General features: G+C 36.7%; 1 protein-coding gene, 2 long non-coding RNA genes and 1 pseudogene across 4 annotated transcripts; 2 read left to right on the forward strand and 2 right to left on the reverse strand.

Annotated features, from left to right (window-relative positions):
• The first annotated feature begins 15472 nt into the window (after positions 1 to 15472).
• On the forward strand, positions 15473 to 19862 carry LOC147822272 (uncharacterized). The gene is made up of 3 exons (XR_015445902.1): positions 15473 to 15626; positions 16106 to 16146; positions 19511 to 19862. It is a non-coding gene; the product is annotated as an uncharacterized LOC147822272 (long non-coding RNA).
• A 1596-nt stretch (positions 19863 to 21458) lies between these two features.
• Positions 21459 to 64702, reverse strand: LOC147822273 (uncharacterized). The gene is made up of 3 exons (XR_015445901.1): positions 64547 to 64702; positions 22752 to 22898; positions 21459 to 22531 (listed from the first exon to the last, which is right to left on the reverse strand). It is a non-coding gene; the product is annotated as an uncharacterized LOC147822273 (long non-coding RNA).
• A 74-nt stretch (positions 64703 to 64776) lies between these two features.
• On the forward strand, positions 64777 to 88027 carry Itm2b (integral membrane protein 2B). Its single transcript, XM_004844187.4, has 6 exons — positions 64777 to 65092; positions 81879 to 82007; positions 83951 to 84157; positions 85629 to 85739; positions 86360 to 86510; positions 87775 to 88027. The coding sequence occupies exons 1-6, from the start codon at positions 64976 to 64978 to the stop codon at positions 87858 to 87860; spliced, it is 801 nt and encodes a 266-aa protein (XP_004844244.1). The 5' UTR covers positions 64777 to 64975; the 3' UTR covers positions 87861 to 88027.
• Positions 88028 to 116436: 28409 nt separating this feature from the next.
• LOC147822274 (T-complex protein 1 subunit gamma pseudogene) lies at positions 116437 to 136636 on the reverse strand (annotated as a pseudogene). The gene has a single exon (XR_015445900.1). The product of XR_015445900.1 is annotated as a T-complex protein 1 subunit gamma pseudogene (transcript).
• Positions 136637 to 144179: the final 7543 nt, after the last annotated feature.

Below are 144179 nucleotides of genomic sequence, written 5' to 3' on the forward strand. Positions count from 1 at the left end.
CTGCCTGGCCAGGCCCTTAGCTCTGCTCAGCTGCTCAGAGTCATACCCCATGGAGAAGGTGAATGTAGAATTAACACTGCCTGACACTTATCTCCCCAGAGTAGGGAGTGCTGGTCTGCTGGCCCTAGACCATGTCTGTCCAGGGACAAGCATGTGACAGAACCACAACTTCCAGGCACTGTGTCAGCTGTCTGAAGTTCCTCCTTTTTTTTTCTTTTTTTTTTTAACTTTTCTCACTTCACAACGACTGTTAAGGGCTCACTATCTATAGATCTTGATGCCAAAATTAGCTTTAGTCAAGAGAAACTTCTCCATTCTCCCTAAAAGTAGGCACAATATTTTATTTTACAAGTAGGAAATTTATTTTCTCTGATATGGAATTTTTAATATAATTCCACAATATTCATTTTTGTTCTGTGTAGATATGGTAATAGAAAAATGATTCTGCCTGAGAAATAGATAGGGAACTTCATTATAAATGAGGAACTAACCAAGCAGATGAATACAGAGGCCCAAAATGGAGCTCAGTTCTGTATATGATTACTTTTTTTGTTGTTGTGGTAGTGGTGTTGGGATCAAACCTAGGCCCTTGCACATGCTGGGTACACTACCACTAACTGAACTATAACCTCAGCCCCTTTTTTGGTTTGTGTACCCTTTGTCCAAAAAAAAAAAAAGGAACAATGAAATCAACAAATTGTGTAACTCAGTTTCCCAGCTTTCATAAGAACTTTTGGGTGCCCTGTCCTGCCCTTGCCACATACAGAATTTAATAAGAAATTAAACAAACATCTTTTAAAGCATGTAGCCATATACTCTGTTATTACCTCAAAGACAGGAAGAGTTCCTTTTTGTATAAATGGCAGGGGATAACCTTTGCAGCTTTCTTTCCCATAGGTTAACATCTAAAGACAGAATTTTGAAACAGTACAGGAAAAGATGATTATAATACTGAGGCAATAATATAGTCCCATGGAAAAGTAAGACAAAACCCAGAGGAAACAAGGATTTAATGTAAAAAGAACATATAAAGTACTAAAGGAAGAAAATGGGTCAAATTTTTGACAGTTTTTAGAGTAAGGAAGAACTGTCTAAGTATTATGTAAATCTAAGAAGACATGAAAGACAATTTTGACATATATATATATATATATATATCAGAAACAAAATTAAAAGGCAAATGACAAAATGGAATTGAGGGAGTGTTTACAACTTTTATCACTAAAGGGTAATTTCCTTCAGCTAAAACAGAGTCCTAAAATTTAATAAGAAAAATATCAAAAATGCAATAGTAAAGCATCCAAGCAGTCTACAAAAAGGAAATATAAATAGCTCATAAACATATAAAAGATGTTCAACCTCATTCATAATAAAAGGAAAAGAAATTTAAAATACAGTTATAGAGAATTCTTTGCCTACCAGTTTGACAAAGGCAAAATGTGTGATACCATACTTCATGATCAAGGCTGAGAAGAAATAAGCACCACATCCACTGCTAGTAAAAGTGAAAATTGGTATGATCTTGACAGAAGGCAATTTAAACAATGTCTTTTGTCTTTCAAATGTATATAACCTTGATCAGCAATTCTAATTGTAGGATTTTGTCCTATAGATACATCCACATATATGCAAAAGGAAATATGGACAAGGTCATTCCCAAGGCCTATGTTGATTTGTACATGGGTTACCATGCAAATGTAAAAGATACTGCAGAAGTTTTATACATAATGGAACAAAGTAATATTTCTCCTTCTGTGTGCATGTGTTTACTCATGAGCACATGCATTTAAAGATATTCTAAATATTTATGTAGGTATTATATAATTTTCTGAAAACATACCCCAAAAATGTGTTGTTTTTTTCTCAGAAAAAATATTGGATGTCTGATAGATAGTATTAGAGACTGAACCCAGTACTGAGCTACAGTTCCAGCCTTTAAAAAAAAATTTAGTTTTAAATTTTGAGGCAGAGACTCAGTATGTTGCTCCTCCTGTCTCAGCCTCCCAGATGGCTGAGACTATAAATGTATGCCCCATGCTTGGCTGTTGCAGGGTTGGGGAGATATTTTACCTCATATCCCTTTATACCTTCTGCATTTTGAATCATGTAAATGTATTGCCTTCTCAAAAATAAAGAATATTATAAAAAGAAAAAAAAATAACACAGAGCTGAGTAAACTTTTAAAAGGGTGAACAGAATGGTAAATACTATGTTAGGTGCATTTCATATCAACTTAACAGCAAAAACAAAAAACATGAGCAGGATTCCAATGGGGGAACCAAAGACAAAGTATTCAGTGATCTTTTTCCACTGGACCACTGTCTTGGAGCATGGTGCACTGATAAAGGTTTAACACCCAACTCTTCCCCCTGCTATAAAAATCTCTGATGGACATCATTTGCCATTTCTGTGGCATAAATATTCTCACCACTGACTATGGACTTGAGGTAAGATACATATAATGGGCTCTTGTGAGCCAATGCAGTCCAGCTGCAGCCTACCACTGGCATCTGTCCAGTGATTGAAACTATAGCTTTGGGAAATATCGTGATTGCTGGACCCTTCTGGTCTCTTCTCCTTACTACCTATTTTCCCCTTGATAGGTATTCACTCTTCTCTCATTGGATAGAAATATTGTAGTTTGCAAATGAATCTTATCTCTGTGGGTCGTTCTTAATCAGATTAACACAATACTTGTGCTACCCATTCCTGTGTAAAGATATTTATCCTGGCCTTTCAACTGATCACAGCCCAGAGGTAGGGGCTTCCGGGCCGTGGTTTCATTGCTCCCAGGCCAGAGGAAGGGGCTTCTGGGCCCCAATTCCACTGTTCTGAGCTCACAGGAAGGGACTTCCAGGCTGCCATTCCACCACTCCCAGCACAGAGGAGGTGAGCTGTCTGGGCACCAAGAGCACAACCCCGCCTCCCCCTGTGTCGAAATGAGAAGACACATAAACAAGTCTCAAAACCAGACATCCAGATCACCTACAGCAACCTCAAAGGGAAATGAGATGGAACACTCTGATACTCAACCACCTGGACTCACTGAACTGGCAACAAAAGAGGATCTGGAAAAAATGAAATCAGAAATAATTTCTCAGATAACAGCAGGGATTGTGCCCATAGTACAAGACATGATTATTAAATCTAGAGAGGACACAGATTAAAAAAAAAATAGAGGAGCTGAGGAACATGATGGAATCTCAACATAGGAAACAAATGGAATCCATAAAACAGATGCAAACAGATTTCCAGATTAAAAACTCCATTGAAAGTCTACACAGCAGAATGAGCCAATGTGAGGGCACAATTTCAGATATAGAAGATAAGATTGCAATTAGTGACCATGAAAGGAAAAATTGCTTCAAAATTGTAATGGACCATGAGAAATCAATGCAGCAGCTGCTAGACGATGCAAAGAAGAATAACATAAGACTGATTGGAGTCAAGGAAGAAACAGGAGAGAGTGCAGATACCATAAAAAAACTGTTCACAGAAGTAATGGCAGAAAACTTTCCAAATAAGGGAAAAGAACTTGACATACAGAGAAGTGAGGCATATAGGACTCAAAATAGCCTTGATTAAAAAAAAAATCTACACATAGGCATATAATTGTTAAGATTCCAGAAACCCAACAGAAGAACAAAGTTCTATAAGCAGTTAGAGAAAAGAAACAAATGACATACAAAGGAAAGCCCATCAGAATCACAGCAGACTTCTCAAAGCAAACCATCAAGGCAAGAAGAGCTTGGAGTGATGTATTCCAAGCCATAAAGAAAAACAGCCTCCAACCCAGATTGATGTACCCTGCAAAACTATCTTTCAAAATTGATGGTGAAATAAGATACTTTCATGACAACATCTTAGGAACTTCATGAATACCAAACCAGCACTCCAAAACATTTTAGACAATATCCTAGGAAAAGACAACAAGGATCACAATCCCAGGAAGCCCAGCACAATGAATCCATTGGGTGCAACAAGAAATTAAATGCAGAGGGGGAAATACAGCAAAAAGAAAAAGTCATGACAACGGTAAGTTGATACGTATCAGTTATAACCCTAAATGTTAATGGTCTCAACTCACCATTCAAAGACATAGACTGGAAGAATGGGTCAAGAAGCAAAATCCAATAATATGCTGCATAAAAGAAACACACTTAATTCAAAAAGAAAATCATAGATTGAAAGTTAAAGGGTGGAAAACAATACTCCATGTTACGGGAACCTGAAAAAATGCACGGGTAGCTATCCACTTCACAGAACAAGTAGATTTCAAATTAACACTGATTCAGAGAGACAAAGAAGGACACTATATCCTTGTAAAGGGAACAATCCAACAGGAAGTGATGACAATCATAAATATCTATGCACCAAATGCTAGTGTGCCCAACTATATAAAACAAATACTAATGGATATGAAAAATCATATATGCACTAATACAATAGTAGTGGGGGACCTCAATACCCCACTGTCACAAATAGATCAACTAGACAAAAAATAAGTCATGAAATACTAGAACTCAATCGAACTCTTGAACAAATGAACTTAACAGATGTTCATGGAGTGTACCACACCATAAAATCAGAATACACATTCTTTTCAGCTGCACATGGGTCATTCTCCAAAACAGAACACATACTCACTCATAGAACATGTTTAAGTAAGTGCAAAGGAATTGAAGTTATCCCCTGTATATTATCAGACCATAGTGCAATGAAATTGGAGATCAATAACAAAAGAAACCGCAAAAATTTCTTAAACACATGGAAATTGAACAACACACTTCTGAATAACCAATGGGTCACAGAGGAAATTAAAGAAGAAATCAGACAGTTCCTTCAATTAAATAACAATGATAATACAACATATCAGAATCTATGGGACACAATGAAAGCAGTCTTAAGAGGGAAATTCATAGCACTGAATACACATATTAGGAAAATAGAGCGTGCCCAATTAAACAACCTGATGCTGAAACTCAAGCTTCTAGAAAAAGAAGAGCAGGACAACCCCAAAGCTCATACAAGGGAGGAAATTACAAAGATCAGAGGAGAAATCAATTCAATGGTGACTAAGAGAACAATACAAAAAATTAATGAAGCCCAGAGTTGGTTCTTCGAAAGAATGAACAAAATTGACAAACCCTTAGCCAACCTAGTCAAAAAAAGGAAAGAAAAGACCCAAATCCATGCAATTAGGAATGAAAAGGATGAAATTACAGCAGACCCACCAGAAATCCAGAGGATCATCAATACCTACTTCTAGAACCTATGCACCAATAAGATGGAAAACATAGAAGAAATGGACAGATTCCTAGATACTTTTTGAATTACCAAAGTTGAACGAAGCAGACCTAAAAATTCTAAACAACCCAATATCAACCAATGAAATTGAAAATGTAATTAAAAACTTATCAACTAAGAAAAGCCCAGGTCCTGATGGTTTGACTACTGAATTCTACAAGACATTTAGAGAGGAGCTACTGCCACTACTGTTTAAACTCTTCAATGAAATTGAAAGGGAAGCAATACTCCCAAATTCATTCCTGGAAGCAAGCATCACCTTGATCCCCAAAGCAGAGAAAGACTCAACCAAAAAAGAACTATAGGCCAATCTCACTAATGAACATAGATGCAAAAATCCTTAACAAGATACTGACAAATAGAATGCAGAAGATCATCAAGAAGATCATACACCCTGACCAAGTGGGATTCATCCCTGGGGTGCAGGGATGGTTCAACATATGCAAATAAATCAATGTAATACACTATATCAATAGAGCCAAGGACAAAAACCATATGATCATCTCAATAGATGCAGAAAAAGCATTTGACAAAATCCAACACACATTTATGATAAAAGCCCTATAAAAAATGGAAAAGATGGTCTCTAACTCAATCTGATAAAAGCCATCTATGAAAAACCAACAGCTAATATCATACTAAATGGTCAAAAACTGAAATCCTTCACACTAAAATCAGGAACAAGACAAGGATGTCCACTATCATCACTCTTGTTCAATATAGTTTTGGAAACATTAGCCATGGCAATTAGACAAGAGAAAGAAATAAAAGGAATAAAGATAGGAAATGAAGAAGTCAAATTGTCATTATTTGCAGATGACATGATACTCTATATAGAAGATCCCAAGAACTCCAGCAAATTCAATAGAGTAGCTGGATACAAGGTCAACACACAAAAATCAATAGCTTTCCTCTAAACGAACAACAGACCAACTAAGACAGAAATAGGGCGAACAATTCCTTTTACAATAGCATCCAAAAAACTGAAATACCTAGAAATTAACCTAACAAAACAAATCAAAGACCTCTTCTCTGAAAACTATAGCACTCTGAAAAGAGAGATTGTAGATGATATCAGAAAATGGAAAGATGTCCCTTGCTCCTGGGTAGGAAGGATCAATATAGTGAAAATGGCTATACTTCCAAAACTGATATATAGATTCAATGCAATTCCAGTTGAAATCCCAGCAGCATACTTCATGGACCTTGAGAAAACAACCCAAAAATTCATTTGGAACAAGAAGAGACCCAGAATAGCAAAAGCAAGTCTAGGCAACAGAGACATGGCAGGGGGTATCACAAAATCCAACTTGAAACTATACTACAAAGCTACTGTGATAAAAACAGCATGGTACTGGCAAAGAAACAGACCTGAGGACCAGTGGAAGAGATTAGAAGATGCAGAAACAACTCCAGACACACTCAGCTACCTTATCTTTGACAAAGGAGCCAAATACCCTCACTGGAGGAAAGCTAGCCTCTTTAATAAATGGTGCTGGAGAAATTGGGTTTCAACTTGCCAAAGACTAAAACTAGACCTATATCTCTCACCATGCACTAGTCTAAAATCAAAATGGATTAGAGATCTAAATATTAAAACAGAAATGCTGAACTGGCTGGGACAGAGGCTAGGCATAACTATTGAAGACACTGGTGTAGGAAAAGATTTTATTAACAAAACCTCAGTTGCCCATAAACTAGCACAAACAATCAACAAATGGGATCTCTTCTTATTACAAAGCTTCTGCACAGCAAGAGAAACTACCAACAGTGTGAAGAGACAACCCACAATGTGGGAAAAAATCTTCACCTGCTGCTCGTCAGACAAAGGTCTACTGTCTAGAATCTATAAAGAATTTTAAAAAATCAGACCTCCCAAATAGAAAGACCTAATCCAAAAATGGGCATCTGAAATGAACAGACATTTCTCAGACAAAGAAGTAGAAACAGCAAATAAACATATGAAAAAATGTTCGAGATCACCGGTCTTTTGAGAGATGCAAATGAAAACAATGCTGAGATTCCACCTCACTCCAGAAAGAATGGCTTCTATCATGAAATCAACCAATAACAAATGCTGATGGGGCTGTGGGGAGAGAGGAACCCTGCTCCACTGCTGATGGAAGTGTAGATTAGTGCAACCACTGTGGAAATCAGTATGGAGCAACCTCAAATAACTAAGACTGGAAGTCCCACTTGACCTAGCTATTCCCTTGCTGGGTATCTTTGCCAAAGAATTAAAAGAATCATACCACAGTGATATATGTGTATCCATGTTCATAGCAGCACAATTTGTAATAGCTAAAACTTGGAAGCAGCCCAGATGCCCATCAACTGGAGACTGGATAAAGAAAATGTGGTTTTTTTAATAAAATGGAGTACTACTCAGACATAAAAAATGAGAAATTAGAGACATTTATAGCTAAATGGATTCACGTTGAGGCAACAGTCTTAAGTGAAATAAACATGTGCAAATACCGAATAGTTTCTCTAGAGTGAGAAACTGAAAGTGTAAATAAGGACTAAAAAGTATAATAGATAATGTGAAATAGGAAGAGAAGGGGCAAAGGGGAAGGGGAATTGGGAGGGGTAGGGGAAAGGAAAGAAGGGAATAGAATCAATATGAGAAAATGAAAAAATATAAACAAAGTCTTTGCAAATAGCAAGGGATGGAGGGGTTGAAGGGAGGGCAGGGGAAGGGGGAAAAATAAGAACCAAGAGAGATTATGTAAAGGTGCAAATTTCCAATGATGAATGTCATTATATTGTATATCTAAAATGTACCCCCCCAAAAAGATATTCATCCTTTAGGACAGCTAGGAATTGCTGAGTTATCTGAAGCCCTACGTTGCTTACTTCAGCCATTCCAGTCTGCCAGCTGAGGAAATAATAATTTGTCAAAAAGGCCAGGAGGCCCTGGCTTAAAGGAATCATGGCATCCATTCCTCTCACTAGTGACAGACTCAGACTCTCAGCACTAAGTCTTAGCATGTGTTGGTCTCCAGTCCCTGAGATTAGTCCGGACATGGACTCATGACCTTATTCAAGTCAATGAGATATGAAAGCAGGCTGTCCAGGGGCATCTGATATTTTTCTCTGTGACAGGAAGAGATGGTTTCTCTCTTATTTATATGAAAATGAAGGTCTGGAAACTTCTACAGCCATCTTGTTAAGGTGTCTGAACATGGATCCCTCAAAGGAGGGAGAGCCACATAGATGGCCAAAGCCCAAGCACTCAGCCTATTTCTTTATTTCCAGTGCTGGAAACCAATATATATCCTTATTGTAAAAAGTAATTTGATTAATATTTTCCTTTTTCTTTCTTCCTTTCTTTCTTTCTTTCCTTTCTTTTTCTTGCTGTTGAATCTTAGGTAAACTATTTTTAACCCTATTGTGTTTATTTGTCTTATATGTCAACATGACTATGATATGGTGCCCAGTTATTTAATCCAATAGTTATGTGTTGCTGTGAAGATTTGTAAGTGTGATTAAAATCATCTTAAAATGACTTTAAGTAAAGGAGCTCAATTTTGTTAATATAAATAGGCTTCATCCAATCAGTTGGAAGGCTTTTTTTTTGGTCCCAGGGAGAGAACTCAGGAGCTTGCGCTTGTGAGGCAGGTGTGGTGCCACTGAACTAAATCGGCCCAGTTGGAAGGCTTTAAGAGCAGAACTAAAATTTCCCTGAGGAAGAAAAACTTCCTCTTGTGGATTGCAGCATCAGTACTTGCTCAAGAGTTTCCAGCCTGCTGCTGGCCTGCTCAGCCCACAAGCACCAAAAATCAGACTCTCTCTGTCTCTCTCCCCCCACCTCTCTCCCCCTCCCTCCCTGAACATGTAAATACTCTCTATTTCTCTGGTAGGACCCTGAACTATATACCTCTTTTTTCCCCTTTATAATACTTATTTGTATTATATCAATTTGGGAATAAATACTTTGCATGTACTTATATATTTGTCAATATTCCCAGTTAGACTGTAGGCTTTATGTACACATGTGAGTAATTCCTAAAGGAGAATTGCTGAGTGAAGGTTATACATATGTGGAAGATGAGATGTATCATTAAATTGCTGTCTTTTAGAGATTGTACCAATTAATACTCACACTGGACTATAGGCTTTGTGTTTTTGTATTACTATGTGTTATTAGTACAAATAGGTATTTAATAAACATGACCAGATTGAATTCTAGGAGTAGGAATAAATATTAAGACATAAAAACTTGAAAGAATGCTAGACTTGGTAGTTCTTTGATTAAATAACTTTTTTTTTTTTAGTTTCCCTTTTCTCTGCAGATAGGTTCAGAATTCGTGGAAATTTATCTATCTTGTACTTATTAAGTAGCAGCAGGCAGAACTTGAGTTGCAGGTTCAGAACTGAGTCTGAACATAAACTCTGAAATATTCAAGCTTTGAGACCTTTGGCAGATGCCTCAGCCTCTGTGATCCTCTGTTTCATGTCTTTGGAATGAAGTCAATGTCCTCCCAGACTGATGTGAAGGTAAGGAGACACCATTTCACTGTGAGGTTAGGACATGGGGATTATAAGGTCTTCACCCCAAATTTGGGAATAGGAAACACTGTTCCAAGAGCCATGCTGTCCATGAGCACATGAAGTACAGTGAGGTGACCAGCAAAACACCAGTAGGTAAAACACCTAAAAGATAGGACAACTAGAAGAGGATTGGGCAGAGGTAAAGCCTAGAAAAAGTAGTCAGAGACATTGAGGCTGTCCCTCTGAAACTCTGTCCTATTAGGCCCCCAAATTCAGTCATTTTAGGTCATTCTAATCACTAGAAGATATCAATTTAACTGCCAGATATTAATGGTCTTCCACTTTTGAAGCAGATTCCTGACTTTTTGTTTAGAATTCACATTGACCAAAACCTCTCAGATAGTTTTGATTACTCTCTGTCCTGCCCACAAAGAAGTCTCTATTCAGCTCCACCCAGCCAGCAGCTCTTCCCAAACACAGCCCACTCAAACATATGTGTTCTCTGTTATTCTAGGGGTTAGGCAGGACAATCTGACCCAGATAGGGGAGGAAGTAGCAGTCAGAGTTGTATCTAATTCATAGCTCTAATTAAAGGGAATAAAGTCAAATAGAGCATGTGAAGAAATCGTCCAAGAGCTGTAAAATTGTTAAAGCTCCCACATCACTATGGGAAGGCACCCTTGTGATCCTTCCCTTCAAAGCCAAGCTAACCTCATATAACACTATTAGGAAGTCAGGGCAGCCACTTATATAGTGTTTCTTTACTTCTACCCTGTTAGTTCCTAAAAGGACTTAAGGGAAGTGGACATCTCCTTGACTATTAATAAAATAAAACTGGCGAAAATAAGAGGTTTTCCCAGAATCATATAAACTTTTAAAGAAGTCCAGAGATCTAACCTTGGCTTTCTTAGCCCAAGTTCAAAGTTTTTTTTTTGTTTGTTTTGTTTTTTTGGTACCGGGGATCGAACTCGGGTCCTTGTGCTTACGCAGCAGGCGGCAAAACCACTGAGCTAAATCCCCAGCCCTAAGTTCAAAGTTTTTATGAAAGAACAAAACTGAAGATGAGAAAGGAAGGACATTCTTTTTTTTTTTTTTATTAAATTCTTTTATTGGTACATTGTAGGTATACAACACAATTACATTTCTCATTGGGAATTGTACCTTTACATAATGCATCTTGGTTCTTATTTTTTCCCCATTCCTAGCCCTCCCTTCACCCCCTCCACCCTTCCCTATTTACAAAGACTTTATTTCCATTTTTTCCATTTCTCATCATTTTTCCTTTCCCTTCTTTCCTTTCCCCTGCCCCTCCCACTACCCCTATCCCTTTGGACCTTTTCTTCCTATTTTCCATTATCAATTATTCATTCTAATCATTGGTACATTTTAGGTATACAATACAATGACATTCATCATTGGAAATTTGCACCTTTACATAGTCTCTCTTGGTTCTTATTTTTTCACCCTTGCCCAGCCCTCCCTTCAACCCCTCCAGTCCTCCCTATTTACAAAGATTTTGTTCCTATTTTTCCATTTTCTCATATTAATCCCATTCTCTTCTATCCTTTCCCCTAGCCCTCCCACTTCCTTCCCCTTTGCCCCTTTCCTTCCTATTTCACATTACCTATTATACATTTAGTCCTTATTCACACTTTCAGTTTCTCACACCAGAGAAACTATTTGGTATTTATACATGTGTGTCCTATTTATTTCACTTAAGAGTATTGCCTCAATGTGCATCCACTTAGCTATAAATGTCTCTAATTTCTCATTTTTTATGGCTGAGTAGTACTCCATTTTATAAAAAAAAACCCCACATTTTCTTTATCCAGTCTCCAGTGGATGGGCATTTGGGCTGTTTCCAAGTATTAGCTATTACAAACTGTGCTGCTATGAACACGGGTGCACATATATCACTGTGGTTTGATTCTTTTAATTCTTTGGGGAAGATCCCCAGCAGTGGAATAGTGGGGTCAAATGGGACTTCCAGTCCTAGTTCTTTGAGGTATCTCCATAGTGATTTCCACAGTGCTTGCACCAGTCTACACTCCCACCAGCAGTGGAGCAGGGTTCCTCTTTCCCCACAGCCCTGCCAGCATTTGTTATTGGTTGATTTCATGATAGCAGCCATTCTTTCTGGAGTGAAGTGGAATCTCAGCGTTGTTTTCATTTGCATCTCTCAATTGACCAGTGATGTTGAACATTTTTTCATGTATTTATTTGCTATTTCTACTTCTTTGTCTGAGAAATGTCTGTTCATTTCAGATGCCCATTTTTGGATTGGATCTTTAAATTTGGGAGGTCTGATCTTTTTAAGTTCTTTATAGATTCGAGATAGTAGACCTTTGTCTGAGGAAGAGCAGGTAAAGATTTTTTCCCACATTGTGGGTTGTCTCTTCACACTGCTGGTGGTTTCTCTTGCTGTGCAGAAGCCTTTTAATAAGAAGAGATCCCACTTGTTGATTGTTTGTGCTAGTTCACGGGCAACTGAGGTTTTGTTCATAAAATCTTTTCCTACACCAATGTCTTCAAGGGTTCTACCTAACCTCTGTTCCAACTGGTTCAGAGTTTCTATTTTAATATTTAGATCTTTAATCCATTTTGATTTTAGTTTAGTGCATAGTGAGAGATACAGGTCTAGTTTTAATCTTTGGCAAGTTGAAGCCCAATTTTTCCAGCACCATTTATTAAAGAGGCTATCTTTCCTCCAGTGAGGGTGTTTGGCTCCTTTATTGAAGATGAGATGGCTGAGTGTGTCTGGCATTGTTTCTGCATCTTCTAATCTGTTCCACTGGTCCTCAGGTCTGCTTCTTTGCCAGTACCATGCTGTTTTTATCACAGTAGCTTTGTAGTAGAGTTGCAGGTTGGGGATTGTGATACCCCCTGCCATATCTCTGTTACCTAGAATTGCTTTTGCTATTCTGGGTCTCTTCTTGTTCCAAATGAATTTTTGGGTTGTTTTCTCAAAGTCCATGAAGTATGCTCCTGGGATCTCAATTGGAATTGCATTAAATCTATATAGCAGTTTTGGAAGTATGGCCATTTTCACTATATTAATCCAGGAAGGTCATTCTAAACAGAAGGTTGAGCCCAAAAATACTGGGGGTGCTGTTAGATTAAAACTGAAATTCCATAGGCTGCAATTTAGTTTCTATGCTTTTGTAATTTTCTTATTTCAGTCTCTTGAATTCTTTAGGTTTTTTTATTTGTAATATATGACAATTATAAAAGAGAAAAGATTTTATTCTGGCCATCACAGAGTAGTTTATATTGATTGAATCCTTCCACTAAAAATAACTATAACAAGCAGACAAATAATAGCATAGTCATCTGAAGGCACTGGAAAGTGGCCAATGCAGATGACCTCTAAGAGAAGGTAGCCACATTAGGGCGAATATCACATTTATCCCGGCCCAGTTCATAGGCAGGAAACAGAGTATGCAGCAGTTCCATTGGGCTGAAGAGACAGAGTGGAACTAAAGTGGCCAGAATTGGGGGGCAAAAATCCCAGCGAACAGAGAATTGTAGAAAAGTGAACCCAGAAAGCTACACGCAATCAATCTCCCTTTGAGACGTATGCCAACTCCTAAGCTGTACAAGCACAGAGACTTCAAGAAAACAAAAAGAAGACTGTGGGTAGGAGTCTATGGATCTATACAAAGATCTTTGCAACCGTGTAGTTCTGAAGAGCTAGTGATACAAGATCTACCTAGGTGGACCAAAATACCCACTTTGAGATCCCCAAAAGACCAATGCTCAGTAATAGATGTAAAAATAGAATTAAACAATCTTAATAAAGCTTAAAACTAACCTTGACTGGATTAAAATAATTCACTTGTACCTGTCTGCCTCCTTTTTAGGAAGGACATAAAATAATCCTGAACCTCTAAAAGCTAATAATCAATATGCTAAAATAAGAGAAAAAGGAAATAATTTAAAAAATTTGATTTCCCCCCCAAAATAAAAGTTTAATAAAGAACAGAAATGAAAACAAATGGGGCCTGGGATTTAGCTCAGTGGTTTCATTGCCTGCTGTGCAAGTGCAAGGACCTGAGTTCGATCCCCCTGGTACCAAAAAAAAAAAAAAAAAAAAAAAGAAATGAAAACAAATAACAAGATAAAGCCTTAAATAAAAATTTTCAATAATTACATTAAGTGTTAATGGTTTATTACTCCAATTAAAAGACCATATTCCTTCTGGATATAAAATCAAAACCCCCATGCTGTTTATAAGAGATTCAATTTAAAGAACATGAAATTTAAAGAAAAAGAATGAAAAAATGTCATGCAAATATTAACCAAAAGAAACCAGGTCTGCCACATTAATGACAGACAACATAGATTTTCGGGCAAGAAATATTTCCAGAGGAAAAAAGGGAACATCTCACAATAATAAAAGGGTCAATTAACAGTAAGATAAGACAATTCAAAATTTGCATGCATCTAAGAATTTATAATTTGTACAAAAAGAACATAGGTTCAAAATATAATTAAGCAAAGCTGACAGAACTAGAAGAGTTAAATAAATTCATAATCATTAGTAGAGAATTTTAATACTTCTTTCAATAGCTAATAGCACAAACTCACAAAAATTCAGTAAGAATATAGAAGATTTGAACGACACAATTGTCCTAATTGAAGTACATAGAGCATTACACTTGACAACTACAAAATATGCATTGTTTTCAGAAGCACAAGAACACATAAAAACGGATCATATGGCTGGGTATGGTGGCACATGTCTATAAGCCTAGCACTCTGAAAGCCTGAAGTAGGAGGATTATAAGTTTGAGCTCAATCTGGACAATTTAGTGACTGAGCGAGAGCCTGTCTTGAAAATAAAATAAAATAAAATATCAAAAGGGCTAGGATATAGCTCAGTGTGAAGGTCCTAGATTCAATCTCTAGGTCTGGTTGGGGCAGAGGGATGGATCAAATACTAGACTATAAAAAAAACTCAACAAATTTGAAATGATACAAAGTATGTTCTCTGACTATGATGGAATCAAACTAAAAATGAATAACACTTAAGTTATTAGAAAACTCCCCAAACATTTGGCAATTATGCAACCCATTTTAAGATAACTTGTAGGTCTGAGAAAAAGTTGCAATGAAATGAGAGAACATTTTCAACTAATAAAAATGAAAATATGACATATTAAAATGTCTAGGTGCAGGTAAAGCAAGGGTTAAAGGGAAAAGCATAGGTTTAAATATATATGTTTAGAATAAGATTGAAATCCACATGGCCTAAGTTTCTACCTTAAAAAGGTATCAAAAGAACAACAAATTAAATCCAAAAAACTTTAGAAGGAAAGCAATAATTAAAGATAAGAGCAGATATTTTTTGAAATAGAAAACAAATGTAGAATAAGAAAAGTCTATACATTCTAAAAGTGACTTCAGGAGCCTTCCTTTATTTCTTAGTGAAGGTTTAATTTTTTCTTCTCAATGTATATACAGTTTATGTCCTTGTTTTATTGCACTGAACAAAGCAAGTACATTGGAATACAAATGGTGAGAAAGAATGTCCTTGGCTTTTTTTGTGCTTTTAGGAGAAAAGCATATAGTTTCTCATCATTAAGTATGATGTTATCAGTATGTGTTTTTGTAGATGTTCTTTATCAAGCTGAGGAAGTTCCTCTTTGTTCCTAATCTGCTGAGAGTTTTTATCAGAGTATGAGTGTTGTATTTTGTCAGATGATTTTCTGTATCAATTGATATGCTTTTTCTTCTTTAACCCATTGATATGGTGTATTATGTTGATTAATTTTTCAAATGTTGAAAGAACCATGCACATCTGGAATAAATCTCATTTGATCATGGTATGTCATTCTTTTTATACACTATTGAATTTAATTAATATAATTTTGTTGAGAATTTTTGCATCTATGTTCATAAGAGATATTGGTCTGTAGTTTTCTTTTTTGTAATAACTTTATCTGGTTTTGGTATTAAAGTAATACTGGTTACATGGAACAAGTTAACAAGTAAAGTTTGGTTTTTGAAAGTTCCTTTATGCCTTGGCTGTGCTGATGGGTACTATATCTGAGATGGAGGGTCCAGGAAGATCTGGTAGGAATGGAGCAAAAAATCAGGTAAAGGCCGTGAAACTAAGAATAATAGTGAGTAGCTTGTTGTTTTCTCCATTTTCAGGTAAAAATCTAGTCAGGAAGGTTATATGCAGATGTATGAATATTAAAATTAAAAATGGCCCAAAACCACCTTAAACAGTACATGATGTAAGATTTGAGAAAGGCATGTCTAAATTTCTTCTGCTAAACTAAGTTTTCTCTTTTTATAGCTTCTCCCACCTGGGTAGCTGAGGATAGAGGCAATGAACAGGTAAAACACTTCCACGCTTACTAAAACATTCAGCATTTTATGTACAGGAAAGAGGTAAACACACCACACTGAAACTCTATTAATTTAAGTTCTTGTAATTCTAAAGCACATTATTCTATTCAAGATTGATAAAGCATACCTTTGCAACAGGTAGACAGAGACTGCTAATAACATCAATGGTGTAAGCAAAATTGTTTTGGAGGTAGAAATGAAAGAAGTAATGATTTGGACTACTTGAAAAGAACAAGCACTTCAAGCTTGCTAGTAATTATGTTAAAGTCTCATTAAGTTGGACTTAACCAATTTGACATTTGTGCCAAAATTCAGTGCTAGTTCCAAATTTTACCTGGGCTAAACATATCTTTCTTCAAGTTGAAAAGATGTTCTAAGACTCCTTTGATTTCTCAAATATCATTAAGTACAAACTAATTATATTTTATAGAACATTCTCATGTTACAGAATATCCTATAAAATACAATTACAATTTATCATGAATAATATTTAAAAGAAAAACACTTTTTTAATAAACTAATTTTAAAATACATCTTAATTTTGGAAATAATAAAATTGAAAATTGTCCATTTTAGTATTAAAGAACCTATAGCCAACTATATTTTGCTACACTTCAGACTTGTATAGCCTAACTGCTTGATCTATCCACTTCTATTTCAATACCCCCTGAAACTCAATCCATTATTCCATTAGTCACTTCACCCAAATCTAGTTCCATTTCTCTTAGCCATTTCTATTCCCAATATCAAACTTTGTTCAAACAGAAAACCTGACTCCTTTTCTCTCACCCTCTGTATCCACTCACCTAGTCCTTTCCATTTTACCTCATGTATGTGTTTGATCCTATCCACTTCCTCACCTCCCTGCTGCTGCTCACACCAGAGGCCTCTGTCCTGGAAGCCTCCTATCGTTTGAGGTTCCCCTTCAAAATTCATGCTGAAATTTAGCTGCCATTGTAACAACAGAGGTGGAAGTTTAAGCTCTCATGATGAGATTAATATCAATATCTCAGGAATGGGTAAGTTTTCATAAGAATGGGTTGTTTGTTATAAAAGCAAATCTGGCCCTTTGTTTCTGACTCTTGCTCATAATTTTATTTTATTTTATTTTTTTGCCTTTCTGCCATGTTATGACACAGCACAAAGTCAGATGTTAGTGTCTTGCTCTTGAACTTTTTAACCTCAGAACTGTGAGAAATAAATTTATTTTCTTCATAAATTATCCAGTTTCAGGTATTCTATCATGGTAACACAAAATGAACCAAGACACTACCTCCCCTACTAATCATTGTTTTCTCCCTGTAGCTGGAGCAGTCTTTTCAAAACTATGCAGTCTTCTCAAAACTATGCAGTCTTCAGATTTTTTCAATGAATATCCAAGGTCCTTAGAATAAGGCATCAAATTCTTAGTGTAGTATTTGAGTCCCTTTGTAGGAGGAACTGGTACTTTTTGATAGGGACTTAGTCCTCTAGCATCACTGTACACCCCCGCCCCCTCCCCGCAGGAGAAACTCCAGGTATCCTGACTTCTTTTAGTTGTTTAAGTATTTACAGAGTGCTCTGCTCACTGCTGAGTCTCCTCTCTTCTCCTTTGTTTAACTTATATACGCACACCTTAAGGCCTCAGCTGAAAGGTCCTTCCTCAAGGGGCCCTTGATGATCCCCAGATCGGTCTATGTCCCTCTGCTCTGTGATCTCACAGCACAGTGGTCCTCAATTTTGTAAATGTCATAACACACTTCATGCTCATAATCATGCATTCAAACCCATCTTCCCTGACAGAGTACAAGCTGTGTATCTGCACTATGCTGCATGTCTGGTACATAACAAGCTCTCCTGGAAGTGCTAGTAAACACATTAAAGAATAAATGTTATGAAAGAATAAACATTCACATATGTGCCACATAAGAGACTAGATTCTGTAATCTCATTGCTGGGTTCATATTCTAATCTCCCCATTTATTAGAAAGGTGACAGGGCCAGGGATTTAGCTCAGTGGTTCTGCCACCTGCCTCACAAGCGCAAGGTCCCAAGTTCGATCCCTGGTACCAAAAAAGAAAAAAGAAAGAAAGAAAGAAAGGTGACATTAGCAAGACATTGTTAAATGGCATTGTCTCTTTGTGTTTCAATTTTTCCCTTTATAAATGGTTCTGACAAAGCTACTACTTCATGGGGCAGTTATAAAGAATGAATAAATTCATGCAAGTAAAAAGCACTTGGGATGTTATCTGGCATAAAGTAAGCACCCAACAAATACTAGTTAATATTATCTCATTTATCTGTCCCATGAATCCTATAAGGAATTAAAGTCAGTGAAGGGTAAAATATGATAAAAGTCCCCAGAATTTGAGGTTGATGTAACAAAAAGATTACTCTTAAGATGGAACTACCAAAAGTTAACATTAAAAAGCATGTATTCAGCCCCTAAGTGAAGTTGTTCTTCCTTCAGTGATGAATTGGATATAAACTGCTTTTAATGCCACTTTGGAAACCATCCAAAGGAACCAAGGCAGCAGGATGCATCTTCTGACCCAGATTCCAAGATTAAACGAGAAAATATACATGAGTAGCACTTAGCATATCATATAGCCTGATAAAGATCTGAAAAAATGTGTGTGGTATGATTACTGATATCATTACTAGAACATTTCTATTACCCAATCAATGGTATTGTAATCTGACTTTCTGAAGCAACACAACTGCTTATAATCAGAAGGACTTATTACAAGGACAGAGGAGTGAAAGCACTGGAAAGGCAGAAATTGGTGATGTTTATCCAGCACAATCCAAATTAGAGGGCTGTTCATGGGAGGCAAAAGAGGAAAACTTCATAGTACAGTTTCTCCTGTGATCCTACAAATCACTCGATCCTAATCATCAGTATGGCCCTGTGCTGCTATGTTAGTGGAAAATAATTTCTGTATTATAGTCCAGACAGGAAATAGGTGAACAAATAATCAAACAAATAAAAATACTATTGCATCTTGTGCTACAAACTGCTTTAGGTTTTAGGATTAAGTTCAATTCTCAGTATCCCCTATCCTGTACCTTCCCCACACACTCACACACACATAGATATGGCTCTAGATGGAAATGTAGAGATAATGTAGTAAGCAAGTGTTTGGTTTGTATATGTTAAACTTGAGAAGCATGTGAGATCTTTCAAAAGAAAGATCCAATTTAGATATATAGCAATGAAGCTTATTAGAGAGTTCCAGACTTCCCCAGACTAGTATACAAAAAGCTCTTAAAGACCTTGGGATTAGAGAAGTCACCTGAGGAGAGAATGTGGAAAAGAAACAAAGATGGCCACCAGTATCTGAGGTACATTCTCATCATCATCTTCCTACAGATTGTCAGCTCTGGATGGTTTCTCCATTGGAGTGACCTGACAGCCATCTCTTCATCCAAGGTGACTCCAGTAAGGAGCTACCCCAGACAAGCACCAAGACCATTTCATCTGTGACAGTTCTACTTTAAAATGCAACAGAGATTATTATCCCCATTGTACAGAGGAAAAAGAAAGACTATGAAAGTTTAAGTGGAGGGTGGGGGAAGGGGAAAGGGAAAAAAATAAGAACCAAGAGAGATTATATAAAGGTGCAAATTTCCAATGATGAATGTCATTATATTGTATACCTAAAATGTACCAATAAAATTAATTTTTAAAAAAGTTTAAGCGGTTTGGTTGAAAGGGTAGAATCAGTGAGTGACACAACTGAGACAAAAGTCACGGTCCATAATCACAGGTAAGTGTTCTTTTCACCTTTCAGGAGTAGATGCCTACAGTCCTCATAAACTTTTTTTTTAATGTAAAATGTATGATCAGGGTGGAAAGACCATAGAACAAAGAAAATACTTGGGCAAAATTAAATTGTAAATGCATGGGAAGAAGAGATCATTATGAACTCAGAATGTTAATAAAGGATGTATGGGCATATGGCCTGTGAAGAACAAGGAGTTAGAGTAGGTGAAGAGAAGGGGAAAGTCTCAGATTTAAAGACATAATGAACCAAAGTGCAGGGGACACAAGGGACACAGTGAGGAGTCAGCCCTCACCAGAAAGGAGCTGATGACGCGTGGGCTTCATTTCACACAGCAGTTCTAAGAGATCAGCAATTCTTGGTGCAGAGGATTAGCAGGACATGTCAAGGGCAGGCGAGGATGTGGAGGCAGCACACCCATCCTGGACCAAGCGATCTGGTCGGTGAGCAGGGGAAACATACTTGGATAGCTAGGGTAGGGCTGGATTATGCCTTTCTGGACAGCCAGACCAAAAACACTGGATCTAATTTAGTAGTCTGCAAAGATTATTGAAAGGGGAAGAAATTTTTTTAAATCTTCAGGAATATTGATATGCTACATAAGATAAAGAGGAGAAGAAATGGAACTAGCTTGATATAAATCAGAAGCCTTTCAAACTTTCCTTAGCAGGGAATCCTTTCTACAAATGAAATCTAATGGGAAGTTCTAACAGCATAAAGCACAGGGGAAGAAAATCAGTCTTCTTATGGCAGTTTATTTTATAGCTTTCAACATATAATATGTATTATAATAGTCAATAAAAGCACACAAAAGGCTGATTATATAAACACAAAAGTTTTAACCCTGGGGGTGGAAGACAGTTGCATCTTGTACTAGTTTTAGCATCCAAGCTTCCAATTCACTTCTGAATTTTATTTTGCTTGTACAATAGCAAAAAAGGCCTTATTCACCTAAATAATACTTGAATAGGGTAATTTTTGTTTTGCCTTTTACAATCTGCCTGCAATCATAGTGTACTCGTCAATTAAATTAAACTTGAAGGTACTACTGTAGATATTTTTCTTCACAAAATTATAAATAGTAAGAATACCAAAGTAATTGGGGGGGAGGTACTGGAGATTGAACTCTGGTCCTTGCGCATGCGCAGCAGGCGGCGAAACCACTAAGCTAAATCCCCAGCCCTCAAAATAAATTTTTTAAAAGCACGGTCATTGGCACTGTGGGATTTGCATGACAAGCCATAGTATAGGTCATCTGCTATAGCACAGTTACTGTAACATACCGCACACTGTAGTATCAGGTGTGCCGGCGCCTGGAAGACACTCTGGTGTCTGGCAGGACATTTACACAATCAAAGCACCTATGCAGTAGTAGTGGCTTCATTTGCAGTTTTATGTGAGCAGATGTGTACAGTGCAGAAAAGAGCAATCTGGGCTGGGGATTTAGCTTAGTGGTTTCGCCGCCTGCTGTGCAAGTGCAAGGACCCGAGTTCGATCCCCAGTACCCACCCCCACCCCCCCACCCCACCCCCGGCCAAAAAAGAGCAATCTACAGCTTCAACTTTCCCAGTATAGAAGAAATTAGGCTTTGCATTTGTGCTTGAGTCTGCAGCATAATTTTTTAAAACTTGGATTGTCCTTAAGAAAAGTGATAGGGGGAGTGAGTGCAATGTCTGTGGTTTTTTTCCGGCTAATAGAAGAGTATCCATTATTCTCCATTATTTATTTACTGATAGGCATGGTTTAACACAAATCATTTATAAACCAAGTGAGCAAATTCCCTTCCATAATACAAAGGTATTCCATATTACATACCTAATAGTTGAAGGGATTTTGTATTTAATAGGGGATTGAAAAAGTGCTAATAATTCTCTTCAGGTTGAAGAAAGGTTTTGTGGATGATTTATACTCAAGAAATTTCAGTACTCTATAAGGAGCAAAAAAATGTGGAGAATACGATGTTATGTACTTTTAAACATATTTGGGTCTGTTTTAATATTGCCAGAGGTTTGTTTTTATGGCTTGGTCAGGAAAGGAATATTTAGAAGTACAGAAAACTATTTACACTTACTGGGATCATAAATTAAATTCTATTTTTAAAGTTACAAAATAAAATGTCTAATTGTTCTTGAGATGGAATTACTAATCTTCTAAGCAAATTAATAATAATTCTCTTTTCTTTGATTAGTAGTTGATGAGCTCATATTAAAGAAACTAAATTAAACATAGAAATCAGTACTATTTACAAACTTGGATGATTAAATTTCATGAAACATTTTAAATTGCATTCATAACACAGTCAATTTTTATTTTAAATATTTCAAGTCCCTGCAGAGCAAACATCAACTAATGAGCAAAACCTCCCCCAAGTACTTAAATAACTTTTATAAATCTAACACATTAAATGTATCAATTTGGCAAATTAATCTTCTTAAACATTCCAACTCCCCAGAAAAAAATTAATACCGAAAGAAAGAGAACATGATGTGATAGTGGAATGATGATATATAGTCTTAAAGACGTTCCATTAAAAATTGACTGAAGAGCCGGGGATTTAGCTCAGTGGTTCTGGTGCCTGCCTTGCAAGCGCAAGGTTCCGAGTTCAATCCCTGGTACCAAAAAAAAAAAAAAAAAAATTGACTGAAAGTTCTGGTATTTTGGTTCTCTGAAATCTGAATCACCAGCATCCTTCAACATACCCATGCCCACCCTGGACCTGCATCTGCTATGAAAATTTTAGAAAGGCTCTCCGATTCCTGATGTTGTCCATATCTCTCCCAGACTCCCTACTGCTCCTTCCTCACCCCAGGTCTTACACCCTCTACCCACCTGTGAGTTGCTCGTGTGAATGCAGAGAAGAGCTGGGATGCAGATGTGACAGAACTAATGGAGTTTCCCTTGTAAATAACTCCCATGGAGCAAATCTTTAGAGAGTATAGATAACCAAGGCTTAGGAGGATAACCGTAGTGAGGAGACTGTAGGAAGAGAAGCATAAAAAAAAGAAATGATAGCATTTTATAACTATGTCTAGGACAATAGAACAAAGTCATAAAATTTACCTTTTCCCCCTAGAAACCATGGTCTAGGTTTTACCTTCTACCATAATACACACACACACACACGTGTGTGTGTGTGACGTGTATGTGTAAATGAAATGCCTTAAAATAGAAATATGCTGCTGAATATATACTTTCAAAATCTGACTAGAATGTGGTGAGATTTTAACTAAAACTATTTACAGGTTCGTTGCAGGATTTTGATAGAGACTTTTTAAAAATAGTTACTGCCTTGAACAACACACACACACACACACAGACACAAATCAACCTTTAAAAAACCAATAGTGGATGTATAGATAGATAGATGATAGATAGACAGACAAATAGAGATAGAAGTATATGTCTAGCACTGTGTAAGAAGTGGTGAAAGTTGTAGGAGAAATTCAGGGCTGCTTTGAGGAGATGAGACTAACCCACATATAGCAATAAGAACAATTTAAGATGGTATGCAATCACATGCTAAGCAAAGAGTAACATTGTAGGTAGAGGAGGAGATGAGAAAAGAAAGGTGGCAAGACATGGTTGAAGAACTCACATTGGGATTTACAGAATACATAGACATGGGCTAATCTCATACAGCAGGTAGGACACAGATCCTAACCCACACACAGAGCCTTCTGAATACCTTAAAGGAAAGGCCCAGTAGGGAAACTGATGGGCTAAGTTGACTATTTTGCATAAAAATATTAGAACACATGGTCTGACACATGGCCTAACAACAGGAAAGTATGTTTTAATTGGAGTTGTCCCAGAAAATCTAGAGCATATGGCTATTTTATTTACAGGCCAAGAAAATCTTAATTATAAGAGAAGCTGAACTGACCAACCTTAGTTTGACATAGCCATTGCCATCTCAGAAGCTGCTAACCTACTTTCACACAGTCATCAGCTTTGTGTTTTTAGGCTTTCTCTTAATATTTTCAGAGAAAAAGTCAGTGTCTGAACAACAGAAGATAAGCCAGAGAAATTCTGTTCTATTCTTAAATTATATTCTTTAATATTCTCTCAGTTGCTTCACATTATTCTTACACTAGGCAGGCTATAAATAATGAATGTAAAAATGTTTCTTTTATCTGAGGTAATAAAAATAAAATTCAATTTAAAGTTTCCTTCCCTTAAAGGAAAAGGGAACATCCATGCCCTGTAAATTTCCCAGGCTTGTTAGCAGAGCTCTTCATATTGAAAAATATGTTTTAAACTACCAAGATTGTTATATGTAATTTTGCCCTTTACTTCCCTGATGTCTCACTGTTTTTCTCATTAGCAGTTTGCTGTTTGAAATAAAATATGTGCCAGAAGTTTCCTTATCCAGTTTTGCAATTTAAAAATGTTAGCAATTATCGGGAAAGAAAAAGTTTTAAGGGCTTTAACTCAAGTCTTGGCAGGTTAAACCATCTTCTATTTCATCTTTATGCCTGTCCCAGAGCAGAGATCACTTGCCAACGCATTCTCAATATTATTAAGGAAATGCACATTTTGTGCTTTTATAGTTAGTGAACGCATTGACCATGATGATGTAATCATTGCTGGTGGACAACAACAAGGTCACACGTTTGAGCAACTCTTTTTCTTTACTTCTTAAACAGAATCTTAAATGAATCTTAAAATACATATGTCTCTGATTACAGAAAAAAGATATTTTTAACTTGAATTTTTTAGGCAATAGATTTGTTTTTTTTAATATAATCTTCAATTATTGAGTCCTCAAGAAAACTTGGGTATCTTTATAAAGACTGAACCTGATTTTCATAGCCTCAGCTACTAAGCACCTAAACATATAATGATAGAAAGGAAATGTTTTACAACCATTAAAATAAAAACATTACATTCAACCTTAAGAAGAAAGGAAATTCAAGCCCTTGCTACAACATTGATAAAATCTGAAGAGATGCTAAGTGCAAAAAGCTAGATGCAACTTAGACAAATACCATTATGATTATACTAAATGAGATACCTACAGTAGTCAAATTCACAGGGACAGTAAGTAGAATGGCAATTGCCAGAAACTGGGAGGAGAGGGAATGGAGACTTGTTTAATGACACTGAGTTTCAAAAGGAAAGATTCTGGAGGTAGTGGTGATGGTTGTACCACAATGTGAATGCACTTACTGTTTATATATTGTAGGAACTGTATATTTTAAAATGGTTATACATATTTTACCACAATTTTTGAAATAAAAATATCATTATAATAAAAATATAATTATTTTAGCACAATTTTTGAAATAAAAATATAATTCTGAAGAGACTTCTATATACTGATGTTTCTGGTTATCCACTTGGATAAAAATCCTGTTTCTATCCCAGACCTGGTCTGATGCTGACAGATAAATTTTCCATGGCCTTTGAAGAATTGAGTACTCAATAAATGCAAGTGGTAGCAGTAGTGTGACAGTAATTTCCCTGGTCTCTTTATATTCAGCCTCTGTCTTTTTTTTTTGGTATCTGGGATCAAACTCAGGACCTTGCACTTGCGAGGCAGGTGGCAGCACCACTGAGCTAAATCTCTGGCCTTCCCTGGTCTCTTTATAAAAGTAAATATCAATATCAATTTAAATGCTCTTTTTTATTAACAATAATAGCTAAGTTCTTAAATGTTTGCTATATACTGAGTACTGGTCTAAGTATTAAAATCCTCCATTATACATAAATACCACAAACTCAAAGTATAAATGATTTAAAAAACAAAATAAAAGATAGACAATAGGAAACAGGAGGGTAGATCTTTTGCAAATGGGAATGGAATCTAGAGAGGGAGGTATGGGGGAGGGAAGGGGATAAAATGAATTAAGATATGCTAAGTACAGGTAGCTACTCCCTTTGGTGAATATAAACAATATGTACTGCAAATGTGTGCTAATAAAAAATAAATTTTAAAAATCCTCACAACAACCTTGTGGGATTTTAAACTGTATATAATTTAATTAGTTTCAGAGATAATTTACCCTCTGTTACCAGCCAGGAAGTAGCAGAGCTGGGGTATTAATCATGCCATCTGGCTCCAGTGCCTACACTTTGCAGCATTTGTCTAAAGCTAGGTTTTTAGAAAACATAAGAGAATAGTATAAGTATTACTATTTTCATGGATAAAGCTCTTTGTTCAGTCTTTGATTTTTTCAATAAACATTTAGTATGTTGTAAGCAATGGGCCAGGAGGTAGAGATTAATAAAAATAGAACATAGTTTTACAATCTGATAGAGAGAAATAAGTGAAAGATACAAAAGAAGTTGTGATAAAGAACACTAATAATGATAAAGAGGAAGGGCTCAGTTCCACTTGGAATGGGGGCACTTTGTCTATTTATTCTCTCTTGAATACTCTGGGAAACATCTTTAATTTTACAAGTATAACATAAATAAAATGGGTGACATAATAAAGTAGAACAAATATCAGGAGATACTTGAAAATACAAGATAAAAGAACACACTCCAAATGGTCTAAATTAACACAGAGACCAGCCACAACAGCTAGTTTACAAGGTAGGGAAGAGTAATTGGGGAGAGAATAATTAAAAGGACCGATGCAAGTAATATGTAGCATATATTCTAAAATAGTAGACAACCTATGAAAGAATTTAAGGACATGTGCCTTACTGCCAATGAGTCTAAAACAGAGCAACACAGAAAAACATTTTTCAAGCAATAATTCATAAGGGCAAATGCACATAATGCACAAGATAAGTTAAGTGTTAGGGAACAACTCAGAGGAAAAACAAAATTTGAGAAGATGGAGGTTCAATTTTTTAAAATAAAAGAAGAGCAAGGGTATTGCATACTGGGAAGAGCAATCATGGAGTCATGGTGTTAGAACAAACTAAGTCCCATAAGCCTAGCACAATAACTTTAAGAAGACATATATGTACATGCATGTATATGTATATATGGACATATACACAATGTGTGTAGTATGGTGTGTGCAATATTTGAGAGTTGCTGTGTGTTTTATAGTGAGTGTGACTGTGTATAAGGACTATTCACAGATGACTTGGAGGAATCCAAGAGAATGAGAAACACTTATAAGTTAATTGGAAGAACACCCAAAAAATCCTCCCAAAGTTGTACGAATTTTAATTTTGCTAGCCATAGAAAAGAGAGTCACTGAAATTGGATGGATCCAACAAGCCAGAAACTGAGCTTTAAATAGATGAAAGTCAAATGTTTATATTATTAAAATGTCATCCACAAAAGGGCTCAAAGTTGTCATTGAGTACTCACTATTGACTCTGTAGACTTTGGGTAACTGACTAAAGCTAAGTCTGGAGACAGCATATGGGAAAAGGGCAAGAAAGCAAGAGCCCATCAAAGACAGAGAGTCAGTACTGCAAAGTCTTATAATAGCAGGTCTCGAGCATGGCACACATCATTGCACCAGGACCTACTGTAAATGTTCTCAGAAGGTTCACTCATTTCATCTCTACCATCCTCCTGGAGGTGGGAAGTAGTGAAGTTCTCTCCAGAGTCCAGGGCCTTAATCACACAACTATTCCACTTTTGTTTTGTTTCTCAAGTGATTATGCAAAATGCTGTCTCTTCTTAGAATGGAAGTACAATGAGTGGTATATATGAATGCAATCTTAAGGATCTGTTTTATTTTTAATGAATATGTTTGTAGTCTGCCACGTGAGATGAAGAATTTGAGACCAAATGAAAGGTTTATAGGAAGTAGATTATGAATTTAGTTAAGACTCTCTCTATATAGTACCATAATAAAGTATTCTTCTGAACTTTGACTATTATTGAAAACAAGTCACAGACAAGTTATTACCCTGGACAGAATTTATTCCCCAGATTTCTTTTTGTTTACAGCTCCAGAGACTTAGAACCAGCCAAGCTCTTCTTGAGAATCATGACATACTCATCTGAGAACTCAGCAGCTATCAATTTACACCCCAGTCTGTTCCCTGAAATATAATGAATGGATTTGTAATATCAGGGATCAAAGAATAAATATTCACTCTCTGACACTCTGAAAAGAAGATAAATTTTAAATGTCAGTTGCATTACATCATAACTAGATGAAAATTTGTTTCATTCCTGGTAATCTGTTAAAATTAAGAAACACACCAAAAGAAAGAAAATTGAAATCAGCAAGTATAGAATTAAACATAACACTGTTTTCTAGAAATTAACAATACTGCTCAGACTGGTCTTTCTAGCCTTTCCTTCTGATGTAATTGCTAGATGTTATGGGCTGAGATGTATAACCCAAAATTCATAATTTAAAATCTTAACTCCCAGTACTTTACAATGTAACTACCTTTGGAGATAGTCTCTACTGAAGTATTTAAGTTAAATTACTCATTAGGATGGGCCCTAATCCAATACAACTGGTGTCATTATAAGAAGAAATTTGGACACAGATACACACAGAAGAAAGATGATGTGAAGACAAAAGGAGCAGGCCATCATCTGCAAGCCAGGAGGAGAGGTATAGAAAAATCCAACCCTATCAACACCTGAGCTTGGACATCTAGCCTCCAGAATTGTGGGAAAGTTAATTTCTGTTATTTTAAGCTATGTAGTTTGTGTCAGCCTTAGAAAACTAATTCCCTATATGGAAGCTCATGGAGGGTCAGCATATATCCAGGTGTCTGCGTGGCCCTTGTAGTACCAGAACATATTGAGCCTTAGTAAATACTATTTAATGAATAATTGACTGTATCTAGATATTTTGGCCCATTTTACTGGAGTACAGGTATTTTGCCATTACAAAAAATGATTAAAGAGAACTTTCTTTCATTATCAAAAAATAATTTTAACCAGGTATGGAGGCATATTTCCGTAATTCCAGAACCTCAGGAGGCTTAGGTAGGAGGACCACAAATTCAGAAGTCTGAGGACAATCTAGACAACTTAGTGAGAATTTGTCTCAAAAACAAACCAGAGCTGGGAATGTAGTTAAGTGGCAAAGAGCTTGCCTAGCACAAGTTCAATCCTCAGTATTAAAAAAATAAAATGAAACAAAAACAAACATACAAATACTTTCAATTCAGATTTTTAAAATAATGCTTACCTGTTGTAAAAAAAAAATAGCATAAGGAAGAAAAAAGGGAGTACTAATACCCTGCCACCCAGAGATAACTTTTCTAGAGATAACACTTTCTAGTCTTTTTCTATACACATGCAGTACATATTTAAACAGTAGAAATAACATTGTACCACTTATCATGTAGCATTTTCCTCACATCATTAAAAATTCTTCAAAAACATTTTAAATAGCTATGAAAGTTATTCTGTCATATATATCTTTCATAATTGAAATCGCCAGGCATGGTGGCACACACCTATAATCCCAGGATTCAGGAGACACACAGCACACAGGAGTTCAAGGCCAGCCTGGGCTATATAGTGAGTTAAAGATCAACCTGAACTACACAGTGAGTCTCTGTCTCAAAAAAAAAAAAAAATTGAAATCCTTGTAGACAGACATTGAGGTGTTTCTACCTTTTTCTATCATAATTAGCATCGCAATAAATATCATTGTGTGAGAAAGGTTTTATCTACTATTCTGAATTTCTTCAAAGATGATAAGCACTACAATTATTGATTCAAAAGGTATAGCTATTATTAAGGCTTTTGATATACAACCTTCTAATGCTTTTTGAAAAATTAAACTAACTTGTATTCTACAAACCATAGAATTTCTCATTGCACTTTACTATAAACACTACTTTTACAAATCTTGCTAACAAATAAGATAAAATGGAATTTTAGTGTCATTTTAATTTGCATCTTTTGAATATTAACAACTTTTCATTTTACCCCACACATTGACCATTTATAATTTTGCCTTTTGAATTTCCTGCATGTGTCTTTTGAAAGTGGCTTCTTTGAACACTTTTGATGAAGTAGTTTTCTAGTTAGGACTCTACTATAATATTGCCTGACCTTCAACCATGGGTTTCTACTCCTGAGTTAGTAAGACTATACATTTTATAGCCATCCCGTCCCAGGATCTTATCATGGCTGACACACCAAAATGAAATCTTCACTCTTCTGAATAGACAAGAAAACTTGTTCCAGTTATTTTCCTTCTACTAACAAAATTTTGATGCATCAAATGCATGTGAATCTATTTAAGTCTGAAATTTTATTTAAATCTGAAATCAGTTTTTTTTGTAGAATTAAAAGGAAGTTTTCACTTACAAAAAACAGAACTTTTGAGAGGAAAGCAGGTGTACTTTCTTTTTCCAACATAATTTTGGCATAAATATACCTACTTCCTAGCTTCATTTATTAAATTCAGGACAAAGAAAGAATTATAAACACACATATTTTCCAATTTATTTATTCCCAAATTCACATTCATAGTAAAACAAAATGCTGTATCTTGAATAAAACTTAGAAGTCTTTTAACTAAGAAATTATATATTCAGATAGAAATTTTTTCCATAGAAGTGTTTTTGAAAACAGTTCATGGCCAGAGCTCAGTTTTAGAAACAGAAATGTATGAGAGAGGTTAGAACTTGCAGGATTTTGGTGATAATGAATAGGCAGGAGGAGACAGGTGAGTACAGCATTGTGTGAAAGGATCGTGCATCTCGGAAGCCATGGTTGTGGTTCCTTCCTCCTGCTCACTTGATCCGCCCTCACCCATCCTAGCTTTTTTTTTCTCAGAGTGCAGGAGGTGTCTCTAGGCCTTTCCAAAGCTGATCCCCCTGCTGCACCCTCTACCCTTGTTTCTCTGGATGTCACCTGTCTCTTCCCTCTCTTGTGCTGTCATCCTTCTCTCTCCATCTGGCTCTCAAACTAAAAATACATTAGATTTTCCCTTCCTAAAAAAAGCCTCGTTCTAGTCTTTCTTAGCTAACATCACCTAATTTGTCCCCTTTTCAAGCTCCTTGAAATGTACACTTTGTTTTCACTTTCCTCTAATTTCCTTCCCATGCACATACACCAAGGCAACTGCTGTTCTTACTCTATTCCCACCTTTGATTAGGTTTGCCTGTTCTTGAACTTTGTATAAATGACTCAAAGAGTACACTCTTGTGTGCCCGGCTACTTTATGCATTTAATCTTTTTTTTACTGTAGTAATATATATGTAACATAAGGAGTTAGCCATGTAAGCATACAGTTCAGTGGCACTGGGTACAAATTGTTGCACAACCATCACCAGCATCCATCTCCTAAATTTATTTATCTTCTCAAATTGGGAAACTCTATGCTCATTAAATAATAACTCTTCATATTTCCCTTCTCTCTACCCATGGTAACTTCTTTTCTACTTTGGCTCTATGATTTGCCTTTTCTAGGTCCCTCATATAAGCAGAATCATACAATATCTGTCCTTTTCTGTCTGGCTTATTTCACTTTTCATAGCGTTTTCAAGATTCATCCCTGTTGTAGCAAGAATCAGAACTTAATTCATTTTTCAGGCTGAGTAATATTCCTTCATATATACCACTTTTTGTTTTTCCACTCATTCATTGATGGATATGTGGAGAAAGAAAAGACTTACATCTTTAAAATTGTGGTTAAGATAACACATAACAAAATTTGCCATGGTAACTATTTTTAAAATAGACTTTATTTTTGAAGCAGCTTTAGGTTTATAACAAAACTGATCAGAAGGTGCTGAGATTTTTGAGTTACCCCTAGCACACCTCTGCCCCCCACCCATACAACTTCCCCCACTATTAAAATCCTGCGCCAGAGCAGTACACTTTTATGATAAGAGAAAAACTTTAGACAAAACAAATTTGAGTGCCTAGCATAGTAGCTCAGTCTAAGCCAACAATCTCCTTTAAATTTTATCTAAGTTATAATCAATGAATCTATATTGACAAATCATTATCACCCAGACCCCATGGCTTACATTAGGGTATAATCTTGTACATTCTGTGGCCTTTGACAAATGGATAATAACAAGTATTCACCATGATTGTACATACAGAGTAATTTCACTGCCCTAAAAATCCTGTGTGCTCCACACACACTCATAACATGGGCAAATCTTACTGCCTCCATAGTTTCGCCTTTTCCAGGATGCCATGTAATTGGAATAATACATTAGTGTAATTTTCACATTGGCTTCTTTTACTTAGCAACCTTACTTCAGTATACCTGAAATTCCTCTATGTCTTTTCACAGTTTGATAGCTCTTTCTTAGTGCTGAGTATTCCATTGTGTAGATATACCATAGTTTGTTTTTTCATTCAACCACTAAAAGACGTCTTTATTATTTCCAAGTTTTGGCAATTATGAATAAAGCTTCCATAAGCATCCATGTGCAGACTTTTGTGTAGATATAGGTTTTTAACTCTTGACAATAATTTCTGGACTGTATGGTAAGATTAATTTCTGGATTATATGGTAAGATTATTTTTAGTTTTGTAAGAAACTACCAAACTGTTTCAAAATGGCTGTACCATTTTACATTTCTCTAGGAATGAGTGTTCTTGCTGCTTCTTTAATAAAAGAAAGAATTCTAGATTTCATTAAAATTAAAAACTTTCATTCTACAAAAGACTGTTAACAGAATGAGAAGTCAAGTCATAAACTTGGGAAAAAATATTTGTGAAATATATATCTAACAGAGGACTCATGTCCAAAATATACAAAGAACTGGGGCTGGGGATTTAGCTCAGTGGTGCCGTGCCTGCCTTGCAAGTGAAATGTCCTGAGTTCAATCCCCAGTTCCAAAAATAAATAAATACACACATACACACACACACACACACACACACACACACACACACAGAACTCTTAACACTCAACAATAAGAAAGTGAACAACCCAAATAAAAAATAGACAAAAGACCTAACAGACATCTCACCAAAGAAGATATACAATGGGAAATAAGCCCAAGAAAAGAAGCTCCACATCATGTCATCAGAAAAATGTAAATTTAAAAAAAAATGAGCTGCCTCTATGCACTTATTAAAATGCCCAGAATCCATTGTAACTCTTTTTAAGTGTACAGTTCTGTAATGTTAAGTATTGTACTAGAGTTGTAAATCTCTAGAATGTTCTGATCTTGAAAAACTACCCATGCCAACTCTCCATTTTCACCTTCTCCAACCCATGGCAACCATCATTCATTCTACTTCCTGTTTCTATGAATTTAACTATTTCAGTTACCTTCAAAAAGTGGGAGTATACACTATTTGTCATTTCATGACTGGCTCATTTTACTTAGCATACTACTGTCAAGGTTCATTCATCTTGTAACATGTGACAAGATTTCCCATATTTAAAAAAATTTATATAAGGGTTTGGATAAGTGTTCCACAACAGTGAGGGAAGCTTTAAGAGGCACAGCCTACTGGGAAGAAGTTAGGTCACTGGAGAAATGCCCTTAGGATTTAGGGGTCCCCATCACCTTCCTCTCTTTCTTTCACTTCCTGGCCATAAGGCGAGGGCTTCCTCTGCCACACATTCCCCACCATGATGTGCTCAAAGGCACAGACCCCAAAGCAGACCCAAAAGCAGTGAGCCAACTGACCATGGACTGAAAGTTCCAAAACTGAATCGATTTTTGGGGGGGGGGGTTGAGACAGGGTTTCACTTTGTAGTGCAGGCTAGCCTTGAACTCACTATGTGGCCCAGCCTGGCCTTGAACTCCTGGCAATCCTCCTGCCTCAGCCTCCCAAGTGCTGGGATTACAGGCACGCACCACCTGCCTAGCTAAAAAATTTTCTTTTTAAGTTTATTATCTCACACATTTTATAATAATAACAGAAAGCTGACTAGCACGAGTATTGGTGTTTTCAATTAGGTAGTCTGTGCTGTTCTGGGTGATTGAGTCATCTGTGGGTCCCCACTCTCAAAGCATCTATTCTCCATCTGTTTCCTCTTGCTCTGAGTCCCAGGACGTGGACCTCTGATTGCCTTGGATTTCTGGTTTATTTAATGAGAAGTGTCATCAGGAAACTGGAGGGCAGTGGTATTTATTTGTACTGTCACATAAGCACTCTCTTGCTGCCTCACTATTTCTCAGGAGGAAGCTGCTCTCCATTGCTGTTTCTTAGTGCCAAGTCAAGCTAAGCTGCCTTATCACTATTTTGCCTCACCTATGTCCCCTTCAGGTTAGAAAAATTCCTGCTGTTGCTAGTCCTTTCATGCTTCCCATTTTTTTTATATTGTTGTCTCTTTAACCTTGCCCACACCTTGATAAATAGTCCCTTCAGTGAAGTCTCTTTATTAAATCCTTTGAGTAAGACATCTATTCATATAATTTCTGCTAAGATCCTGAGTCAGACACATGGAACTACAGTATTACTTAAAAATTAGTAGTTACAAAGAGGGGGACAGGGGAATGGGGAAAAAATAAAAACCAAGATGCATCATGTACAGGTACAAATTCCCAGTGATGAATGCCATCATGTTGTATACCTAAAATGTACCAATAAACAATGAATAAAAAACTTGGTAGTATAGAAGGCTAAGAATTGGAAAATAAAAACCTATGTCTACCCCTATAGACCTTTATTCCATACCATGTATAATGGCCCCAAATTGATAAGCCCAAATTCTTAAGTAAGCCCTGATTTTTCTCAGACAATGTATTGAATCCTTTTCCTTTGCCAATAACTAGTGCCCCAGGGCTAAATCGCTGGTGCAGAATATTTCCCTGTTCTAGGGATTGGGTTGAGAATGGACACATGAGTCACTGCCATGACCTAGTTCAGAGCAATGAGATGTAGAAGGAAATTTGCCAGGGGTTTACTCTCAAGCAAACCAAGCTTGGAAATGAATCTCTACTACTATAACAAGTTTGAGAAGAAGTTAGCAGAGGAGACTGAGCCAGGGGAACAATACCAAGTTGAGCCACTGAATTAGGCCACTAATGCCAATCCTAACCCAAACTAACCTCTAAACTCCCAATTGTAGAACCTGGTAAATTCAATGATTAAATGTTTACTTTCAACAAAGCATCCTTATTGACACATGTGTATACTAGAAAACACTCATATCCAAATGGGATCGTACTATATATATATATATATATATAGTACTGTATTGCAAATTACTTTTTTCACTAAATAGTATATCCTGAACATCTTTACAAGTAAACACTTTTTAAAAGATTGAGTCACACACACAAAAAAAGATGGAGTCACACTATGTTGCCCAGACTGGTTTTGAACTCCTTGGCTCATATGATCTTTCTGCCTTAGCTTCCTACATAGCTGAGACTATATGCACACTCTACCATGCCCAGCTAAGTAAGGACATTTAGCTTTGCTTCATTATTTAAATATTGGACAGTATTCTGTGGAAGTTTATTTACCCCTTTCCTTGCTGAAGAATATTTAGATTGTAGATTCTCCCTATCATAAACAGTGGCACAACGGCATATGTAATTTGATTTGATATATCAGTATTAATATATGCATAGGATGAATTCCAAGTAGAATTGCTTGGTCAAAAAAATCTGAGAATTTAAAATGTTCATAAATATCACTATATTGCCTTCCATCCACACTTCCACTACATCAGCATACTTAAAGTACCAGTTAATCTTAATTTTGTTTTTTGGTACTGGGGATCAAACTCAGGACCCTGCGCTTGTGAGGCAGGCAGCAGCACCACTGAGCTAAATCCCCAGCCCTATTCTTAATTATTAACTTGACTGGATTAAAGGACTTCTGGAGAAGTGATTGGATCATGGGGTGCTGTGCTCATCAGTGGATTAATCTACCAAAGTTTATAGCTGAATGTGCAGCTACAAAGTGGGGCCTAAGGAGGCGAGCCATTTGGCAGTGGCTTTTCAGGGTGTATCTCAGGATGGTACTCTTCCCCTCAGCTCTGCTTTCAGGCCTCCGTGAAATGAGTACTTTGCTCCACCATGAATGATATTCCTGACTTACAGCCAGCCAACTATGGAATGAAATCCGGTATCAGATATTTTTTCTCAGTTGGCCAATCCACTTAAAATTTTCACACCTTTGCCAACACTGGGGACCATAAAAACTTTAAATCTTTGATTATTAGATGATTATATTTCTTTAGTGTATCAATATTTTAGTCTTTTTTTTTTTTTTGGTACCGGGGATAGAACTTGGGTCCTTGAGCTTGCACAGCAGGCGGCGAAACCACTGAGCTAAATCCCTGGCCCAGTGTATCAATATTTTAAATGAAGTCAAATCATTTTATGTGCTTTTTTGATATTCATATTATTTGCCAAATTTCTATTTAATTATGCTTCTCTTATTAATTTGAGTGGTTCTTTGTATAGTTTTGTTTTCAGTACACTAAATTGAACCCAAAGAGTGCTGAAGTACATCACCAGCCTTTTTAAAATTTTGAGATAGAATCTTCCTAAGTTGCCCAGGCTGGCCTTAAACTTGTGTCTTAGTTACTTTTCTCATTGCTGAGACAAAATACCTGACACTCAAAGTTAAAGGAGGAAAGGTTTATTTGGCTCACAGTTTGTAGAGGTTTCAATTCATAGTCAGCTGGCTCCAAGGCAGGGTGGCATGGCAGAGGAGCACCATAGAGAAGAAATAGTTGATGGCAAGCAGGTAGGTGAGAGCGAGCAAGCAAGGGATGACTACAACTCTTTCTATCCCTTATATCTTTTCCAGGCTACTTAGAGTGGGTAGCACTCACACCCTTAATCCTAGTGCCCTTGATCCTGGCATTGCACCATGAATCAATCCCAGTGTCACACACACACTCTAGATCCAGTCACCCCTGAAAAACTCCACTTATGACTGCATGAGGCTTAGGAGGGACATCTAGACACAAGCCATAAAAACTTGCAATCCTCCTGCCTCAGCCTCTCAAGTAGCTGGAAATTCATTCAGGTGTGTGCCACCTCACCCAGCTCTTTGTATAGTATTTAAAAGAGCTACTTATTATAGGTGTTTTAAATTTTGTCCTCCTGCTTTTGTTAATTTTTTTAGTTTTTCATGGTATATTTTTTATGAGGAAGTATTGATGTTTTATCATTACAGACATTATTTTATGCCTAGTGTCCTATTTCTCAAAGATTATTTAAATTTATTAATTTTTTTTCAAGTAATTTTGTGGATTGACATTTACATTTAAATTGATTCAAGTGAAGCATTGCTGATCTATACAAATCTGCATTCTTCCATTTTTTTGTTATAATGAGCATATTTTACTATTATAACTTTAAAATATGGTCACTAGTGAGCATAGTACAGATAGATCTTTCTATGAAAATCTTCACAAAAACAGTAACAGATGTAACATGAAAAACATCAATATGGTAAAAGAATGGAACTAGGCTTCCCATATTTTACTCTGAAATCTGAAAGTTCACCATGTGCGTGCCTCCCTCTGGTACCTCTTAGTTCCACTTACATGTGTACATACCTGTTCAGCACAAGAGCCTGGCCAGCCTACTATCAGTGGCCACCCTTCTTTAGTTATCAATTCATAGAAAAAGAGGAAGAAAAGAAGTCAAGAAAAAGAGTAACAAAGTCAGATATAAGTAAACAGTTAGGAGCAGAATCAGCATGTAACTCTTTTTTAAACTCCTGGACTGCTCAATGGTGGGATTCATTTCTTGACTTACAGGCTATAAAGATTCTTCAAAGCCCTCCACATCTCCAGTCCATAACCCCAATATATCTCCACTGCACACACAGTGCAGAGCATAGATTTGGGAACCAAATGCTTGGTTCACCCTGGACTCTGTCACTTACCAGCTGGGGATGTTGCTTTAACATCTCTGGGCCTCAGTTTGCTTACCTGTGCAATGGAGTTAATAATTCTTGAGTGGATTGCTGAGATTTGATTATCTGAGTTAATACATATCAAGCATTTTGCACATTGCCTACTGTAACAGTGATCAATAAGTATTAGCCATCATCCTTACCTCAGACTACTTAAGTCTAAGGCAAAAGTCCATTGTAGAAGTTGAAGAGAATATGAGAAAGTTCAGAATTTTAGAATAGTCCAATTTTGCTATTGTATGGTGGCAGCTTTGGAAAAATCATGCAACCTTTGCCTATTTCCCTGTGAAAAATTGGCTTCTCGTTAGTTAACTGCTAAATGTAATGTGCACTAAATATATGGTTTGAGGGCTACAATTATTAAAGTAGTTCTTATTCACCTGACTTAAGACATGTTGTTTTTTTCTCTGACTGACTCATGGCTCTACACACTGCTATTGTGCAATAGGCAAGAGAAAGTTGTTGAATCATTTCCAACCTGCTGATTGATGCCTAAATCTCACTATGCAATGGTGAAAAAGATCTTAGTCACACAGTAAGACAGTGGCAGTGTGGTTGGGAAGAAAGTGTCTTGCTTTGTGCAACTGAGGTGTATTTTGTGATAACTTCTCACAACAGTTCTCTGAAGTAAGAACTGATTAAAGTTGCTCTTTGAACTTCCCCTCCATAGAAAGGCAAACTAGAACTTGACAAGATCACATTTTTGGCAGAGATCACTGGAAGCCATTTTAGAAATCTACCTGTCATGTCTATACATAGGTACAAGGTTTTTTGTTCTTTTTTTTTTTTTAGAGAAACTTTTCATGCATTAATTTATTCTTTTTTTGCAGTGCTTTCCATTTCTATCACGTGTATTTTATTATGGCTGAATTTTTATGCTTATTTCTTAAGCGCACAATTTTATTCTTTGGTATATTTATTTTGTTATTTGATATATCTAGTGAGTTATTTCAATGAGCATATTTTAAATTTTTTAAAATTTTTTCTTCAATAAATAATTCTCTAGAAATTGTTTGTCATTAAGATTACAGTAGTCTTTTATATCCTTAAAATTTAATTATACTTAATTTTAAACCTTATTTGTCCTATTAACCACTTCCTTGGACATTCATGCTTATGCATATTGGGTTTGGTTCCTCTCCTTCATGGTGTTGGTTTGCCTTAAAGTCTGATAATTGTTGGTTTGCTGGTTGTCTTTTCTACTGGGCGTCCCTGCCTGTTGAAGCTGGCTGTGATGAAATCATTTCCCCTAATCACCACCTTCACCCCATGAAATTTCAGTACCTCGATACACTGTATATTTGTTTATCTACTGTGGGCCTTTAGAGGGCTTCAAACTATAGAAATATCTAAGCTGTTTTGCTTTCCTTCTCCCCTCAACTTCCCACCCAACAATTAATTTTTGCCCAGGTGGGAATGATAACACCCTGGCTGAAAAATCATGCTCTAAAGAATGTCTTTCTGGGCCGGGGATTTAGCTCAGTGGTTTTGTCGCCTGCTATGTAGACGCAAGGACCCAAGTTCAATCCCTGGTACCAAAAAAACAAAACAAAACAAAAAGAATGTCTTTCTGCACAAGTGTCCTGGAGGTAAATACTTTTACCACCTTCTGCATGAAAAGCAACTGACCCAGAGAGCTCTTCTGGTCCTATATCCAATGACTCTTAGCTCGGGACATTGTCTGAAAAATTGTTGTTGTGTTTTTTAAATTAATAGACTTTATTTTTAAGAGTAGTTTTAGTTTCAAAGTGAATTTCAGCCAAAAGTACAGCATTCCTATGTCCTCCCTCCTTACCCCAGACAGCCTCCCTACCATAAACATCCAGAATCTTTAGCACATTTGTTACAGTTTGCACTAGATTTAATACTAGATTTTAAACTGAGGTTTGCTCTGTTAAACTGATAATATATGCTTTCTTCAAGTTGGAACCCAGCCTGGGCAATTTAGAGACTCAATGAGACCCTGTCTCAAAATTAAAAAATTAAAAATTAAAAAAAAAATAAAAAGGCCTGGGGTAGGGAAGGATGTGTAGATCAGTACAAAGGCTCTGAATTCAATCCCAGTATCACAATAAAGGGGATCTAACAATAATCTCTTTAATTATTTTCAGGCAATAATATGAATTCTTTCTCCTAATAGCCCAATGATTGCAAATTTTCAGAGGCAAGCAAATTCTTAAGCAAATAATCAATATTTCTTATAAACAATGTCTATTATACTATATATGATAAAGTACCATGGTTCTATGTTTTATAAGTTCTTTTTTTAATGTATTGGATTTATGATTATGGGGAGTTTGCAATAACTATATATATAGTATATTAAATTTACTTATTAGTACTATACTTTAAATAAATTTATAAAAGAAAACAAGGGCCATTAATCTATTTCTATTGTTTCATATTCATCTGTAATATATAAGTTTATACTACATGTTGCATAGTTCTAATATCTTGCATATACTATTTTTTGCTGTATGTATATTCACTTATATCTACAGGTTTATATGGTTGCCATTTTTACTATCCATATAATTAAACAATATGAATCATCATACTGACTTTTTATTAGCAGTTAGATCTTTCTATATTTTTATATTGAATCAGAGTATGAATACTGTTAAACAGTTTTCAAAAAAACTTAAACCAATTTATAATGCACTTTAAACCAAGCTAAATAATATGTTTAAAATTTTTAATTCTCTTAGAAATTTTTTAATTGGTTTGGTGGTGGTGGTGATGATGATGATGATGGATTTTGAGGTTTTCTTTCTTTCTTTTTTTTTGTTCTCTGGGTTAGACCCAGAATTCTGTGCATGCTAAAGCACATGCTCTTATCATTGAGTTACACTCCTAGTCCTAGTTTTTTTTTTCTTTTTACATTGTGATTGCATTTTTCCACTTCCTACCTGTATTCTTTCATGTATAAAAGTGTGTGTGACAGTGTATTTTCCCAGTCTGTCTGCAACAACCCAGCCCACGCATTCTTCTTTCACACTACTCTCTTGAGAAGTAACATCTATGTTCAATCGGTTGGCTGACCTAGTGACTCTGGTAGAAGTGACATTGTGTGACTTCTATGGTGAGGTTATAAAATGTACTGCAGGGGCTGGGCATTTAGCTCAGTGGTTCTGCCACCTGCCTCGAAAGTGCAAAGACCGGAGTTCACCCCGGTACCAAAAACAAAAACAAACAATAAAATGCAGTGCAGCTTCTTCTGGGTCCTTTTGCTACTCTTGCTCTGGAAATTGAGCCATCATGGTATGAGGAAGGCCAAGCAACCCTTAAAGAGGCTCACTTGGTGTATAATGGAGGATCCAGACCCTAGCACTGGCTGAACCCAGCAGATAGCCTGCACCAACTTCTAGTTACCTGAGTGAGTCATCTTAAAAGCTGATATTTCAGTGCCCAAAGTAGCCACCAGCTGGTGATGGTTTAAGGGAGACAGTGCATCCTTGCTAAGCCCCTTCCAAGTTAAAAATTTATGAGAAAAATAAACGATTGTTTTTGTTCTGTTTATCTAGTGCACTAGGGATTGAACCAGGGGCCTGATACATGTAAGGCTAAATCCCCGACCCTAGTATTTTTGTTTTAAATCACAAAATGTGGAGCTGGTTTCTTACCCAGCAAGAGATAATTGACAAGTGTACATGTTTCTTTTACCCATGTATGAAGTATAATTACTTAAATATACTTACATATATTTATTCAATTCTTTATTTAGACTAACCAGTTTTTAAGCAGAAAGAAAAATAGACAAATTAGAGAGAATCTAGTATAATGTATAAAAGCATTCTGGAATTAGACAGCATGGGTTCATTCAAATCCTAGCTCTGCCAATTATTAGCAAATTGCCAACACATATTTTGTTATCTGTTGAATGGAGATGATCATGGTAACCACTTCATTAGAAGTATTGTGAAAATTAAATGAGTTAACATATATATGTAAAGTATTTAGTCCAATACCCAACCCATAATAAATCCTATTTATTGTTAGCCATTCCTACTAGTTACATATTTTATATATATTCCCTATTTTGTTTCTTTTTCTTTTTAAAATTCCATTATAACATATAACATATACTTTTTTTTTTTTGTAGTACTGGGGATTGCACCCAGGACCTTTTGCTCTGCACTACATCCCCACCCCTTTTAATTTTATTATTTATTTTGAGACAGGGTCTCAGAAAGTTGCTAAGTTGCTCAGGCTGAGCTGAAACTTGTGATCCCCCTACCTTAGACTCCCAGACTACTGGAATTACAGGCATGTCCCACCACAGCTGGCCCTCTGTTATATTTTGTATCAGCAAGATTCTTTGAAGTACAAAAACAGAAAACCCAAAAAAGACAGTTTTTAAAAAGAAGGAAATGTCTTAAGTAGCTTAAAAGGTCTGAGTAGGGAAAAATCCACAGTTGTTCAGTATTTTATTTCAATAATACTATCAAAGACCCAGGTTCTATCCTCCTCTTCTAGTTGCAAATACTGTATTGGTAGCAAAGTAGCTAAGTAATCCCAAGAATTATATACAGATATGGCAAAGTCTAGAAGAGAGGCCATCTACTATTTTCATTCTCTTATAAAAGCAAAAGGTTTTTCCTACAGATTTAAGCTATTTGGGAAAACTTGAGGATGTGCCCAGTTCAGAACCAAATCTCTGGCAGTACAATTGGAGTGGAATAGATGTTAAAATATCAACCACAACATTCATGGAACATATTCAAGCATTATAACTTGTTTCTTGTAACATACCCTGTTTTACCAATAGTTTTGATTTCTTCTCTGACACAGTTGTCATTTAAGTGCATGTTCTATGCATTCCAGGTGGTTGGTTACTTTTAAACTCTACTTGTTTTTTTTTTATTATAGGCAAATGACATGTAGAATTATGGTCTTCTGTGTTTAATTATGTATCTTCCAATCTCTACTTATCAAGGAGAAAAATCCATGTTTTAAAATTATACTTTATTTCATTGTTCAGTTATATAATCAATTAGTTGTTTGTTAGGCCACCTTGATAGTGAAATTTTAAAGTCATAAATTGCAAGTATATTCATATTCATTTCTTCCTATATTTATACCAGCTTTTATTTTGGCATTTATTCCATTTCTTGGGATATTTATAGTTAATATGGTTAATATTTTATGTTTTAATATAGGTTTCAGCATTACATAGGATTCTTATTTCTCTTTTAATATTTTAGTTCTTGTTTACCTGACACTCTAATAGTTACCCTGTTTCTGGTCTCCTCTCTCTCCCCTTTGCATCTCTCATATATCTTTATTTTGTCTTTGGACAAACATGTTGAAATTCAATTTCTCAATAGTCCTCTTATTTCTCTTTTTTATAACAATGGATGGCAACAATAACTTGTACTTTAGATAATTATTGATTATATATATATATTTTTATGGCTGTTCTATTTCTTAGAACTGTAAGCACATATATGCCTGTACAGAAACTCATCTTTAACAAACCAATTTGCACTTCATTATGGAGTATCATCAACATTATATTTGATTAGGGTTAAAAAAGGCGAGGGCTAGGGGTGTGGCTCAGTAGTAGAGTTTTTGTTTAATATGAACAAGGTCATGAGTTGCATCCCACTAGAGATGAGAGACTGAGAGAGAGAAAGAATATAGAATTCCCCCAAAGTGGAAAACATGGGTTGTTTCTAAAAACTGCAAGCTTTAAATTACTCATATGTTTAAATAAAGAGCCCCTTTCTTTAAAACTTTAATCTATACTATAATTTACACTTATAATTAACCTATGCTTATAGTCTATACTATTTGACTTTCCTCTTAGTTTCTTAAGTTTCCTTTTAGTGTCCTAGTTTTGCTGAGGCAAAATACCTGACAAAAGTTAAAGGAGGAAAGGCTTATTTAGCTCACAGTCTGTAGAGTTTTCAGTTCATAATTGGCTGGCTCCAAAGCAGAGAGGCACGTGGTGGAGGAGCATTACAGAAGAGAAACAGTTTATTGTAGGCAAAAACAGTGAAAGCAACAAGGGACCTTAACAACATCTTTCTGTCCCTTTTATCTTATCTAGACTACTTAGGGTAGGTAGCACTCACACCCTTAATCCTAGTGCCCTTGAGCCTAGCATTGTTTCATGAATCACTCCCAGAATCACACACTCTAGATCCAGCCACATCTGAAAAAGCTCCACCAAAGACCACATGAGGCTTTGGAGGAACACCTAAACACAGGCCATAACATTCCACCTCAGGCACCACAAAGATTGGTGCACATCCCTTTATGTAAAAATGCATTTAGTCTATCTTCAAGAGCTGCCAAAGTCTTTAACAGTTCCAGCATTGCTGAAAAGCCCAAGTCCAAAGTCTCCTCTGAGATTTAAGGCAAATTTTTAGCTGCAAGCCCCTGTACAAATGAAAAGAAAATCAAACATTTTTAACACTTAAAGGCATAAGATAGGCATTTCTATTCTAAAAGTTATAAACAAGAGGATACGAGGAATGGGAAAAAAGCAAGTCTGAAATCTAGCAGGACAGTTTTACTTTTAGCATCTTTGGCTATCAGTGGCAAGTTGTGAACTCTAAAGGGCTTGGCTGGCTCTGCCCCTATGGGACTGCTGGTGGTTGTAGCTATCACGGCTTCTCTCTTGGTCTGGTTTTACTTTCTCTTTACAGTTTTCTTCAGATGATCTATGTTCCTGGCTTTCTTTTTACACTTCTAGAGTTTCTACTGCACAATCAGCTTTACACTCACAGCTCCACACACTGCCCTCTCAGGGGCACACTGCCTGGCCTTCCCAGGCCTTCTAAAATCTGGGTGGAAGCCTTCCTGATTTCACAACTCTTGTATTCTGCATGGACCTAAAACCAGCACCACCTGGAAGATGCCAAAATCTGCTGCCAGCTGGAAGCGTAACCAAGCTGTTTCTTCTCTTGGCTGTAGGTGTTGAGTGCCTGGATCACTGAGCGCTCTGAACCCAATCCCAAGGAACAACTTCCCTAGGCCACCACCATTCTGGATCATGTTTCTCTGGAGCTTTCTTTTTAAAGCAAAGCCTTTTTACCTTTGCAACTCTGAGGCTGCAAAGGCTGGAGTCTTGTTGGCTCTTGTGTGTCTTCAAGCCATCTTATCTGCTGTCTTCTGAAATACTTGGGGTTTTTTGTTTGTTTGTTTGCTTTTGCTAGTCTTCTTAGCAACCAATTTCTCCTCTGTTCCATCTTTGGAGGCTGCAACTTTACTGGAGCTTCTTTTCTGGACAAACTCAAAACATTTTAAATCATTCTACTGGGCTCTTTTGTCTTGATTCTCAGCATAAAGCTGGCTAAAAGCCTCCAACAGTAGCCGTGCCATCACCTCAACATTAGACAGCCTTGAAATTTCTTCTGCCAGATTAGTCCACCACCCTTAATCTCGGTCTCAGGAAAAGTCTGTGGACACAAGCAAAATGCAGACAAACTTTCTGCCAAGCCATAGCACACACTGTCTGGAGTCCAACAGCCAATGCAGTCCTTCTTCCTAGTAGAAGCATCCTGAGCCTGGTCTCTACTGGCAGGATCTATCGGCCTTCTGGTCTTCTGAGCTCTGACCAGAATCTCCCACATGGTACAGCCTAAGGTATTCCAGCTCTACTTTTTCAGCTGGCATCTCTGAACCTTTCTAAACTCTTCCCTTTCCCACAATACAAGATGCTCTTGATCCATATGGCCATATAATATCACAGCAACAACCCTACTCTCAGTACCAAATTTTGTCTTAGATACTTTTGTCATTGCTGAGACAAAATACCTGACATCCAAAGTGAAAGAAAAAAGGTTTATTTAGCTTGCAGTTTGTAGAGGTTTCAGTCCATAATCAGCTGGCTCCAAGGCAGAGTGACACCTGGGCAGAAGGACTTTACAAAAGAAAAACAGTTTATTACAGGCAAAGACAGCAAAAGCAACAGGAGACCTTTACAGCATCTTTCTGTCCCTTCATCTTATCTAGACTACTTAAAACAGAGAGCATTCACACCTTTAATTCTCATGCATTTAAGCCTAACATTATAAACAAATCAATCCAAGCATCACACACTCTAGATCCAGTCACCTCTAAAAAAGCACCACCTATGACCATATGAGGCTTTAGAGAGACATCTAAACATAGGCCATAACACTTTGCCTTGTAGACTTTTGTGTGTGTGTTCCTTGTGTATGAGTCTTGTCTCCCAACCATATTTGTTTTTTACTTCAAGGAGAGGATTGTGTTTCGTACTCCTCTTGCTTTGCTGCTGCAGGGTGGACAGTGCTCAGCAAGCAGGTATTTAGGAAGCATTTATTACTTAATTAAAGTTCTCCAATTAGCCCAGTGATGACTCCCAGAATAGCATGCAGATTATGTTACCATGAATGCAAGGGAGAACAGAGTTGTATGCCTATAGAAGGCTGAATAATGACCTCAAATATATCAGTCATTGTTCCTAAAACTTGTAAACATTACCTTTATGGAAGAAGGACCTTTGACATGTGATTAAGGATCATGAGATGGGGGATTATTCTGGATTATCTAGTGAGCCCTAAATGCCAGGTGTGCATGCGTGTGCATCCATGTGTGTGTGTATGAAATGCCAGAGGATTATTTCATACACATACACATACAGAGAGGAGAGAGAGAGAGAGAAATGATGGTCTGAAAGTTAGTGTGATAAAATCACAAACCAAGGAACAACAATGTTATAGCTCATGTCTAGATGTCCCCCTAAAGGCTTATGCAGTCATAGGTGGGGGTTTTCAGAGGTGGCTGGATCTAGACTGTGTGACACTGGGATTGATTCATCGAGCAATGCTAGGATTAAGGGCACTAGGATTAAGGGTGTGAGTGCTACCTGCCCTAAGTAGCCTGGAAAAGATATAAAGAATAGAAAGAACTGTGGTTGGTCCCTTGTTGCTTTGCTACTTTCTGTCCACCATGAACTGTTGCCCATCTGCCGCTCTGCCTTGGAGCCAGTGATTACGGACTGAAACCTCTACAAACTTTGAGTCAAATAAACCTTTCCTCTTTTAACTTTGAGTGTCAGGTATTTTGTCTCAGCAATGAGAAAAGTAACCAATTCAGTCAACAGCCACCAGAAACTGAAAGAGGGAAGGGACAGATTCTCTCCTAGACTTCTGGAGTAAATGCTGCTTTGCCAAAACTTTGACTTCAGGCAGGTAGTACTGATTTCAGACTTGTAGCTTTCAGAACTGTGAAATAATATGTTTTAAGACAAACAGTATGTAATAATTTGTTACAGCAGTCATAGGAAACTAATACAATGACAATCACTATATTTTGTTATTGGGAAATTTAAGAATCATGTATCTGGAATGTCCTGTTTTCCTTTTCTGCCCTAATAGCACCATTGCTTTGTTGACTACGCAAAAGAAGCCACTCTGCAACACCTTTCAGTGCATGTTATTATGTCTGTTGAGTAATTTCTTAAGGAGGCTCAATAATATTTAGACCAGCAGGCATTTTCACCCACTGTTCCAACCAATCCCACATAGATTGATCTCCACCTCTCAAATTCTCTGTTCTTTTAGGAGGCTAGCCTCCTAGAGTCCTGTGATAACAGAAGGGTTCTGGATATAGTGCATAAGAGCAACTTTCGTACCTAATGTGATTCCAAAATACCTTATGAAAGTAACCCAATGGTAAAATTGGATTACCTTCAAACCCACAAGAAAACTCTGCTAGCTTACTGCAGTGGTTTGACTGTGTCCTTCAAAGTTCATGTGTTGGAATCTTAATCCCCAAATTCATATGTTGATAGTATGTGAGGTGAGACCTTTGGAAGGTAATTGGAATTAGATGAAGTCATGAAAATGGACCCTATGATGGGATTAGTGTCATTATAAAAAGAGGAGGTCACCTGAGCTTGCACACATACATTCTTTCACTATGTGATGTTGTTATAGCTTAGGTCTAGATGTCCCCACAAAGCCTCATGCAGTCATAGGTGGCTTTCTCAGAGGTGGCTGAATCTAAAGTGTGTGATGCTGGAATTAAGGGCATGCGATTACTAAACCACTACATTGATTGATTTGGCACTGCCCTAACCCAGTAGTCTGGATAAGATAAAAGGGGCAGAAAGATGTCGTTAAGGTTCCCTTGTTGCTTTTGCTACTGTGTGGGCACTATAAACTGTGTTTTCTCTGTGATGCCCTTCTGCCATGTGCCACTCTGCCTTGGAGCTAGCTGATTATGGGCTGAAACCTCTACAAACTGCAAGCTAAATAAACCTTTTTTCTTTAACTTTGGATGTCAGGTATTTTGTCTCAGCAATGACAAAAGTATCTAAGACAAAATTTGGTACTGAGAGTAGGGTTGTTGCTGTGATATTATATGGCCATATGGATCAAGAGCATCTTGTATTGTGGGAAAGGGAAGAGTTTAGAAAGGTTCAGAGATGCCAGCTGAAAAAGTAGAGCTGGAATACCTTAGGCTGTACCATGTGGGAGATTCTGGTCAGAGCTCAGAAGACCAGAAGGCCGATAGATCCTGCCAGTAGAGACCAGGCTCAGGATGCTTCTACTAGGAAGAAGGACTGCATTGGCTGTTGGACTCCAGACAGTGTGTGCTATGGCTTGGCAGAAAGTTTGTCTGCATTTTGCTTGTGTCCACAGACTTTTCCTGAGACCGAGATTAAGGGTGGTGGACTAATCTGGCAGAAGAAATTTCAAGGCTGTCTAATGTTGAGGTGATGGCACGGCTACTGTTGGAGGCTTTTAGCCAGCTTTATGCTGAGAATCAAGACAAAAGAGCCCAGTAGAATGATTTAAAATGTTTTGAGTTTGTCCAGAAAAGAAGCTCCAGTAAAATTGCAGCCTCCAAAGATAGAACAGAGGAGTTTTTTGATTGCTGAGAAGGAACAGGAGAATAGAAAAGACAGACTGAGGGCATCACAAGAAGTAGCAGGACCCCACCATTTGCAGGCTCAAAATTTCAAAAGTGAAAGACTTTTCTTTGAGAAGAGAGTCCCAGAGTACCAGGTTTCAGAATGGCAGCAGCCTAGGGAAGTTTTTTTCCTGGGGATTTGGTTCATAGGAACTGGACCCCTTACAGCCAAGAGAAAAGGAAGCCTGGCTACTGCTCCAACTGGCAGCAGACCTTGGTGTTGTCCATGTGGTGCTAGGCCCATGTAGAATGCAAGAGTTGTGGTGTCAGGAAGACTTCCAGCCAGATTTCAGAAGAAGGCCTGGGAGGCATGGCAATGTGCACCTGAGAGGGCAATGTGTAGAGCTATGAGTGTGAAGCCAAAGATACAATGGAGACCCCCAGAAGTTTGGAGAAGCCAGGAACATGGATTGTCTGAGGAAAACTTCAAGGAAGGAGCAGAGCTGGCCCCAGAGAGAACCTATGGGAGCTACAACCACTGGCAGTGCTGTAGGGGCAAGGCCCCTCAAGCCCTTTGGAGTCCATATCTTGTCAAAAATTGCCTTGGACACTGCACATGGAACTATAGGCTTTAATGTTTGCCTGGCTAGATTTTGGACTTAACTTGGTCCCATTCCTTTGTATCCCCTTATTTGTATCTTTTGGAATGGTAATGTTTATCTTGTGCCATTGTATGTTGAAAGTGTTTAACTTACTTTTCATTTGTACAGGGGCTCACAGCTAAGAGTTTGCCTTAAGTCTCAGAGGAGACTCAGAGTTTAGAGTTTTCAGCAATGCTAAAACTGTTAGGACTTTGGCAATTCTTAGAGATGGACTAAGTGCCTTTTGCATAAAGAGATGTGCATGAGTCTTTGGGGGTCCAGGGGGCAGAATGTTATGACCTGTGTTTAGATGTCCCACCAAAGCCTCATGCAGTCATAGGGTTTTTTTTTAAGAGGTGGCTGGGATTAAGAGTGTGTGGTTGGAGCTGGGGATTTAGCTCAGTGGTTCTGGTGCCTGCCTTGAAAGCACAAGGTCCCGAGTTCAATCCCTGGAACCAAAAAAAAAAAAAGTGTGTGGTTACTAAATCAGCCCACTGATTGGTTTGGTATTGCCCTAATCTCCATAGTCTGGATAAGATAAAAAGAGCAGAAAGACACTATTAAGGTCTCTTGTTGCTTTTGCTACCATGTGGGTACCATGAACTGCTTCTCCTCTGTAATGCTCCTCTGCCATGTGCCACTCTGACTTGGTAGAACTATATTTGTTTTTTGTTGTTTTGTTTTTTGGTACTGGGGATCGAACTCAGGACCTTACACTTGTGAGGCAGGCACCAGAACAACTGAGCTAAATCCTCAGCCCAAGTTATTGTTTTGGTAGAACTATATTTCTTTTTTTTTTAATCCTACTTTTTTTGGGGGGGATACCAGAGATCGAACTCGGGTCCTTGCACTTGTGCAGCAGGCATGCCACTCTGACTTGGAGCCAGCCGATTATGGACTGAAACCTCTACAAACTGTGAGCTAAATAAATCCTTTCCCCTTTCACTGTGAGTATTGGGTATTTCGTCTCAGGAACAAGAGAAAAGTATCTAAGATAGATGACCTCTACCATGTTATAACACAGCACAAAGTCCTCACCACTGTAGCCCCTTGATCTTCTACTTGATAGGCTCAGAAACTTGAGGCAATATATTTCTTTTCTTTTTACATCATCTGATCTCAGCTATTCTGTATAAGAGCACAAACAGAATAAACCACTTCCTAAGTTAAATTTGCTTTCTTTTTCTAATCAAGAAGAATGTGGAAATTGTCTAGTTTCAATAAAACCCAAGATGGAACAAAACTTCCTGCCTATAAAATATAAATTGAATGAAATCTAAAGTGGAATGTAGTTGTACAACAAGGCACGTCATTTCTCTGCTCACAGAGCATCACAGTGTCTTCTGTTTGGGTCACTCTAGAATGAATTGGGGCTTGTGGACACTGGCGATGCATCCAAGTGCTTTGCTATTCTTAACGACTCTTTCTTTTCCTTTTTTAAAAAAATGGTTTTTTGTTTTGCTTTGTTTTTAAAACCAGGAAAGCAGCTTGCTTTTCCAAGGTCATTAACTCCATCTCAGGTCTTTTCATGGCCATCTTGTTTTGTTTTCTTTAACCTGAAAAAAATCCCCACAAATGTAATGTTTATCTTTCAAAATAGCAGCTGAAAAAAAGCACAGGATGTGTGAAACTAAAAACACTCTTTTGGCTTCCTCTCCTTTTTTGTGTGACTTTCCTCAGGTTCCTCCCAGAGGGAGCCTACCATAAGTAACATCCTTCATTTTGGCTAAGAGGGAAGTCCCCCAAATGAGGACAGCATCATTTAGGAACACAATCTTTTGGGCTCTCACTGGGGTCAGGATTAAGTGCAATTTGGCAATGATTCTTCACAGTCATGTTTTATTCATCACTTCAGGATTTCAAGTGTATAGGTCTTCTCTTCTCAGTTGTTTCAAAACACCATTTGACTATGGATACCAGAGCTTCTGAAATACCGGCTTTCCTTGGGAAATCTATAAGAAAAATTTCTTAGAAATCTATCTTCAACCAACTAAACTGTTGATTTTTTTAGTGCATTCCATTAGGCAACAGAATTTATTAGATCAAATTTCTGCTTCATGGAACTATTTGTTCTTAATTATATGTGTCTATTCTATTTCTCATACCCTACATCCTATTTCTCTATTCCTTTCTCTATCCTTGCACAGTCTTCTGCAACACAAGCACCTAGGAGTCATTACCAAGGGACCTTTCTCATCCCCATTAGGATGAATATGACTTATAAAGTATATAGGTAATTTTGCAAAGGGTTTTCAAGACACTGAATTGAATTGCTTTGATTAAATGCCAGTAAGACTCTTTGCCAAGTACAAAACTATATCTGTATCTATCTATTCTTTTATATTCACTCTAATTCTACATAAAACTTAACACCAGTGTCTCAGAATGATGGTCATGCTATTTCTTGGTAATCATTACAATGCAATATTTTATTTTGCCTCCAAAGTATCATCTTTATCCTTCTAAAATGTAACTTGCTAACTTTCAGAAAGAAATGAGTATCAAAGTTTTAAAACAATGTCAAAAAAAGGAAAAAATAGTTAAAGCCTATCTGGAGCAATGTGTTCCATCAATTCTTTGACTCACAGTATGAAAGACAAGGGCACTAAAAGTGTCAAATTGAACAAATAGGCCTCTTCCTATATCAGTGCACAGTCACCCTAAGATACTGCCTTCCATTTAGTAACTTGTGTGGCTTTAACTGAGACTAGACTACATTGGGAAATTTCTTGAGCATAGGGTTTTTCTTAAACCCATAGCAACTTTTGATTCTGTTCTGTTGGTAAAGTATTTGCAGTTCTATGCAATTTTATCTTTTGAAGGAATGTCTTATTTGTTTGGTTCTCTAATTTCTAAGCCTTGAAATATGGCCCTAATCTGAGTACTTAGAGAGGAGAATAAGGTGCTGACTTTTTTATTTCTTTGCTGTTTTCACTGGTAGAGCCAGAAGCAGACCACTTCCTTCGTATATCTTCTAGCATCTATTCAAATTCTGTTATAACATTTTTTTCACCCACTGTGTGGTCTCTTAAAGCAAATAGCAGTTAAACATGTTGTTTCTGGTTTAGGTCACACACTTTCAAGATGAAATTTATAGGGTTTTTTATGCAGTATGATAAACCAAGCCTAAGAACAAACTAAGGAGAGATTCCTGTTTTTTTTTTTGGTACCAGGGATCGAACTCGGGACCTTGCACTTCCGAGGCAGGCGCCGAAACCACTGAGCTAAATCCCTGGCCCAAGATTCCTGTTTTTTGTATATCTATATCCATGAATTATCATTGGCCTTCAAAAGGTATATCCTGATTCTGCTCTTATTTTAATCTGTCTGAAACAATCTTTAAGAGATATGTAAAAAAAAAATGAAAGGTTTTTTTTGCATAAATACTTGTATATTGGTTCTCTGGTACTTTAATAAATCAAACCTTTCCCCCTTGTCTTAAAATAAACCAGAGGAAAACTAGATGAACGATTATATAGAAACAATTTTTTTAGATGCTTTCTGATTCAGAGTACAATTTTCTTACTGTTATTCAATGAGTCAAACCATAAGGAAGTTGATTATTTATACCAAATTCAAAGTAACAATCCAATTAAATTTCTCTTGCTTTTGGTGGGCTTGTTTTCATTTCCCATATTCTTTTGTAAATTAGCTGGAGTAGTCCAGAAGCCAAGCATGGGGAAATGATCCCTTCCCCCAACCTGAGTGCACTTTAGGAAACAATCTATAAAACAAAGAGACTCTCAAACATACTTCCTCAAGGCCTCATTTTGTCCCTGGCATGGGTCACACAATACAGTTCATTTCTTACACTTTCATTCCACCTGGAGCTCCTTTGGTTATAACCTCCCAATTTGCCTTGTCACTATCATTTCATTAAAGAGATAATATATTTTAAAAATTAATTTTATTGGTACATTTTAGGTATACACTATAATGACATTCATCTAGCTTTCAAGTACATGCTTTGGCCTCACTTGCCCTAGGAACAATACAAAGAGTCTGGTCTAGAAAACACAGATTAACCGTATCAGACGCCTCTGAGAGTTTGTGAGCAACTCATTGGGAAGCCTTCCCCAAGCCTATGAGTCATCCAGCAGCTGGGAATGGAGGAGAGTTAGGAACAGACTGCCATGCTGATCTAGGAAATGATCCTTGAATTAATAGCAAACAGCCCCGTTAGCAATGTTTGTGGCTGGGCTGCAGTACCACCCAGAAGCTCTGAAGACTAAGCGTGGAATAAAGGCATTACTGTTTTTATCCCATTAATTATGCTGCTTTATGAATGTTTTCCTTGCTTAATAACTATTGCCAGATGTCTGAGTCCCCAAGTCAGAAAGATCACTTTAGTACCTGCTCACATAAAGCTGCTACTGACCACAGCTCTACAGGAAACAAAAATAGTTCAACTTTTTTTTGATATTTGAATAGTTTTGTTAAATGATCATAAGAAAAGTAATTTTGTTGTGGCTTTAAAAAAAAACAACAAAACTAGTCTGCCTAAATAAGCATGACCTTCCCATTACATTGGACTGGGACTGTAATCTGTTCTTGGACTAGAAAGAAAAAGAACTATCAGAGACGTCTTAAAGTTGTTTCCAGTACTTTGATTCTATTAGCTAGAACATTGAACACAAGGCAAAGTCCTGTGGCTATAAAGTCTGAGAACATGAAACTTCAAATTCATGGTTTTCAGAAATTTCAGTTTCCCATGCTGACCAAGGTTTTTAACCCCCTTCTCAGCACCTTTTTTTCTATTTTTAATTTGGACTTAAATTGCATTTAGATTGAAATTGCATATTTGCCTCAGATATAATTAATAGGTATGTACAAAATGGAAGATATGTGAACAATATTTGTATAGACTATGTAAATTATAATAATAAGGGTTGTAGACAAGTTAATTTTAAGTTGCTTAGCAGTTAGATCTATAAAACTATTCCCAGTAAATAATGTATGTTGTCATAAGTTCTACTTATGTGAGCACACTATATTTTATTTTTATTTTTTTAACTGTATACCCTTTTATTGGTACATTTTACGTATACAATATAATGACATTCATCACTGGAAATTTGCATCTTTACATATTCTCATGGTTTTTATTTTTTCACCCTTCCAATGCCCCCCCTTCAACCCCTCCATTCCTCCCTATTAAGAAGAGACTTTGTTTCCTTTTTTTCATTTTCTCATTAATTCTATTCCCTTCTTTCCTTTCCCCTGCCCCTTTGCCCCTTTTCTTCCTATTTCACATTATCTATTGTACCTTTTAGTCCTTATTTACACATTCAGTTTCTCACACTAGAGAAACTACTTGGTATTTACATGAGTGTCCTATTTATTTCACTTAAGAGTATCGCCTCAATGTGCATCCATTTAGCATTAAATGTCTCTAATTTCTCATTTTCTATGGCTGAGTAGTACTCCATTTTATTAAAAAACCACATTTTCTTTATCCAGACTCCAGTTGATGGGCATTTGGGTTATTTCCAAGTTTTAGCTATCACAATCTGTGCTGCTATGAGCATGGGTGCACATATATCGCTGTGGTATGATCCTTTTAATTCTTTGGGGAAGATACCCAGCAGGGGAATAGCTGGGTCAAATGGGACTTCCAATCCTAGTTTTTTGAGGTATCTCCATACTGATTTCCACAGTGGTTGCACCAGTCTCCATTCCCACCAGCAGTGGAGCAGGGCTCCTCCTTCCCCACAGCCCTGCCAGCATTTGTTATTGGTTGATTTCATGATAGCAGCCATTCTTTCTGGGTTGAGGTGGAATCTCAGCATTGTTTTCATTTGCATCTCTTGAATGACCAGTGGTGTTGAACATTTTTTCATATGTTTATTTGCCATATCTACTTCTTTGAGAAATGTCTGTTCATTTCAGATGCCCATTTTTGGATTGGGTCTTTAAATTTGAGAGATCTGATTTTTTAAAGTTCTTTATAGATTTTAGATAGTAGACCTTTGTCTTAGGGACTGCTGGTGAAAATTTTTTCCCACATTGGGGGTTGTCTGTTCACACTGTTGGTGGTTTCTCTTGCTGTGCAGAAGCTTTTTAGTAAGAAGAGATCTCACTTGTTGATTGTTTATACTAGTGCACGGGCAACTGAGATTTTGTTCATAAAACCTTTTCCTACACCAATGTCTTCAATAGTTGGACCTAACCTCTGTTCCAGCCAGTTCAGTATTTCTGTTTTAATATTTAGATCTTTAATCCATTTTGATTTTAGTTTAGTGCATGGTAAGAGATATAGGTCTAGTTTTAGTTTTTGGCAAATTGAAACCCAATTTCTCCAGCACCATTTATTAAGGAAGCTTATCTTTCTCCAGTGAGGGTGTTTGGCTCCTTTGTCAAAGATGAGGTGGTTGAATGTGTCTGGAGTTGTTTTGGCATCTTCTAATCTGGTCCTCAGGTCTGTTTCTTTGTCAGTACCATGCTGTTTTTATCAGAGTAGCTTTGTAGTATAGTTTCAAGTTGGATTTTGTGATACCCCCTGCCATGTTTCTGTTACCTAGAATTGTTTTTGCTATTCTGAGTCTCTTCTTGTTCCAAATGAATTTTTGGATTGTTTTCTCAAGGTCCATGAAGTATGCTGCTGGGATCTCAACTGGAATTGCATTAAATCTATATAGCAGTTTTGGAAGTATGGCCATTTTCACTATATTAATCCTTCCTACCCAGGAGCAGGGGATGTCTGTCCATTTTCTGATATCATCTTCAATCTGTTTTTTCAGAGTGCCATAGTTTTCAGAGACGAGGTCTTTGATTTCTTTCGTTAGGTTGATTCCTAGGGATTTCAGTTTTTTGGACGCTATTGTAAAAGGAATTATTTGCCCTATTTCTCTCTGTGAGCCTGTTGTTTGTGTAGAAGAAAGCTATTGATTTTTGTGTGTTGACCTTGTAACCAGCTACTTGACTAAATTTGGTTATTAAGTCTAGAAGACTTTTGGTGGAGTTCTTGGGGTCTTCTATATAGAGTATCATGTCATCTGCAAATAATGACAATTTGACTTCATTTCCTATTTTTATTTGTTTTATTTCTTTCTCTTGTCTAATTGCTGTGGTTAATGTTTCCAAAACTATATTGAATAGGAGTGGTGATAGAGGACATCCTTGTCTTGTTCCTGATTTTAGTGTGAAGGATTTCAGTTTTTGACCATTTAGTATGATATTGGCTGTTGGTTTTTCATAGATGGCTTCTATCAGTTTGAGGTAGAGACCATCTATTCCAATTTTTTGTAGGGATTTTATCATAAATGCATGTTGGATTTTGTCAAATGCTTTTTCTGCATCTATTGAGATGATCATATGGTTTTTGTCCTTGATATAGTGTATTACATTGATTGATTTGCGTATGTTGAACCATCCCTGCATCCCTGGGATGAATCCCACTTGGTCAGGGTGTATGATCTCCTTGATGATCTTCTGCATTCTATTTGCCAGTATCTTATTAAGGATTTTTCCATCTATGTTCATTAGCAAGATTGGCCTACAATTCTCTTTTTCTGTTGGGTCTTTCTCTGCTTTGGGGATCAAGGTGATGCTTGCGTCCAGGAATGAATTCAAGCGTATTGGTTCCCTTTCAATTTCATTAAAGAGTTTAAACAGTAGTGGCAGTAGTTCCTCTCTAAATGTCTTGTAGAATTTAGCAGTCAAAGCATCAGGACCTGGGCTTATCCTAATTGGTAAATTTTTAATTACATTTTCAATTTCATTGATTGATATTGGGTCATTTAGAATTTTTAGGGTCTCCTTTGTTCAACTTTGGTAATTCATACATATCTAGAAATCTGTCCATTTTGTCTGTGTTTTCCATCTTATTGGCATATAGGTTCTCAAAGTTGATGATCCCCTGGATTTCTGCTTGTTCCACTGTAATTTCATCCTTTTCATTCCTAATTGTATGGATTTGGGCCTTTTCTTTCCTTTTTCTGATAGGGTTGGCTAAGGGTTTGTCAATTTCGTTTATTCTTTCAATGAACCAACTCTCGGCTTCACTGATTTTTTGTATCATTCTCTTAGTCTCCATTGCATTGATTTCTGCCCTGATCTTTATAATTTCCTCCTTTCTATGGGCTTTGGGTTTGTCCTGCGCTTCTTTTTCTAGAAGCTTGAGGTTCAGCATCAGGTTGTTTAATTGGGCTCGCTTTGTTTTCCTAATATGAGTATTCACTGCCATGAATTTCCCTCATAAGACTGCTTTCATTGTGTCCCATAGATTTCGATATATTGTATTGTCATTGTCATTTAATTGAAGGAACTGTCTGATTTCTTCTTTAATTTCCTTCATGACCCACTGGTTATTCAGAAGTGTGTTGTTCAATTTCCATATGTTTATGAAATTTTTTGCGGTTCCTTTTGCTATTGCTCTCCAATTTCATCACACTGTGGTCTGATAATATACAGGAGATAACTTAAATTCCTTTACACTTACCTAAATATGTTCTATGAGTGAGTATGTGGTCTATTTTGGAGAATGACCCATGGAGCACCTACACTTTAAATAACATTTTCAGAATTAGGATTAAATGATATCCTTTTCTTTCTTTTCTTTTCCCATTTAAGTGTCAGAATGTTAGAAGTAACTCACATAAAGTTACAACTGCTTTTGTTCCAGTTGTGGAGAAAAGGTTAAAGAGAAAACAAGAAAGAAAAAATATTAGGGATTATATGAGGACTTTTAAATGGAACCTAGGATAATTAATAAATCTTTAAAAAATCAGGGTTAGATCCTGTCCTCCAGGTACCTATTTGTGTTCTACTATAGATGTGTCAGAGTTCTCTCAGTTCAGAAAAAAAAGATAGTACTTTCTCAGAAGTTTAGTCAACATACAAGAATCTCATTGAAAGTAATTTCTTAGTATTAATTTCATATTCCTCTTTATAACAGACTTTGTTGCATGCTTTATCCTAGAGTAATGATTTTTTTTTTTGGTGGTAGAATAGTGATTTTGATAAAGATACAAGCAGGGCAAACACTGAAGACTGAGCAGAATCGAGTGGAGACAATACACGAGGGATAATAAGTGTGTTTGGTGGGATGTCACCAGGTTCTGGAGGGCTATGAAAAACAAAGAGTTTAGGTTATACACACACACACACACACACACACACACACACACACATGCGCGTTTTGCATGAGGCTATGTGTATATAGTCATGATAGAAAAATATTGTGCCTCTTCCTACATTCCATGTTACCAAAATAGTGACTGTAATAACATCAACACTTTCAGGCCATTAGCTTGGAAGCCCAAAGCTTTTCTCGATGAAGCCTACTATGATGTATAGTAAAGTTCAAGGGAAGTAGAACTGAGTTTTCAATACTAGCCTTGGTGCATATTTCTTCTACCTCATTTAACTTATAACCACATACACTTTTATTACACATAATTCTTAGTAATGTTGGATTTATATAGTATTCCTTCTTCTAAAAATTAATAGATGTTTAGAAACTTTTTCCTTTTTCTTCTTTTAAAAAATAGAGTAGTTGTTTGAATTTCCCTTTCTGCCTCTGACATTTCCTTTTCTTTCTCACCCAGAATGTGAGATCAATATTTACATAGTAGTTTTTATTTTAAAACAATATTTTCCAAAGCTTATAGAAGTCCTCTTGAATATGGAGTCCATAGTACTAATTCAAACACAATGCTACAGTTTGGATTTTAAAGGTCCCTCAAAAAGGCCATGTGTTGAAAGCCTTGGCATCTTTAAGAAGTGTACCCTAGTGGGATATTTTTAGGTCACTAGGAGTGTACCCTCAAAGGAAGTATGGGGCCCTGGTCTCCTCCTCTTCCTCTTTTCTTTCTAGACACTATGAGGTAAGCATGTGCTCCCACCTTAATTTGCTGCCTTGTCACAGGACCCAAACCAACAAAGCCAACTAACCATGGACTGAAAAACTTTTCCTCTTTATAAACTGATTATTTCAGATATTTGTTATAATTTAAGGAAAGCTATTATATATTATATATATAAAAAATATTACATATTATATGGAAAGCTAACTGACACACATGACATACACACTTTTGGCTCCAGCCCCTCTCAGCTATGTTTCCCACAATTACTCAGGAGATCCCTCCACCTGCCTGAGAATGCTTTTCTCTTGACTCAGTCCTCTCTCCTGGCCTTGGTTCTCCTCTTCATGCTCTTCCCTCTAATCAGGTTGTTTTTCTTCTTCCTTTATCTATATCCAAATCCTTTCCACTGTCTTCTGTATGAAACTTTACTAGGCCACTGAAACTCATTCTAGACTCCAATTTCATTCTATGAATAGCTGCTTTGTTTGCAGATTCTCCATCCACGGATTCAATCAATGGAAGTTTGAAAATATTTCAGAAAAAAATTGCATTATTACTGATTATGAACAGATTTTTTTCTTCTTGTCATGATTTCCTAAGCAATATAGTATAAGTACTTAAATAACATTTGCATTACATTAGGTTTTATAAGTATCCTAGAGATAATTAAAAGTATATAGGAGGATGTAAGTTATATGCAAATACTACACCAGTTTACATATGGAACTTGAGCATCTAAGGATTTTGTTATCCATGGGTGATCCTGAAACCAAACCCCATCCATACAAAGGCAACTGCCACCAATGAAAATACAAAAGTATGATGAAGTTTACAAAAGACACTCAGAAGGATCTGAGCCTTCTGAGTGAGTTTTAACCATTGGACCTCTGTTATGCCATTTCTTTTCCCTTTCTAATAAACTTGAATGTCTAGAGAAATCTTAGTTTTACAGCAAAACTGAGCAAGAAAGCACAGTGAGTTTCCATGTATTCTTGTCCCTACATACATATAACTTCCCCCACTATCAACATCCTATCCCAGACTCATACACTTGTTACAATCCATAAACCCACATTGACATATCATTATCACCCAAAGCCTAAAGTTTATTTTAGGATTCATTCTTAGTGTTGTATGTTGTATGGATATTATTAAATGTGTAATAATATACATCCACCACTGTAGGATCATAGAGAGTGGTTTCATTGTCCTAAAAATCCTGTGTGCACACCTATTCATTCTTCCCAGTTCCCAAACTCTGGATACCTCTGATTTTTTAATATCTCCATAGTTTTGCCTTTTCCAGAATGTCACACAGTTGGACTCATGCAGTATGTAGTGCTTTCAAATTGTTATCTTTCACTTAATGATAGGCATTTATGTTTCCACATCTTGATGAATCATTTCTTTTTAGTGCTGAATAACAGTCCATTCATAGATATAACATTGTTCATCTATTAAAGGATACTTTGACTGCTTCCAAATTTTGGCAAGTATGAACAAAACAGCTATACAGATGTACATGCGGGTTTTTTTTTTGTGGACATAATTTTTCAAATCCTTGGAGTAAATATCAAGGAGCATGATTGTTAGATTGTATGGTAAGGTTATGTTTAGTTTTATAAGAAATTGCCAAAATATCTGTGACAACCATTTTCCATTTCTACCGACAATAAATGAGAGTTCCCGTTGTTCTGCATACTAGTCAGTATTTGGTATCATCAGTGTTTTGAATATTGGCCACTTGAATAGGTGTGCAGAGACTACTGCTTTAATATGTGATTCTCTAGTGATATTTGATGTGAAATGTCTTTCATATGCTTATTTGCCATCTGTACTGAATACCATGTTTGGTAAGGTCTCTGTTCAGATTGTTTGCCCAGTTTTTAATTGGGTGGTTTGTTTTTCTATAGTTGAGTGTTAAAAGTTCTTTGTAAGCCTGGTGGGTGCATGTGCCTGTAATCCCAGCACTGAGTGAGGCTGAGGTAGGACTGAAATTTCTCAAGTACCACCCAGGCCACCTAGCAAGATCCTGTTTCAAAATAAAAAATAAAAGGGCTGTTGATGTAGCTCAGTAGTACATGACCCTGGGATTGATCCCCAGTACTGCAAAAAGAAAAAAAAAAGCTCTTTCTAAATTCTGGATACAATTCCTTTATCAGATATCATTGGCATTTTTTTTTTTTTTAGTATGTGGCCTATCTTCTCATCCTTTAGATTTTACTCTCCTTTTTGGTTTGTGTTTCTCATCTTTCCTTTCTTTTTGTTTTCTCCTCTTTTACATGCAAAGAGACTTATTCAGAACACAGATACACTTAGAAAGGCCTGCTCTGGAGGGAGAAACCAAGAGATGACAACTAGCAAACTAAAGCATCCATTATGGAACAGGTTCAGTCTTTTCACAATCAAGCAAAACAAAACAAAAGTTCCCAATGCCAAAATTAACTGAATCAAAGGGGATCTGCATCCATTATTAGAACAATTCCAAAAGAGTTTGGGATATTATAGACCAAGATTCTACAGAGGAAAAAAATCATGTAGTTGGTTCATCAAGGAAAATAAAAATTTTTAAATTAAAAATAACTGATATAAGATAAAAATAATTAAAAAGCATAAATGATATCAAGTTAGGCAATGAATAATAAATACTAACTTTGGAGGTAAGAAATTTAGAAGCAGTACAGGACCCCTCAAGATATGAAGAAAAGAAAAAAAAGCAGCACTGAAGTCTCTGAAGAGGCAAGTCAAAGCCTTCTTCTCTCAAATAGAAGAAACATTTCCCTTATAAAAGTTGAGACAAAGCCACAAGATGCCTTTAGCTAAAGCCACACATTGAGTTGCTGAGGGGCTATGCCAAAAGCACATTTCAAAGGGCATATTCAGTGATGTTGTTTCACCAAAGACCCTATATTTGCAAAAGTGTTTTCCAATCATTCTGCTAAACCTCAATAAGTTTCTCTGATGAAGAAGGAACTGCTTCCTTGAGAAAGAACAGAGGGAATGGAACTGTGAAGAAGCTAAAAAAATAAAAAATAAAAAATAAATCCCTGTCCACGTACATCACAGAAATCTAAATGAACTATGATTCTAGAATTTAGTTCCCAATTCTATTTTTGTCTTCCTCCCAGTTAAGCAGAAAAACAAAGTTGGATCCTAGTGAAGTGTAAAGCTAGTGTCACTCTTAAAAGGAGATTCTTTTTGGCTCTCAAAATCCACAAGAAAAAGGAAAACAAAGTTCTTCTAACACTGTGTTTACATTTAGTAGTTAGTTAATGGTAACTTATGATTATGTTTTTAACTTTTTGTTGAGTCATGGACTTTCCTCCACCCCTACTCCTAGTTTCCAGGGTCAATGGGCAATCTTTTATAAATCACAAGACTGGCTTTGCTATGCTTGGTCTCAATCCAGCTTCTTTATTATCCCTGCTGTTGTGCACCACACAGTTCTGTAGACAAACCAGATAAAAAGGAGAAAAAAACCCAGGAGATTATTCCCAGACTGTTTGCCAACTGATTTTACACTGTTGCTTACTGCTGGTGCACAAAATAATGAAAGGTCTTTTATTCTCAAGTCTTTTAAAACAGAAATTCTGCAGCACAGGAGGATTTCTGGTTCTGTAAACATCATTTATTTTTCCTTCGTCTCAGTTTCCTAATCTGTTTAATGGTATTCAGTAAGAATTTTCTTTTTCTTTTTTTGTTTTTCTCTTACCTACTGCAAATGCCTTCTTTTTCTAACATTTCATCCTAACAGAGAAAGAATTAGAAAGTGAAAATTATAGGAACACCTTGTTTTGTACTAAACCCCTGCACTAGGCCCAATAGAGCAGACTAAAAATAAAAATGGAGTCACTCTTGCTAAAATTCCACATCCTCAGGCTGTAAAGAAGCTATACATTTGTCCCCGAGAAATCAGGATTGTAGAGATAACTGTCAAACTTTCCAAACAGGCTTGTATCAATTGGCATGATAGTGAAGTTCCCTCTACCTTAATCTTTACACAAAAAGGTAACCTGAAGTAAACCTGATGTCAACCAATTAGTTATTTTTCTCTTGTTCTCTTTGCCCCTGCCAAGGAAAATAACTCTGACACAACCAATCCACTTTTTTTGTTGTTGTTTCTGCTTTCTTCAGCCTTTCATTTCTTTCTTTCTTCTTTTTTTTCATCTATAAAACCTATCTTCTCTGCTAGGCTTATTGGAACACTTATTCTATTGTATGGAACGAATTCTAAAAAATTCTAATAAAATTAAAACTAATTCTAATAAAACTAAAACTAATTAAGATCTGTAACCTAACTTATAATTTTGTCTTTCGACAGATTTATGTATGTACAATTATTTATAACCCTCTAGATCTTGCTTCCAGAATTTCCTGGTCTTCAATTGTAATATCTCAAGATTGTTTGAAACTAGGGAGCTGGGGGCAGTAGTTAACTTTGAGGAATTACATTCCATTTTTTACTATCCAAAGCCATTTCACAGAGTGAACAAGAGTTGATATGGTATTCTGAACAAGTGAGACGAACCCAAAAAGCTGAAGTAAATTGTTGTAAACCACATGGCTAGCGACTGTTAAAACTCACCAGAACTGGAACTCACCTTTTCCCACTCTCAACTGAACAATTCTTTTTGAACGGAATTTTAAAATACCCAAAAAGACTCAAGGTAGCCAGTGATCTAGCTCTGTGGTTCCAGTGCCTGCCTTTGCAAGTGCAAGGTTTGGAGTTTGATCCCCGGAACCAAAAAAAAAAAAATACTCACTTCACACCAAAAAAACTCAAGGTTTGTACTGGGTTTCTCTCTCAGTCCAGGATGTTTCTGAAATTCACACATCTTTGGCTGTTTCTCAGGGATGTATGACGTGACATCCTATGGATACCTAACTCCTTGCTTAAGTAGAGCCAAGCCCCAAGAACCTAAGGTTCTACTTACTTTCTACAAGAAATACTGACAGCTGACAGTTGGAAATTTCTATAGCACAGCCACAATTCTGGGTAAACCAGAATAGAGAGGGGTAGAAGTGTACAGGATCAATCATTTGCCCAAAGGGCCATCTGTTGACACTGTCATAAATCCCACAAGAGTGTGGACCAGTACCCTATCACTTGTAAGTGAAACTTCTTCAAAATATGAGAATTTTGCTTTATCCTTAAATGAGCGATTTTTCACTTTGCTGAAAAAATAAGAACTTATTGAGAACCTGAATAACAATCAGCTCAGGGGTCATATGGGTTTTTCCCAAGTCTGCACAAGAGTGGGGAATTTGGTTTTATCAGTGTGTGATGTTTGAAACACAAATCTGCTGAGTTTCTCCAAATCGGTGTGGGAGTAGGCAGCACAGGCACTGACCTCCCCAGTGGGGAGAGAAGACCTGGCAAGCGTGAGTCAGGCAACGCCCTTGGGTGAGGTCCTTGGAAGATAAGTCATCACAATAGAGCTTTAAACATTTCTGTGCTCTACTGAGTCAGCTCGCTAGTTAAATGAGAAAATGGAGATTTTTCTCACACAAAAATTCAATGGCCTTTAGGCTCGAGGAGGGGGCAGCAGACAAGGAAGAGGTGGTCCTGGCACTACCAGAAGTTGACCCACTATAGGCAGCGAACCAGGAATGTTCACGCGATTTTGCTACCAACCTGCAACAGTGGGTCCGGAGGTAAACTCATTGAGAGCAAATTGAGAACAGGAAATTCAAGGCGGTCCAGAAAGGCAGCGGCTCTCACCCTGGCGCGCCCCTCCATCCCTTCAGGCTCCACTCCGGGCGGGGCCGGGCCCCCCCTTCCAAGTCTGGCGCCTTGCCCCGCCCCGCCCGCCCATAGGCCCCGCCCCGCCCGCCCATAGGCCCCGCCCCGAGATAGCGAGCCCCGCCCTCAGGCCCCGCCTAGCCCCATCGCGCCGGAGCTGGAGAGCCCAGCTGCAGTAGTCACTTTAGCTGCTGTGCAGCCGCCCGACTCTCGTCAGCTGCCGCGGAGTCGCAGCCCGAGCCCGGTCGAGGGGGCTGCGTCCGCAGCCGGGAGCCCACAGCCCGCACCTCCAGCCCGCCCCGGGGCGCCCCAGGCCTCACCATGGTGAAGGTGACGTTCAACTCGGCTCTGGCCCAGAAGGAGGCCAAGAAGGACGAGCCCAAGAGCGGCGAGGAGGCGCTCATCATCCCTCCGGACGCCGTCGCCGTGGATTGCAAGGTCCGAGCCCGGGGTGGGGGAGGGGCAGCGCCCGGGAGAGGCCCGCAGAGTCCGTGCGCCCCACGCGGTGCAGGGGCCGCGCCGCTCTTTGTGAGGAGCTGCGTTTGCGGGACGCGGTGGCATTCGTGCGGCTGGCCCGGAGCCCTGAGAGCGCAGCACCGGATGGTTGTGCCGAGGTTCTGTCCCTTGTGCCAGTCGGGTTCCATGCCGGACTTCGCCTGACGACCAGCAGCGACAGGCAAAAAACACCGCCAACTTTGGCACCCCCTTCCCAGTGTAAATAATATGCCTAAAATGGCTGACATCATTCCAAGCCCGTGTAAACCTCTGTTGTTTCCTACTTTCGTTTCTAGGCTGAACGGCACTTGGACTAAGTCCAGAAACTGCAATCGCCTTAATTTTAAAAGCAATTTTTTCTTTATTTCCCTTTTCCACGGCCGCTTGGTATTGGCATATGAACTTCACCGGGAGGTCTGGGGAAGGGGGGCAAGGGGGAACGACAACTCAGAGTAGGTCCGATGATTTTATAATTAAAACACACTCCAGGAAAGATAAGTAATTACTACATGGATGTTGGCGTATAACTATGAAACCAAACGTAAATGGTTTGCTCCCGTCCCTCAAAAATTCTCCCATTTTCCAAATACACTTTAGCCCTAAGTAAGTCTTACTATAGCTGTTGCGTTAACTTTTAGTTGCGTAGACAGTTATAAATGAATTGTCTGAGAAGTTGCCTCTTCCTACTACGTCTTTTTTGAGGCTGCAAAATTTCAGTCCTGTAGAAATTAACCATACAATTTATGTTGCTTAGCTCAGTTTTTGGTTAGCACTTTTCAAAGCCTATTATCAATACAGTAATTCAAGTTCTAACGTAAAATCATCAGTGTGCCAAATTGAGTACAAAGTTTTTATATGGTCTAATGAAATTTACCACTGAAAAATAGGCCAGTAATGAACTATAAAATTTAGAGATGATACTGTTAACCTGGACGTGTCTGTACTTAAGTTCTAAGTAAACGTCATGGGTTGATTTTTTTTTTTTAAATGACTGCTTGGCTTTGAAATAGCAGTGAACTAATTCTCTAAAAAGATTAGAGGTTTGGTGAACCCATTGCAAACAGTCTTGTTCTTGGAAATGTTTGGAATGCACAGTCAAAAAAACTGCAGTAGCAAATTACCTTAGCTCTTTGTCTAACATTGTAGCTAATGATAGACAAGTACCCTGTCACAACAACCTCAAATATATATTCTTAGTGCTATTGTATGTATATAATTTTAATTCTTACAAACAAATATAACTCCAGTCATAGAAAGGAGAAAACTTTGACATCAGATGATGTCATTTCATACAGATTTTCTCTGTTCCTGTGTGGTAAAGATTTGAAACTCTAAACACATCAGAATTAAATTTGCTGGGCAGCTTTAAATTTGACTTTTTAACAAATTTTGTCGTTTATTGATACAGTGATCCTGTTTTCAGATTCTTACAATTTCTCACAAGTTCTCCATAATTTAAATTTTGTGCCATTTTTTATTTTCTCAGAGTCCCATATCAAAAAAAATACTGAGACTAGGCAGTGAAGGCCAACTTTCCTTTGTAACACACAGCAGTTACAGATGAATTGGTAGATAGAAAAATAATTCTCTTTCCAGCTATAAGCTAAAAAAGACTTCTTTTCTTCATTGGGTGACAAAATATTTCTGTACATAAAAAATAGAATATCAGTCACTTAAGAGCAAAGGAAAACCTTGGTTAATGGTAGACATTTGTGAGAAAACTGATCTCTTCATCTTAAAGCTTGGGCAGTGATTGTATAATGTTCTTTGGCCCTTGGTGGTGACTATGTGGCAACTACCTTGTCTGCCTGGGCTGGGTACAGAATCAGCCTTAATTTGTTTTGCTGGGGGTCATTTCCTTTGGCTGGTTGATTTAAAGGATCAGGCTAGGCTAGTTGTGGCCCAGAACTCCTTGAACTAGAATTTTTAATACTTTTAACTTTCATAGACCATGATGTCCATAGGCTAGTCTTTTTCAAAATGTGCTCTTCAGAACCACCTGCTCTGGTGTCATCTGGAGTTCTAGTTTTAAAATGCACATTCTGCTCCCTTATGCTGCAAGAATTCTGATTACTGTAGTCAGCTGTCTTATATAACATGCATTCCAATACTTTTACACTGCTCCTGTCTTCTGCGGTTTTTCTCTCTGCAGGAGGAGAACCCTCCAGAAGCAATTCCTTTGCTTCGGTTACAGCAGTAACTAATAATCCTAGCAGCTATTTCTATTGATTATATTGTCTTAACTAGCTTGCATTTCTTTCCCCCTGCATTTTCCTTTTAATTTTCACCTTCCTGCCTACACCTGTCCTGTTAGGCGCAAAGCTCTTAGAGGAATAGAAATAGCAAAGAATCATTTTGTTTAACAAAGGTGAGTTTGAAATTTTATGTTTTAGGTAGCAGTCTTTTTCTTTTTTGAACCCTGGAAAATTATTTTGTATGTGCAAATATCAAATACTTAATGTGCTGAATTGGAAGTCTCAGGTTTTTCATTATATAACTGCTTGATGTTGGACTTAAATTTTAGTTTTCATGTCTGTAAGATGAGAGTAGGACCAGATGGTCTGTAAGGACTCTTCCAGTTTAAAAAAATCTAAAGATGTTAGGATTACATAATATTTTGGCAAGAATTAAATTGTTTTAACTGTGAAAAACAACAACTACCTCCTCACCCTATCCAGACTGTTCCCTTTTTTGTTTTAATGTTTAAACATCTTACATTCTTCCCTCATATTAAGTAGGAGTGGGCCAAAGAAAAAGGAGATGAATGGAGGAATTATGTAATCAAATTTCTTTTTTGGTTTCCTTACTATAGAACAGACAATTGTCAACTCTTCTGTTGCAAGGCCAGCTTATGAAACCCCTTTCTCAATGTTAGTCTTCCAGAAAGCTTGTTTGCTTCATTAGGTATCCCCACAAGCCATTTTGTTGATACAGTGTTGCTTCCTTGTTTCTCCCTATCCTACCCTGTAGATGTTTGTAAATGAGAGAGAAGTAAATGCTTATGTAAGGAAAAATGGGGTAGAATAGGAGCATGAGAGAAAGTGAAAGACAGCCATCACAAAATGGCTGCTTGAACCCTACTACTTTATACCTTCTATTTGCACGATCAAGACTGAAGGGTTTGATTGTAGGTTTTTTAAGTGGTTTTTATTTTTTTGTGTGTTTGAGGGGTGGAAAGAAGAATATAAATGCATGACTGGACATTTCCTGAAATGTGTTGATCTTTAGAAAAGGGATTGAGGGATTTTTAACTAAAATATATCTCATTACCTAGTTACATAATTTCATATTTGCAAACATTGGCCAGTAAAACATTTATAGTTATTATATTTTGGTGGAAGGTATGGATGTCTGAAATTAGTGCTGGGAGATAAATGAATTGCTTCTGCATCTCAGGCTTGTTCTCTGGCCTCCCTCCTGGGCACACAAACCTGGTACACATCCCAAATGAGATGCTGCTACTGTTGAGGGTTGGCAACATTGCACATTGCATGACTGGAGGACAAGTTAGCTGCCTGAAGTCCCCTCAAGATTGTTGTCTTTCCAACTAGACAAGCTGCTGTGTTATCCTTGGCATAATCGTAAGCCCGTAAGACCTCATGGAATTGAAGTCTCCATATAAGATGTTTATGGGAATGTATTTCCTAACTAGAAATATCTCAAACACATTTATGGTACAGGCCTATTTAAGGTAATTTAGAATTCAGCTTCTGAAATGTTTGTTATGCATTGCTAAAACATCACTTGTATGTAAATGTCTCTAGAAAAATAAATTATGCAGCAATTTGGGGGCATTTTCTTTTAGTTTTATCATACCAAACTCAAATATCTGGAGTATCTCTTCAAAAGCTATACTCTTTCCAAAAGGAAATACCTTATGAATTAATATTTTAACTAAAGCTTATTGAACTGCTTTATATAACATTGTATCAGTAAAGAAAGATCCTGAAAAAAAATTGTGTATTTTCAAATAAGACAAAATTAGTTTACTCTATTAAACTTTTTGACAAATGTGCCACTTTCTATTAGAGCTTAGACTGAAGCAGAAGTTAGAAATTTCCCCACCAAAAGATTTCAGGCTATAATTGCTACTTGTTAAAATTAAGGATTTGACAATTCTGTATGTGAATCTGTTATTTGTCTAAATGATGTAGATGCTGGAATTATTTCAATAATTACTATGTATAAAGATAGTTATTGCCAGACACTTAATTTTTTGCACAGAGCTTAACAATGAAAGTCTTCCACTAGGTAGACAACTAAAAGATTACATATATGACCCTAAGGATATAATTTTTAAAAATATTTAATTGTGATCATCCCTGTTAATCAGTAATTGTGATATTTTTAGTAGCTTTAAAGAAATCTGTAATGTAATATTTTATGTGTTACCAACAACTGAATGAACACCATTATTTAAAGAATTATAGATTTTTAAGGCTTTTTATTAGAGAATAAAAGAATTTTTTGGAGCATTTCTATAATTGTGTCATTTGGGGGAAAAATCAAGTAAAATTGAACATAGCTTTTTTTATTTCTAAACAGAAAAGCTTGAATCTTATTGCAGAAATGAGAAAATTACCCTTTTTGTGATAGAGTGATAGTCTCATTTTTCACTTAATGTTTTATCTTCAATGCTGACACGTTTCCAGCAGTAATTTTATAATTTAGAACTAGTATAAATGACAGAAGAGAAATTAATGTTGAAATAAACTCCTCACAGTTTATAAATACTACCACTTCAGTTAAATATCCTGGGGATTTATTTGGGGAATTGGTGCTAAGCATAATACTAGATATTTAATACTTTGAAATTTTTAATTGTTTGCATGAACCTGTTTTGGCTTAGTTTAATTTCATACTTTGAGCAACAAGAAGTTTTGGTGAATTTCTGCATATTTGAATGTTTAATATTTCATGGCAATCTTCTTTTTGAGACAGGCTCTTACTATGCAGTTCAGGCTGGTCTAGAGCTCACTGTGTAGCCAAAGCTGGCCTTATACTTAAGGCTATTCCTCCTGTCTTAGCCTCCGAAGTGCTGGTATTACAGGCATGTGCCACCACACCCAGCTCCAAAATTATTATTATTATTATTATTATTCTTCTTTGGTACTGGGGATCGAACTCGGGTCCTTCTGCTTGTGAGTCCAAAATTATTTTATTTTTTTTATTTTTTATTTTTGTTGCCGGGGATGGAACTCAGATCCTTCTGCTTGCGCAGCAGGCGGTGAAACCACTGAGCCAATTTTAATAATTTGTTTTTGAGAATAAGTTAAGGGTAAAGTTTAACTCTTAAATTATTTTCTGTACTTACCTATGATTATAATGTTATTATATAATTATAAATGTGTAAGATTATATAAAAACCAAAAAGGGAGGTTGCTTTGTTAATGAAATCACTTGGAATGTTGCAGCATCTGACAGAAGATCCATCTTCATGCTAGGAAAAATGATTTTGATTTTAAGGGACAGTCTGTTTAGTACTGAATCATCAGTTTTTAGTCTTTCATTTTATAGCTTTCTCCTTTGATTTTTTTTTTTTCTTTACTTTTATTTTACTACTGAGATATAGCATTTCCCAAGTCCATCAGTTTCAGCTAGGACAGTGCTAGGCATGTTATGCAGTGATAGCAAAACTCAATGCTTTATGTGTCCAAGTAGGTGAATTAGTAAAGCTGAGCTTTTTCGATATTAAACAAGCTAGGATTTACTTGGTCTTCATTTAAGAATTGGGTCCCGTGTTGCACAGTTCTCGAGATTTTGTTTGTGTTGATTTTGATTTTGGTGATGGGGGTTGGACTCAGAGCTCCCCACATACTCAGCCTGTACTCTGCCACTAAGCTACACCCCCAGCCCTGTAATCCTTCAGTTTTTAAAGGTAAACTAGAAATTAGGATTTTTATTTGAACTCATATAAATTAGCAAATACACTGAAGGCCTGACTTGGGCTACCATTTTGCAGTCTCTCTTAAAGTGGGGAAAGCAAAGATGGCATACTATGGCCCACATGATAAAATATAGCCTTGTGTTTATTTTTCTGTAGCCTGTGAAGTAGGAATGATTTCTGTATTTTTAAATGGTTAAAGGAGAAACATCAAGAAGATGATGTTTCTCCTTTTTGCTTAGTACCCTCATTAAATGGGGGAGTGCAGTTCAGGAAGCAGTACTGTCTAGTAATTGAGAACTCAGGCAGTCATACTTTAAGATTTAAATCTTGCCTGTATCTCTTACTGTGCTACTTTGGGCAAGTTACTTAAGTTCTCTGTGCATCAGTTTTTCTATCAGTAAAATAGGGAACATAATATATATCTATAAACTACTCCCACTTCCATCATTCCTGTTTTGGAATATTAGTTGTTTTTTTTTTTTAAGAGTAGGAAAATTTATTGAGAAAAAGATAGCTTCTGTCTAAGAGAGACAGAAGAGGGACCAGAAAGTGGGTTGCCCGCTCACCTAACTTCTCAAAAGTGTTTAATGGGACAAAGCCCGGAGGTGAGGCGTGTTCAAGGTGGGACAAAACTATAGTCAATTAGTAAGATTACAAGTATAGTTGCTTAGGTAATATTGAGTAAATGGGGGCCCAGTGGGGAAACAAGTCACTTAGCAAGGTAGCAAGCTGTCAAGGAATGAGCAAGGGTTTTCCGTGGTAAGGGGTGGGTCAGGGATCTTTCTTGGAAGAGCTTTGCCTCTCACCCAGGTGATTGATACCTAGTTAGAGTATCAATCACTGCTATTCATCCTTAGGGGAACCACATGGGTGTGGTAGTTTCTCTTCTTTTACAATGCTGGCTTTCAGTAAATGTGTCTTGATTGTCCTCCTTGTTGGTTCCTTGAAGGCCTGCCCTGTCTAACTGCCTACAAGACATCTAATTAACTTACCTATCTACAATATGGCATACTACTTCTTGTGTTGCTATTGATGCTTATCTCTGCCTCCCTTGTTAGTTACATCATAATATTGTTAATACTTTTTTTTCCAACAAAATATTGTGAGGATTTATTCCTGCAACACAAAAACCCTTAGGAGTTACTGTGTATTTTTCCAATGCATAATAGGTGTTAGTAGAATTTTTTAAGTTTAATTTTGGGTTTTACCAGAGTAATACTTGGTTTTCAAATGCAAATAGTCCTGTCTCATTTCAGAAAAACACTTTTTAAAAAATTGTATCTCACACATTAAAATGCATATATTGTATCTTTAGTGTACAGTTATTTTTAAATATATACACCTGAACTGACACCCCCACAAAGATAGAACCATGTGATCAGCTGAGAAAGTTACCTGATGTTCTTTTACAGTTTGTCCTTCTGTGTCCTTAGAGGCAATCACTATTCTAGTTTCTAAGCCCATTAATTGCATAGAGGCATTTATATTCACTCCCTAGCACTTTTGGCCTTTTATTATTACCAGGGTGGTCAGCAGGCCATGCTCTGCCTTTGTGCAAAAAAGAAAAAGGTATCCTCTCTGAGGTTTTGGTAAGAAGAGCATTGACTGGATTCTAGCCTCACTGATCCCCATGGCTAGCATCTTTGTGTTAAAAACAACCTTCCAGCTATACATAGTGATCTGAACTCCACACTTCTATAAATGGTTCTTAAACTTGTTGGTCTCATACTGCTTGTATAAAAATTTAAAATTGATCAGAATTGCAAAGAGCTTTTGCTTTAGGCCAGTCATATATAATGATATTTGCTGTATTACAAATGAAGACAAAAAAAAAATAACCTATTACATGTTAATATAAATAACATTTTTATGAATAAAATTTTCCAAAGAACTAAAGTGGTTTAAGAAGACCAAGTGTAGGATTGTTTTATATTTTTGTAGTATTCTTTAATGAGTAGCTTAATAGAAGATAGTTGGATTCTTTGCAGCTTCTGAACTCATTCTGTTATCACATTTTAGCTTCTGGAAAAATCCATAGTGAAAATGAAAGTGAAATAGTGTAGTAAGTTCTGCCATGAAAATGTGGACCTTGTGGACCCCTGAAAGGGTACTCTGGACTACATTTGAAGAACAAGTCCTCTAAATACTTGTTTATTACTGTTCTTTAGTGGGTTTTTATTCTTTTTTTTTTTTTTTTGTAGTTTTGGATATTATCCATTGGTAGTATGAAAATGGAAGTTGAATATTTAACCTTTTCTATATGTTTACTCAGCAGTACACACAGTCTGTTCTCTTGGTTTAGTTATTCCAATTTCTGTTTAAATTGATACTCAGTGCATTTATTAGGATTGACATAAATATTATTTACATCTGGATAATATACTTTTATTGTACTTTCTTTATGGTATAACTTTTTTTTTCTTTGGCAGTCTCACTGTCTAGTCCAGGTTGGCCATGAACTCTCTAGCCTCCCACAGCTTCCTGAGTGCTAGGATTAGAGTGTGCCACCATGGCTTCCTTTTAAAAACTTTTTATTTTTTCCTGGGTTTGAGAGAGAAGGTTGCTTAATTTCTATATATTTTTTACTAACTCATCCTCAGATTCTCTGACAGCAGTGTAGTTGCCTTTCTGTATCTTTAGACATACTAGGTACCTTACACAATTTCCTGTTTTTCTAGGTAGGTTCCTACCTGTCCTTCTTGAGTCTTCTAGCCGAGACTTTGCACTCAGGCATGTTGCTGTAACTCATGTCCCGAGAGTCATAGAATCCTGGAATTACCTTTGCCTCCATCCCATATTGGAACAGCAGTTTTATAAATGAAGAAAAAGTGTTTGTGATCCATGTTTTTAAAGCTTGCATGTCTGAGAATCTTTATCCTTACTTAATTGATCATTTATCTGGGTATAAAATTCTAGATTAGTAGTAATTTTCTCAATGTTTTGATAGCACTGCTCTGTTCTAGTGTGATTTTTTTTGTGATTCTTAGGTCTTTGTGCATCCCTCCCCCGACCAGAAGCTTGAGATTTAATCCTTGTGCTTTGGTGTTTGTTCCTTATGCTTTCAGCTTTCAAACTATAAACATACCTATCTGCTGTCATTTGCATTCTCTGAGATTAAATGTTTTTGCCTTTACTGTCACTTTATTGAGTTTTTGGGAGGAAATTAAGATAAATCTAGTTAACTGAAAATCAATTCTAGGGCTTCCAACTCAGCTATCTTGATAACTTTTGAAAGATTAGTTAGACTATTTCCTTTTACACTAAGAATGGACTTAATGATGATAATGGAAACCATCTGAGTTATTATTAGCCCTAATTTGAGACATGATGACCTAGAAAGATGGACATCTTGGTCTTTTCAAAGTGCCAAGGCCCTCCTTCATGAGTAATTTTAGAGGTAGTTCACTACCAATTTTTGAATTTGCTTTATGTCTTTATTACTTTATATTTAATTTTCATAATTAATAGCTTTCCTTTTTTACTTATCTTGAAGTGCTTTTATGTTACATGTTTGGATGCCTAAATATTTTCCTTTATTTTTTTGTTTCATATATGTATGATTTTAAGACTTTTGTTACTATCCGTTGTAATTTGATAAGTCCAATTTGTCAATATATTAAAAGTAATATTACTGTTGTAATAGTTAACATATGTAGTGCTTATTAGGAGTGTGACTCTGTTTAGATAAGCTTCTTAAGATGGCAGAATTCTGTAGAAACTCAAGCTATGTAGATCTTGTTTGGTCATGAGTTTGTCCGTGTGTCACTTCATTTATATTATCAGAATTAATTTGTGTATTTTGTTAGCCATTGACCTAATAGCTTCATGTTTTTCTTTACTTAAGTTATACAGAGACGTGATATTTGGGCCTTCTTAGCACCAAATATTCATATTCATAGTATTACAAAAATAATGTTATTTGTCTGCACCTTTTATGTTTATCTGTAGAATGATGTATTGGATGAACTGACATTTCATGGTACTTCCTAGGGTATCTTTTCTTTTTGAGAACTTACCTGATCACATATTCAGAAGCACTTATATATTCAGAAGCATGGCCAGACACTATATTAGGAATTAAAAATTACAGAACCTTCCTACTTAAAAGAAGCACATAATGTGTCTAGGAAAGATCAGCCAGTTACATAAACTGATAAAATTAATCACAGCCTACTTAAATGTCTTGTGTCTGCTTTCATAAGAAAATTATGTCCCTGGGTTCAAAAGGCAGAACAGTGCGGTAAGGAAGCAAGATTAAATTAAATGTTTCCACTGAGTGTTTGTGGTATACACATTCATCAGCGGGCAGTAGAACCCATAGGGTCAAAGTACTTTTCACTTGTTCACTGTAGAAAGGCAAATATCCCAGATCCCAAGAACTGCAGTTGTTTTTTTCTAGTTCTTAGTCATTTTGTATAACTTTCAAAATTACAGAATTTGTGTGGAAAATATCTGTAACTTTCCACATTTAAATTATGTAGGCTGGGGAATGCATCTCAGTGGCAGAGTGAATGAGGCCTTTGGTTTGATCCCCAGCACTAGAATAAATTGACACTTTCACAAAAAACAGTTGGAATTTTCTTACCAAGATTCTGAATTTTAAATGGAATTACCTGTATTTGATTATGAATATATAATAATTACCTTGTTGAGTGGCATTAAAAATCTAACATTTAGCCGGGGATTTAGCTCAGTGGTTCCGGTGCCTGGCTCGCAAGCACAAGGTCTCGAGTTCGATCCCCGGTACAAAAAAAAAAAAAGATGAAAAGAAAAAAAAAAAATCTAACACTTATACAAAAAGTGAGTCCAGAACACCTTTGCTTTTTTACCCTAATCTTGACACTTAATTTTATGATAAATTATATGAGAGTAGAGCATTCCTATTGTGCTTAAAATTTTTAGGAAGACAGTCTATATTAGAAACAATATACTCCTGGGCCGGGGATTTAGCTCAGTGGTACCACCGCCTGCCTTGCAAGCACAAGGTCCCAAGTTCGATCCCCGGTACCACAAAAAAAGAAACAGTATGCTCCCAATACAGTTCAGCCAGTAGTAGAAGTCTTCACCCATTTATCCATGGTAAGGGGTATTAGCCAGTTTGTGTTGGTCTAGACTTTCTTTTTGGTATTTGATGATTTTTAACTCACCAGTAGGAATTTTAAAATCTGTTGATCCCCGGTACCAAAAAATTAAATAAATAAAAAATAAAATCTGTTAAAATTTTGTTTTATGAAATATCACCAGTATAGTTTTATTCAGCATAGACTGGGTAAACTATATAGAAATGATGGTCATTTTATAAACTATATAGAAAAAAGATTTACTTTGCACTTTGTATTTTGCTTTTCCCTAATGATACAAAAAAGTGATTACGTTATAATCCAGCCCATTCAGCATTTACAGCCTGCCTTTTTTTTTTTTCCACTTAGTTCTGACATAATTTTCTTTAACCTGGGCTTGTGCTAATTTTGTATGATAATAATAATTTGGTTCAGATTTCAAAGATGTATTACAAGTTAAATTGTTTGGCAAGAGCTTTAAAGTTTTATTTTTCTTCTGTTGGTGTTTGTATATTGTATATTGTGGGATTTATTAGCAAAAAAAGTATGTTAAAGAGAAACTGTTGTAGACATATTTTGAGATTGTTTTCCTTTTTGTAACCTTTGCCTCCTACAAATGCAGATGATTCAATAACTACTAATCATAACATTGGTGTATTCCTAATTTTGACTCAATACTAATTAACTTGGCTGAGCAAAAGCCAATACTGATAAAAAGGTCAGAGGCCTTTGGGAAATAAGGTATCTACAGATATAAAGAGCATCTTTCTGTTTCTCTCTGCATAATGCCAGTCACTTGGAAAACTGCTTGTTTATATGTCAAATGTAGTATTTCTCACTCAGACTTGCTCACCATAGTTGAAACAATAGCAGTTCTATTTGGAAAGGCAAATTAGGAAGCAAAATTGAGACACTGATTTAAGTGAATAAGAAAAAATACAAACAAGTGTTTGGTGTCTTATATATTGGTATGTTTCAACCAGAGATTTTGTTTTACACATAGCAGGTATATTTGGTAATTAATCCTATGAATAATGGACAGAGCCTTAGATCATGTCTTTTTGGTGCTTTCAGAGGAAATTGAATAGAACATCTACCAGCTTCTGAAACCCAGAACTCAAAATCTTTTATATGAAGAAGTGGTTTAGATTAAATTAGATTCTCAGAAGAAGGAATATACCCAGTCATAGCTGGAAATGAAGATTTGAGTTTAAAATCCAGCAACAAGGTAGAAAAGAATATGATGAATTTGGTCCTCAAGTAGGGGGAAAAATTAGAGGAGTTGCGAATACTAGAATATTGATGAGAAATCTATTTTTTTTTAAATGCGAATCAGATTTTAAAAATATGAACAGCTAATCTATTTTGGGAAACGTTATACAGTTTAAACAAAACATTCGGCAACCGGCCTGTGTACACTTGTATTTACCTATGTTACCTCAATATGCATTAAAATGTACACATTTCTGAGTCTTCTGCAAATGTAACAACACATAATCTGACATTATATTGATTCTTTTCCCTTTTTTTTGTCTTATGTTTGCACTTAAACTGTTTATGCCATTGTATAACCCTAAGAGAGATTTTAATCCTAAGAGACATTTTCCTTTTTAGTATTCTGGTTTCTAAAGCATTTCTGTTGCATTTGTGATAATAATGAAAAATAGAACATCTGAGGGCTTTGAAAAATATCTCCTGAAAACTTCATTCATCATATTAAAAAGATTAAAATAGAACTGCCCAAGGATGTGTTTTCTTAGTTTTGAGAACAGAATAAAAAGTATATAAAAAAACCCTCACATTTTATTTAAGTTTATAATTGAAACACTTTTACTGAAATCTCCTAGGGAACTGATTAAGGTGACCTAATTCTTATTTAACTGAAGTAACAACACAATTTATCCTTCATTTTGGTTAAGATATAATTTGTTAAATAATTTTTCTTTATTCTCTGATAAAATTTATTTGAACCAGAAATTAGTATGGTGCAAAAATGAGAATGCTTCTGAAAGCTATGTTTTTCTGTAACTGCTATTGAGGGGGTAGTTATAGGCAATCCTGCACTTCACTGCCTTCATTTGTAAACTGGGCTAAAATCTTGACATTTCAGGAAGATTAATGAGATGATAATTGTATGGCACTTAAGGGAGTTCTGTTACCTTATAATTTACTAGCACAGTTTAAGGTGCTGTACCAGTTTTATTGTAGTACAAGAGGGAGGAAATGTTTCTGTGACTTTTAAAGTAGGCCAGGTAAAATTACATACCCCAGTGAAGAAGCTCCTGATTATTAGTAATTTTTCTTTTTCTTTTCTTTAATCATGAAATATTCTAAACATAAAAAATGTAGAGAATCTATAGACTGTAATACTTTATTCTCCTCTTGAATGGACAGTTAGATTATTTTAAATTTTTTTCTTATTAATAATTGTACCCTGAACATTATTGAGCATACTTCTTTATGCACATTTACAAAAGTTTATCAGCAGTTTTATCCCCAGATTTGAAGTTGCTCGGTCATAAGATACATGTATTTTTACTAGTTTCTGCCAAATTGTTTTCCAAAGTAATGGTACCATCTCCTGTCAACTGTGTGAAAGTTCCCAAGTTCTCTTTATTTAGCCCTTTCCTCAGGACTTAGTATTGTTAGACTTTGCTTTTATTGCATGGTATGTAGAAACTCAATTGATTGCTTTCCTGCTCTCCTTGTTGAAATTTACATGCAGTAAAACATCCATTTTATGTGTACAATTTGAATTCATGTAATTGTACAGAGTTGTGTGTCCACTATATAGAGGTCATGATAGGAAACATTTCTGTCACCCTAAAATGTTTCCTCATACCCCCTTGTGGTCATTCTCCCCTTTCTCAATACTTGCCAGTGATAGCCACTAAACTGCTTGTCACCATGGTTTTGCCTTTTCTAAAATTCCATAATGGAATCTCTTTTGAACTTCTTTCATTTAGCATGATTTTGAGATCCAGCCATGCTGGGATATGTTAATTTTCTGTTTTCTTATTGCTATCTATTTCATAGTATAAATGTATCACAATTTATCCATTTTATTAGTTGATGGATATTTGAGTTGTTTTAAGTTCAGGGCTATTATGAATAATGATGCCCTGAATATTCATGTACAAATCTTTAATTCGGTTGATTATTGAAAATTTGATCCTTAGCAATCTTGATAAATTCTTACCAGTTTGAATAATTTTACTTTCTTAGATTTTTCTGTGTAGATCAGTTAACAAATAACAACTTTCTTTTTTTCTAATCCTGTATCTGTTATTTGCTAGAATCTCTAGTACAATATTGAATGGAAACAATCAATTTTAATGGACATCCTTGTACTCCTGACTTGAAAGGGAGGGTATAAGTCTAAATTTCACATATGAAATTTGCTTTAGAATTTTAATCATTTACTTCATTAATGATAAGAATTTCACCTCTTCCTACTTTGCAAAGACAATAGGAGTGGGAATTGAATTATGTCAAATAAATTTTCTATTATTTTGAGAAGATTGTGGGGCTTTTCAACTAAAGGTTATTCTTTCAAGTATTAAAATTTAATCATTTTTTAAAACTTCTATTAAAAACTTATAAATCTAGTATATACTTTAATCCATTTTCCAGATTACAATATGGGACATCATTTATTTGTCATAGATAGTGTTAATAACTGTTGAGATGGAGCATGCCTAAACACATTTGAATTTCTCATAGGATCTAGCACAGTACATTGCACATAATAGTCCCTTAATAAATGTTGAGCTGAGCTAAGTAGGGCTACTGTTTATGCTAAATAGCAAGTTTATTGTGCATCATGAATTATTGTGTTGTACCCTCACTATGTTCCTGGGTACTGATGTAAATTTTGTGAATCATAAAAGATTTAAATAGCTGGGCTTTTTAAAAAAGTGTCTACGTTTTATTTGCTTATCAAATTTTGCATGCCATTTAAGTGCCAAGCTTATGCCAGTAATGCAAAATGAATATGAATGCTCACAAAGACCTTATAGCCTATTAGGAAGAGATGAGTACTATATGTGAATTATTCTAATACAAGGCTAAAGTGATCACTAGGAATTTGGGGGGTGGGGGAGAAAGAGTAAATAGACTTGAAAGACTTGATATCTCTTTAATCAAGTTCTTGACTGTGGCACATAGACTTTGGATCCATAATTGGGCTGTTCAAAGATTATTATTTCCTTGTTTGTAAGCCATGTTTCACATTGTTGAGGTGCTGAATAAATGACTTGTGGATAAGTGAAGTATTGTATAAGCTAAATTCTTCAAGAAATTGATGTTGAGGCCGGGGATTTAGCTCAGTGGTTCAGCTGCCTGCCTGGCAAGCTCAAGGACCCGAGTTCAATCCCCGGTATTGTAATCCTGAAAGGTGATTGTTTGAATAACATGAGAATTGAACTCCATACCATGTTCTACAGAGGCCCTTTGTGGTCTGCCCCAGTTACATCTCATCTTCATCTTTTGTATTCCTGCCCCCCATTTGGAATACTCCAGCCATCATGCATGTGGCTCTTGGGAATTTCATGCATTCTGGCTGCATGATTTTGTTCTTTGCCTTACACATAATTTCCTTTAATTCTCTCTTCTTCCTGGGTAAGAGTATCCTTTAGCATTCCATTCAAGTGTTTTCTCCCCTGAGAAGTCTTCACCAAACTTATCTCTAATGTGCTCTCTTCACATTTTCCTGTTAGAACCCATATCATGTTTATGTTCTCTTTATATATTACCTATTTCCTAGACTGATGATCCAGCCAATCTTTTTCTTGGCAGAGGCTATCATTCAGTGTGTGGCACAATTCTTGGCATATAGCAGACAATTATAATTTATTCTCAAAAGTATTTTTGTTGAGCAATTTAAAATGATGTATTAAAAAGACTGAAAACTTGTCATCAGTTTGACAGTTGAGGCTCCATCATGTTATTTTATAGGTACTCTATCTGCCTGTGGTCTTTGATTATTCATGTATATACTATTAGAGAGATACTGCCGCATAGCATTGATGGATGGGTGTGTGCATATATTTGGCTGTCTCAGCAACTGATATCAGATATTGGAAATGACTGTTTCCATCTGTCATTTCCACCACTGCCTCCACCCTGAAATTACGTTAGAAAACATTTATCTGTTTCAGTATTTATGCCAGACAAGAGCTCAAGCAAAATATGTATACTTTAATGTTCGTTTCATAGTACCACATGACTCCATGGAATTCTTGTTAACTTTTCACAAATGGGATGTCTTACATGGCTTGATAAATTCTTTTAGCCTTGTTCTCATTACATATAACTTCTTGCAGTGAAGTAGTTGCCTTAAGTATGCATACAGAGTATGTGGGCAAGTATTACATCCAAGTGTAATGCTTTCACAGCATTTGATCTGATCAAATAAGCCATGTAAGACATCATAATACTGTATGACAAAGTTGTGTTGAAACTTTTTCTGAATGTCTCAATGTTAGGAGATCACCAAAAGTTGTGCCTGGAAATAGGAATTATGGGTTGGATCATTGCTTTAGATATGGTTAGCAGGTAGGGTATTGAGATTTAGAAGTAGTTAGAATTCTCCCTGGGGCCCAAAGAAGCATTGGGGTGAGTCCTAGTGCCACCATTTAATTGTTCTTGGGTTGATTTTGGTCAGGGCCATAACTCCTTTGGTATTTATGTCTTCATTTTTTAAAACAGTAATCCTTAAGATATTTCTAATCCTGAGCCTTCTCCTTCAAGATACATATCAATTGTCTTTTTCGTATTTTAGGACCCAGATGATGTGGTACCAGTTGGCCAAAGAAGAGCCTGGTGTTGGTGCATGTGCTTTGGACTAGCATTTATGCTTGCAGGAGTCATTCTAGGAGGAGCATACCTGTACAAATATTTTGCACTTCAAGTAAGTGTCTTTTTTTTTTTTTTTTTTAAATGAGACAAGATCTCACTAAGTTGCCCAGGCTGGGTTCAAACTTGTTATCCTCTTTCCTCAGCCTCCAAGAGTGCTATGATTATAGGCCTGCTTGCCACCACATATTTTGTCTTTGACCTTTTTTTTTTTTTTGCCTTTATCAGATGTATTAGAAAATTTTCCCTAATTTGTTCTAAGCTTGTGCTTTTTTGTCTGTGGCCTTTAGACAGAAGAGTGGTCCTGATTTAAAGCTGTATTTAAAAATTGATCATGTGTTTGGAACACGTATTATAGACACTCAGTCTTTAAAAGCAGAATAACAGGGCTGGGGATTTAGCTCAGTGGTTTCACCGCCTGCTGCGCAAGCGCAAGGACCCGAGTTCGATCCCCGGTACCAAAAAAATAAATAAAATAAAATAAAAGCAGAATAACAGTATTTTGAGATGTTGCTGACAAAAGGGTTTAGATTATTGGGTGATTTTTTTTCAAAATCAGCTTAACCTTCATTTGCCTACCGTAATTACTGACTAAAAGGTATAGCATTGTGACTTGACAGTTGAATAAATACATTTGCCATAAACGTTGTCATGTTGATAAACTGTCACTTGATAGCCAATTCTAGCCACCCTCACAATATCCTTTTGCCCTTGGGCCCAGAGAACATGGTACCGCATTTCTCTGCCACTTGCTAGTCATTGGTTTCTCTAAAGAGTTGGGTGACTTCAGGAGTGATGTTGAAATATCTTACGGTGAAAGTTGCTTATAATTTAGAATGTTTAATAAAACCTTTGGGTTAAAACAGATTTTTCTTCCAATTAGTTATGATCTGTGATATCTGCTGTGTGATATATTTCTCTTGGCAGTAATTCAGTGAGTATTCCTCCCCTTAAGGAATCTTGAGGGGAAGTTTACTTTGAGCTTTTATGACTAGTTCACTTGTTTTAAACTTTGGAAATTTGGAGAAACACTTGACAACTAGATGCATTTTTAAAAATTAAGTAACTAATTTTGAAATATTCTGCCAGAGGATGTATAAATTTTATGCACATTTTCTATGTTATTCAAGATAATGGCTCCCCAGTACCCCCCCCAAAAAATAATAATAATGGCTTATCAGTAGACATTACTGAAATATTGGTCACTTTTTGTATTATTTTTCAAAAGAAATACAGAAGAAAAAAAAATGGCAGTTCCACTGTCCAGAGGTAAGATTTGGTGCCAAAATGTTTATTATACAGTTCCCAGTCTATTGTTTATATGTATACTTTTTCATATATATGTTTTCCACTTAGCCATTATAAAGTTTAAGGAAAGATTAGCATTACCTGCATGCATATGAAAATTTTAGAAAAATTATCCTTCTTTTCCTCTTTTGGGCTAATAAAGGGAAAAAATTATTTGAGGGATGGGAATACCATGGATTGGACTCTGGGCTTCATACATGCATTGATGCGAGGCACGCAATTCTGTCACTGAGCTATATCCCAAACCCTTTTTCAAAGAGGGATGAGGATCATTTAATAAGTTAACTTTATCAAAATTTTGAAAGTTTGTTATTTCTTAAAGATACTATTTTTTTCTGAATATATTCTTTTGTGAAAAACAATACCTACAGGTAAAGTAGGCCTGTGTGTTTGTTCAAATATACTTGTCACCAGGTAGATAATTGCTTTTATATTCTGTTTTTATCTACCACAAAAAGAAAAGGGAAAATCAGTTACTTTTCTTCTTCTGAAGTAATTTTTTTATAATACTTCAAAACCTGACCTTAAAGAATGTGCCAACTCTGTAATTAAACTGTCTGACTTGTCATCTAAAAGTAAGAGTTTGCAAGCAAAATGCTATTTAGATAGAGGTGGCAGCTTAAGTAATGCTTACATTTAAAAACCTGTCTCACACTGAATTGCTGCAATGAGTCTTTAAATTCTCTACAGCCAGATGATGTGTACTACTGTGGAATAAAGTACATCAAGGATGATGTCATCTTAAATGAGCCTTCTGCAGATGCCCCAGCTGCTCGCTACCAGACAATCGAAGAAAATATTAAGATCTTTAAAGAAGATGAGGTTGAATTCATTAGTGTGCCTGTCCCAGAATTTGCAGACAGTGATCCTGCCAACATTGTTCATGACTTTAACAAGGTGGGCCAATTGTCCAAAATTACAAAAAGTACAATCACAGGTACAAAAAATACAGGTTCTTGAATTTATATTTTTTTTACTTTTCATTTAATACTCACTAAATTATTCTATTTAGGGTTTAGTTTTTACTTAAAAGATGGACTTGGGTTTCTCAGCATTACAAGATAAGCTATCACTACTTGGTGGCTCTGCTTTATCTGAAACAGATCCCTTTCTCACATCTTGCTTTCTTTCATTCCTTGGTCTTGCCTATTCTGAAAGCCTCCTTCATGACTTTTTCTTCCTTTACTAGCAACTTGTTATTTCTTACTTCCACATTTTCTTAGAGCTCATTTATCTTCCCATTTCTTTGTAGCATTTTCAAAAATTAATAATTTGTTGATCTGTTTATAAGTTCTCATTCTGCATTTTCCCCTAGCTTTTCAAATTTTATGCAGCCTAGAGGAGTTTGAAGTAACAACCCAAATCTTCCTCCTCTGCTTCATTTTTTCTCTCATTTGCCACTTTACCCTTTATTTGTTAGCTCTTAAGAATGAAGATGTTCTCCCACATATCCAAATGATCATCACACCTAAGGAAATTAACACAACAATATACTATTATTTAATATCTAGTTTATATTTAAATTTCTTGTTATATTTAAATTGTTTCTTCAAACTGGGATTCAGAGGTTCAGAAGTTCACGTGCCTTTGGTTCTTATATCTTTGAATAAGCTGATGCCATTTTGAACACTCACTGAATTTAGCTTTGGAAACATTTTATGCTTTCTATGCCTGATACACATTTGTGAACCAGTTTAAAAAATTACTTCAAGGTAATAAGCTTTATCCTAAGCAAATAGTAAATATTAATACTTAACTTACTAAGCTCTTGGGACTCTTACAAGTGTTTGCATGTCTTAGTGTAACTCAGCTCTTAAAACCATCCTGTGAGATGTCTTTGTCAGCTGGGATTTTTATCTAAACTACAGAAGACAAAAATTATTTGAGACTTTTTCTAGTTTTCTAAGGATGGTACTAATATTTCAGATTTATAGGAGAGAAAATAATGTTTACATTAACAATGTATAGATGCTTTGTGGAGGAGTATTTGGGATAAGTGAGGGAACTAATAAATCCATCACATAATAGATATTTACAGTTAATAAGTATTACTATTATAAAAAATTCCTGATGATTGCATTTACAAGCAATTATTTTTCCTCATTCCTATTTCCATGCCTATTCACCAGATTCTTGGTTTGTTAAAATGCAAATGATTTACGCATTCTAAAGCCAACCTGTTTTATTTATTTATTTGGTACCGGGGATCGAACTCAGGACCTTGTGCTTGTGAGGCAGGCAGTGGAACCGCTGAGCTAAATCCCCAGCCCAAGCCAACCTGTTTTAATGGTACCAGTTATTTAAAATTTCAGTTGCTGCCTATTTTAGATATTAATCTAACTAAAATGTGTCTTTTTTTTCTTGCCAGAAACTCACTGCCTATTTAGATCTTAACCTGGATAAGTGCTACGTGATTCCTCTGAATACTTCCATTGTTATGCCTCCTAGAAACCTGTTGGAATTACTCATTAACATCAAGGTATAAAAATTATTACTGTTTTTGATTAATGGTTCTGTTAGTGTCTGGGAATTCCCTGTTGAGAAATTAGTCCTGTTGGAACCCATCTTAACAGAATATAGCCAAGAATTTCACAAAAAAAGAACTAAGACTTGTAATTTTTTAAAATGTTTATTTATTTTGAAATTAAAATATTTGTTACATTATGTTTAAGTTTTCCTAAAAGACTAGAGAGTAAATATTGGCCAGCTGCTTAATTCTAATGCCATAGACAATATGTAAATAAATAGGCATAGCTATATTCCAACAATACAGTGGTGTGCACTTCTGGTCCTGGCTACTAAGGAGACTGAGGCAGGAAGATTACTTGAGCTTAGGCGCTAACAGCCAGACTAGGAAAGATAGTGAGACCCTGTTTTTTTAAAAAAAAGCTGAGGGCAGGGGATTTAGCTCGATGGTTCCGCCACCTGCCCTGCGTGTACAAGGACCAAGTTCGATCCCCGATATCAAAAAAAAAGTTGAATAAAATAGATGGTAGGTTGTTCTCTTTTCACTAATATAATATCTAAGAATTTTTTTTCTGTTCTTCTGGTTTGTTCAATGTATATTTTGAGATATTCAAATTTATTTTCTAAATGTAGGCTGGAACTTATTTGCCTCAGTCATACCTGATTCATGAACACATGGTTATTACTGATCGAATTGAAAACATCGACCATCTGGGTTTCTTTATTTATCGACTGTGTCATGACAAGGAAACTTACAAATTGCAACGCAGAGAAACTATTAAAGGTAATACTTTTTAATGTTAATGCTGGCAGAAAAGTTTATTGTGCCATTTTGTTGTGTTAAATGATTTAGACAAAGCCTAGTCATTGTATACATATCTATACTTGTTGCAAGATTTCATTGAATCATTTTAATTTAAATCTACTCTTTTCTGATAGTGAGAAAGGCCAGGGTGAAATGTCATTGCTGTGAGGTGCTGGTACTGCACCTTCCATATAGCTACCCAGTCTGATTTTCCATCCCCATTGTAGCTCAGCAGTACTGAGTGGAGTCTTATTATCCAGGTCTCTTTTTCACTTGTATACTGAAGTCTAAATTCTAAGCAGGCTGTTGGCCTTTTGAATCACATTCTGAATAAACAGGTTAGTAAGAAAGGAATTTTGGTAAGGAATTAATGAACATTATACAACTAATTTTTAGCTTCGTAAAGTCACTTAACCTTTGTTTCTGCACCTTAAAAAAGGATAACAATATGTCTTATTTCCTTTCCTTTGTAAAAATAAAATGAGAGGGCTGGAGATTTAGCTCAGTGGTTCTGCTGCCTGCCTTGCAAGCCCAAGTACCCGAGTTCGATCCCCGGTACCAAAATAAAATAAAACAAAATAAAATCAGAGAGTAAATTTGACAACTGTAGAAAGTAAGAAGTACCATTCAAATATACTGTGGTGTGATTTCTATGTGATCATGTCACTCAGTAAAAGTGCTTTCCTGGCTTTTGATAGTTTTTAATAATATTGTCTTTTTACTTTGGGCTGATGAGTCATCCGAAACCTACAGCTTCCTTTTTTAGACTTAAAAATTATCTTAGTTTGTAATTTGTTTAAAGTCAAGTTGATACCTACAATGAAATTTGCCTTAATTAGTGTACAGTTTTGAGTTTTACAAATTCACATATGGTCATACACTACCATAATCAGGAAGGAGAACATTTCCATTACTTTCAGTTCATAAATTTGTAAGTAATCTGTAAGGCTTTATTATTGTTGCTATGATCTGAAAATACATAGTTCAGAAAAAGGAGGGCTGGGGATTTAGCTCAGTGGTTCCGGCGCCTGCCTCGCAAGCGTAAGGTCCGAAGTTCAATCCTTGGTACCAAAAAAAAAAGAAAAAGGAGAAAAAATATTTTCTCCAGTGTAAACAAATTAAAACACTCAAAGTTTGTGGAATTACAATGTGAAATACTTCAATATATATGAAAAATAAGTAAGAACGTGAATATTTGTTACAAAAGCATCAGAAATTTAAAACCCTTTTTCCTGCCAAACAGGTATTCAGAAACGTGAAGCCAGCAATTGTGTCACAATTCGGCATTTTGAAAACAAATTTGCCGTGGAAACTTTAATTTGCTCTTGAACAGTCGAGAAAAACATGGAGACAAATTTAATGCCACAGCATAACCCCACCCTTTGTATTTTGTGCAGTGATTATTTTTTAAAATCTTCTTTCATGTAAGTAGCAAACAGGGCCCCACTATCTTTTCATCTCATTAATTCAATTAAAACCATTATCTTTAAAAAATATTTCCTTCTTTTTAAGTGTGGTGTCTTTTGTATTTGACTTAGTAAGCGTATGAAGTCATAGATAATAGTACACTTCACTGTAGATCTTAAGTATTAGGAAAAATTAAAATTTCTTTAAGTCATTTATCTGAATTTGTATGTTTTAATTATGCATTTTCAAGAGGAGGGGTTATATAAAGAATAATCATATATATGCATACATTAAAATGGACCACAGTGACTTATTTGTAGTGTTAGTTGCCCTGCTACCTAGTTTATTAGAGCATTTAAGCACGCATTTTTTCCTTTAATTAAAATGTGCAGTATTTTCATTATTGCATTTAACTATTTAGAGTATGTTTTCCACTTTGATGTTTTAATATCCTAAGCATTTGCTGTAATAATATTTTAGAAAATGTTTGGAATTTAAGAAATAACTTGTGTTACTAATTTGTATAACCCATATCTGTGCAATAGAATATAAATATCACAAAGTTGTTTGACTAGACTGTGTTATTTTTCCCATATAATAAAGCCAAAGAATAATTTGATTTTTATATCTTAAGGTAATTCACATAAAGAAAGAAACTATTTGTATCTATAATCCAGTTCTCTATATATAATGGGTAAGGTCATAGACTTTTTTTTTTTTTTCATGCCGGAGATTGAACTCAGGACATTGCACTTGCGAGGCAGGCACAGCACCACTGAGCTAAATCTCTGGCCCAGACTTTTAAAAAATAAAAATAAGCCATTAATACCTAAACCATATTCTTTGCAAAAACTACTTGAGCGGGCCGGGGATTTAGCCTCAGTAGTTCCACTGCCTGCCTCGCAAGCGAAGGTCCCAAGTTGGATCCCCAGTACCAAAAAAACTACTTGAGTAACATTTAAGCCTCAACTCTGAATGATGCTATTTAAGATAAAATGCTGTGGCTTTGTTTTGTTTTGGGTTAATAGAAAGGCAATTAATAAAGCCTAAAGTTTCCAAGGAGCATAAAATACTGATTTTTTTCTGAGGATGTGTCCTTCACAAATGGGACATTTTGCGTTAAAGTAGTGATTTTTGTTTGTTTTTGAAATGAGGATTCCTGTATTACACAGTGGTGTCAGTGATTCTCTTAACCTCACCTGAGTAGCTGGGTCTACAGGCGGTCACCATGGTGCCTGGCACGTTTGTAGTAGTGATTTTTATATTTCTAAGGTTGCTTCTTATCTGAAGTAATTCAAAATCCATCACCATTCAAAATACCTGAGAGTAATTTCACTGTGAATTTCTGAGACAAATAGGAGATAAGAATTTTTTAAAAGTTTCAAAAACCCATAAAGAATCTGATCTAGAAACCAGTTTTGCCCCAAAGGGGTATTATTTAAATACTGGCTCTTGGTTCATTTCAGTAATATTGTCAGTAGTAGGCCAGCTAGGTGGATATTCAGGGATTGAAAATTTATTTCTCAAGGGATTATATTCTAAAAAAACCAAGAATAGCTTTTTTCCTATCTTCCAGGCTTTAAAATTTTATGATTTTTCTTCATGAGGATTTAGGAGTACTGTATATTATTCATTCAGCAATACTTACTAAACATCTTTGATAAGCCCAATACAGTATTAAGTGTTGGAGATACATCATCTGCAGAGAAAGAAACAACTGCCTTTGAGGAGATTTACAGCCTAGTAAAAGAGACTGGTGATTCACCATCCAGTGCATTGTGATCAGTACTGTGAGGGAGAAGAATAACCCCAAACCAGTCCAAGCATTCTAGAAACATTTAGGCAAGTCAGTGTTAAGTGCATGGGACCAATAATGGAGGACCTTGAACACTTTTTTCCTCCTTTTTTTTTTTTTCCCTTCTCTTTTTTCAGTGCTGGGCATTGGACCCAGAGCCTTGCATATGCTAGGCTAGTACTCTACTACTGAGCCAGATCCCTAATCTCTTTAATATGCGACCTTGAGAACTTCATTCAGTAGTCTGTGGACCACTATTGAAGGTTTGTATTTTGGAATAAGATGTTTCTGTATTCCCATTGATTATAATGCCATATTAGTGAAGTGAACTGGAGAAAATGCCCCAGCTTCTCACTGTAAGCATTTCCTTGCTTTCATCAAAGTCCAGTGTCAGGCGGGCTTCAAGTTCCCAGGACCACATTCATGCTTTACTATAACAATTCTTTCATTAGAATTTTATGAGCTTTTTATATAATCATTTTAGTAAGATACTTAATGCTTCTTCAGAACATTTACAGTCATTGATTTGGCCAGATTGGTTTAAGATGGTGCCCAGAACTTTATTTCCATTACCATTATAATTTCCCCTACTTGGAGTCAGTTGAAAAGAGAATGCCCCTCTACCCAAGCTTGGTCACTCAGATGTTTCCCAGGATTCTGGAACTCTGAGATCTATGCTGTTCCCTTTGAACTCATGTGCCATGCTGGAGTCTGCAGTCTTCGTGTGGCTTGGAGAAACCACACCATAAAGATTAATAGAGAATGAAATATACAAAGGAATCTGGTTTCTTAGTGGTTTCCAGGGAGATTGGGCTGTCCCTCCCTGACTTTGAATTTTTACTGCATTGGGCTGCTACAGCAAAGTACACACTGAGTGGCTTATATACAGAAATTTGTTTCTCATGGTTCTATATGCTGGGAAGTCCAAGATCAGGGTGCCTGGAGATTCATTGCCTGGTGAGGACATGCTTCACAAATGGACAGATCTCCTCTCTGTGACTGCCCATCCCCCATGGTGGGTCTATTGAATTAGACAAGAACCAAATCACATTTCTCCTTGAAGTCAACATTGAGCCTAACCATTGAATTTGATTTGGTTCTTGTTGGACTTGACAAGAATCATGGTTTGCGACCAGAATCATGGGAAAAATTAAGTTCATGAACTGAAGTACCACTGTATATCAATAAAAGATATAATTAATATGGGATATATATCATATATGGGATTATATATCAGTATGAGATATATCTTTATGGGATATAATGTATATTATATCTTATAATGAGATAAAGTATGTCTCTTAATAAAAGAGGTCTGTCCATATTTATATATAGATTTTACAAAATAATGGGATTTATGCATTTTTATACCTGCAGATAACATACTTCAGTCATGTGCATTCCTTCTATTGCATTCCCCCCTAACTCCTTGGGACCTCTTATAAAGGCACTAATTCCACCCTTATAACTTCCCAAAGACCTCAACACTTAAAATGCCATCATGTTAGCATTTCAACATGAATTTTGGAGAGGCACAAACATTCAGATAAGGTACCCTATTGTGTGTGTGAGTGAATTTACCAAAGATGGGTCTAGCCTTGCTGCTTTGCAGCATTTTTAATTCGTGCTGGTAGAATAAAGAACATGGAAGTCAGAAAATAATATAAATCTTGGGAAATTGGTAGGATTCTTCCAACTGCTCACCTGTGACACAGGAATGAGACACTAGCTAGAAAGGTGTTTAATAGTAATGGGTATGAAAATGCTTTATAGAGGTCTCTACAATTGTTGCCAATGCTTTTTGAACCCTATCATTATTATTAGCAAATAAACAATGATCTTATGTTTTAATGCATAATGTTTTCATTTGTTTTTCCTAGATCATTTTTATATTACCATTCTTAGTGGAATGCAAAAAAAAAAAATAAGTATACAATGTTCTGACCAAAGTATATCTCAACCAAAGTATAGAACTTAAAGAGACTGTTTAATGCAAAAAAAACTTAAACAGAGACTGTTTAATGCAAAAAAAAAGTATACAATGTTCTGACCAAATTATATCTCAACCAAAGTATAGAACTTAAACAGAGACTGTTTAATAATGCAAATGGATTATTGAAAAGTCTAGATTTCATTTTTGGATGTGGTGGTGAGTTAATGCTGGCTGGACCTGTAAAATTCTGACTATACTTTTAGTATTTTACTAGACAGTCCCATTTCCAACAAAGACTGTACATCATAATAAATCCTAGTTTGTCTTGGACACCAGTCCTTGCACATTTAACTCTTTGAGACTGTTTCCTAGATAAGAACATGTATATCTATGTAGAAAAAGGAATACTCTTAATCCCCATAGAACTATCAAGTAGTTGATGGTCTTGTCCAGTTATTGCCAGCTTGCTTCTCTCTTGGTCTCTGTGGTTAATACAGTATTTGTTTGGGAAAGAAGCATTATTTAGTTTCAGCTCTTTGACCGTTCATCATTTTAGGCTTGCATCTTATGTTTAAAAAATAACAATTGAAAGCTTCTTGAAATATTTACGAATTTTAAAGCAGTAAATTAAAATATTTTCAGATAATATTTATCTGTTTATGAGGTGTAGAACCCATCCTTTTAAATTCTTCTGGGCCTCTATGGTTGATAAATTCTAAGCAGCAGAAAGGATGGGAATAGGCTCTTAAAGAGCTCAAAATTCAGTTCTAGGTGGCATAAAACAAAATAATTCCTAGGTCTCCATTTACATTTATAAATATATTTGATGGGATTCCTATATTTGCATTTTGTTTTGTGGTACTGGGGATTGGACCTGTGGTGCTCGCCACTGAGTTACATCCCCTTTTTTATTTTGAGACGGTCTTACTAAGTTGCCCAGACTGTCCTCAAACTGGTGATCTTTCTGCTTCAGCCTCTTGAGTAGCTGAAATTATAGGCATGCACTGCTGTACCTGGCTCCTATATTTTTTTAAACTTGTATTTACATTTTCATTGTAAAAATAATCAAATATAAAACTTTTAAAGGTAAAATGTGAATGTTTCCCTCTATCATTTCCTAAGGAAGACTTGTCAACATTTGTTTGGTTTGTTTTTTTGAGGCAGGGCCTTGCTATGTAGTCCAGGCTGGCTTTGAACTCACTGTGTAGCCGAGCTGGCCTTGAACTCAGTAGTGATCTATCTGTCTCAGCCTCCCAAGTACTGGAATTATAGGCCTGTGCCACCACACCCAGCCTGTTGTCAACAGTTTAATGTGTAATACAATTTTTAGATGACCTGGCTCTTATCCTAAGAACTAAGATGAAAATGACTTCTGGTCTGATGATACCATTTTACCATCAAAACTGGAAATGTGTGTAAGAAAGCCAAGCCAGAAACTCCATTCTGTGGAGGACAGTCACCAAATCATCCAACTCAAAAATAATTTCCCGATCTTTGCAATCATGGCTTAACCCACTTCACTACATGCATCCCTGTACCCCTATAATCCATCTACATTGTAACCATAAGGATCTTTTCAAAACACGAATTTGATTTTTTTATTACTGTACTCCCTGTTTAACATACTGTCATGGCTTCCTCTGGTTCCTAAGGTAAAGCCCAAAATACTGCTGCACTGTCCAGACCCACCTCACTCTCCAGATATAGTTAGATATTTGGCAGTAATGAGGACTACCCCAGGGCCTTCACACTGAGCTATATCCCCAGCTCCCCAGTTGTATTTTATTTTGAGAAAAGGTGTCTAAGTCACTGAGTTGCCCAGGCTGAGCTCAACCTTTGGATTCTCAGCCTTCCAGAGTGCTGGGATTACAGCCTTGTGCCACACTGCCCAACAGTCCAGCCATATCTTGATCAAACTCCCCTTTGCTCTTAGCATCCTAACACATTGGCTGTGTACCATTTCTTAGTAAATGTTATTCTCGAACAATATTCCTGTGTGGGCCCCCCCCATGCCCTTTAGTTAGATTCTACCAACAGGTCCAGCCATATCTTGTTCAAACTCCCCTTTGCTCTTAGCATCCTAACACATTGGCTGTGTACCATTTCTTAGTAAATGTTATTCTCGAAAAATATTCCTGTGTGGGCCCCCCCCCGCCATGCCCTTTAGTTAGATTTTACTCAACCTTCAGGATTTAGTTCAGGTGTCTTATTTCTCAAGGGAATCCTTTCCTGAATCAATAAGAAAGGTTATCCCGTTTCTCAACCTCATTGCCTTATATTTTCTCCTTTGTGGCATAAAATTTTTGTCCTTATTGCTTATTTGGTCAAAATACTTTCTACACTAGCCTCCCGCTTGTGATTTGTTTTGCATTGCTGGGGATGAAACCCAGGCCCTCATGCATGCTAGGCACATGCTCCACCAAGTGCCCCCTGCATGTCAGTATCTTAATAGGTTTCCTGGCACATATTTGGAGCTCTTGATTATTTATAAAATTAATTATTCCTGTATATCATGCTAACCTTTCCCTCAGTCATCTTTACTTTGGCTGATAAAGCGTTTCACAAAAAGTTGTCTATTTCAAAAATCTATGTTGGCCTCAAGTCTATAGCATGATGTAAGTGTGTTCCCTTAAATATAAAGCTGATCACATCTACATTCTATGATGATTTTTTTCTGCATTTAGGGAAAAGAATTCATTCCCTTATTAAGCCTGAAAATTCTTTTCCTACAGTTATTCTCTCACCATTTGTATCCTAACTTCTATTTCATGTAAGGTGGCAGTCCTGCGTTTTTTTTCCTCCTCCATCCATCCTTTTCCCTCCACAAACAAAAGATGTGGTTAACTCTTCATCCTTCAGATCTCAGATTAAGTTTCCTCAGAGAGACTACTGTACCTCTCTTATGGCTTACATGTTACTTTTAACTGAGTCCATGCAGCTCTCCACTAGACCATTAGCAAAGCTTACCATAAGCTTACCACTGGATCTTCAGTATTTGGCACATAATAGATTATAACATTGAATAAAGGAATAAACATACTGGTCAACTGCAGCTAGGAAAAAAGTATAATGTTAACTTCACTAAAACCAAAGTCATTTTTTGGCAGACAATTTTCAGCATTCAAATGGGCAATTCTTGTTTGTTGAATGAATGAATCAGCTTTTTGTGGGTCAGCTCATTCAGCTGGTAAGAATTTTACTTGGAGGTTATTTCAGTCTAGCAGGCTTGTGCAAGCATAGCCTCATAATAAGTAAAATGTTCTTTCTGGACCTAAGATTTTTATGTGACAGAAATAGATGACATACCACAAGTGTTTCAAACAAAATTACATTTTACATGCTGTACCATGGGTAGTATTTTTGATCAGATGCTTTTCCATATTCAAAAGGATACTGACGTTCTTTTAAGACCTAATGATTATCAAAAAGCATCAGTGACAAATTTTAAAATGTACAAGGTATTTTTTTTTTTGTCACAGGACCATTTATTTAGTAAATGGGGCCTGGATGTTAGATGTCTTAAAAGTAGGGATTTCTGCCCAACAAATTATTGCCCTGCATAACTTGTCAATTATGCCCCCGCAGAAGCATGAAAGGAGACTCAGGAGATTGCAGAATGGAGCTTTCAGGATCCTAGGGAAAAAAGGTATCCATTTAGTACCTAGACTTAAACAGAGACGGGAATGATTTTCTCTTTGGGTACAAATATGGAAAGTTTTTAGAACATTTAACACCTATAATTAGGCAAGTACAAATTGAGTAGCTAAAACTCACCTACCTGGTTTTAATCAACTCCAGAGAAAATTACACTTTAACCCCTAGTTACCTGATATCCAGCCTTAATCACAAACTCTAGAAAGGTGAGTGAGCCTGTGAAATCTGAGAACCCTGTCCCTCTAGGATGATTTCTAGACATTCTCCTGCAGCTCGCTGATACTCTAGAATACTATGGAACCTTGAATATCTTCCTTCAACTTCCATAGAAAAGACTTCATAGAATCATTATTTAATATTTATTTCTTGTATTTTCTTAAGAATTGATAATGAGCCTGAAATACTCCTTCAACTTTTATAAAAGTGCTAGTGAGAACACTCTGTAATATTAGTAATTTAAATCTATCTTAAATTTAGTGTTAGGAAGACTTTCTCTTCTAATACATGGTGATAGTAGGTAATGGAACGACATCATTTATTGGTTTTCCTTTGCTTCAGTTGCTGGGGAACTCAAAGCTGAACTTTGCTTAATTAGATTAATTACTTCTAGCCTCAGTTTTGCAGAATACAATCTTTTTAGTGGGGTTTGAAGTAACCCCTCTGTTGGCTCATATTTTCTTGTGTATTTCAGCTATAATTTACATGCAATAAAAAATGTACAGTTAAGTATTCAGATCAATGAATTTTGACAGTTTCATCCATCCATGTTAATCATCAGACCTTTTTTTATCCAGCCTAAAAAATACCCTTGTCCCCCTTTCCAGGCAATACTCCATTTGCTGTGAACTGCTCTCTGGTAACTATGACCATAGATTAATTTTGGGCTGTTGAATTTCATTTGAATGGAATCATACAGTGTGTAATCTTTTTTCCACTCAGAATGTTTTTGACATCATCCATGTTGTTGCATGAATCCATAGTAGTTTCTTTTCAGTTATGGAGTATTCTTTTTTTGCACATAACCACAATTTCTTCATTTCTCCTGTGTATGGGTATTTTGGTGGTTTGCAGTTTGGAGCTATTATGGAGCTATGAACATTCATGTATAAGTCTTTGTGGATAGCTCATGTCCTAAAATCTGTCTAATATCTTTAGTGTAAGCCTCATATCTTTTGGGGAGATTGATAAAATATAAATGATAAATATATGAAAATAATAGCAGTTAAGTATTATTAGATTTATAGTCATAACCACTAAGAACAACTTATAAATTTGTTTCCCATTATTTTAGAATTAAAGAACTAACCAAGTATATTATGTATACTTTCAAGTAAACTCATGAAATTTGCTTACCGTTTCATTTAAATTTTCTGTAGGTATGTGCAGGCTGTGGACCATGCGTTGGACACATTTGGCTTGCCTGAGCCACATATTATAATACATAATACAGTTCATGTATATAAGCAAACCTTTATTTTAAATATTTTTTTTTATTGTAACACAGGCATGTCCCATCCATGAGTCTTTGGTTGGTCATGCTTGCAAGCTATAGGTTGCTATCTTTTCATATCTCCATTTTGCTTGTCCAGTGGGTATTATCAGACCTAACATTATTCAAAGCCAAACTTGGTTTTCTTCCCCACATCTAGCTTTCCATAGTTTCCTCATCTCACCTCTTTTTTTTCCCCCTATTGCTCAGTCTAAACATGTAGTCATCCTTGGTTCCAGGAGTCTTCATGAGAAAACAAGGGAGGGAAAGCTTGTCCCAGTTACTCTCTTAGATTGTTTATTCTCTCATTTTGCACTAACCTAGGACGTGTGTGTGTGTGTGTGTGTGTGTGTGTGTGTTAGGAGTGGGGATTGGACTCTGGACCCCATACATGTTAAACATGCTATACCACTGAGCTATGGTCCCAGCCTTCGCTTTTTCATAAAGCATTCATCTAATCCATTAGCAAATCTGTTGCACTCTATCTTCAAAATACGGATTATCCAGAATTCAGTCACTTCCTGCTCTCTACTGCTAAAATATTAGTCCAAGCCACCATCATTGGATTAGTGCAATCCCTGGTAACTGGTCTTGTTTCTATACTTGGCCCTTAGGGTCTTTTCTCAACAGAATAGAATCTAAACCACACCATTCAGAATAAAAACCAAAGTGCTTACAGTGGCTGACAGAACCATAAATAATCTGGCATCCCAGTATCTTTCTTTACATCATCCCGTACCACTTTCCCCCTTTCTCATGCCTCTGCAGGCATGTGGCTGCCTTACTTTCCTTTGAACATTCCAAGAGCAATCCTTGTCCCAGAGCTTTTGCACTGGCTAATTGCAGTCCCGGAATTCCATGTCTTCCTTTCCCCGCAGGCTCACTGTAGTGCTTCATTCAAGTCTCTGCTCGAATAATTAGTTAGGTCTTGCCTGGTCACCTTTTCTAAAGTAAGTCCCACTTCCACCCCCAGCACTGCCAATGTCTGTTTGTATTGTATTCTTACAATATTTGTAATGTACTGTATTTCCCCCACCCTGGCCAGACCATGAAGATTACTTCAAGTTCAAGGATGGTAAAAATGATGCCTAGGGGCCGGGGATTTAGCTCAATGGTTTTGCCACCTGCTGCGCAAACGCAAGGACCAGAGTTCGATCCCCGGTACCAAAAAAAAAAAAAAAATCATAAAAATGATGCCTAGGACTTGGCTTCAGATTCCTAAAACAAGCTAAACCAAAAGCTAAACCAATTCCTAAACCATTCCTAAACCAAAGCTCAGCAGTATAGCACATGTTTAGCATGTACGAGGTCCAGAGTTCAATCTGCACTCCTAACACACACATAGGAATACTAAAACAGTGAAAAATGAAAGAATAAACAAGCTAAGAGAGTAACTGGGACAAGCTTCCCCTCCCTTGTTTTCTTATGAAGGCTCCAGGAATTTAGTGGTTTCCAAAGCCCACATGGAGTGAGATGTCCATCAGAGAAGAGGAGCATAGAAATGTAGGCTCTGCCTCTTTCCCCACTCCTCCCCAACATACAGCCATTCAATAACCAGAAGCAGTCTATAGTTCCTTATCATCTTGCTGCACAGCGAACCAGAATAAGGCTTAAGCCCAGTGTCCCTGCCAGTACGACTGAGCTCCTTATGTATACCTAACTCTAAGGCTTCATTCTGCGCCCTTATGGACTTTCTAGCCATGAGCTATCACACTGCCTCATTTTTCTCCATAGTTCTTATCACCATTTAAAATAGTATAGACTCGCTTTTATCTTTGTTCTCTGTCTCTCCAAGTTAAATGTAAATTCCTAAGAACAGACTTTGCTATTTTTGTTTGTGCTGTAGCCCTACCTCCAAGAATGGCATCTAACACCTATTAAATGCTCAGTAAATATTTTCTGAATTTAAATTTTGTACAGTGTCTTTAACAAGAGTCTTTGTAGTCTTCCTTTTCCACATTGGCCTTACTGTGTAGACTGCAATGGCTGCTGATGTCAAACAAAACCAAACCTTCTTTTTTGTTTTTTTCTTTCATTTTAGCTTTAGAGTTTGGGAGTTGGACTAGCCACAGGAACACAAGCTACACACACCTCAGACTTCGTACTAGTTATGTTGCCATGTTGAAAGTTGGGCATTCTGTCTTCAATAGACAGAGAAGAAAATCCATTGTCTTATTTTAATGTCTAAATTCAGATTACGCCTAATAAGAGATTTCTTGAATGTCACAGTTCCGAATCACACTGGAGGAGAAAAATGGCAGAGTATTGAAATTCAGACTGATTCACAAGTAAAAGTCCCCCTGGAGATAACATTCTGAGAAAGATCCTGCTTAAGTCTACACATTTTGTTTGGGCTCTGGGTGGATTCAAATACTGCAGTGACTCAAAATAGAAATTGAGAACTTTTTCTCATTCATTCCAACAAATTTTTAAATGTCTAATATATCAGATACTCATTTCAATTATATAATTCTAATTTTTTTTAATGTCAGCATTGTCACTATGGTAAAATATTTTCTAGTAGGTGATCCAGAAAATCCGATTTCTTGATGGTCAGTAAATAACATGCACTGAGCCCCCATGTGTGGTGATTACAGTGCTAACCTCTGACCTGAAAGAGCTTGCAAGTTCTGGCTACCTATGGGATATTGGTTGAAAGGAGAATAATAACTGTGAGTTTTTTTCTTTAAGTCCCTGCTTCCAGTGGAAGAAAAGATGTTCACTGATAAAACTGTTTTAAAGATCATCTCATTTTGTAATATGGAAACAACTAGCATTTATTATGACGTCATATTTTGGCAGAATTTTTGATATTGACAATATCATGTTTGATACTATGTCTACTCATTTTGGAATCAGGTATGGAGCTTAGTCTGGGAGAGTTGTGAATCATATACATTTAATGCATCTTCCCCAGACAGTTAAAACAGTGTGATCAGAAATATGCTGCTTATGGCTCTTCCAAGCACAAGGAGATTCTACTTACCAAATTCTAGTTAGAAATAATAAACAGAGAAAACAGAGTAATTATCTTTTTAAGTAGCCAAGTAAGCCATATAGCCATGTAGCCATGTAGCCAAGTAGCTAAGTAGCCATGAAGACAGAATCTGCAAAGTCAGAACTTCATGTGCATCCTGTGAAGGGCTTTGCTAAATTAAGCAAGTTTAGTATAGATCAACTCTTAAGTACGGATAGAGTTTGGACAGGGATGGGGAGGACCAATTGATCACAAAGCCATACACATACATAGAACTATGTATACACACCTGTAATCCCAGCACTCGGGAGACTGAGGCAGAAGGATCTGCAAGTTGGAAGACAGCTTGGGCTACATAGTGGGTTCAAGGCCAGCCTGAACTCCATAGTGAGACCCTATCTCAAAAAATCAAAACAAACAAAAAGTGTATACAGACAGGGACAATTTAACTTAGAATGGAAAAGTCACAGGAAGAGTTCAAACTGACCACAAGAACCAAAACAACAGGCAACTTCACCCAAAGACACAAGATAGCAGGCATAAAATAAACTTCCTTGGTTCAGTGTTGATGACTTTGTCAATATAATTCACTTAAAAGGACAAACTTAAGTCCTGACCTGTTGACCTGTTATCTCTCGAAGAATCAATCCTTCAACCAGAAAATGGCAGGTCCTTTCTCCTGTGAGTCATGTTACCTAGAAGCCTTGAGCTTTCTGGAACAACTGCTAAAAATCCAAATCCCTGGCAATGACTTTGAAACACAATTTTATTTTACTGACCTACCCAGCTATGCCAAGAGGTACAGTGGATGTGGGCGTGTGGTGTATCATCAGAATAGAGGACAAGGCAGACAGCACAGCACAAAGAGGCCAGAAACAGTAGAGGCAGTTTTACCCATCAACCACTTCTTTTTGTAAAGATCATAATCTTTTTAGAAAAAAATTGTTTTTGTTTTTAGCCAGGGTCTCACTTTGTGTTCCTCAGGCTGTCCTTGAACTCACAATGTAACCCAGGCTGCCCTTGAACTCATGGTGAGTCTCCTGCCTCAGCCTCCCGTGTGCTGGGATTACAGGCATGTGCCACCAAGCCCCATTCCTTTTTTCTACACAATCACAATATTATAATTCCTAAACAAAACTAACAATAATTCTTGTCATTTCGTCACACCTAAATCTGCATTCAGATTTTCTCTGTTTAAAAACAACCTTTTATAGTTTTATTTGAATTGGAATTCAAAGTTCATACTTTGCATTAAATTTGTTTTAATCTGTGAGTTACTTCATTTATTCATTTATTTGAATTTATTTATTCCTTTATTTAGTGATGCTGGAGATCAAACCCAAGGCCTCATACAATACTAAACATATGATGTACAACTAAGCTATACCATCAGCCCCTTTCCGGCCATTCATTGATGGAAAAATGGGTCATGGGCCTTGTAGAATATCCTACATTATGGATTTTTCTGATTGAATTCCCATGATATCCTTTTAAATGTTCCCATATTCCCTGTGGCTTTGATAAACAGATAGTTGGAACTGTAGGAGGGATTCAGTTTGAGTTATTTATTTACTTATTGGCAATAATACTTCATTGGCTGTGCTGAAATCTTCCTATTGCATCACATCACTAGGAAATGATGTTCAGCTAATGGGCTTACATAATTATGTAGGCTTACATAATTTATTTAAAATTCTTAATTATGAATGTAATATATTCATTGTGGGAAAATTTAAAAATACAGTTAGCAACAAAGAAGAAATAAAACCATATGTATTCCCACAATCCAAAAATTACTACTGTTTACATTGTATTTCTTTTTGCATTTTTTTCTACTTTGATTGATCAGTCTTGAAACGTCCACCTTCCTCTCCCTTATTAGACTTGTGTTGACTTTTGAATATCATCCAATAAGTTGGTGGTTAACAGATATTTTGTGGTGGCTATTATTTTTCTGATTTTGGAAAGAAGGAAATGAAGAAAATATAGTCTGAGTACCTGATATGTAGCAATTGTTTTTCCAGTATTTTTTACTTATCTTCACAATGATCTTGTCAGAGAGGTATTGTATTCTTACTTTATAAAAAAAGAAGATTGAGAGGCCACTTGTAGTCTTTAAGTCCAAACAGTCTGAAAATCTTTTGATTCTAAGTCCAAAGTCCTAACATATATTTCTTTCCTGAATGTTGTGGGGCTGATGTAAACTAAGACCATTCTAACTAGTAATGAATATACTTGATGGGCATGAAAAAACTGAAAATGCTTGAGAGATTTTATTTCATATTTAGTTGGGCAAATTCATTTAGGCATATGAACAAAAAGTACAGAAAGTTCTTCATTTTCATAAATTTAATGGAAAGTTTTGTATGTTTTCCATGTACTGTTTCTTCCTGTTGATTCTTGTAGTACTGGTTGTTAATTTTAACTTCAATTGAGTAAAAGAATGAAAAAAAATGAATGAAAGAATGAAATGAAATGAAAGAAGAAGAAATGAATGAAAGAATGAAAAAGGATGAACACCTGTGATGGAGGACATTAAGTTTTAGGTTACTTATAAAGCTTATCTCACAGCAATTCTTAATTGCATTATTTAATTCAAATTGCATAGGATGTTAAAATAGGAAGATGTCTTAAAGATGACATGCTGAGACATACTCCAGGTGGAATAAAGAGTCCAAAGCTTCAGTGGGTTGAGTGATCTTCACCAGATCACCTAACTACTGTGATATCAAGGTGTGACTTGAACTCGACACCTCTATCCTTCAGTAATATTGCCATTGCGTGACCTTCACCTGTTTTGAGCATTTTCCCCTCAATAAACAGAAGTGAAAGCTAAATCACCTTTTCATTACTGGATTTAGAAGCATGTCCTACTGTTAAAAAACATTTGCCAAAATTGGTTTCCTACTATTGTGAAAGCTTAGGGCCACGATACAAAGAGGGATGTTGAACACGGAGAGAAAACATACTTTAAATGAAGCTATGGTTACAATTTTTTTCTTGACTTTTTCAAAACATAATTGTCTACATGGATAAATTTGAGTAAATGTGCCTTTTAAGAACAATTCAAACATTTAGTTCTGAAAAGTAGAAGCATATTAAGCTTGTTTATGATGTTACTGATTATACTTTTTTTTTTACAGAAATGCTTGAATATAGAAAAGTACAGACTTGTAAAACTCATTAGAGAAAATTCAAGAAAAATCTTTCATCATGCTGTACTTTAAAATGCAAACATAACAGAAATAAATGGCAGGAAACAGCTAATTGTTCCTTCAACAACAAACTCTTGGGACAATGGTTTGAAGCAGCTAGATGATGTGCTTAGTATCCAGTTTCCTACCATTTCTTATAAACATTGCCTCTCTGTTTCCTTCATGGATAAATTTAACCTTAACCTCAGTCTCAGTGTCTCCAGTGCTGTCCTGTTTGCAGGATAATAATCAGTTTGCAGGTTTTGATACTTTGTGGTTTACAGGATATCTTTCAGCAGACAGACATATGCATTAGTTACCCATAATGTTATTTCTGGACTGTGTACAGGGACTGATGGTGCCAGGTGGAACACAGTATTTATTCTGGCTTTGGGGCAATTGAAATGTAAGGAACTGCTTAGTTCCATGGTATTTGACAGAAGGAAACAGATTCATTAGAAAAGGTTGAAAACAAGCATGTCATTGTAAGCTGACAAAATAAACATAAATGTAGCATCTTTTCTGTATGTATATCTAATAGAAAAGAGTAATACCAGATACCATCCATATTCAAAGAAAAAAAAATTTATATATAGATAGAGGCTGCCAAAAAATGTATGTACACTTAAGGAAAAGTAAAACTTTTAGTATTTTAATACTTTAATACTAAACTTATTGGGACATCATGAGATTAATACAAGTTACCTTTGGTTCTACAATTTACAAGAGGTGCTCAAAGCAGTGACAATTAACTTTCAGACATTTACTACTATGGTGAACTGCTGCTTGGGTAACCCTGGTCATTGAGATTGCTGCACATGCATTTTCAATTTCTTCTCTAAGGACTGGCAGTGTAGTGAGTGTTCTGTAATATATGACATCTTCTAGGGTCCCCCATATGAGGGTAACACCGTCTTTTAAAAAAAATCATGCTGCCAGGGATTTAGCTCAGTGGTTTTGCTGCCTGCTGCACAAGCACAAGAACCCAAGTTCGATCCCCAGTACCAAAAAAAAAAAAAAAAAAAAAATCATACCATTTCTCTTTTCCTGAAATGTGTATACATTTTTTGATGCTCTGTCTAATATATACCTTCCTCAGAAGAAGAGACAGGATATCGCCACACTTATGGGTAAAATGATATGTTTGGAATTTCCTTGAAATACTCCAGCATAAATAAAAATGAAGTATGGAGACTGTGTGGTGGCACATGCTTGTAATCCTAGCACATGGTGGGCTGAGGCAGGAGACTCGCCATGAGTTCAAGGGCAGCCTAGGTTACATTGTGAATTCAAGGACAGCTGAGGAACATAAAGTGAGACCCTGGCTAAAAACAGCAACAAACAAGCAACAACAAAAACAAACAAATATATATTTGATGAGGCCGGCCCTGGTGGTGCATGCTATAATCCCAGCACTCTGGGAGACTGAGGCAGGAGGACTGAAAGTTCAAGCCCAGCCTGGGCAACCAATCAACTTAGCAAGACTCTGTTTAAAAATAAAAAAATATAAAAGGGTTGGGGATGTAGTTCAGTAAAAATACCCTGGACTCACCCCAGTAGCACTCTATCTATCTATCTATCTATGTATCTAAGAGGAAAAAGGACCTCGTATGTACCCATTAATTAACTTCAACAGTTATTGACTCAAGACGAATCTAGTTCCATTCATATTCCCATCCACTCTCTCACTCTGCCTACATTAAAGCTAATTCAAGATGTTAAGCTATTTTAGCCATAAATATTTTAGTATTCATTTATAAAAGACAGGGACTTTAAAAAGACAACACCAGTGTGGGAGATCTGTAATCCTTCCACTTCTTGAGGCAGAAAGATTGTTCAAGCCTGGCCTGGAATACATAACAAGATCTTCTCTCTGAAAAAAAAAAAGAAAGGATGACATACCTAAAAAGTAGACAATAATAAATTAATATAATTATATAGTTACTCTTGAAATTTCCTGAAGTCTCACCAGCTTTTTTGTTTTCTTTTTAACTTTATATATTTGAATCATCATCCAAATAAGATTCATACATTGCAACTGAGTGATAATGTTTTTATCATTTTTTTTTTTTTTTTGTACCAGGGATTGAACTCGGGTCCTTGCGCTTACACAGCAGGTAGCGGAACCACTGAGCTAAATCAGCCCATGTGATGATGTTTTTAAATTAAACATGAGATGTTTAATCATGGTAAAATACCTAAAACTTAAAAATCGACCATCTTAAGCATTTTAAAGTGTGTAGTTTAGTAGTGTTATGTACATTCACATTGTGGTACAACCAGTCTTTCTTCAGCTTTTTATCTTGCAAAACTGAAGTTCCATATCCATCAAATAACAACTATCGCCCCTGCCCCCAGCCCCTAGTGACCACGAATTTGACTGCTCTAAGTGCCTCATATAATTACAATTATACAGTATTTGTCTTTTTGTGACTGGCCTACAGCACTTTGCATAATGTTCTCAAGATTTATATTTGTGTGGCATATGTCCGCATTTCCTTCCTTTTTAAGGATGAGTAATATTCCATTGTATATATACCACATTTTGTTTTTCCATTTCTCTGTCAATGGGCATTTGGAAGAATTAATACCTTTATGATACTGGATTTTCTAGTCCATGAACATTATATGGTTTATAATTTATATAAGCCAGTGAATCAGAATTAACTGGAACATCTGTTCAAACAGACTACTCCCAGAGTTTTGGTTCAGCATGTCTGTGGTGGGGCCAGAGAATGTGCATTTCTAATAATTTCCAGATGAGGCTGCAGCTGCTCTTCACATATAATTTTGAAGATTTAGAAAGATTTGGATTTTCTCAAATTAAAAACCAGTAGAGTATATATTTCCACTCTATTAAGATTTATTTTAAATGACGGATATGTAAAGAGGAGACACTGAAATATAAAATTGACAGATTTTCCTTTACTAAAGGAGATATAGTTGTTTATGGTCTTTGTCAGGCAACCATTGAAACCAGGAGGCATATGGCTACAGATCAGTTTATGGTCTTTGTGGAAGTAAAAGATTTAAAGGACTAAGTCAAATTTTGCATGCTGTACACTTAGAAGAAGAAGGAGGAGGGGGGGGGAGGAGAAGAAGGAGAGGAGGAAGGAGAAAGCAATTCTTAAAATCGGAGAAATCTGGATGAAAGGCTGTTTAAGTATAAAAGTTGATCCAAATGGTATGGACATAAGAGGACACTACAGAACCCTAAAGATGAGCCAAGGGAAGGAGATTGGAAGAAAAGGCTCTTTGTCTTATCTATGCCATCTCTTAGTTTAAATTCAATTGAACACCCAACCTAGCAGTTTGAGATTTGCTCTTTTATTTTTTTATGTAGCACACAGAGTCCTAAATTGTTAGGCTGGATGGGAAATATATGGGAGGCAAGAAATGTAACAGCATTTTCCTTTCCTAATAGTAAAATTGTATCACTATTCTTTCATAGGGGCATGGATAGAAATCGCCGTCAAGAAAGTGACTCAGTTCTACTTTGATCTCAGTTTGTGCTGAAGAGATCAGGGGAGACAGACCCAGTTCTCTCTACCCTTATGCTGTCTGACTAGGCAAAACTTACAATACTAGTCAACTCTCCATGTCCTCCAAACTTCCCAACAATCTAATGGAGATCATCTATTCACCAGCATTTCGCTGTAGGCCCAGGACAATTGTTGTCAAAGTGTGAATTGAAGATTTTCTATTACTTGAGATCCTCTGAGATCATTACAGGGAATCTTTGAGGTCAAACTATTTCTTGATGATGCTGAGACATTATTGACCCTTTTCTCCCTATTCTTTTGAGTATAAGTGGAATTTTCCAGGAGCTATAGGACAAGCATAATTGCAATTCATAGAATACAGAAGCAGATAGGAAATCCAGCTGTTGTCTACTGAGCGATTTCCTAAAATAGCATGCCACTCTCCTTATTAAATGTTTTATTTTAGAAAGTAATCATAAAACAGTGGGTTTTTTGTTGTTAACATATAATAGGCTTATTATAGCTATTTTAAGTAAATTGATAAGTATATATTTAAAATTTTCCTAATTTAAATTTCTAAGAGAGTAAATATTGATAGATAATACATAACCAAAAGCTGTACAGAGCCCTCAATAATGTTTAAGGATGCACAGAGACAATAAAATATTTGAGAACTGCATGCCTAGAATTTTTCAAGTCTCCATAGGGCATACACGCATTACCTCAAAGTCATCCAGTCATCACGCACTTCGATCAAAGTCCTGTATTCACTTCTTATTTCAGCCAGTCTTCAATATTGGAAAACAGTCATGTGAGAATGGTTAAGAATTATGCAGGAGGAGTCCAAGTTCAAATTCTCTGTTAGCCACTTACTGGTTTTGTAACGGAGCAATTTATTTTGCCCTTCAAAAGTCTCAGATTTCTCATTTAAGGTGAAAAAGGATATATAGTAGTAATTAACTTAGAAATTTGTGAGAATTAAAGGAAAAGGCACGTGTGAAATATATCTGTAGGAGATGATTGTGAAGATCTAATATAAGGATTGAAAAGAAAAAGTGAAGTGAATACCACATGTTTAACTTCTGAGAAAAAGAGAAATGAGATATCCTAAAGGTTAGTCAACATTTGGTTTAAAAGGTACAGTGAGTGAGAAATAATTTTGTACAGGTCAGCTCAATCTTGTCAAAAAATGCTTTGATTTCTTGCAGTTTAATGTCAGATCTTGTTTCCCTATGTTTGATAAGCCCTCTGGTGCTACTGAGGTGGCCTTGGTGTTGCGGAGTCCAAAGGAAGTTGGCATTGTGGTGATGGACACACCTGGATGAAGCACCATAGGAGCATGGCCGCTGAGCTTCACATCTTTCTTATACATATGATGCTTTCAAACCCACCCTAACTTGTAACAAATAACAGGCTAAGCCAAGGAAAATGGGCCCAGTGCCTGCATTGGCAACCAGAGCTATCCTGAAGAGGAACACCCATGTTGTGAGAATCTGCCACCAGAAGTGAAACATGAGAAAGATTTTGATCTCTTTTCTCAACTATGGGTTTTATCCAAATACCCAGTGACTAGGTCGCCTTTATTTTCAAAATGCTGGTGTTAATGTGCTTAGCTTGATAGAACCTAGTGAGTGGAGTTTAGAGGAGTGGGATGCTTTTATGTCAGTTCTTATCTTGGCCCAGAAGCATTCTGTTGTACCTTCCTCTTCTGCTTCTTGGATGATAGGTTGAACTTTCAACTTGCTTCTATCTATATCTGTCTGCCTTTTTTTGCTGGCAGATCTTGTTTCTTTCTAGGGCTTATTTTCTAGGAGTTATTTTCCAACTCCTATGTGTCTTGTAGGTAAAACTGTAGAGAATCTAATAACATATCTAGCTAACCTACATGCAGAAAAATTTCTATGTTGGCACAAAGAAAAGACTTGTCCACAGGTCCTATAGTTCTGACATGAGGCTTACTGCCTGGTATCAATAGCCACACCCTATATCGAGCCCTGAACAGTTTGTTAGTCCCAGATTCCATTTTTTAGTTGTGCCAAAGTCTCACATATAATCAATGCTCTGTTGGACTGGGAGGAAGCTTCCTATGAATTTAAGCAGATCACCAGATGCAGTCCAATACATGCTTTTGCATAGATTTTTGCAATCCATCAGAACTGGTAAACAATCTGCAATTTCATTCACCAGGATTTTATAACCTTCATCTCCTGGACCCACCTACATCTCCTGCACCCTCAAACTTTACTGTGTGACTAATTTCAGAAGTCATTCACTGACCCTCTCCTGGAAGTGGCAGCAACTCCCCAATTTAATCAGGCAACAAAAACAGCTGAATTGAAAGTTTGACATCAGCCCCAGTTTTCTTTATCCAGGGGGCTCAAGTACTCAAGACTGACATCTCTACCCCCAAATACCCAAGAAGTTTATCTCCCATCCTTAAGTTAATATAGCCTATACCATTTCCCAGAGGAGGCCCAGCTCTATCTCTATGGAATGGTCTTGATTGCACCTGAAAAGATCCCTGTCTCTTTTACTTCAGTCATTTGGTCTTAGACACTGTTTCCTGCAATGCATCTGCAGAATCTCTGCATCCTGCACAGGCTGTCAGAGATCTGGGTGCTCCAAGGGACTTCCGAACTGTGTCCAGCAAGACTGGCTGCCAGCCCAAGGACTGTGTCACTGAGTTTTCTTAACAGGCTCCTGCTCTAGTAAAGCCCATCATGCAGAAGACTTTGGGCTTGGAGGTCCAGACAAGAGACCATGAGGGTATGCTTCCTATCAGGTTCTGATGCTATGGCCTCCTAACTGGTCTACTTATGTCCATCCCTTTCCTCTTCTTGATTATCCACACAACAGTGAGGAAGTATGATTGTCTTGATTTAAAACTCTTTCCCATGTCCCACACTGTGACCTGTGTGGTCTTGCCTTTGCTGACTTTTCTGGTCTCATCTCATGCCACTTTTTTCCTTGCTCACTGAGTTCCAACCTCATGATTCTTCAAGTTCCTTGTGTGCCTCAAGGCATTTCCACCAACCAGTCACTTTGACTCAGTAATCCCCGCACATCTATGAGCTTGGCCCCAGTGTCACTTCCTCTGGGAGACTGTCCCAGAGTTTCCAGAGTAGGGCACACCCCAATAACACCTTTATTAGTTCTACATCCTATTTCTTCACAGTGTGTAATGATGAATTTGAGTAATTTTCATGTCTGCCTCTCCTCTTAAGTTGTATGGCTTATGAAGCCAAGATCTATGGCTATCAGGTTCCTCTTGGGGCTGGGAATATAGCTCAGTGATGGAGCATTTGCCTAGCACACGTGAAACCCTGGTTTCATCCATAGAAACAAAAAGAAAGAAAGGTATGGGCTCAGTGGTTACAGCACCTGCCGTGCAAGCTCAAGGTCCCGAGTTCGATCCCTGGTACAAAAAAAAAAAAAGAAAGAAAGGTTCTCTCCCAGACTCTGAATATCCACATGGTTGGGCAGTTGATAAATATTTATTAGATGAATATATCAACAAAAATAAATCTAGAAAAGTTACTGTCATAGGCTGCACCAGCTGGTGGGCACGGATATAGTTCCATAACTTCATGCACTTTCAATAGCTCTATCACATTTGTTACAGCTAGACATTTTTCCTTCTATATGACATACAGATATTAGACAGCTGCAGGTTTGGGTGGCTAGATTCTCCCCCAGTTGCTTCAACTCTCTCTCCTTCCTCCCCTCAAAATAGACACACAGGCACGTCTCTCTTTTTCTCTCTCTCTCTCTCTGCCCCCGCCCTGTAAACAACATATAAGTGGCAAGGACAGGTTGATCCTTTTTTTGAAACAGGGCCTCACTAAGTAGTTCAGGCTGGCCTTGAACTCATAGCAATCGTCCTGCCTCAGCCTCCTGAGTACTGGGATTACAGGCATGTGCCACCATGCCAGGATTGCTTAGTGAGATCCTTGATTGGCCTCATTCTGGGTTTTTTAAAAACATTAATCCGAAAATAGTATAACATTTCTTCAAGATTTACAAATTTCTTGAAAGTTCAGCTTCCTAGAAAAATTAATAAAACTTTCATACTGGGCTGAGAGTATATCTCAGGGGTAGAGCACTTGCCTAGCATGCTCAAGGTTCTAGGTTCAAACCCCAAAACTGCAAAATTAAACAGCAACAACAAAACAAAAGCTTCACATCATTTGTAATAATTTTCCAGAAGCACATTTTTCAGCCACACTCATTGCTTAACTTTTCACATAAGTCTAGAATTTATTTTCTAAAAAGATTGTAAGCTGCTTGAGGAGAGAGTTTATGGATCTTCTGCTTTATATACCCACATACACACCTGTGCATAAAAAGTGCCTATCCAATTTTTCCTGATTGGTTCAGAAAGCAAAATTAAATTAAAAAGAAAAAATGAACTAACCTTTAGAAAAAGGTATTCCACAATTGTACATCCTATAATTGTATCTCAGACCCTATAACAAAGGAAAATGATGGCTGTAGACAAGAAGATAAAGCTGTGCTCTACCAACTTGAAGTAAAAGCCATGTTAATTGTGAAAAGAAAATGTTAACTGTGAAAAGTTACCTTTCACACCAGAAACATGATAGATGCAGAAATTATCCTTTTTTTTTGGTACGGGAAATCAAACTCAAGGCCTTGCCCTTGTCAGGCAGGCATGGTGCCACTGAGCTAAATCCCTGGCCCAGAAATTATCTTCTTAACAGAAAATTATTTTCACAAACTGCTCTTAACTGAAAAGTTCCTATGGCAGCTGGTTGTGTGGCAAAGGGCTGTAATCCCAGCACTCTGGGAGGCTGAGGCAGGAGGCTCTCGAGTTTGAGCTCAGCCTGAGCAACTCAGCAACTTAATATGATTCTATCTCAAGGTAGAAAAATAAAAAGGGATGGGGGTGTAGGTCAGTGTGAAGACCCTGGTTTCAATCCCCAGTTCTGCAAAAAGAAAGGAAAAAGCAAAAAACAAAAAGCCTCTATGGCTTAAAAATTCTGTGATAGTCAATTTACATGTGCAACATTTTTTTTGTTCTTAAATTCCCATAAAAACACTGAAAGTGTAAATGAGGATCAAAATGTATAATAGATAATGTGAAATAGGAAGAAAAGATCCAAAAGGAAAGGGGAAGGGGAAGTGGGGAGGGGTTGGGGAAAGGAAAGAAGGGAAAGGAAAAAATGTGAGAAAAAAAACCATGAGGAGGACTCAGAATACAAACATGTAGAATTAATTTAATATGAATCAGGGAAAAGCTTCCTGACTTGAAACTAAGGATTCCCTGAGCTGTGGGGAAAGGAAGTGCAGATGGCAAAGAAGTAATGTCACCGAGAGGAGCACTGAGCTGCCCCAGTAGACATGACAAAAGCACCCCGTATGTTTGTGGTATTGAGAAGATAGGCCATCTAGAGTGTGCTAGGGCTGAGGCCCAAGGTGACCCCAAAGCTCAGAAAAGAAGGGCTGTGTGGTAGATGTGAATCTGGGACAGTTCAGAGTCCAATCTCTCACTGTATAAACTGGAAGCAAATGACCTGAGCCTTAGGTAGCGCCCCAGTTTCTCTGACTCAGCCTAGTAGTGGAATGAAGTGTACTCTGGAGGCTATAAAGAAGTTGAAAGGATAGCTTCCAAACTCCAGAGGCCTCTTTAAAATAGGATCATGAGAACAATGCAGCAATCACCAGCATGTCTGTGCATGAGTAATGAATCTGATGGGCAGTGGAGGTAATAACAGATCCTCAAGGATTAGAAGCCCAGCTCCTGATGCTTTGACACTCCATAAATCAGATCCACCCCTCTGGTTATTTAGTGGCTGAATTTAAGTTGTTATCACATGCAAGTGTCAAGGCTGGAAATAGAAAACTAATAGAGAAAAACAAAGTCACTATTTCTTACACAACTGGATTTGTGGGCTGAAATTTGAAGCCATTACACGAACATGTATATCACATATTATGTGGACAAAGTATTATCAATAGCATCCCCTAACCCAGTTCTATTGTCATTGACTGAGTGACTATTGACTATTGACTATTGACTGAGTGACTATTGTCTGACTGAGTGGGACATGGGTCACTAGTAAAGGAAGAGACAGGTAGGAAAAAAGGAAGAAAGAAAATGATCAAATGAATGTCCAATACTTCTTTTGTTCTTTATCATGATTCTCATACAGAATTCATGAGAGTTCCTAGTTTTCTACCATATTTATTGTAAATACTTTAACTTAAATTAAATTTACTGGATCTGGAATTTTATCCAAAGCATGTAAAAGAGAATGATAGGTTTAAAATCACAACCCTAGCTGGATGTGATGATACATGGCTATAATCCTGTGCTTTGGGAAGCTGAGGAAGGAAAATTGCAAGTTCAAGCCTAGCCTGGGGAACTTAGTAACTTAGCAAGACACCGCCTTAAAATAAAACATAAACAAAGGGCTGGGGAGGTAGGTCAGTGCAAAAGCCCTGAGTTCCATCCCTAATACTGCAACGTAAAATAAAATAAATCACAACCCAGATTGAATTTTTGTCTTTGCCAATTAGTAGATGTGTAACTTTGAGCAGTCTCTTCAATTGAATGTTTCTTCAACTATAAAAAGAATGTAATAAAATACATCTCATTGAATTATTGAGAGAATAAAACCATATATTGAAAAAGCCTTGTAAGTGATAAAAAGCTGCAAAGCATGAGGTATTATTTTGTGGTGGAGAAGAGAATCGGGAAAGAAACAATGTAAGTATGAAAGACATCTGGGGTCTAACAACAGACAACACAAGAATATTAGGCATGCTGGTAAAAGTTCTTCAGAAGAGGAGAAAAGGGAAAAAGGTATTATTTGGGCATTAGAGACAAACCTAGATATTATGCCTTGATGTCTAGTACTTACAACATTGAACTCTCTCTACTTCTTGCTCATTTATCTTTCAGATCTCCTTAGAACTGATAAAAAGGTTCATTGCCCTACCCCTATAGTTTCTGAATAGACAGTCACCTCCCAGTGCCTTCAATATAAGAAATTGATAATAATTCAGGGGTTATAAATCAATAGCTAATCTTTTAACTGTTAGATACCCTTCTTAGTTATTGCCCTTACTGTGAAGAGCTTCTTGTGTTGTGACATCTCTGGAAGATCAGCACATGTGTGAGAAAATCTTTGTCAGTCTTATTTGAAAACTGAGAATTAGGAAGCAGGCTTTGAATCAAGTTCAGATGACATACATTAAGGTTAGAAATAATGACAGTCTTAAACTTAGTGCAGTGTTGGGAGTTCTCTAATTATGAAGTGAGATGAAGAAAGTTCCATTCCTTAGAATTCTTGTTAAGTCGTGGTTGGTTGGAATATTTTTGTTATGTTACCTGGGATAGCAGGAATTATATTTTGAAACACATGCTCAGGTTGCATATGGTAGTCACTAAACTGTGTTCCTAGGAGAGTGGTAGACCTTGTTAACTAAAGCCCTCTAGATTTCATTGATGATGGGTCCAGCCTACATTTGCCCCAACTACCCAAGTTCCTGGAGTGGTTGCTCCCAATTGCCTGAGCTTCAGGAACAATCACAACACAACTTCCATATCCTGTTGCCACCCTGCCTGCTCTGCTAGGACCCCACTGTACTTGTCTAGAGCTGTTTCACAACAAAACCTCATCCATTGCTATGTTGTCACCCAGCCGCTGGTATTCAACTATTCTTGCTTCCCCAATCTCATGCTCCCCTTCACCTTGCCTCACCTAAGCCCGTCCCACTAACCCTCCATAAAAACCCAGTTCAATAAACTTCCAGCAGACTCTCCTTTGGAGTTATTCCCAGAGGTCTTGCTTGGAATCCTAAATTCAGGTTGGTTGTGGCTTTTTGCTGGGACAACACCATTTTACTTAATTGAAAAATTTGATTGGTTTAGGGGTAGAAGCCAAGAAGAGGTAAGTATTTGTACAATAGTCAGGAAACTTATTTTAAGCAGCAGAAAAAAAAATCTTGTGGAAGACTCCAGATCCATCAAAGCAGGGCAGGACTAAGGAAACAGCGTCAAAGACAGAGACTCCTGGTAGTGGGGAGCCAAGTGTGGGTTCTGAAGAATACACATATTAAGGTGGATTGCCACAAATGTTTTATTTTGAAAAATTTCAGACCTTTAAAAGAGAATAGTACAACAAATACTTGTATACCCTTTATATATATAGTTGAGGAAGGAAAGAAGGAAAGGAGGGAGAAGGAGGGAGAGAAAGAGAGAAAAGAAGAGAGACAGAATATATTTGTATGAATATGTGTATATATATTTTGTGTATAGGTAGAAAGATAAATGTAGAGAGAAATGTGCATATGTATATATTTTGAACCATTTGAGAGTTGGTTGTAGCCATCATGACACTTACCTACTAATACTTTGGCTTGTGTCTCTTAAGAACAAGGCCATTCTTCTATATGACCATGATATAATTATTCCATTTAGGAATAAAATACAATAGGTAATATCCAATCCGTGTCAAAATTTCCCCAGTGTCCCAGCAAGCGCCTTGTAATTCTCCAACTTTAAAGGAATTAAAACACATTTTCAGGCTGAGGATTTGGCTCGGTGGTTCTCCTGCCTGCCTCAAAAGCACAAGGTCTTGAGTTTGATCCCTGGTACAAAAAAATCCACCAAAAACATTTTCCAGGTTTGACATATATGTCTTCTCTATTTTTCCTACCAATTCATCAAAAACAACTAGATTTCCTATTAACATTTTTATGCCTGTAATTTATTTGGTGAAATTTTCACATGTTCCCATCCAGATAGGTAGGGAATAAAACAGAAATAGCCAGAGCTGGCGGAAGAGGGTCTGATAGATAACTGCTTAGATGTGAAGCAACTATTTGGAGGGAAAAGCGCCTATTCTGTTCTTGGGATGCTGGCCTATTCCTTTTGACCTCACATTTTAATCTTGTCCTCTCTCAGTCTTTATATGTGATAAGTCTCTTATGATGCTTATCTTTCAGATGTTACTACTAAATCATACAAATAGCTTGCTCTCATAGTTCTTTTCTTAAAAATATATTTTACTGGGGCTGGGGATTTAGCTCAGTGGTTTCGTTGCCTGCCCTGCAAGCGCAAGGACCCAAGTTTGATCCCGGTACAAAAAAAAAAAAAAAAATATATATATATATATATATATATATATATAATTTTTCAAACATTTTTAAATTTGCAGAAAAGTTGAGAACATAGTACAATGCCCATATATCTCCCTAATTCCCCCATCCCCCACAGTTTCTCCTATTATTAATATCTTACATTGGTGTGGTAATGAATCAATATTGATCCATTATTGTTAGCTAAAATCTGTGTTTTATTCAGATTTTCTTAGTTTTTACCTAATGTCTTTTTTCTGCTCTAAGATCCCATCCAGGATACCAAATTACATTTAGTTGTCTTTCTCCTCAGGCTCTTTAAATTCTGATAGTTTCTCAGATTTTTGTTCTGTGTATATTGTTTGACATAGCATCCCAGTAAATATTACTTTGAAATATTATCTCTAGTGAAAATCAAATCTAGTTTGCGGTAGTGTGGTGGTAAGATTGATAAAAAATTATCTTTGAAACTTTAAGCTCCCCTGGTTGTGTATAGGTCATATTATGACTATTTATTTGTTATATATATGTAATACAGAGTTTGTAACATTCATTGATAAAATGATTTTCTTTCGGTGGATTGAATCAATGAAGTTCAAGGTAAAAAGACAATTGAGAGGGAAGAACCAATCAAAAGGTGCCTTTCCATTTGGAACTTTTTGGTCTTAAAGGTCTCACATGTAGCAGGTAATGAATGCTTTTTTCTTTATTTTTGGGATAAAGATAAAGTTTCTTGGCATAATTTGGCTTGAGAAATTCTGTGATTCTTTAGCAAACACGTAGTTTTCTTCGTTTTTTGTTTTTATTTTTAAAAATTCAAGTATAATTTACATATAGTAATTAATATAGATCATAAATGTACTGTTCAAAAATTTTAACAAATGCATATGCCCATGTGACCAACACTTCTAGACACAGACAAGTTCATCATTGTAGAAAGTTATTTCATGCCCTTTCCAAGTCAATGTTTGCCTCAATTCTTGGAGAATACTCTAGTCCAATTTCTTTCACCAGAGATTATCTTTGCCTGTAATAAAATTTCATATTAGTGAATGCATACATTTAATACTCTCCTTATCTGGTTTTCTTAGCTTAGCATAAGGTTTTTGAGATTCATTCATGTTTGCAAGTATCAGAGTTTCATTCCATTTTACTGGTGAGTAGTATTCTTTGTTTTATATTAATAAACTACAAATTTTTATCCATTCTTATATTGGTGCTTTTTTTCTGACTGGTAGTGATTAATTTAATATGAGCATTCTTGTAGAAATTTTTTTTTTTTTTGGTACGGGGATTGAACTTGGGACCTCGCGTTTGCGAGGGAGGCGGCAGAACCACTGAGCTAAATCCCCAGCCCAAGGTCTTTTTTTAAGAACCTATTTTCTACTGTCTTGGGTAAAGAATTGCTGGGTAATATGGTTGATGTATATTTAATGTTATAAAAAATGTCAAACCTTTTCCAGAGTGATCATACCATTTTATTAGGTATTTCTTGCTGTGTAAAATATTACCACAAACAGCTAAAACAACACATATTTATTATCTCATAGTTTTTATGGGTCTGAGCACACCTTAGTAGATCTTCTGCAAGGTTACAATCAAAGATTTTATAATACTGAGTTTTTATTTATTATTTTTTTTGGTACCAGGGATTGGACTCAGAACCATGCGCTTGAGAGGCAGGTGGTGGAACCACTGAGCTAAATCCTCGGCCCTGTACTGAGTTTTTATATGGCAGCTCAGCTGGGGAAGGATCCACTTCCAAACTCATGTGGTTGTTGACAGAATTCATATCCTTGGTTGTACAATCCAGGGTATCAGTTTCTTGCTGGATATTGTCTGGAAGTTGTTCTCAGCTCCTAGAGGCTGTCTACAGTTCAAATAAAGTAACTCTCTGTTGTAGAAGGGATTGCCTTACTCAAAAACCTCAGGGCTATACTTCCTATTGGGACTTGCCGTACAACACTTATACCACATATACTTCTGGTGCCATTAGATTTATGGGTTTATATAGTTCATGTGGCAGGGAAGCTTGCACTGCAGCCTATATTTGATCACAGGAAGTCTCTGACTTTGGTACCTATTTGCAACTGAAAACTTTCTAAGTCATCTGACAAATGAGTTGGAATTGTATTCCCAAAGATAGTATATGCTGTCCTCAAAATCCAAAGAGTCCCACTAAATGATGTGTATCTTTTTTAGTGGTGTGACAGGAGAGGTTCAACAATTTGTCCTTTATGTTAAAGGTGATGTTCCGAACTTACACAGAGCATTGAATCCTAAAAACTTCATTGGTGCCACAAGCCCTTGATTATTGCAGAGTTTGTCTTCCATTCTTTGATACACATGTATTTCACCAGGCCATACATAGACTACATTACTCTAAGTGTAGTTTAAAAAACAAGTCTTAGTGGGTGAATACTTGGCTACTACTAGTCCATGAAAAGATAAATTCAGAAATTGAAAATTTTGTGTTTAGAAATGTTATAGACATTTAATATTGCTGTGAGTTCCAAGCACATGGTCAGAAGAATCACTGAACAAGGTATAGATCATTTTGGTTATTGTCAAACTCAAGTGGTGATTTGCATGTGCACCAAAGTATATATTGATCAAGTTTAGCAATTTCCAAAATAAATGCTCTAAGACAGTTTGTGGGAGAAAAAGAAAAAACTAGTCTGATACCACATGTTTGAGAAGCATTGATGTACAGTACTTATCCTTTTGTGCTCACAAGAACAGGAGGCAGTAGAGTTAAGATAGCTCTGCAGAAAGTAATTGTGTACTTCTATTGTTTATATATAAAGGCAAACTGCTTTTGAGTCTTTCTACTGATGGTAATGAAAAATTTCATTTATCAAATAATCAACTGCTTACAAAATGCTTAAGTATTTGTATTGATCTGCTCAAGGAAGATACTACTTACTGCAAATATGTAGGAAGATACTACATGCTACATGGCAGCTTCAAATATATAGTTATGTACTGTCATGGGCCATGATTTCATTTTTGTAGGTGTCAGACAGGAGAATTGAATGAGAACTACAACCTATTTATTTTTTAAATCTTTGATAGTGCTATAAGTTTCCACAATTCTTAAGGTGCTGTCTTGCTTCTTCTGATTTACTAACTTGGTTGGGGATAATAATGGCAGTTGCAGAAGCCTCTACCTGGCCCAATTATATAATGGATATTACTCTACAGGTCAAGGAAATGATGTGAGAGTTTTGTCAGACAAAATGATCCATCCTTATTATATAGTCAATGATTTAACTATAGATATTCACGGGCCCATTGGATCCATTTTAAGAGTGAAGCCAAAACTCCACTGGTCCTCCTTCTAACTGGAGAATCATGATGTATCTGTGTTATTTAAAACCCTGTATCTAAGCATTTCTTTATACTCTGGGTATTCCCTTTCCCCATTGCATTTCTCTTATTTTGGAAAATGGTCAGAAATTATGTTCAAGACACCACCTTTCAGAAGTAGGCATTTCATGGTTTCCAGCAAGAGAAAACTTGTGCGGAGCTGAGCTGGAGGTGATGCTTCTGCCAGCCGACCATGGGTAGCTTAGAATTGGCTCATATCAGCTTGTAGGAGCCAATTATATACATTTCTTCGGAACTCTGTGTATAGTGACCTAATGTTGGTAGCTTGAAATTGACCAAAGCAGAAGTACTTGCATCACAGAAGCTGACCAATGCTAAAATGTCCTTTCTCACACCACTTTTCCTGAGAACTGGTTGTTACATTTTTTTCAAGCACATTGCAAAAGGAAACTGAGAGATTCCACATTCTCATGTTTTCACATTCAAATGCCTCATCCTAGGTCTTAGCATAATATTCTGATTCTTTTTCAGGGACCGGATGCTTACCTAGGAGAACCTGCAAGTCTATGCATTTAGTTTTCTTTTCAACTCTTCTGCTCTTACAATCAGAACCCATGACTGCTTTTTAGCATAGTTTGCTTTTGGCTGCAGAAAAATCAGTCTTACTAAAAATTGCCAGTAGAGGTCCCTCTGGCTCTGAGTGTGCCTTACAGTAACAGATGACTGCCCTGAGGCATCATTTTCTTTCTTTTTTTTCTTTTTTGCATCATTTTCTTTTGCAAGGTATACAGTTCCGTCAGTAGAATCCAACTCACTCCATAATCCTTAAAATTATTCTTATACTGTTCATATACCATGGTCACCACCTATCCCATTTTCTACAGTACTCAAAAGGAGAACTGAACTTCACACTGCAAGAAACTATAAAAAGAGGAAAGAAATTAAGCCCAAAGTTAGCAGAAAGAAGAAAATAACAAAGATCAGAGCAGAAATAAATAATAGAGTACACATAATAGAAAAAGTGTAAAAGTCCAGAGTTGCGTTTTTGAAAATAAAAACAAAATTGATAAATCTTTAGCTAGATTAAGAAAAAATCAAAACAAAAACCGCAATAAATGAAACTAGAAATGAAACAAAAGGTATAAATGATGGCACAAAATTAAAATAGAATTGTTATGGTCAAATGTGGTCCTTTCAGAACTAGTTGTGATAAAATCTGATATAAAAATGTGAAAGACCTGTAAGTGAAAAGCTATAGAAATGGACCTACTAGGATGAAGGGCAATCGATATAGTGTGGAAGATAAGATGCAACTTGAGATCATCATGAAAGTGAGATAAGTCAGACACTGAAAGTTACATATCACATGATTTCTCTTATATGATAAAATGAAAATAAAATATAAATAAGTGGATAAGATACAGGAAAGATGACAGACAACTAAAAGGCAGATTTTGGAGATGGAAAGGAGGACTAAGGGGAAGGAGAAAATTAAGGATTAAAAGTAATCACGATGTGCTATATGCAGGTACCAATTCTCCAAAACAAACATCACTATTTGGTAAAGGGCCGGGATTTAGCTCAGTAGTGCTGCCACCTGCCTTGCAAGCTCAAGGTCCCGAGTTTGATCCCCGGTACCAACAAAACAAAACAAAACAAAACATCCTGTCTCACTATTCGGTAAAAACACAGAAAGAAGACACATGGAGATATACTCCTGTCTGACATAAGACAAAATGAGTATATAATGCTCAAACAGAAAGCACAAATTGCTTCGTAAGCCTTAGAGATTTGCTGACAGAGATAGATTGCAAATACTATGTCAATAACTGAAACAATTTTTAATACTTTTTCAATACCCATTGGCTTGGAAAGATCCTAGAGTGAACAGGAGTCCCTTGTAAAAATATTTCAATGGACTTGAAAAAGTACTATCATGATTCCCATCACTTCCCATTCCAGGTTTCTGTAATTCATGCTTCTCTTCAAAGAATACTGAGCTACAACTTTCCAAGAATACTGAGCTGTCCCTTCCCCTTTCCCCTTTTTGATGTAAAAACTGCAATGCTGATAACTCATTGGAACAGTTTCAAAATTGAATTTCTGTGTTACCATTTACAAATCTATTCTACACTTAATAAAATTGCATTTGCTTTTATTAAGAAAAGATTATATTGCCTAATAACATTGTAGCTTAGTTTGTGTACATACACTCTGTGATGTTTGCATGATGACAAATTTGCCTAATAATGTCTTTTCAGAACTGTGTTCCCATCACTAAGCAACATATGACTGTATAATAGCATATTAAAAAAAACTAGCTACTGTGCTCCCTGTGTCACCCCCTAAGGACAGCCACTTGCCAGCCAGGAACTTCTCTCTTGAGACTATTATGTGAGCAAAAAATAAATATCTGTCATTCGAAAAAAAAAAAACAACAAAAAACAACTAGCTAATGCTTAGTATCAAGCCCATGGGAGTATATTTTGAGAGACCATATGAACTTTTGCGTTTCAGGATAGTCTTTCTGGACAGAAGAAGGGAGAGGAATTTATTTGCATGATCCTGCTCTATTGATTAAGGGGGTACCCCATGGGCATTAGATGCACCAATCCTCATCTAGACTACTCATACATTACAGCGCATGGTTAGGTGATATTTCATCCTTCCTGAGGTGGGAGGTAAGGTGTATGTGGCTTGGGAATGTGTGTGGGGAGCTATTGGAATGTGCTGATGTGAAATGTGTTGCATTACTGGTGGCTGGGGAGACCCCGTGCAGAGTTGGTTGCTGTGATGATTGCTGGAGGAAATAAATCTCCAGTGACCCTGAAGTCATGTTAGCCTTGTAGATTGCACATACAACTGCTTAATGTATCTGATACACTGCTCTTCCTGAATTTTAGTTTTCAGTATTTCTTTTTTTCCATGTAGTATTCTTCCAATAAATAATCATTTTTTGCTTAAATTAGCTTTTTGTTTTATGAAACTAATGAAACAATTTTGAGCAATATGGTACACTCTCTCTAATGCTCCAAACACTGCTTTGTACATGTTTGGTGTTTAGTTAAGTCCTTGATGAACTACAGAATGTTCTCTAGGAACTGAACCATTTAACTATTTCCATATAACAAACTGTCCTCAAAATTAATTACTAAAAGAAACAGTGATCGGGCTGGGGATTTAGCTCAGTGATTCCGCCGCTTGCCTCACAAGCGCAAGATCCTGAGTTTGATCCCCGGTACCAAAAAAAGAAAAAAGAAGTAGTGACCAATTTATTGACCAAATGGTTCTGCTGGTCTCCTCAGGTAGGGGGTCTGAGCTCAGCTGAGATGCTAAATCTCTTTCTTCATGTAGTCTGTCATCTTCATAGGGACTAACTCTTGCTTCTTGCATAGCACCTGGATTCCAGGAGACTATAAGCTCTCATCAAGGTACAACTTGCTCTATAGTTCCTGAGATCCCATTGACCAAACATGCCATGAGGCCAATCTCAGCATCACAATGTGAGGGAACTACACCAGGCCATGAATATTGTGGACATTATTTACTAGAGACCACCAGTATAACAGTCTATCTTGGGGAATGTCTGTGTCAAAGTGTCCAATTGATGGGTATTTACATTGCTACTTATGGCAGAGACTTATGGTTGCCACTCAGTAGTTCTCCCTTATGTCTACATTAATAGAATCATGGCCTCTTATAAAATTTTTTCTCTGCATCACATAGAAAGGTATAATTTTGTGTCCAAATTTTGATCAGTGGGATATAAGTGAAAGTATATTGTGACAGTTTTTAGGAACTCCACTTAAGTGAGAACTGACATGAAGCCTGGCCTTTTCTTCAGCCCCTCCCTCATTCTGCTGTCGAAAAGATGCATATGGCTTTTGGCTGCCATCTTAGCCTTTGAGCACAGTCCAGGAACAACAGTTTTGGGCTGAAGGTACATGTATCCCTGAGGTCTCTGTGGACCAGAACTTTCACTCATCCTGGAATTCTCATCTCTAGACTTTTACCTGATATAAAAATAACCTTCTGTTTTGTTTAACTCATTGTTATTTGCATTCTGTTATTGTCAGGTAACATAATTCTGATTGATTGTCATACTATTACAATATATCTCCTCCATGGTCTTTATACCATACTTGATAGTACGTGCTTTCTTACTTTTCACTCACTTTACCAAAAGCTGACCAAAGTCTCCAGCTGATAGATTGCTACAACACAGGCCAGTGAACAAAGGCACTACAGAATTTCTTCTCATGGTGCAATGGCTGTGTTCATTGGCTTAACTTGGAGTAATCTAATAGTTTGCTGCTTTGGTTACCCTTCCTGGCCCCTGCCACTGCCAGGGAGAGCTGGGCCTGCAATGAAGGCCTTTCAAACATTACAAGGAATGCTTTAATTTTTGTCTTTTTTATAAGCCTACGAGCTATCTTTACACCTCTGTACCCCCTGAGATATGAGCTACAGCCTATGTGATAACCATATTTGTTTGAATATTTAATTTCATCATCTGTTTTGAGAAACATCCAACCTCTTTAACAGAAGAGAGCTTACCATCTTGCCAACATTCCTGCCCCAGTTGTAATGGGCTAAATAGTATTCCCCCCAATTTGTAATGCTGAAATCCTAACTCCCAATACCTCAGAATGTGACTGTATTTGGAAATAAGTTCTTCACAGAGGTAATCAAATTAAAATAAGGTAGTTAGGGTCATTCATCTAACAGGCATTTGCTAAATGTTCTCCATGTATCAGGAACAGGCTAGGCTTGTAGACACACTGTAGCAGAATAAATGTAGACCTACCCTCATTGATCTGCTGACTTTGTGGGCACATAAGTCATGAAGTCACAAATGGCCTAAGCTTGGGTTAGTATTCTGATGTCACCATCTTGAAATTATTAATAATTTTTTTAACTAGAAGTCCTGCACTCTCATTTTGCTCTGGCCCTATAAATTATGTAATTGGTCCACCTTATGGAAATAACAGTTTAGAAGGAGACTCAATCATATTTTCTACTGAGGAGTATGAGTTGGTGGCATGGAGGGAAGGTCAGTGCCACAGAAGTGGTGTGCTGAGATAAAGAAGAATAACATTCCCAAAGGTGAGGAGAAGGGGCCTACTGGCTGGAGAAGACAAGAGATATGAATGTCAACATCAAGGATTCTTTCTGTTGTTTTTTTCTTAATTTTTTTCCCCTAAACTCATCATTAACCCTGAGTAATTCAGATAAACCAAAACGGTCTCTGTTTCTTTAAACCTGAAAGAGCCTGAGAAGTACACATTTATGGGAAGTAATTTAAATAATGGGATTGAAATTGAGCAAAAAAGAGAAATGAAGACCTTCGAAGACCAGTGTTTCCCACATTATCTGTGGAGGAACTTTTCATTCTTTTAAATTTCCCATTTGTCATGAATTGATACTTTTGGAATGTGAAATAAAAACAAATTGCTAGAAAAATGAAATGAAAAGAGATAAAAAGACACACTAAATATAAGCTCAAAATTTTTAGATTAGACAGAAATAATATTACATTCCCATAAATATTGTCAGGACAAATGTAATATAGAATGAAAGAAAAGAATTACAAAAATGGATGTTGTTGGGCTGGGGATTTAGCTCAGTGGTGCTGCACCTGCCTCACAGATACAGGGTTCTGAGTTCGATCCTCAGTACCAAAAAAAAAAATGTTGTTTACTGAACGTGTCCATATAAATAATGAATACAGAGAATTGTTATTACATTTATAATTTTTTGTCACTTCACAGTCATAACAACTAATACAAAGTTGTGAATGAAGTAGCAATTTCTCATATTAAAAACTATACAAACAGTGTGAATATCATTTAAAATATTTTAATGTGAAAATGAGTATGTTCCTTGCTAGTTAAATTATCTGATCTAGATTGGTTGGATTGGTGATATGCTTCTTGCTGGAGATAATGTACAGCTAAACTGTTTTAGTTTATTTTAATGACACTAATACTAGAGAAAATAGTCTCTCAAAGGTATGCTGAGAATGGAAGAAATTTAAAGGAATTTCAGTAAAATCAGGATATTTGCTTTTACCTTTCATCCATAGTGAACAATGCTTTTTGTTTTTAAAAAATTCAACTTCAATCTATCAGGAACCAACTTTAAAAATTGTCCTATAAATCCTACCACTTGGGAGGCTGAGGCAGGAGGATCTTTGCCAGTTCAAAGCCAGAGTGGGCTATATAATGAGTTCAAGGTCAGCCTGAATTACAAAGCAAGACCCTGGCCTCAAAAATAAATAAATAAATAAATAAATAAATAAATAAATAAATAAACCAAAAAAAGTGGTTAAGGTGGCAACTTTTATGTAAACAGAAAATGAGCTTCTGGTTTGAGAAAAATTGTCCTAAAAATTTACAGTTATATTTAAATTATCTTTCAAGGAGAGAGAGAACAAACCAATGAATCTGCATTTATTCTCTTGACCTCTGTTTGACTGGCTACATTTAACTTGTGTCTAACTTCAGCTTATAGTTTTTCGTGAAGACTCCATTGAGTCTGAAGCCTAGAAAGATGGGATTGGTCCTGGGGCAAGAGGAGAGCTCAAATGTCCAGATACATATATAAGTGTAATATAAGTTCTGAGAGCAAGCAGGCCTGCACCAGATGTGTGATGCACCCCATCCCCCAACACAAAGGCAAGACAATTCACCAACTTCAAGCTGGCTCTACAATTTGCTTCCTCTTGGCATGAGGCAGCAGAGGCAACTGACCTTAGACAAGGACAATGGCCAGGGAGAGAAGGGAGCAACCAGACCTTGTGACTGCTGACACTAAGTCTAGCAGTCCACTTGAATCCCTACCCCACAGTCTACATGTGGTAGAGACCAGAGATGTGATCGAGTTTCCTATCTACCAATGGGAGCAAGGATACCTTGGCTTAGATAGTAACCACAGTCCCTAAGAATGCAGATACTAGAAAGAAATTGCTCATTCAAAAACACATGCCGGGTGATGCACACCTATAATCCCAGCACTTGGGAGACTGAAACTGCAGGACTGCCATCAGTTCAAGGCCAGCCTCACTATGTGGAGCTCAAAGCCAACCTGAATTACATAGTGAGACCCTATCTCAGAAAAACAAAACAAAATCACAGAAATTTTTTCTTTGACTCAATCTCTTTTTAATTTAAAAATTTTAAATTATTTTTATCTTTCCTTCATCAGGTTTTTTTGAGGATTGGGGTTTTATCTCCATTTCTCATCCTCTTTTAGTTTCTTCTCTCCCTTTTCTCTTTTCCCCTTTCAACATTTTTTCTCTCTATTATCTTTCTTTTATTTTCTGTATTTTGCTCCCCAGTTATTATTTTTCCCTCTTCCTCTTCCTCTTCCTTGTCTTCATCTTCATCTTTTTCTTCTTTGTCTGCTTCTTCTTCTGTACTGGGGATCGAACTCAGGACCTTGTGCTTTCGAGGCAGGCAGGAGAACCACTGAGCTAAATCCCTGGCCCCTTCTTTTTGTTCATTCTTTCCTACAACTGGTCTGTAATACTATTAATTTCATTTTACTGGTTAATAGTTCCCCTTCTCTCATTTTTTTCTCTCTGCCTTCTCATATGCCATTGATTAATTTATTGAATTTTGCTTTTTTCATTCTCTGGTTCCCTATTCTCTCTACCTTTACTAGTATAACTACTAAACTGTGTATACCTCTAGATAGCTAGGTAAATTTATGCTATTGCCATTGAATACTGTTAGTAAAGCTAAAGTTGCTCCATTTAATAGATATTTACTGTAAGTCAATAGTAGGTCAATGTTTGGTTTGTCTAGTGTTCATACTATAATTATAGATCTCTTTTCTATGTTTATGGGTGGCATATTGTTCCTTGGGGTTTGTCAATACGCAATTTGTACTTGACACTACAACTGATGCTGATTTTATTACTATAGCAAGGAGACAGACCTGCTATTATTAATTGATTTCTTGGGATGCTAGTAACTAGATTACCTTAGGGTCATTAACAATACTGTGTCCCCTTCCTGGAGAACTGGGTACTGGACCAAATACTCTGCAACTTCTCATTCCAAGTAAACAGAGGTGGTTGAATCCTTGTACAGAGGCAAAAGCCTATAGTTAGTTACCCCCAGAGGACACTACTGAAATGTAGACATCAACTAAAGATGTCTCCATAGTAAAAACAAAACTTTCCACTACAATTAACCTGAAAGCCTCAACACAAAAGACAAAAACTAGAAGACATTGAAAAAATGAGAAGACAAGCAAACAAAATGCATCCTAAAACTCCCAACTCCCCCCAAGCTGATCCACGTGTTATTGAAGGGGAAGAAACCAAAAGCCACACACCTGAATTATTTCAAATAATATTGAGGAGATAATAAAACAGATCAATAAGGCATTTGAGAAGCTCACAAAAGATTTAAGTAATAAGCTATTGGGCCAAACAAACAAAATGATCAGTGAGTTTACAGGAGACAATAATAAAAAGCTATTAGAGGGGCCAGGGATTTAGTTCAGTGGTTCTGCCGCCTGCCTCACAAGCACAAGGACCCAAGTTCGATCCCCGGTACCAAAAAAAAAAGCTATAGAGCTTAAAAAAAAAAAAAGATGCAAAACATAAATGACCAGCACAGAAAAGAATTAGAGTCCATGAAAAGGCCTCAAGTAGAAATTTAAGAGATTAAGAATTCTAACAGAATACAGGCAGCAGAAATGACCAATGTGAGGACAGAGTGTCAGAACTAGAAGACAGGGCTGTTGGCAGTGGCCAGTTAATGAGAGATAATTTAAAAACAAGAAAGGACATGAAAAATAGATCCAGCCAGGGATTTAGCTCAGTGGTTTCACCGCCTGCTGAGCAAGCACAAGGACCTGAGTTCAATATCCGGTACCAAAAAAAAAAAAAAAGATCCAACAGCTCCTAGATGATGCAAAGTCTAATTTAAGATTAATTAAAATTGGTGAAAAATCAGAAGACTGTACAAATGGCATAAAATAACTGTTTACAGAAATAATAGCAGATAACATTCTACATAAGGGAAAAGAATTTAACATATAGATAAGTGAGGCAAGTAGAATCCTAAAAAATCATCATCAGAAAAGAACTTCTTCACAATGCATCATAGTTAAAATCTCAGAAGTGTAACAGAAGAACAGAATCCTAAAAGTGGTTAAGGGAAAGCAACAAATCATTTATGAAAGTAAACCCATTAGAATTTCAAAAGACTTCTCAACACAACCTTGAAGGTCAGGAGACCTTGCAGTGAAGTCTTTCAAGCCCTAAAAGAAAACACTTTCCAACCCAAGCTGATATATTCTGCAAAAATACCTATTAAAATCCATGGAGAAATGAGCGATTTTCATGATAATGGGCACCGAAAGAGATTCATGACCACTGTATTAGTCCGTTTTTACAAGCGCTTGCAGGGCTAGGGTGAGCTCCTCAAAAGACTGCACATGCTCTAATCAGAGTTAATGTAGGACACAGAAATTTTCAAGATTGGCCTACAAAACAATGGCCACCAACAGAGTCAAATGTAGAAGAGTGCAAAAGATCTGTCACCGTGCTAGAGATCTGAAGGATCCAGCTGAAGGCCTGGAGCCCACAGGAATGTCTGGTAGGAGTCCGCATCAGGAGGCCAAATGATCCACAATGGAAGATCGAGGGGTCTGCCTGGGAGGTCGAACTAGAAGCTAAAGAGTCTGCACCTGCAGGCTGAAAGGCTAGTGCTGGAAGCTGAAGAATCTGCACCAAAAGTCAGGAGATGATGCCCAAGGTGAAGGCAAAGACTGGAGGACCTCCAAAAAGAACAGCAGCCATCATTGGTGACAGTGAGGGGACTGGAGTATCTTTCAAGAGGACAGCCAGAAAAACTATTCAGTATTTACAAATGTGTGTCCTATTTATTTCACTTAAGGGTATGGCCTCCATACGGATCTATTTATCTATAAATATCTGTAGTTTCTCATTCTTTTTTTTTTTTTTTTTTTTTTGGTACCAGGGATCAAACTCAGGACCTTGTGTTTGCAAGGCAGGCAGCAGAACCACTGAGCTAAATCCCTGGCCCTCTAGTTTCTCATTCTTTATGGCAGAGTAGTACTCCATTGAAAGTTTACGAAGCACAATGAGCCAATGTGAGGACAGAATATCAGACACAGAAGACAAGACTGCAATTAGTGACCAGGAAAAGAAAAATTTCTTAAAAATAGTAAGTGACCATGAGAAATCAATCCAGCAGCTGGTAGATGATGCAAAGAAGAATGACATAAGACTGATCAGAGTCAATGTAGAAACAGGATATAGTGCAAATGACATAAAAACACTGTTCACAGAAGTAATAGCAGAAAACTTCCCAAGTGGGGGAAAATAATTTGACATAAAGATAAGTGAGGCATATAGAACTCCAACTAGAAGTGATAATAAAATGGCACCTAGGCATATATTATTTAAGATTCCAGAAATCCAACAGAAGACCAAACTCTACAAGCAGTTATAGAAAAGAAACAAATCACATACAAAGGAAAGCCTGTCAGAATCACAGCAGACTTCTCAACACAAATCCTCAAGACAAGAAGAGCTTGGAGTGACATATTTCAAGTCCTAAAGGACTCCAGACCCAGACTGATGTACCTGCAAAACTATCTTTCAAAATTGATGATGAAATAAGATACTTTTATGACAAAGAACACCTGAGGAACTTCATGAATACCAAACCAGCACTCCGAACAATTCTAAAAACTATCCTAGGAAACGACAATGAGGATCACAACCCCAGGAAGCCCAGCAGAATGAATCTATCAGGAAAGACAAGAAATTAAATGCAAAGGGGGAGAATCAAACAACAGGAAAAGGTCATGACAGGGATAAGTTATTACATATCAATTATAACCACCAATGTTGATGGTCTCAGTTCACCTATAAAAAGAAATAGACTGGCAGAATGGGTCAAGAAACAAGATCCCACACTATGTTACATATAAGAAACACACTTAATTCAAAAAGAAAATCATAGATGGAAAGTTAAAGGGTGGAAAACAATACTCCAAGTGACAACAAAAAAAAAGCAGGAGTAGCTATACTATTTGCAGATAAAATGGATTTCAAAGAAACACTAAGGGAGACAAAGAAGGCCACTACATCCTTGTAAACAGAATAATCCAAGAGGAACAGATTACAATTATAAATAAATTTGCACCAAATATTAGTGCACCCAACTATATAAAACAAATGTTAATGGACATGAAAAATCAAATAAGCACTAATACAGTAGTAGTGAGGGACCTCAATACCCCACTGTTGGAAATAGATAGATCAACTAGATAAAATATAAACAATGAAATACTAGAATTCAATCAAACTCTTGAAAAAATGGACTTAACAGATGTTTACAGTGTTCTACCCCACAAAATCAGAATACACATTTTTCTCAGCTGCACATGGGTCGTTCTCCAAAACAGACCACATGTGTGCTCATAGAACATGTTCAAGTAAATGCAAAGGAATTGAAGTTATCCCTTATATATTATCAGATAATAATATGATGAAACTGCAGATCAATAGCAAAAGAAAACACAAGAATTTCATAAACACATGGAAATGGAACAACACACTTCTGAATAACCAATGGGTCAAAGAGGAAATTAGAGAAGAAATTAGACAGTTTCTACAATTAAATAATGCTAATACAACGTATTGAAATATATTGGACACAATGAAAACAGTCTTATGAGGGAAATTCATAGCAGTAAATACTCATATTAGGAAAACAGCAAGCTCAAATAAACAACCTAATGCTGAACCTCAAGCTTCTAGAAAAAGAAGAGCAAGACAAACCCAAAGCTCACATAAGGGAGGAAATTATAAAGATCTGAGCAGAAATCAATACAATGGAGACTAAGAGAACAATACAAAAAATTAATGAAGCCAAGAGTTGGTTCTTTCAAAGAATAAACAAAATTGACAAACCCTTAGCCAACCTTATCAAAAAAATGAAAGAAAAGCCCCAAATCCATGCAATTAGGAATGAAAAGGGTAAAATTACAACAGACCCAGCAGAAATCCAGAGGAACATCAATACCTACTTTGAGAACATATATGCCAATAAGATGGAAAACTCAGAAGAAATAGACAGATTTCTAGATAGATATGAATTACCAAAGTAGAATGAAGAAGACCTAAAAATTCTAAACAAACCAATATCAATCAATGAAATTGAAAATATAAATAAAAACTTACCAACAAAGAAAAGCCCAGGTCCTAATGGCTTCACTGATGAATTCTACAAGACATTTAGAGGAGAACTATTACCACTACTGTTTAAACTCTTCAATGAAATTGAAAGGGAAGCAATACTCCCAAGTTCATTCCTGGAAGAGAGCATCACCTTGATCCCAATAGCAGAGGAAGAGCCAACCAAAAAAGAGAACTATAGGCCAATCTCCCTAATGAACTAGACACAAAAATCCTCAATAAGATACTGGCAAATAGAATGCAGAAGATCGTCAAGAAGATCATACACCCTGACCAAGTGGGATTCATCCCAAGGATGCAGGGATGGTTCAACATACACAAATCAATCACTGTAATACACTCTATTAACAGAGCCAAGGACAAAAACCATATGATCATCTCAATAGATGCAGAAAAGTGTTTGACAAAATCCAACACACATTCATGATAAAAACCCTACAGAAAATTGGAAAAGATGGTCTCTACCTCAACCTGATAAAAGCCATCTATGAAAAACCAATGGCCAATATCATACTAAATGGTCAGAAACTGAAATCCTTCACACTAAATTCAAGAACAAGACAAGGATGCCCAGTATCACCACTCCTGTTCAATATAGTTCTGGAAATATTAGCCATAGCAATTAGACAAAAGAAAGAAATAAAATGAATAAAGATAGGAAATAAAGAAGTTAAATGGTCATTATTTGCAGATGACATGATACTCTATATAGAAGACCCCAAGAACACCACCAAAAGTCTTCTAGACTTAATAACCAAATTCAGTAGAGTAGCTGGATACAAGATCAACACACAAAAATCAATAGCTTTCCTGTACACAAACAACAGACTCAGACTCAACCAAAGCAATAAAAGACCTCTACTCTGAAAACTACAGCACTCTGAAAAAAGAGATCTCTTGCTCCTGCGTAGGAAGAGCCAATATAGTGAAAATGGCCATACTTCCCAAACTGCTATATAGATTCAATGCAATCCCAATTGAATTTCCAACAGCATACTTAACAGACCTTGAGAAAACAATCCAAAAATTCATTTGGAACAAGAAAAGACCTAAAATAGCAAAAGCAATTCTAGGCAACAAAGACAACGTAGAATGTATCACAATCCCCAACTTGAAACTACACTACAAAGCTACTTTGATAAAAATAGTATGGTACTGGCAAAGAAACAGATCTGAGGACCAGAACAGATTAGAAGATGCAGAAACAACTCCAGACATACTCAGCCACCTCATCTTTAACAAATCAACCAAACATCCTCACTGGAGGAAATTTGGGCTCTTGCTGAAATGGTGCTGGAAAAATTGGGTTTCAACTTGCAAAATATTAAAACTAGACTTTTATCTTTCACCATGAACTAAACTAAAATTGAAATCGATTAAAGACGTAAATATTAAAACAGAAGCACTAAACCGGCTAGAAGAGAGGTTAGGTAGAACTCTTGAAGACATTGGTTTACAAACAGATTTCATGAACAAAATCTCAGTCACACATGAACTAGCACAAAGAACCAATAAGTGGGATGTCATCTTATTAAAAAGCTTCTGCACAGCAAGAGAAACTACCAACCCTGTGAAGAGATAACCCACAATGTTGGAAAAATTTTTTACCAGCTATTCCTCAGACAAAGGTCTACTGTCTAGAATATGTAAAGAACTTTAAAAAAAATCAGGCCTCCTAAATTTAAAGACCCAATCCAAAAATGGGTATTTGAAATGAACAGACATTTCTCAGACAAAGAAGTAGAAGCAGCAAATAAATATATGTAAAAAATGTTCAACATTGCTGGTCAATAGAGATATGCAAATCAAAACAGTGCTGGGATTCCACCTCACCCCAGAAAGAATGGCTGCTATCAAGAAATCAATAACAAATGCTGGCAAGGTTGCGGGCAAAAAGGAACCCTTCTCCACTGTTGGTGGGAGTATAGACTGGTGCAATCACTGTGGAAATCAATATGGAGATACCTCAAAAAACTAGATTTAGAGGTTCCATTTGACCCAGCTGCTCCCCTGCTGGGTATCTTCCCAGAAAAATTAAAAGAATCATACAACAATGATACATGTGCACCCATGTTCATAGTGGCACAGTTTGCAAGAGCTAAAACTTGGAAACAGCCCAATTGCCCATCAACTGGAGACTGGATAAAGAAAATGTGGGGGTTTTTTTTTGTACTGTTCTTTTATACCATTGCAACAACAATCCTCCTTTAAGTGAGTCTTCCAGGCCCAGTACCATGCTGACTCAATTCAGCTGGGCATTCCCCATTCAAATTGACAGTTAATCAGTTAACCACCACAACCACCAAACCGGCACTCCCCAAAATTCTGAAAGATATCTCAGAAAGAGACAATGAAGTTAACAGTGACAAACTGTCTAGTGGAATAAATACACAAAGTAGGGTGAGCAGTTAAGTAGAATGGAAAGATAAACAGTGAGCAACAGTAAAATAGGCAATGACAGGTATAAGTCAATACCTATCAGTAATAAGTTGATGTGAATGGTCTCAATTCCCCTATCAAAAGACATAAACAGGCAGAATGGATCAAGAAAAAATTTAATGGTATGCTGTATACCAGAAATATATTTAACCTGAAAAGAAACTCATAGATTAAAAATCAATTGATGGAAAACAACATTCCATGTAATGGGAACCAGAAAAAAACAGGTGTAGCTATCTTATATTTAAAAAAAGTGACCTTTAAGCCAAAATTGATCAAATGAGGCAAAAAGATCACTACATGTTGGTTAAGGAAACAATCCAACAGGAAGAAATAACAATTATTACTATATATGGGACAAATAATAGTACACTCAATTTCATAAAAGAAAGTCTACTGGACATAAAAGATCAGACAAACATAAACACACTTATAGTGGCAGACCTCAATATCCTACTTTCACAAATAGTCAGATCACCTACACAAAAAAATTAACAACAAAAAAATCAGAGTCGAATAAAACCTTCAAACAAAAGGACTTAATAAACATCCGCAGAATGTTCCACCCAACAACAGAATACACATTCTTCTTACTAGCACATGGAACTTTCTCTGAAATAGACCACACACTAGCCAATAAAGAAAGCTTAAGTTAGATGCAAAAGAATCGAAATTATACCATGTATATTATCAAATTATAGTGCAATGAAACTACAAATCAATGACAAAAGAAAACACAGAAATTATGCAAATACATAGAAACTAAACAGTACACTCTTAAATAAACAACAGGTTACAGAAAAATTAAAGATTTAAGAGTTTCTGGAACTAAACAATAATGCCAGTACAACATACCAGAATTTATGGGACACAATGAAAGTTTTTTTTTCCCCCCAACTGACTTAGATTTAATCATAGGAATCAAACTAAACGGAAAGCCTATAATAGAGAAGAATTACATGTCAGTGCCTTCTGCAAACTGAGCTGGGACAGAAAGGGCCTAGGGGCTGCCCCTCAACCTTATCCCTTGTAAACAAAGATGCCTCCAATGCTCTGGGCACCCTGGCTCAGGAAAGGGAGACTGCTGGTCTGCTGCTGAAGTTGCCGGCCCCCATTCACTCCTGGCCAGCTTCCGGAGCCCCGCTTTGCCGGCTCTGATCACCACCCTTCTTTCTGTGGCCCAAGACGATGTTGTCAATCCTCAGCAGCAGAACTTCCGTCTCCACTGCCCTCTTGTATGTCTGCAGCGTCACGGCCAGGGGCTCCCATATGCCCAGCTTCTTCATGTCCACCAAAGCCTCCATCTCCCAATTTACCCCCGAGGTCTCACAGCCTTGCTGTGTGTGTTTGGCCCGAAGGGAAGTCAGCAGGCGGATGATGCTGGCCCCACAGTTCTGGATGAGGGTTGGAGGGATGACCTCCAGAATGTGGGCCACAGCCCTGTAGGGCCACTGTTCGACGCCAGTCATGGCCTTGAATTTTTCTGTTAAGGCATGGGCCACAGCCATCTCGGAGGAACCGCCTCCTGGCACCAGCTGAAGGTCAAGGAGCACGATGCCACACACTTGCATAACATCCAGCAGGTTGCATTCCACTTCTGAGAGAATCTCTTTGCTGGCTTCTCTGAGGAGGATGGTGCAGGCCTTGGGATCTCTGCACTCAGTAATGAATGTGAAGCACTCGTCTCCAATTTTCTTGATTTCCAGCAGGCCCGCTCCAGTCCTAACATCATCTTCTCTCAGTTCTGCTATTCTGACTACCCGGTTCCGCAGGCTCTAGCAATCCAATTGTTGTCTGTCTTCCGGACTCTGTGGATGGCTGTAATATTGGCCCGCAAGAGGTAGTGCTGAGCTAAATCTGAGATGCCCTTCTCCGTGATGACAATGTCGGGCTTCAGCTGGATGATGTCCTCACAGAGCTGCTGGATGTATTCCTCTTCCATCTGGAGGGTGCGGGCAAAGTCCTCCTCCTGTGTAATCTCAATATCCGTCTGGCTTTCTCCTTTCTTGTATTTCAGAGAAGAATCCAGCAGCACAATTTGAGGGTTCTTTATATAGCGTCTCATTCTCGAATGGGTCACATCCTTGTTAATCATGATGCCACATAGGACACAGGGGTCTTCAATGATGCCTCCAGGTATCTTTTCCACCTTTGCATATTTCTTGATGTCAATCTCCTTTGGGCCATTCTCCTTGAACTGCACGATCTTGACAGCATCCAGGGCAATGTTACAAGCCCAAAACGACCACTGACTGATTACTTTCGTAGTAATGGAGCTATTGATGATATTTAGTATCACATCACGGTCATTGACATCAACGGGGGTGCTGATTTTCTGATCATATCATCCAGTGCCTTGTGGTAAGCACTGATCACCATTGTTGGGTGCATCTGCTGCTCCAGGAAGTGTTCAGCCATAGACAACATCTCTCCCGTGAGAATAATTACAGATATAGTGCCATTTCCAACCTCTTCATCTTGGTACAGCTAATTTCAATCATCAACTTGGCTGGTGGATGCTGGACTTGAATCTCTGGAACAATTGCATTGCCATCATTGGTCATCATGATGCCTCCCATTGGGTCCAAAAGCATCTTCATCATGGACTTGGGTCCTAAACATGTTTAAATGATATCTGCCATTGTCTTGGCAGTATTGATGTTTCCAGATTGAACTTTTCTTCCAGATTCACGCTTTGTATTTTGGCTAAGCACAAGCATAGGACGGTAGCCCATCATGGCAGTGTGATGCAGAGCCGGGTACCCAGAGGTGGGGTAATTGGCAGAATCTTCTCACAATTAAAGAGTCTTAAGAGAGAAGTTTATAGCTGTGAATGCCCAGGTCACAAAAATGGAGCCCAAACAAATAACCTAATGATGTACCTCAAGGTCCTAGAGAAACAAGAACAATCTAAACCCAAAGCTAGTACAAGCAAGGAAATTATAAAAATCAGAGCAGAAATCAATGAAATTGAGACAAAAAATACAACAAAACAATTAATTGAAGTGTTGGTTCTTCAAAACAATAGATGAAATAGACAATGCCCTTAGAATGCCTTTAGGCATTCTAACAAAAATGAAAAAATGGTGAGAAAAGATCCAAATAAATGTAAGTATAAATTAAAAGGTGAAATCACAATGGACAGTGCCAAAATAAAAGATTATAAACAACTATTTTGCAAACCCATACACCAATAAATTGTAGAATTGAAAAGAAATAGAATTCTAGATACGTATGAATCGCCAAATCCAAGAAGATTTAAAAATCCTGAATAATCCAATAATAGGCATAAAATTGAAGCAGTATTAAAAAAACCTACCAAGAAAGAAAAGCTGAGGTTAGAATGGATTCACTGCTAAATTCTACAGAAACCTCAAGGAAGATATAGGCAGCACCAATACTCCTCAAGTTCTTTAATGAAATTGTAAGGAAAGGAGTTCTCCCAAAGTCATTCCTGGAAGCTATCATTACCTTGATTGCAAAAACAGACAAGGATCCAACCAAAAAAACAGAACTATAGGCCAATCTTTCTAATGAATATAGATGCAAAATTCCTCAACCAGATACTGGCAAAAAATAATGTAATTAATCATCAAAAAGACCATATATCATGACCAAGGCTTCATCTCAGGGATGTAAGGATGATTCAACATGTTAATCAATAAATGTAGTACATCACATAAACAGAAGCAAGGACAAAAATCACATGATCATCTCAATAGATAAAGAAAAAGCCTTTCATAAAATTCAGCATCATTTCATGATAAAAACATGGAGAAAAATAGATATAGAAGGATTTTATCTAAATTGAATAAAAGCCATTTATTAACCTACTTCTAACATCATATTAAATTATGTGTGAGAAAATTGAAAGCTTTTCCTCTAAAATCAGGAACAAAAGAAGGATTTCCACCATTACCACTTCTGTTCAACATAGTACTGGAAACATTAGCAAGAGGAATTAGGCAAGAAAAAGAAATAAAAGTGATATGTATAGGAAAGCAAGAAGTTAAATTATCGTAATTTGCAGTGATCCTCTAAGTAGACATAGAAGACCCCCCAAAATCTGCAGAAAGATTCTTTGTTTTGTACTGGGGATCAAACTCAGGACTTTGCACTTGCAAGGCAGGTGTAGTGCCACTGAGCTAAATCCCCAGCCCAGCAAGATTCTTAAATAATCAAATTCAGTAATGTGACAGGATATAATATTAACACAAAAATCAATAGTATTCCTGTATATCAATAATGAACCCATTGAGAAAGAAATTATGAAAAAATATAATTCACAATAATATCAAGTAAAATTAAATACTTAGGAATTAACCTAAGGAAGTGAAAGACGTCTACAAAGAAAACTACAGTGCTCTGAAACAGGAAATCAAAGAGGACATCAGAAAATGGAAAGATATCCCAAGTTCTTGGATAGGGAGGACCAATAGTCAAAATAGCCATACTTCCAAGTTTGATATATAGATTTAATGCAATCCCAATCAAAATACCAATAGCATTCTTTACAGAACTGGAGAAAACAATCCTAAAATTCATATGGAATCAGAGGAGATCCAGAATAGTAAAAGCAATCCTGGGGAAAAAGAGCAAAGTGGGAGGCATCACAATCCTCAACTTAAAGTTATATTACAATGCTACAGTGATGGAAACAGCATGGTACTGGCACAAAAACAGACATGAGGTTCAATGGAACAGAACAGAGGATTCAGAAACAACCCTAAGCACATTCAGCCATTTGATCTTTGACAAAAGGGCCAAAAACATTCACTGGAGAAAAGATAGCCCCTCTTTTTGGGGGGGGGGGACCGGGGATTGAACTCGGGTCCTTGTGCCTGTGCAGCTGGCAAGATAGCCTCTTTAATAAATGGCCTTGGGAAAACTGGCTATCCACATACAGAAGATTGAATCTAAACCCATATATTTAACCATATACGATACCAAAACCAAAATAGATCAAAGAACTAAATTTTAAAACAGAAACAACCTGCTGGAAGATATAATAGGTAAAACTCTTAAAGATATAGAAATAGGCAAGGCTTTTCTGAAAAGAACCCTGATTGCACAGGAAACAGTACTGAGAATCAACAAACGGGATCATATCAAATTAAAAAGCTTCTGCACAGCAAAAGGAACAGCCAACAGAGTGAAATGAAAACCTACATAATGAGAAAAAAATACCAGCTATTCCTCATGCAGAGGATTTATATCTATAAAAAAGAACAAAAAAATTAGATCCCCCCAAATAAAAGACCCAATCAAAAAATGGGCCACTGAAATGAATAGATACTTCACAAAACACAAAGTACAAATGACCAATAAATGCATGAATAAATGCTCAACATCACTCGCCATTAGAGAAATGCAAATTAAAACAACACTGAGATTCCATTGTACCCCAAAAAGAATGGCTATCATCAAATTAAAAAAAAATCAAATAATAACAAATGCTAATGAGGCTGTAGGGAAAAAGGAACCCTACTACAATGTTGGTGGGAATGTAAACTAGCACAGCCACTATGGACATCAGTGTAGAGATTTCTCAAAAAACTGACACTAGAAATTTCACTTGACCCAGCTATTCCCCTTTAGGTGTCTTCCCAAGAGTTAAAACATCATATTACAATGATACATACATACTCATGTTTATATGAAAACACAATGAATAACATCTAAATCTTGGAAGCAGCCTATACGTCCATCAACAGATGAATGGGTAAAGAAAATGGTATTTAGCTGGGGTTTTAGCTCAGTGGCACTGCGCCTACCTCTCAAGCACAAGGTCCTGAGTTTGATCCCCAGTACTGGAAAAAAACCGAAAACAAAACAAAAATGGTATTTACACCTAATGGAGTACTACTCTGCCATAAAGAAAGATAAACTTGTGTCATTTGTAGGAAAATGGATACACCTTGAGACTATAATGTTAAGTGCAATACATTAGACATATAAGTTTAAATATTGTGTGGTTTATTATTTGAGAAATCCAAATTTTAAATAAATGGCAAAATAAAAGATAATAGAAAGTAGGAAAATATATCTTCTCAATTGGGAAGGAGATCAAGAGGTAGAGGTAAAGGGGAAGGGGAAGGAAAGAGGGCTGAAAAATGAATTAGGATGTGTTATGTATATGTACCAACTCCACACAAGGAATATAACCATTATGTACTGCCAACATACAAATGAAAAAAATTAAAAATACAAAAATACTGGGTGGGAGATTTAGCTCAGTGGTGCTGCCACCTGCCTCACAAAAATAAAAAAAGGAAATAATCTTTCAATTAAAAAATGGATTCTAAATTAATAGATTTCTTGTATTTATAATTTATTTTTAGTGGAAGATAAACATTCAAATTAGCAAAATTTGAAAAATTTTTGAAAAAAATTTAGCAAATTCATAGATATTTTCTTTATATTATGTACGTATTTACCTTGTCATTTAAGTTTGATGTCTTTATTGCTTCATTAATCACCACATGATTCTAGTACTTCACTAGGAGTTATGGCTATGAATTCAATTTAATGGTGGGCTACATTTCTGAGTAAAATTAATACAAACTCTTAGGTTTTAATTCCTTGTAATTCCTTCTATGATTATTGTTTAGCTTAATATTACTAACACAGTATGCAGTATATCTGTGTCTTTTATTGATAAGACAGTGAGGCTTGTGTCACTGTCTATAATATAGGGTTTAATATAAATGACAAATTTTACTTCTTCAATTAGCTATGAATTTTAAAAAATTAAAACTACTATAAAAATAAGTAAATAAATATTTGTATCTTCATGGTATTTTTACTCACTTTTGAATTGCAGGAGACAAATTAACATTAAAATTTCATTCATTATAATGTGATCCTACTGCACATGACAAGAACACAGCCATGCCACCTGCAATTCACCACGCAAGTTGGAGAACATCTCAAATGTTCAATATTCTGTTTGATGAGAAGTATCCACTGATCATGTGCTTGGATATTGCTGACATATCAAACTGCTTTAAATATCTTTAAGCACTACTCTTAGTTTCTGTACTAAATTCCTTGTGCGCTAAACACAAGCAGTTTGCAGATAGCACTGGTACAAGGAGTATACTTGGTGTAGCATTGCTCTAGGAAATACTTGCATTTAAGAGATTGGCAGGGAAAAAACTAGAGAAAGACTTTATGAAGTTAGAGAAGGAAGAAGACCACAGATTTGTGGAAGGCTGGGAAATTTTAAGGAAGGAGAAATGGTTAACTATATTGATTGCAAGAAAGAGAAAGTAAGCAGAGGACCAAAAATAAGCCATTGAATTGACAATAGGATATTAGTGACTTTTGAGTTATTTCAGTAGTGTGTTGGTGGTGGTAATGAAGAAAGCCATGTACTAGTGGGCTGAGGAATTGGGGAAGTAGTGTAAAACAATGAGGACTATCCTTTTAAGAAGTGAGGCCATAAGGAAATAAAAATATTGTGGAAGTTTGAAGGTGCAAACACATGGAAGGAATATTTGTTAGACTAGGGGAGACTTAAAATAATAGTCTAGCAGTGCATAGCTGTAATCCTAGTACTCTGGGAGGCCAAGGCAGGAGGATTATAAATTGAAGACCAGCCCGGGCCACTCAGTGAGATTCTGACTTAGCAAGATTCTGTTTCAAATTAAAAAAGGACTGGGGGGCTGGAGATTTAGCTCAGTGGCACGGCACCTGCCTCGCAAGCAAAAGGTCCTGAGTTCAATCCCTGGTACCAAAAAAAAAAAAAAAAAAAAAAAAGGACTGGGAATGCAGCTTAGTGCAAATGGCCTGAGTTCAATACCCAGTACCAGAAAAAAAAATCTATAATGTCACTGAAGCAATATCAAGCTGAAGAGAGTTCCTTTTCTTTGGTATTGTCACAGAAAGCTACAGTGGGGAATTTAAGAATTTTGATGAACTCAGTTGCTCCTGGTTTATACAGAAGGAAAATATATTTTAAATGCCATGTTAAAGATATACATCATTTTCTAAATTGAGAGGTCTCTCTTTGATTTATCATTATTGTGGCTAGTCCACATATTGATAAAATAGGTTTAATAAAGCAAATCATATCTACATGTGAAGAGTTTACTGTGCCCAACACTATGCTAGGTACTGAGCCTACAACTATGTTTAAGATTTAGACTCTATCCAAAAGAGGCTCACAGGAGCAATATTTTTAGTCATTGTTATGATTTATATGAGCCCAAGAACCTTGTGTACTCATCAGTGGGCTTTGCAAAGGTGACCAGATTATGGGGGCATTATAGCTGACTTGTTAGGAGGTAGTGTCTGGTAGGAAAAATCATGTCTCCAGGGGTGTGACCTGGAAGCGTATATCTTCCTTCCCTGCTTCTTTCTTTATACTCTGCTCCTGCTTGCCATGGCATGAGTAGCTCTCTACTGTCATGTCCATTTGTCATGCTGTCCTGCCTTGCAGCTAGTGGACTATGGACTGAAATCTCTACAGACTGTGAGCCAAAATAAACCTCTCCTTCCTTAAGTTGTGGGTTTCTGATACTGTGTCTTAGGGACAAGAAAAGTGACTAAGACAGATTTTGGTACCAGAGAAGTGGGGTCATTGTTCCGATGCTACCTGACTATGTGGTTCAGAAGCCTTTGGAAATGGCTTGTGTGAGGAGTTGGAAAAGTTTAGTGATACTGGATAGAAAAGCTCTAGTATGCTGTAAGTTGAGCTTGATGGGAGATTCTGGTTAGAGCTCAGAGGACCAGAATGCTGATTTAAAAAAAGCAGATGGAAAAGATCAGATTAGGATGTTTAAATTGAGAACAAGGACTCCATTGTCAGTTTGACTCCAGGCTATGTGTATTATGATCTGGCAGAAAATGTGTTTACATTTTGCTTGTGTCTTGAGACCTTGGAGGAGACTCAGATTAAGGATGGTGGACTGATAAATCTGGCAAAGGAAATTTCATAGAAGCCTAATGTGTAGGCTGTAGCATGGATATTGCTTACTGCTTTTAGCCAGGTTTATACTGAAAATCAGGAGCAAACAGCCCATTTGAAAAGTTCTCAGTTTCTCTAGGAATGAAGGGTCAGTAAATTTGGAGCAGAGGAGATCTTGGTTGAGAAATGAATAGCGCATGTGAGGAATCAGCAAGACCTCTCCTTTGCAGGCTCAAAGTTGCAAAAATGAAAGGCATTTCTTAGAGAAGAAAGCCCTAAGGCACCCTGCTCCAGGATAAAAATTACTGCCTAGGAATCTATTCCCTGGGATTCGATTCAATGTTCTCAGCCATCCAGACACTCAGAGGCCTCTGTATTTATAATACAAAAAAATCCAGGCTACTTCTTGAGCAAGTGGCAGATCTTGGCATCATCCACTTGGTGCTGGTTTTACAGGCATGTAAAATGCAAGAGTTGTGGGTTCAGGGAAGCTTCTACCTAGATTTCAGAAGAAGGTCTGGGAGGCCAGGCAGTGTGCTCCCAAGGCAGCAGTGTGTGAAGTTGTGAGAATGAAGCCAAAAATATAACCCAGGAAGTTGGAGACGCCAGAAATATGGAATGTCTGAGGAAAGCCAGCTCAAAAGAGAAGCCATGAGGGCTATAACCCTGGGCAATGCCATAGGGTCAGGGCCACACAAGTCCTTTGCGATCACATCAACCACAACTTGCCCCAGGTGCTGGACATAGAAGTACAAAATTTAGTTTGCCCTGCTGGTTTTTGGTCTTGCTTTGGTCAAGTTTCTTCCTATTTCCTTGTTCCTCCTTTTTGGAATGGGAATGTTTACCCTATGCCTTTGTATGTCAACAGTGCTTAATTTTCTTTTTTACTTTTACAGGGGCTCACAACTAGGAGTTTGCTTTGAGTCTCAGAGGAGACTTTGACTTGGACTTGATACTGTTAAGATTTTGGTGACTGTTAGACATGGATGAATGCATTTTGTACAAGGAGATGCACATGAGTCTTTTGTGAGCCAGGTGTGGAATATTACAGTTTATATTTAGATATCCCCCAAGAGCCTCATGTGCTTATTGTTGGAGCCTTTCAAAGCTGACTAGATTATGAGGGCATTAAAACTGACTTACTGTTAGAAGGTGAGGTATGATAGGAAGAGATGGATCACCAGAGGAGTGACCTGGAAAGGTGTGTAACCTTTCTGCACTCTACCCCTCATTTTCTGTTCCTCCTCACCATGCCTTGAGCAGTCCTCCTCTGCCATGCCTGTCTGCCACATCATCCTTTCTTGTAGCTGTCAGATTATGGATTGAAATTTCTACAGACTTTTACTCAAAATAAACCTTTCTTCAACTTCCTTAAACTGTGAGTGTCATCTTTTAGGTATCTTCCCTAAAGAATTAAAGACATACCCACAGAGATGTATGCATACTCATGTTTATAGCAGCACAGTTCATAATATCTAAATCTTGGAAGCAGCCTATATGTCCATCAACAGATGAGTGGATAAAGAAGGATAAACTTCTTTAGAAAAATGGATGCACCTTGAGAAAATAATGTTAAGTAACGTTAAGTGAAATAAATCAGACACAAGTTTAAATATTGTATGGTTTTTCTTATGAGAAACTCAGTATATAAATAAAGTACAAAAAAAGAAAGGAAAAAAGTTATTGTA

This window comes from Heterocephalus glaber, unplaced genomic scaffold (assembly GCF_053883595.1).
Source record: "Heterocephalus glaber isolate CG9 unplaced genomic scaffold, H.glaber_assembly_v1.0 deba00001666, whole genome shotgun sequence".
NCBI classification, from domain to species: domain Eukaryota; kingdom Metazoa; phylum Chordata; class Mammalia; order Rodentia; family Bathyergidae; genus Heterocephalus; species Heterocephalus glaber.

What these genes read in the sequence shown, in the direction of transcription:
- Itm2b (XM_004844187.4), top strand. Translation starts at nt 64,976, where the DNA reads ATGGTGAAGGTGACGTTCAACTCGGCTCTGGCCCAGAAGGAGGCCAAG. An exon ending in ACAAATATTTTGCACTTCAA is followed by an intron (nt 82,008 to 83,950) that starts GTAAGTGTCTTT and finishes AATTCTCTACAG; the next exon opens with CCAGATGATGTGTACTACTG. An exon ending in AATTACTCATTAACATCAAG is followed by an intron (nt 85,740 to 86,359) that starts GTATAAAAATTA and finishes TTCTAAATGTAG; the next exon opens with GCTGGAACTTATTTGCCTCA.